This window comes from Myotis nattereri (assembly GCF_964212035.1).
Source record: "Myotis nattereri genome assembly, chromosome: 19".
Taxonomy (NCBI): Eukaryota; Metazoa; Chordata; class Mammalia; order Chiroptera; family Vespertilionidae; genus Myotis; species Myotis nattereri.
Window position 1 is genome coordinate 25,125,254 of NC_138095.1, and position 144,179 is coordinate 25,269,432.

At 40.8% G+C, this 144,179-nt stretch overlaps 2 protein-coding genes across 4 annotated transcripts in view; both read left to right on the forward strand.

The window, feature by feature from the left end:
* Positions 1-7,287: 7,287 nt before the first annotated feature.
* On the forward strand, positions 7,288-86,149 carry MTMR3 (myotubularin related protein 3). Its single transcript, XM_081113672.1, has 21 exons — positions 7,288-7,472; positions 40,315-40,364; positions 41,930-42,014; positions 44,660-44,749; positions 45,143-45,259; positions 54,151-54,233; positions 56,432-56,598; positions 60,243-60,339; positions 61,272-61,385; positions 66,621-66,826; positions 67,348-67,479; positions 68,466-68,577; positions 72,032-72,227; positions 73,480-73,665; positions 76,094-76,264; positions 77,442-77,587; positions 78,387-79,776; positions 80,874-80,984; positions 81,464-81,552; positions 82,324-82,350; positions 84,111-86,149. Exons 3-21 carry the CDS (start codon positions 42,012-42,014, stop codon positions 84,280-84,282), a joined length of 3,609 nt encoding a protein of 1,202 aa, XP_080969798.1. The 5' UTR covers positions 7,288-7,472; positions 40,315-40,364; positions 41,930-42,011; the 3' UTR covers positions 84,283-86,149.
* A 15,631-nt stretch (positions 86,150-101,780) lies between these two features.
* The window catches only part of HORMAD2 (HORMA domain containing 2), a 51,280-nt gene continuing 8,881 nt past the window's right edge, over positions 101,781-144,179 (forward strand). The window contains exons 1-10 of one of the 3 annotated variants that reach the window (XM_081113673.1): positions 101,781-102,014; positions 105,970-106,054; positions 109,717-109,858; positions 112,487-112,550; positions 113,801-113,837; positions 115,805-115,825; positions 116,745-116,771; positions 121,701-121,768; positions 124,990-125,141; positions 125,307-125,560. In XM_081113673.1, coding sequence (XP_080969799.1) covers positions 106,004-106,054; positions 109,717-109,858; positions 112,487-112,550; positions 113,801-113,837; positions 115,805-115,825; positions 116,745-116,771; positions 121,701-121,768; positions 124,990-125,141; positions 125,307-125,560 — 816 coding nt within the window. In that variant the 5' untranslated portion in view covers positions 101,781-102,014; positions 105,970-106,003. The remainder of the gene's footprint in view (positions 102,015-105,969; positions 106,055-109,716; positions 109,859-112,486; positions 112,551-113,800; positions 113,838-115,804; positions 115,826-116,744; positions 116,772-121,700; positions 121,769-124,989; positions 125,142-125,306; positions 125,561-144,179) is intronic. The other 2 variants (XM_081113674.1, XM_081113675.1) reach the window with 2 other exon arrangements.

Sequence of the window (144,179 nt, forward strand, 5' to 3'; positions counted from 1 at the left end):
TGTGGATGGAGCTGGGGATGGGACCAAGACCCTGTGACGCTAGGTGTGAGACTCTACCTCATACCCCTTGACCGAGTCTCAAATAATTTACTTCCTTCCCACCAGAGTGTCCACGGCCTCATGCGAGTCTTTCCTGTCATCGCTGTTAAGACTATTGCGGAGAATTCTTTTATAACAAAGGGGGTCTTGGGGCAGAGAAAAATCTCTCATTCCTAGGAGTAGGAGGAAGGTGTGCTTTTGGGCCTTGGATTTAAATGAGTTGGCAAATCCCTGTTAATTCTCTTCCCTTGCTGGGTCTTGTCTGCTTCTCATTCAGCAGAGGAGAAAGCCAGCCTGTGTCACCCATGATTTATGCCCTGCTGTTTGCTCTCTTGCCCTAGAACATTAAACACCCCGAGCAGAGGGGGATGAAGAGGTAATCTCAGGCTGCCTGGCTGCCAGACGGGTGTCTGGGGCGGGCTCTCTGCTCCAGTGGGAAACGAGAGGAGGTTGAAACGTGAAAAAAAAAAAAAAAAAAAAAAGGGAAAAAGCAAAAGACCCATGGGGCCTCAACATAAAAGGAACAAGGGAGCCTCTGTTAGCTTCAACCTCTGCAAAAACACTGGCCTCTGAGCGGAGAGACCTGGGGACTGGCTTTCCTTGTTTACTGAGCGGCGCTGGGCAAGGCTTTCCTCTCTCGGAGCCTCAGTTTCCCCGTTGTTGAAGGAGGGTCTGGAAGGCTGGAGCTCCCCACTGCCTCAGGGATCCGGATGAAGCTGGTTGGTGCAGAGGCCTTGTGCGGAGAGAGGAGCGTAGTGCAGTGGTTAACCATGTGGACTCCAGCTTCACCTCCCACTGGCTGTGTGGCCGTGGCCTTGGGCAAGCTCCTTGCCTCTCTGAGTCTCATCTGCACGAGTGGCTGAGAACTAAAGCTCCCATTGGTACTGGCACTGAGCCTGTCCTCTTTTGAAATATATTTTTATTGATTTCAGAGAGGAAGGCAGGGAAAGGGAGAGGGAGAGAGAGAGAGAGAGAGAGAAACATCAATGATGAGGGAGAATCATTGATTGGCTGCCTCCTGCACACCCCACACTGGGGATCGAGCCCATAACCTGGCCATAGGCCCTGACCAGGAATCGAACCGTGACCTCCTGGTTCATAGGTGGACGGACCCTCAACCACTGAGCCACGCCGGCCTAGCAGAGCCAGGACTTAATAAGAGCCAGCCTGAGATGGTTCCCACATGTGGCCTTGGTGCTTCTCTACCTGAGTTCCCTGCTTGGGGCCTGGCTGATGGGGGCAGGGCATCCCTGCCAGCACTTGGAAACTCTGGGCAGAAGGGAGGAGGAGCTATTTTCAGTGGATTCTGGTTCTATTTGTGGCTGGGAGTTGGCCCGGGCTGCAGGGAAGCTTTGGGTAGAGCAAGCTGGCCGCTGAAACGGGTGTATTGTCTAACGTCAAGAGGGCAGGGAGAGGAGAGGGAGGAGGAGAGGGTCCCAGGGTCCCCCTCCCTGGCCATCCCTTTCTATCCTGTTCTTGTCAATTTCATCTCCTCTGCCTTCTCTGGGGGGATTTGAGTAGCAGGACGGGCCTTTCAGGGTGTGTGGAGTAACGCGGAGCAATCCATCAATCCATCAACGCGGTTAACACAGTGTTCCCAACCAAACAGCACAGCTTTTCTCAACCTGAAGCGGGATTCCTATTCCTAGCGGCAGTGCGGGTTATTGGTTAAGGTGTGAGGAAGTTATTGATCCAAGTGTAGAGGAAGCACCCCCGTTTCCCCACTGGACCCCGGGGCAGTACCTGGCCACAGCCCGCCTCCCCCCAAGTCCCCGCCATGTGAGGAAGCAACTCGCTTGACTTGTTAACTTCTCTAGGCCCCAGTTTCTTCATGTATTTTAATCTGGGGGTGGGGGGCCTACCAGGGAGGCTTTGGGAGTTCTTGAGTTCTTTCCAGCTGCAATTCTGTGATGCTCTGATGCAATAATCAGACAAGGTAAGGCCGGGTCCTTTCATCAGAGGATGGTTGGCAAGGCCGGGAGGCTCTGAAGAGAAGATGACATGCTACCCTGTCATTTTCCGGATGGGAAAACGGGGGCCCCGAGGGTGGGGTCGGGTCAGACAATGAGTCAGCTGGGCCAGGAATGCAGGCCTCGCACCGCCCATTGCAGCAGGCCGTCCCTGACCCTGGGCCGCCAGGCACCTCTCCCTGGGACGGGAACAGGGCGGAGGCACATCTACTGAGCACTTCTGTGCCTGTGTTAACTCATGTAACCCCCGCAGTCATTCATTTTCTGGAGGGAGTGACCCACATAGTAAGTTTTGGTGGCAGGTCTGCCTAATTAAAAAAAAAAAACACAACTCAATCACTATTTGAGTGTTTCCCCAAATCCAGTCATTTGGATACTATCCTCATTCATTTTTCTAAAAAATATATTTTGATTGATTTCAGAGAGGAAGGGAAAGGGAGAGAGAGATAGACACATCAATGATGAGAGAGAGGAGAGACTCTGTGATGGGCTGCCTCCTGCAGGCCCCCTACTGGGGATCCAGCCGGCAACCCAGGCCTGTGCCCTCGACTGGAATTGAACCCGGGACCCTTCAGTCCACAGGCTGACGCTCTATCCACTGAGCCGAACCAGCTAGGGCTCCTCATTAATTTTTGACATAACATAATTAGCTTTGTACTATTTGCTTCATGGTTTTTTTTTTTTTTAAATCAATTCGTCATTTTAAGTAAATTTAGCTTCATCCTAAGCAAAGAGATCTGTGATACTAAGCTTAATCTGTTATAATTATCTATCTATCTATCTATCTATTTATCTATCTATTATATATATTAAACATAACTATTTAAATTAAAAAGTCCATGTACTGACTAAAAATGCCTTTGGGGTGGAGACATTCCAATGAATACTTTAATTGGTTCTCAAACTTATTGGTTTCTTTAAAATTAGTGAGGACCTTACAGAGCTCTTGTTGATGTAAGTTATCTCAGTTGATATTTACCTTGCTAGGAATGAAAACTGACAATATATTAAATGATTTATTCACATGTCAAAATGACATGATTCAAAAACATTGTAAACCTATGACATTAGCATAAAAACATGTTTTTATGAAAAATAACTATTTCGAAACACAAACATTTAGTGAGAATGGCATTGTTTTCTATGTATTTGCAGGTCTCATTAGAGTTTGACTTAAGAGAAGAATTTTGCATTCTCATCTTTGCTTCTGCATTATCTATGGCAACGTGTTTTAGTTTAAATAAATGAAGATAATCCAGCCTCATACAATTAAGATAATTGTGGTTATTCTTATTTGGCATCACACTAACACGTAATAAGTAGTAGTTTCTTTAAATTTAGTGGCATAGATGGATATGAATGATTTTGTTTTCATACTCAGACTGAAACCACTGATTTATCTTGCACTTTGAATGGATCTTTTATTCAGGCATGATTTGGTAACATCACGCACTGGTCATTTGGAAAATACTGGTTCACTGGGTTATGCAGCTTTTTCAAATGTTGGCACATTTCAGATACAATATCAAAGATGGACTTTTGCTAATATTACCGCAAACTAAGCAGTAAAAAAAAACATTAGGGATTGTCAAGTTCATGGTGGAACATTCAAGTTTTCCAAAACTTTAAGTAAGCTAGAATTGGACCATTGGCAACAAATACTATCAGCTGTTTTACTTCATGTGACAAGTTCATTTCGTACATTTTAAAGGAACTGTCTGCCAAATATCCAAGTCTGAATAACTGTAGTTTGCATGTTGACCATTCTTTCAAACAAAGTAAAAATAGGGTTGTTTTTTGTGCACCTTTTTCCCCCCCTAATGAAAGAGGCTAGTTCAGCTTGCAACTCAAACAATTGCACACGTGCTTTCCCTTGAGACAACCACCATACCTCCGCACGTAGCAAAAAATGCTTTCTGTGTGGGGAGTAACTGATGAATGGGTACAGGGTTTTATTGTAGAATGATGAAAGGGTTTTGGAACTGGATAGAGGTGGTGGTTGCACAATATTGTGAATGTTCTAAATGTCACTGAATTGCTCACTTTAAAATGGTTCATTTTATGCTCGTTGAATTTTACCTCAATAAAACAGCGAAACAAAGTACTTTATGCATAATTTCCATTTAATCATAGAGACTATTAAAGACTTGCATGCAGAGGCCTAAAGTTAATAAAATTAAATTTTTTTTTTCCTGCTTTGTCGAGGACATTCTTAAGCGACACCGGCATTTTGTTGACTACCAGTGCAGGCTAGTGAAGAAGATAATGGCTGCTAGTACACATGGGTACCACTGCCTGGATTTGTGCCACCGATTTTACCACCACTGCCTTTGCACCATCAGTGCAAATGTCAACATGGTTAAAAAAAAAAAGAAAAGAAAAGGTAAATAATTTCTTAGTATTATTATTAAAATAGTTCTGATCTACCTTGGTCTCTGAAAGAGTCTCAGGGCTCCCTAGGGACCCAGGGACCCCACTTTGAAGACCCCTGCTGTATGCTGAACTTGAGTTGAGCTGATCCACCCCGGCAGTAGGGCTGCAGTGTGGATCCTTAAAAAAACTTCTGGAGATTTGAGTCACATCAATGTGGGTCCAATTCCAGTTACCATCTGACCCCAGGGCAAATGGTTTCTCGAAAGCTGAGAGTCCTGGTTACCCTGTCTGCTGGGCTGGGAGGTCAAGGAGATGATGAGGGGTTATGAGAGTCCGGCGATAATCCAGACAAAGCGCCCACTGAGGGGGAAGTGACTTTGGTCATTAAGCAGCAGGACTAAGTTTTGAGAAGGTTGCATTTTGGAGGCTTGAGGGACTCCGCCTTCCAGGGGCCCTGCTTGACCTTGGGAAACCTCCATCAATCAACCTCTCCATCTGTCCTGGGCTACTTCAAAGAGTCCCTGAGCAGCTGCGGGAACATTGTCAGCTTTGAAGATAGCAGGGGGAAGAGGCTGAAAGGGAAGCAGGAGGAGGGGAGGGAGGTCAGTGGGGGAGAGGGGGCCTCTCACACGAGAAATAGGGCAGCAAGAAGCCCTCTGAGCCTGGATTAGTTTTCTGTGTTTTTGTTTTTGTTTTTGTTTTTTTTCTTTTCTTGATGCATCACACAAAGTCCCCCCAAATGCCATCCATTGGTTTGACTTTTTGTAGGGCACAAAATGTTTTCAGACTCCTGTGAGGTGAGTAATGTAGTGACCAGAATCCCACAGGGCCCATGGGAAAACGAAATAAAACAAGTGGAGGCACTAAGGTTCAAATTTGTCTTCAGATACAGAGCAGGCTTCCTTCCCATTGCTTCTTGTTAGGCCAGCAGTTCTCAACCTTGGCTGCACATTAGAGTCACCTGGGAATCTCTTTTTTTAAAAAATATATTTTATTGATTTTTTACAGAGAGGAAGGGAGAGGGATAGAGAGTTAGAAACATCGATCAGCTGCCTCATGCACGTCCCCCAGTGGGGATGTGCCCGCAACCAAGGTACATGCCCTTGACCGGAATCGAACCTGGGACCCTTGAGTCCGTAGGCCGATGCTCTATCCATTGAGCCAAACCGGTTCAGCTGAAGATTCATTTTTAAATTCCTTAGTCCAGATTAAAAGCAAACGTGATAGTCTGTCTGCCTCAAGACAGGTTAAAGTGATATGCCAACAACCTGCCCTCTCCCCGGTGGGCTCCCCTGGGGAACTGTGGGATTGGCTGAGCGGGATTCCCACAGCCTATTGGCTGAATCTTTGTCCTGAGCCTCCTGATTGGGGGAGCTGCTCTGGGGTCAGGTGCTGGCTTTGATCCAAGCAGAGGCCACCCAACTATAAAAACCCATCCTCCAGCCTTCCCCTGAGCAGAGGTTTGGGTAGCAGGACTTGTGCCCGGAGGAGATGGAAACGGATGGCAACCTGGAGGAACAGGTGGGAAACCATGTATTTTGTTTGACATTCATCTATCCTGTGCACTTACTATTTCCTCTCTTGTTCCACGAAGGCTATAATCATATAACAGAGAGGGGAAATGAGGACAAGTGTAAATAAAAGTGAAAATAATAAGTAAAGGTGCGAGGTTGAGATGGGAGGGGAAAAACCACCGTTAATATGTGGACTCCCTCACTCCCCGCCCCCCCCCCCCCCAAGGCCAACAGTAGGCCACCACTGAGCTTCAAATATAGCCGTGGGCTTTCTGGAAGCCAAGGTGAAATGATAGGCAATCAGCTTGCATAACAGAAAGGAAGAACATCTGTTTCTGTGAGAGTAAAGCAAATCCGTTCCTGACTTTGAGCTCAAATGAATGAAATTTCTTACTTGGGATTTTATTTCAGGTGACGATGCCACAAAGTGGACAGTAAGGCATGATTTTTGCTGTCAGTTGGGTCTGGACTTGAATTTTGTTTTAGTTGCAGCTATTCCAGGCTGCGGTTTGTTCATCTGTAAAATGGAGATAACGATAGTATCTACGTATTCAAGCTGTGAGGACTCAATTAGGTGAACTGTATAAATAAATATTAGCAGCGATTAGTTAACCAAGAAATTTGGCTGCCCATTGCTTGTCATGTGAAGTTCTAGATGCTGGGGATAACAAAGCAAACGCGATCCTTATCTTCAAGTAGCTTTGACATTGTAATGGGTAAACATGATAAAATGGTTAAATCATTGCAGAGGGTACTGGGGGGCGGGGGGGGGGGGACGGGACGATGCACCAAATGCAAGGATATACTAGTATTTCATTTGACTGGTTTTCTCAGACATTTTCCATAAAGTCAAGGGCATAATGTTAAAATGCAACTCTGCTAGGGCCTGAGGTAATTCAGTCCCGGTATGTAAAATTCTGCAGGCTGTTTTGGATGGGTTACAACATATTTTTTTTGTTTGCACTCACTTCATCCAGCTGAGCTTTAGCGGAAGCAGTTTGAAATGGTATATAAGTGGAACCTTGAGTACACTAACCTTACCTGCTTCTATGAAATTAGCTTTAATACTGGGTACTATTGTTCTAGTTCCCTGGTTAAGTAGCTTGAGGCGTTGTCTCGTCTAGAGAGCTATAGAGGCAGGAAAACCTGTCTCCCCGCAAATCGGTGGGACCACCTGTTTGTCCTTCCTTCTCCAGCCCGGCTTCTCCGCCAACCTTTCCAGCGCCACGGGCACGCCTACGCTCCGAAGCCCCGCCCACCACCAGGGGGCGTGACCAGCGACCAGGGCCCCGCCCCCTCCCAACCCGCGTCGCCCCGCCCTCTTTTCCCGACCGCCAGCTGAAGGCCCGAGCGTGCGCGCGCGCCCCCGCGCCCGGCCCGGCGACGGGAGCGCGCTCTGTGTGGCCGCTGCCGCCATGTTGTTGTGGTTGTGAGGAGGAGGCGGCGACGGCGGAGGAGCACCCCGACGAGACGCTCCAGCGGCCCAGGCGCTGCCCCCCGCCGGCCCTGGCTGGGAGCCTCGTGGGGTGGCGGAGGAGGCCGTGCCGTGGCGGGCCTCACCATGTCCTGCCGCCCGGTAAGGAGCCCACCACCGCCCCCCCTTCCCGTCTCCTCCGGGGTGAGGAGGAGCTGGAGGAGGGGCCGGCCGCGGCCGGGGAGCGGCGGCTGTCACCCTCGGGAGGAGGCGATGGCCCGCGGGGGGCTGTGGCCGGCGTGCGTGGCCGGAGAGCGGGGTGTCCTGGGCGGCGGCGGCGGCGGCCGCCAGGGGGAGGCGCGGGGAGGGGAGCCCAGTGGCCCGGCTCGGCCCGGACCCTCGGCGCCAGGGAGGCGGGCTCCCGGGGCCGGGGCGGCCTGACCGGACTCGGCGGGACGGGCCCTTGGGCTTAGGGGTGTGAAGCGCTTCCTCCCCCGGAGCGTCCGGATCCAGGCCCGCGGGCCCCCGGGAGGTGAGTGTGCACCGCTCGCCCGGGCCGGGTGTTGGGGCGCCCGCTGCGGCCAGAAGCCAGGGGAGCCCCCGTGGCGAGCGGCGCGGGCCCGGGACTTGTGGGAAGGAGGAGTGGCCGCCGGGCGGTGCGGCCGGGCATCCTCCCGCCCGGGTGGTTCTCGGTGGGAAGGGTGGTCGGCGGCGGCCGCGGGGAGCTCGGGGAACGCCGGTCCGGCAGCCCCGCCGACGGGGACGGTGTGACTTCCGAGGGGGACGGGCATGGCCCGGCGGTGCGGAGCCCCCGAGATCCTATTGTTGCCGGACGACTTGACCTCGGAGCGATGGGGTCCATGTTATGGGTGAAGAGTGGGGTCCATCCCACTTCAGTCAGCTCCTCTGGGGTCTCTGACCTCACCTGTGAGTCTCCCACACGAGCCACGAGTTGGGGATTGAGGTCGAGGTGGCTGTTGCAGAGCGAGACCTGGATTCTTGACTGTTTGCTTTTTTTTTTTTTTTAGTATCTTGATACTTCACTTTGTTATCCGATTGTATCTTATTATTTTCTTTAACAAAGAAATAAAAAGTGCGCACACTCTTCGAGTTGAGGTCCAGCGTAGTTTCTCATGATGTGGACGGTAATTCCGTGGAGGCCCGGGTTGAATTACACGAGATGGGTTTTTTTTTTGTTTGTTTGTTTGTTTTAGCGTAAAATGCTGGTGATGGGGACCTCCCTCCCCTTTTCGGCTGCAAGGCCCTCGCCGTAAAGTCAGGCGCGGTGGTGGGATGCAGGAGGAGGGCGGGTGGAAGGGCGCCCGGAATGACGCTGTTTTGAGTTCGCCCAGCCCAGGATGTGCGATTAAACTAAAATTGGGGGGGATCTGGAGTTTTGGATGGGCCGCCTAAGAAGGCCTCTGTCGGCTCCCGTGACCTCCCTGGTTTTGGGGTGACCCAGACCCGTTCATGGGGTCAGCACCGACGTGCAGCCCACTGGTCGTGAATGGCAAGGAGGACCCATGGGAGGACCCAGGTTTCTCAGCTTGTTGGCCGGGTTCTCTAGCTCAGGGCTCACCTGGTTACTAGTCAACACCTCGGTCATCCGAAGTAGGAAGAACGGCCTGAAATGCGGGTCCCCGGCCCCCCCCGCGGGGCCACGGGAATGACAGTCTCGGGAGGAGGGGCCGGGCAGCCAGGTGTGTGAGGTTCTGCTCTAGGCTCCTTTAGTATTCCAGGTGATTCTTGTTCATTTCATTTTCGGGGTGACTGCTTTTCTGCTTGTAGATCTTTAAGAGTTTGGGAGGTAGGGCAGAAGGGGAAGCCTGAGAAACCTAAACAGAATTGAGCATCTCCTACAGTTACTTGTGCAAGGTGTTTCGGACACACTTGGTGAGTGAGGCACTGCCCGGCTGGGGGTGTGTTCAGAGGGACGCGGAAGGATCTAGTGGGCAGAAGCGGAGGGAGAGGCAGTGCGTCTGCTTCTGGCTCCCGGAGTGGTCCAGGGAAGGGGCGTCCCATCATCCCCCAGCCTGGTCGCTCCCAGCCACCTGGCTCCGGTTCCAGGGAAGTGAGGGGAGGTGGGGGAGCTTTCTGAGACAAGGGTTGTGAACCAGGAAGGTTTATTGTGAAAGGTCCTTGAAGTTTGCCCAGGCCACGAGGAGCGGTACAGGCAGTTTTTAAGTCTCCTGGAGTTCTGGTTAGCACCTCATGTGGTGAAGTGGAATGCTGAGTTATGAAGGCGGTATTCATAGTGCGGCGGGGGCGGGGAGGGCACCCAGTGTGCCTTACAGGAGCCGTGTCTGCTAGCCCCTTGGTTTCTCCAGGACTCGCTGGAGCTCCCTCATAATACGCCATCGGATATTTGTTGAGTAAATGAGTAGTATTGAGATGGGAAAAAGAGCTGTTAAGGTGGTTGGTAACGTTAGTTATTAAAAGCTACTTGATATCTTTCTTGCATTGGAGTGAAGAGCCAGTTTTTAGCTCAAGTAGTTTGTAACTTTGAGTTCAAGAGATTGTTTTTCTAAAGACTGTCATTGGACACTATCCTGTCCCCTAGTTTTTAGATCTTAAATGTGTCTTTAAAAAATGTGTCTTAAATTTTTTAGGTGTTAGTGACTTTTTTAAGGATCACATGTTATTCGATGCAGAGACATTTAGAATAATGGGAAACCATAGATTGGCGGAGAGTTTGTGTGTCATTATTTTTTTTAAGGATATTTAAAAAAAATATTTTTATTGATTTCAGAGAGGAAGGGAGAGGGAGAGAGATAGAAACATCAGTGATGAGAGAGAATCATTGATTGGACTCATCCTGCACATCCCTGACTGAGGATGGAGTCTGCAACCCAGACATGTGCCCTGACCAGGAATTGACCTGGTTCATACACAGGTCGATGCTCAACACAGCACGCCGGTGGGGCTGTGTCACTATTAACTGATTACGTGATTGCTGTTGGAAATGTCACATCCGGGCCTCAGTTTCTTCATCTGTACAATTAAGGGTTCTATTCCTTGATCTCAAGTAGTTTCTTCAGCTTGATTCTCCAAATCTTTAATAATTTGTAATTAAGTTGGTGTTCATCTCAAAGGTACATGAGCCATTTTAACTAAAAAAGGAACATTCTGCCTTTAAGCTTATGAATTTTAGATGTTGTTCAAAAGTGCTCTGGAAATTGAGTGCATGTTGCAAGTATTATGCAGAAACAACGTGCTTATGCTGTTGTAATTCACTTAGTGATGAAATCAAACGGATTTCACACAGGGAACTTGATAATTTAGTGTGAAGCCACAAGCATAAGGATGGTTTGGGGGAAGTTTGTGCAAGTTATGTGGCCAGTTTCTTACAGACCACCCAATTTTGTAATTTTCTATGGTGAATTTATATGTAATTTTATAATCAGTGAAATGTTGACCAAAGACAAAGTATGAAACCAAATTTGTATTGACTTGAACTAGGATTCCCAGTAAATCAAGAGGCTACTGAAATTGTTAACATTACTATTTTTAATCTTAATTTATGATCAATATTGGTATCATACTTTCATCTTCACTTTTGTATCTAGAAATTTAACATACCTTTTAAGTTCACATTTGCATCAGATGTTCAAAATGAAAATTGTTGTAGCATGAGAGTGGGTAAATCAGTAAATCCTGGGTTCAAGCATAGGTTGTGCTCATTAGCTGTGCTGTTACTGGCAAGCCAGGTAAGGCCTTTGAGCTTCAGTTCCCTCGTTAGTAAATGGAAGAATACCAACTTCTCTATCTCACTGTTGGGGAGGATCAAATGAAATGATGTATATGGAAAGCAATCTAAAAATGTAAGGGTATGATATTAGAATCCTATTGTGGTAGGATCCTCTTTTATTTTCTTGGAAGAGTTGGTTTGTGGAGCAATGGTAAACTTGCTAGGCATTCTCAAGTGCAGATTTTACTAATGTAACTGATACGACAACAAAAGATTTCTGTTTCTGTACTTTGCCTGGAGAAACCTTTCAGCACTTGTATCCCATCTGCCAATAGGAATAGTCACAGTGTTGCAGGAACTTCAGAAAGACCTGGGATGTCTCACATTTGTGCCAGGTTTTGCACTTGGGATAGACTTGCTGGATTTCACCCATTTTGTTATAATGGAGCTGTGGTGGAAGGTGGCAGTCACGGAGTTTAGTACATTCTGTGTAAAGTTGTAGTGCTATCTTTTCTAAATGGCAGGTGGCAATGCCACAGGGTAATGAAATAAATATGGTGCTCTAAAAAAGCATTAAGCCCTGGCTGGGGTGGTTCAGTTGGTTGGAGTGTTGTCCCGTACACCAAGAGGTGGTGGATTTGGATCCTGGTCAGGGCACATACCCAGGTTTTGGATTCATCCCTAGTCAGGGGCCCATGCAGGAGCAACCGATTGATGTTATTTTTCCTCTCTCTCTCAGATTAATAAAAAATAAATAAAATAAAGCATTAAAAATATCAGCACATTGCAAGTGGTGAAAGTATGTATTGATTTGGGAAACTTGTTTATTTTTTAAATATATGATTATATATTTATGTGTTGCAAGGTAAAGTATATTTTTCTTGAGTTGTGGTAAAACTTTGAAGCAGTTGCTTAAGGGCAAGGTACCTAGACTTTATAGTTATGCTGACTGTCTCTAAGGCGTAAGACAAATGAAAAACTGTAAGAAAATTGTGAAGTTGGGTTAAATTAAAGCCACAGTATTCTTTTAAAGGTGAAATGTCTCATCACTCTTATAAATTGTTGATTTAATGAACAAAGGTAAGACATAAACTTACGCTAATGTTCTTACTCACTCTTTCCTTTAGGTATTGTCTTGGTGCCGACCACTACAAATCATCTGGATATGCCCAGGCTTGGGTCTTTTATGTGCCTGTTTGTGTCTTTATCAGAGGTTCTCAACCTGTGGGTCGCGACCCCTTTGGCGGTCGAACGACCCTTTCACAGGGGTCGCCTAAGACCATCCTGCATATCACATATTTACATGACGATTCATAACAGTAGCAACATTACAGTTATGAAGTAGCAACAAAAATAGTTTTATGGTTGGGTCACAACATGAGGAACTGTATTTAAAGGGCCGGAAGGTTGAGAACCACTGCTTTACATGATGTTTAGACTGATTTCATTATGAGCGATAGTAGCATGTAGCACGCTTTCCTGATTTCATTTCTCTGGGTTCTAATTTTTTTTTTTAATATATATATTTTATTCATTTTTTTACAGAGAGGAAGGGAGAGGGATAGAGAGTTAGAAACATCGATCAGCTGCCTCCTGCACACCCCCTACTGGGGATGTGCCCACAACCAAGGTACATGCCCTTGGCCGGAATCGAACCTGGGACCCTTCAGTCCGCAGGCCGACGCTCTATCCACTGAGCCAAACTGGTTAGGGCTCTGGGTTCTAAATTTAATTTATTTTGTAGCTAATGCTTTTATAATTTAGTTGCAGAAGCGAAATATAAATTCATTCAGTCCTCTGAATTATCCATCTATTGATAATCTGACAAAATGTAAGGAATTATAAGTATATTGATTAATTTTTCATTTGGAGAGAATTGGTATAAAGCTAAGGAAAAAGTTTTTGGAAGTGCCATAGGGCAACAGTAACGAATTTTAACTTAATCCTATTTAAATTTCAAATTTTAGAAAGTGTTATTTTAGATTATAAAAGCTACAGAACATATTCAGTATGGAAATTTAAAAAAACGCTACAAAAAACAAGACTTGAGATAACCCAGGAGAATTAAAAAAGTAGAGGTAATCCATAATCGCACTTAGATGTAATAACTTGGTAATTCTTTTTTTTCTCTTATATATTATCTACTGAAATACTTACACAACAACTTTCCATGTCAAATTGATGTTCCCATAATGGGTATTTAGTGTTCTGTTAATGTCCATTTTCAATTTTGTTTTCTTCAGATAGTGCTGTGATGAACTGGTTTGGACTTTTTCTTGTACAATTATGCTATTTCCTTAGGCTAAATATTTAAAGTGGGCTTATCTGGTCAAAAAGTGTATATTTTAAATTTGAATATACTCAAGGTACTGTATTGATAGATGTTTATTTTAAAGATCTACCAACAGTATACTAGTGTCCAACTCCATGTGTTCTTGATAGTGATTTATTATCTTTTAGCTTGGTGGTGGGACCTTAAAATAGTTTGTTCTTTTGTTCGACATCAGATTTTAGCCTTTACAGCTTAACTCTGTGGAAGGGGCAGGTAAAAATGAAAATGACAAGGAGTACTTCAGTGCTCTCTAAACTTTTTGATTGTTCATCCCAACAGTAAAAAAAATTTTTTTGAGCATTAATCCTCAGTCTTTAAGTACTTATTTAATTGACAGATAATAAGTATAGTAACTGGTTATTGTGTACCTTATAAAATATACCCCTCCCGCCAAAAAAATTAACAAGGGTGAGAATTAAACATAAAGCTAAAAAAATATTTTTCTCCTTTACTCCAGTGGAGCTTCTTGGGTACTCCTTGAGGTATATTATAATTATACTCTGCTGTGGTTATCACAGCTTTAGACTCTTACGATGTGTTGTTGGGCTTTCATGGATGATTTTTTGGGGGGCATTTCCACTAGCTCTGCAGATGGTCCAGCCTAGTTGGATTCTGATACTCTGCTTTAAAGTGTCCCATGCTGTTGAGAGTCATGTCTACAATAAGGGCCAACATATAAACCTTGCTCATAAAGCATCAGCTTGATATCTTTTGTCATTGTGGAGGTGACTGAATTTAGAAAAGGGCAAATAATAGGGTAGGAAACATTCTGAGTAAGTGTATTTCTCTTAAATGTGAAGAGCTGATATCGTGTAGAGCAGCCGTGGACAAACTACGGCCCGCGGGCCGGATCCGGCCCATTTGAAATGAATAAAACTAAAAAAAAAAAAGACCGTACCCTTTTATGTAATGATGTTTACTTTGAATTTATATTAGTTCACACAAACACTCCATCCATGCTTTTGTTCCGGCCCTCCGGTCCAGTTTAAGAACCCATTGTGGCCCTCGAGTCAAAAAGTTTGCCCACCCCTGGTGTAGAGTGTATTTTATTTTTTTAGAGAGAGAGGAGAGCAACATTGATATGTTGTTCCCCTTGTTTATGCATTCATTGGTTGCTTCTTGTATGTGCCCTGAGCGGGGATGGAACCCGTAACTTTGGCATATTGGGATGATTCTAACCAAGGGAGAGGGAGTTAGAAACATCGATCACCTGCCTCCTGCACACCCCCTACTGGGGATGTGCCCGCAACCAAGGTACATGCCTTTGACCAGAATCGAACCTGGGACCCTTCAGTCCTCAGGCCGATGCTCTATCCACTGAGCCAAACCGATTAGGGCTAGAGTGTATTTTAAAATGTCTATGCTTTATGGAAAGCAGTTCAGTTATAACATATCCTTATTTTCTAAGAGCTTAAGTGTTAGAGACTGAGTAAAGGGGTGAATAATTGCTACTTGCTTTCCTTTGCTTGCAAAGTACCACAATTAACCTGTCATTCTAATTCCATTTGGAAGAGCCTGAGTCTTTAACTTTTAAAAAATGCTTTCTCAGGCCAAACTTTCCATGATGAATCTTAGATTAAAGATAACTTTTTTCTTAAGTTTGAATAAATGCTTTTGATTTGCCCCACCTCCCCCTGTAAGTTATGGATGGCATCAGGAAATGGTGCTTTTGCACTAGAAAAATGTCTCCCTTTCTTCTCCCATCTTGGGGAACTTAATTTCAGTTATTTCTTATGGGTCATTGTCAGAGAAAGATATTATTGAAAAGAGCAACTCGAATGATTATTTTTTGCCAGTTAAAGAAATGAGATACTGTAATTTATACTGAAGATGATTGCTATATACAGTGCTTTGGAAAAAAGTCCAGATATCCCTTTTTACTTTAAATAGCATGATTTATAAGGTTTTTTTCACATCTTTTTAGAACTTCATGAAGATTTGAGATGTTATGACTCCTTTGGAAGCCACATGCCTAATGTTTGACATCTTATTTAAAGAGGTAGATTGTAAACCCTGTAGAAATAGGTACTGATGGCTGTTCTCCACTTCCCAGCACTTATACTGTCTAGTATAGAGTAAGTTATCAATGTGGATGGACTATTTCAACTCTTACATATTTGTTTATATCAGTAAATAAGTTACAGCATTGTAAAACCAACGCTCACCATTTTTTGTGCATTGTCCCTTCATCTGATATGCACAGACAATGTTTTTGTGGGAGAGGTCATTACGTTTATATTAGCCTTTCAGGTATCATTTTACTTTCTGTTAATGATACTTTCAGGGTGACAAAAAATTAGTCTTGATATAATAATTACTTTTACTGTGTGTGTCCCTCCTACTGGCAAGGCTGTGTATATATGTGTGTGTATTATTATTTATGTAGTAGACTGCTATTTAAAAGAAACATACTCATTAGTCTTTGGGTATACAGTGATTCTTGAAACATGGACACCAGCTTGCCGTGGGGTGAATGAATGAAAAGGAGCAAGTATGATTTCTTTCACTTGTCTCATTCTCTGCAGTTTCCTGTACACATGGTTTTGGCTTACTGTGAAAATACTGAAGAGAATTTAATCTTTCAAAGAACTAGTATGCTAATTTCCTTTTTGTTTTGCTGTACTTAAAATCCTGTTTAGTAAGTGAAGTAATACTTTTATACATAAGAGGGACCTTGGAAAGACAGGAATGGAAATATTAATGATAAATTTCTGGTTGGTGGAATAGTGTGACTATTTTCTTGCTTCATATTCCTTCCTCTGTAAAATCAATAAATAAAAATATTAAAATATGCAATTGAATCCATTTTGTACTCCTCAAATCTTATTTACATTATCCAGAAGTTATTTATGTTTCTTAGCTCATGCTCTTATATTCTTCCTATAAATAATCTGTGTGTATTTAAAATGTGGTATTACTGTGTTTCAAATATATATCGCACCTTAGTACAGTGATTTTCAACCAGTGTGCCACAAGAAATTTTAAAACATGCAATATCTAGTTAGGTACACTGACCTCTTTCCCCTTAGACTGTCAAATAAAAAGTGACAACTGTCAACGCAACAATAGCCACCCACTGTGAATGAACGTTTTTATTGATTTTAGAGAGAGGAAGGGAGAGGGATAGAGAGATAGAAACATCAATGATGAGAAACACCGATTGGCTGGCTCCTCGCACCGCATGCCCCCTTACTGGGGGTTCAGCCAGCAACCCAGGCATGTGCCCTGACTTGGAATCAGACAAGCAGCCTCTTGGTTCATGGGTTGATGCTCAACCACTGAGCCACACTGGCTGGGCCATATTTTACCTTTTAAAGTTATGATATAAAATGACCATACAGAAGAGTGCATAAAACAAATGTGCTGTATAGCTTAATGAATTTTAAAAATAAAGTGGAGAGCTTTTTTGGTATGTCATACCTGTGTCTATCAGAAGGGAAGGAGTTGATGGAGGACTAAAATTTTTGGAGAACAGTTTTGAGGAATCTCAGAATACCGTATCTTCATCTTGGCTATGCCTTCATCTTACTATCTCTTTGGGCAAGTTGTGTAGTTTATTTTGGTATCAGATTTTTCTATAGAAAAGGATAATACCTAATCTTTGCAGGGCGATTAGGTGCAATTCAGGTAAAAATTATAGGAACATAGAATAGTATTACTACCAGATGGGCCTTTAGGCCATTGAATTTAGGTCTTTTATCTTATAGAGCAGAATTATGATATAGAAAGGTAAAATGATTTGTCCAAAGACACACAGCTAATGATTATTAACATCATTCATTTGTATTAGCTTAAAACTTCCTGAGGCTTACATAAATATGCCAGGCACTTTTCTAAATGATTTACATGTATTAACTCATTTAATTGTCTGGGATTATTCTCAGAGGTAGCTATAATTATTCCAGTGTTACTGATGTGGAAATTTTGGCAAAATGAGATTAAATAACTTGCCTAGGTATTTGAGTTCTTGAATCTGAACTTCAAAAAACACATACATTTTTATTGATTTTAGAGAGAGGAGGGGAGAGGGAGAGAGATTGAAACATCAGTGATGAGAGAGAATCATTGATTGGCTGCCTCCTGTAAGCCCCTTACTGGGGATCAAGCCCACAACCTGGGCATGTGCCCTTGACTGGAATCGAACCCGGTACCCTTCAGTCTGCAGGCTGACACTCTATCCATTGAGCCAAAATGAATAGGACTTGAACCTGAACATTTATTTTAACTATTTTACTATAATGCCTAATTAAGTAAAAGCACTTAATGATTTTAGACAAATGTTAAAAAGGTTTTTGAAGTAAAATTTGGGCTTTTTGAAGCCAGATTAGGAGAGTAACCTCATTTGTTGTGACCATCGTGGTTCTGGGAAAGAGTGATGTTAATATTTACTGCCTTGGTTTTATTCCCTCGACAAAGCTCTAGGTAGTTTTCTTTAAAATATATTTTTAATCCTAAGGGAATTTATGACTATTTTACAACTGTTGTTTAGATTTCTAGGCAAAATGTTAATAGAAGGGAGTTTTCAAACTTGGAAGCAGATCTAACAAGGGTTAATGTTCCTGCTTTGGTTGCTTAAGTAGCATCTGGTCCTTGTTTTCAGACCAATAATTAAGATTCTATGGTCTAAAAGTTTTTTCAAACTAACGTATAATTTATATACAGTGAAACTCTTTGAGTACAGTTCTGAAAGTTTTGGAAACACGATTTTTTTTTCTTCTGAGAGAGAGGGAGAGGGAGAGGGAGAGGGAGAGGAAGAGGGGAGGAAGGGGAGGAAGAGAGGGAGGGAAGAGCGGGGAGGAAGAGAAGGAGAGGGAGAGGGAGAAACAGAAACATTGATTTATTGTTCCATTCATTTATACATTCTTTGGTTAATTCTTGTATGTGCCCTGACTGGGAATCAAACTTGCAACCTTGGCTTATCAGAATGATGTTCTAACTAACTAAGCTATCCAGCCAGGGGGGAAACTGCTACGATCAAGATGTAGAATAGTTTCATCACCTCAAGAAAATTTCTCCCTGACCCTTTGGAGTCAGCCCCTTCTACTGCCCTCAGTGTCTGATAACTGCTGATCTGTTTTGTTACTATAATTTTGTCTTTTCCAGAATTTCATATAAATGGAATCACGTACTATGTAGCGTTTTGACTCTGGCTTCTTTTATTTAACATAATACAATTTGAGATATCTGTATTTTGGGTGTCAGTTATTACTTTTTATTGCTACGTAGTATTCCTATAGGATGTACCACAGTTTTATTCATTCTTCAAGCTCATTTGAGTTGTTTTCCAGTTTTTGATAACTACAAATAAGGTGCTATAAAAAGCATGCATTCACACATGCACACACACATGTGTATGTGGCCATGTGTGTGTGTGTTTTTTGATTTGTTTTCTTGTTTTACCTGAGGATATTTTTTTCATTGATTTTTTAAAAATATGTTTTTATGATTTCAGAGGGAGGGCAGGAGAGGGAGAAATAGAAGCATCAATGATGAGAGAGAATTATCAATCAGTTGCCTCCTGCATGGTCCCCATTGGGGATTGAGCTGGCAACTCGGGCATGTGACCTGACCCATAATCAAAACATGACCTCCTAGTCCATTGATTTTTTTAAAGATAGTAGGAGCGGTGGAAAGAGCGAGATAGATTGATTGCATCCCAAACTCACCCAGACTGGGGCTGGGGAATTGAACCTGCAATCCAGGTATGTTCCCTTGATTGGGAATCGAACCCCAGACCCTTAGGTGTGCGGGCCGATGCTCTGACCACTGAACCACCATTGCCAGGGCCCATGGATTTTTTTTCTTAATGGTTCTAAAAAAAAAATGAAAATAGGGTGCCTTGACCTGGAAAAGCTTGTAATTGTCACAGGTCATTGTAAATTGCTTAGTAAACTTCACCCCCCCCCCCAAGTCCACTCTGGAATGGGAATAATTTGTTATGTAAATAATCTTACACTAAATCATTAAACTTTTTAAAATTTAGGCACACATACTTAGTGGATAAATTTAGTTATAAAACATTAGTGCATAATTTCATACTATGTTTTTAGTAGCTTTTGAATTGTGAATTCTTGACTTTTTTCTTTTAAGTAGCAGCATTAGGTTATGTAATTAGTTATGAAAAGTCTATAAGTAAAACATGTTTATTAGCACTACAGAGTTTCCTGTTCCTCTCCTCTCCTCCCCCAAGATGCCTGGAAATATTAACATTGGTAGCCAGAGTTTCATGTGAACAAGACATAAGACATGTTTTGTGTTTTATGGTTGATTAGGTACTTGAACTAAATTATCCTCTATTCCAGTGCAATGAGCTTTCTTTTTCTAGCAATATAAGGCCAAAAGAAAGAAATGGGACCTTTTTCTTTGGAAAAGAGATTGCAGGCAGTTTTTGCAAGTTAAAGTTTTGAGGTTCCAATTCTGACCCTGCGGCAAACGGCAGAGACTATGGTGGTTTGGCATGTTGGAGAACAGTGTGTGTGTGTGTTTCTTTGGCTTCGTCTGGAGTCGTAGTTTAAGGCCTTCAGATTTCAATGTCTTTTATGATTTAGATACTTGGTGTACAGAACGTTATTTCAACAATGTACATTTCTTCCGAGTTAAAATATTCAGAGAAGTGAATATTGCTTAGAACAAAGAGATATTATACTTCAAATGTGGTGATTTGGTAAGTGGAAATCTAATTTGTAGACTGTTATGTGTCTAGCTATTTTACATGGAAATATTGACCTGAAGATCCCCTATTTTGATAGAAATGGGGATTGCAAATTAATAGTTGGTCTTCTGTATGTGGCTATTTGAAATGGACAAGCTTTAGGCTCTTTACTTTTCCTGAGACTACAGTGTTGGTGACATAAGTCTAGAATTCCAGAATAGAGTTACCAAAATAAACCCTGGGAATATGGAGGTAGCAACTATGGGACCTGTGTTACAAATAAATTTTTAATTAGCTCTATTAGTTGCACACTTTATTTTCACTGCTACCTTGTGAAGCAGTAAGGGCAGGCCATGTTATCACTCTCACTTTACAGGTGAATAAATTGTGTTTCATAACTGTCAGTCTTGTCTGAGGTTGCACTGCTTGTGAATAGCTGAACTAGAACTTAAACCTAGATCTTCTGACGTCAAGTTTAGAAGCTCTTTCCTATTGCAGTTTAGTATGGTGATTAAGAGCTCATGCTTAGCCCAGCCAGTGTCACTCAGTGGTTGAGCATCGACCTGTAAACCAGGAGGATACGGTTTGATTCCTGGTCGGGGCACATGCCCAGATTGCGGGCTCCATTCCCAGTAGGGGGTGTGCTGAAGGCAGCCGATAGATGATTCTCTCTCATCACTGATGTTTCTCTCCCTCCCTCTCTCTGAAATAAATAAAAACATATATTTTTAAAAAAGCCCTGGTTGGTTTGGCTCAGCAGTTAGTGTGTTGGCCCTCGGACTGAAGGTTTACGGGTTCGATTCCAGTCAAGGGCACGAATCTTGGTTGCAGGTTGGATCACCAGCCCTGGTTGGGGCATGTGTGGGAGGCAACCAGCCGAGGTGTCTCTCTCACATCTATCTCTCCTCCCTTCCACTCTCTCTAAAAATCAATGGGAAAAAAAATGTCCTTGGGTGAGGATTAACAACAACAACAAAAAGTGCTTAGCCTTGGGTTTGAATGGTGGCTCCACCACTAGTATGATACCTACCTGTGATCTTAGGCAAATTGTTGAATTTCTCTGTGCCTCAGATGTCTCAGCTTTAAAATGGGGATAACAATATTTACCTCTTGGGGCTTTTGTGGGGATTCACCAAGTGCTTATTATAGTAGCTAGCCATTAGTCAACACTCCATGTACTAGTATACTAGTTGCAGTTATTGCTACTGTTACTGGAGTGATAACACAGTAGCAACACTTGCCTCTTCCCACAGGGGTTAGTGTTAGAGTTGAAATAAGGTAAATGCGCGGGGATTTGGATTTTGGCAGAAAGATGGCAAGTGTTTGTGCGCGCGCGCGTGTGCATGTATGTGTGTGTGCGTTCGCGAGTGTGTCTGTTGCTTTTAAACATGTAAGCAATTGGACATCTAAGTACAAATATGCTAGACAGTTGGAGCTTTTAGGGCAAGGCAGAGAAAGGAGGATCAGTGCTGGAGGTAAATTTTTAAATCACCATCACAGCTGGCGCATGGGAGACTTACTCTGTACCAAGATTTAAACCACACCAGGTTGTTGCTGTCTCTTACATATGGTTCTTAGAGCTATTTGTTACGTAAGCAGTAAGAAGCTTATACATTTTCCATTTTTAGTGGTTACACAGAATAATAGAGAAACTTATCAGCACATATCTTATAAGTAATGGAGATTCATAGATTATTGAATACTTCTTGAGCTCTTTTATCATGTGTATAACTCTTAAGAGTTGGGGAATTCTGAATTATAAATTAGAGGATTATACCATTTGGTGCTTGGATCTTGTGTGTGGATAAGGTATTCTTGGCATTCTAAATTAAATGCAACTTGTTTGAATTTACTTGTTAGGTAATACCTTTCCTTTAATGTAATAGCTGCTCAGTAGAATTATATATTTTATATATTCAGTGTTTTTGTATACTTACACCTTTTCCTCTTTGGGTATTAAAGCAACTTTTATGGGTTTTTGGTGTATGCTTTAAATTTATACACTAAGAACATACATGAGCATATTTTAATGATGATAGATTTCTTTAACTGTAAATCTGTATGTTACTTTTTTAAGTCATTCTATATCCTTCTCTCTCCAACCTGAAACACGTTCTCAGCATCTCAAAGTCCAGATTCATCTTGAACATTTGCTCTCCTGTCAGCCTTAAAGTTTATTGGAACAACTTTGGTGTCTTCTAAAGAGAATAATACCACACATGAATACTTATTTTTACTTTGTATACTCTAAGAGCATTATTACTGTCCATTATTTTATTTTATTAGGAGCTTTCCCCCTTCCTGCTCTGTGGAACTACTTTAATTGTACTGCACATGCCCCTTCTCCATTCCCAACAGTGTTTTACCTTCTCAAAACTAAGAATTGTAAAAATTTTTATTAGTGGGCTCCTCTAAAAAGGTACAGTAGGACATATTTTTCCCTTCAGAGATATTCCATGTAGCGTCAGAGAATTCTTGGATATCTTAATTTTTTGTTAACTTCAAAATTCTTCAATTCATTTACCTGATACAGAAAAGTAACTTTTCCTTCCTTAAGGGCATAATAAAAAGCTTTTAAATGTACATATTAGCATAAACTCTCTACTTAAGCAAAATTATCAGAAGATTTTTACCGGACGTTTTTTGGACACTTGAACATAAGCGAATCTTTTAACATGATACTACGTAAAACCCCTTCTTTCACTAAAGCATGTGAGTGGCTGTGATAAACACGTTGAGGGACTCTTTTGAAATGCAGTGTTTTGGCCATCATTTCAACTCTACAGAAAATATGGTTCCATGATAAACTCAACAAAAAGCACATTGGCAGCAGTCCAGAAGCTGACTCACCAAGGAGTAATGATAGACGCTTTGAAGGGAATGGTCTATCCCAGGGTCCTATTTCAAAGCTTCATGCTATGATTACATCAAGTGAAAGGCAGCCAAGAAATCAAGATGAGATCTTGCAGTACCTCCTGGGAATAATGGTAGGAAGACTTCCATAGTAGTATGCAACTAAGGTTAGTGGTTTTATTTCCCTAATCACTCTTGTAAAACTTGGGGATGGGAAACAAGGTGAGGGTTTAGAATAGTGGTTATTTTTGTGGGGCTGCAGTGCTGTTTGCTTGTTGGGCCTGAATGAGAATAGCCTTGTAGTGACTAAGGGTTAACTCAAGAAGCTCAATGCTGTATCAGTTTTCTAGAGCTCAGGGAATATACTTAGCTCAGTAGTAAGCACAAGTATCAAGTTCATGTCAGACACTGTAGCTACTGTTTCCTACTTGAACAAACCAGAAAAACCAAAGCAAGTCCAGAATCAGTTCAGTTTTGAAGAACAGACCCTTTGCCTACTCGCATTGCACATTTCAGGAGTAAAAATTATACAAAGGTGGGCCTGGCTTCAGACCTGTGAAATAAGTAGTATTAACTCTGTTTTTGTGGATTAGAGTGATTGCCGTTCCATTTCTAAATTCCATTTCATAGTTTTCCTAGGTGGCAGATTAATCTTTTATAATCACTACCAAAGATCACTTAATGTTCACTCTCTGTAGAAATAGTTTGCCCTTTTCATATTGTTGAAGGTTGTCTCAGATAAGAAAATACTTGAATAATCTAAAAGTATTTTTCATAGATAAAACTAAGTGAATATGCCACAGGGATGAATTGACCCATTTTTTTTTATTATTGTAGTACTTTCTATTTCTCAGTAAAAATTGTTGAACGTGATAGTCTTTCCTATTGAATATCATGGAAGATGCTTTTAGCTATTTGCTGTAGTCTTTCAAGCATAATATTTAGGAATGAAAGGTTAGTTTTCAAAGTGCTGTCATTTAATATGAGCTTTCTTCAGAATGTGCCTCTCCAAAGTTAAAAGTGTATTTCTTTAAAAAAAATATTTTTGATTTCAGAGAGGAAGGGAGAGAGAGAAATACCAATGATGAGAGAGAATCATTGATTGGCTTACTCCTACTGGGGACTGAGCCCCAAACCTGGGCATGTGCCCTGACCAGGAATTGAACCTTGGCCTTCTGGTTCATAGGGCAACACTCAACCACTGAGCCTTGCCAGCCGGGGCTGTATTTAATTCTTTATAGTAAATAACTATACATTGCTACTTGTTAAGAAATAGTGTCATTTTTCTCAGATTAAGCTTGAAAGATAAGAAATTAGTAGAAAGTGAGCCTTTTTCTATGTCTTATCGGGTACCCAGGTAGTATTAAATTTAGGTCAGTTTGAATTGCATTCTGAGTGTACATGCAGTTATGTAGAACAGAAACAGCTTGCATGGGACTGGAAGTACTGAAAAGATAAAAACTAGTTGGTAGCAAACTGCATCGTTAAACTGAGTGGTGGATCAGCAAGGACTTGTGGTTGCTGGGTTTGATTTGTAACACTCAATTGTTTTGAAATGATTAGCCCTGAAACAAAGTAATTTAAAACTTAGATATGGTAGGGAATTTCAGATTCCTTTCAAAAAAAATAAAAAAAGTCTTTTAAAGAAGGACACTTTTCTCCAGAGATATTTAGCTTCTTGAGTGCTGCATGAATCTTAGCCATTGCTATGGTGATTTTATACCCACCAACAAGTTTCATTTTATTCTTTAGTTTCAGATTTGTGCCATTACTGAGTGAATTTTTAAAATGAGATTGCTCTGTTTCTTGCTAAACTATGATATATACACGCCCACTAAATTGACCTATTCCTTTTTCCCCTGTGAGTTTAGAAAAGTCCTGCAATTTTTTAGGTCAGTGGTTCAGTGCCAGAGGTTAGCTTTTCTTATTTTTTACATTTTGAATTATATCTGGAGGATTATTAATTTCTCATTGTATCCTTAAACCAGATCTTTTTGAACATTAGGAACGCTCCAATACGTAATTTATAGTTCTAGCGAAAGGAATAGAGTATTCACTGGGTTTTATTTGTTTTTGAAGTCCTTGCATTTAATTCATGGAATTGAAATAAATTAACTTATAGAGAGTGGCAAGTAAATTGTAATTTATTCATCATGATTTCTCATTCCTCATTTTCTGGTTACTTAAGGGTTATTAAACATGTGTACCAGGCCTGGCCAATTTTGTCCCTATCCCACTTATAGTACTAATTGGCATTTGATACAAAGGGCCAGTAGGTGTTCTTCTCTGATATTGGTACACAGACTACAGGAGCAAACTGTCAGTTTTCTTCTGGGTTTGTGAAGCTGGGACTGCCTCTAGCAGGAGTCAGGCCGTCTGTCTACAGTGGGAGAGAATGAGGCCAGTGAGTAAAGAGAAGCATGAGATAAAGAGATGGATCCGGTAGCATTGAGCCTCTGAGGCCCTACTGCCTGAAGTTCATTCTTTGTTTCTGTGTCCCACCTCAGTATCCTTCTGTGAGCAAGTCAGTTCTCATTTTAAGTTAGCTTGGGTTTCTTTCACTTACAATTGAGAATTCTGACATATCTAATGCTATTACCTATTATTGTTTCTACACTAACTTTCTAAGTAGTTAAAGTTAGCTTGAACTTTAATCTCAGGATAAATATTTAATATACATAGGTGAACTTACTTCATATATGAATTAATCTTCAGAATCAGTGGAGTGAAAATGAAGTATCTTCCATTTTCAGTGGTCTTGGCTTAAAGCAGTGGTTCTCAACCTTCCTAATGCCGCGACCCTTTAATACAGTTCCTCATGTTGTGGTGATCCCCAACCATAAAGTTATTTTCGTTGCTACTTCATAACTGTAATGTTGCTACTGTTATGAATCGTCATGTAAATATCTGATATGCAGGATGTATTTTCATTGTTTCAAATGGAACATAATTAAAGCATAGTGATTAATCACAAAAACAATATGTAATTATATATGTGTTTTCCGATGGTCTTAGGCGACCCCTGTGAAAGGGTGGTTCAACCCCCAAAGGGGTCGCGACCCACAGGTTGAGAACCGCTGGCTTAAAGGGAAAAGTGTTTTTGATAGGTAAAGGATGGATCAATATTCTTTTCTAACCATTTATACCTATACAGTGTAGAAGTTTCCTTTAAAGAGATGATCACCACAAATCAGTAGAAGGGCAAAGAAATAAAGTCATATTGTAGTCATAATTTCACTGATTAGTCATAAATATCCTCTTTATATTCTGACAGTGAACCTGTGGTGACCTTATAAAAGGATCAGAAATAGGGAGGAGGAAAACTGAGTGAAAAGTAGAACAGAGAAGAGGAAGTAAAGAGGTGAGATATATATGGTAAGCTTTATTGAGCCACTAATAATTGTAGGTTCCATGAATTGCCTACATCTGGATTAGATGGACTCCTGAGAAATCAGTTAGTGATAGAGATGAAGAAAAGTCTTAATTTGTTTTCTTTAGGCTGAGGTTAAGGTTGATGTGGTGAGTAAGGTATTAGGAGCAGCTTTCTTGTCTTGCTTAAGCTCTTGGCATTATGTTGTCTTACAAAATCTGCTCCCTTATTATTTGACCCTAATTACTTGAGTATAACACATTAAGTGAGAATAAAAAATGAGTACTCAAACTTTCAGGATTGTTGTTTTGGAAGCCTTTGATGAATGGGATTAATGTGTACATGAATTTAAAAAATATTCCAGCCCCAGCCCTAGCCCGTTTAGCTCAGTGGATAGAGCATCAGCCTACAGACTGAAAGGTCCTGGGTTCGATTCTGGTCAAGGGCATATGCCTGGGCTGCAGGCTCAATCCCCAGTATGCGGCGTGCAGGAGACAGCCAGTCAGTGATTCTCTCTCATTGATGTTTCTATCTTTCTCTCCCTCTCCCTTCCTCTCTGAAATCAATAAAAATATATTTTAAAAAACATTATGAAAAACTATTCTGTTTATTACCCTAGAAACCCATTTACTCCATCAGAGATGAATCTTTTAGAAATGCAAGATTTTGTATGATGCAAGTTTTGAATAAATTAATGTATTACATTTTGCAGGCAGCCTTTTGCAGCATCTGTCCTGATTTACATGTTCTAATGGTTTATGGAGGGATTTTATGTAAATTAAGAAATGTTTAGCCTTTATAATAGGACTAGAAGCCCGATGCGCGAAATTCATGCAAGGGGCTTGGCCCTCGAACCCCTGGCTTTGTCTGGAAGGTCGTTCGGCTGTCTGGTCTAATTAGCATATTACACTTTTATTATAGATTGTAAACAATACCCTGGATCTACTACTTTACCAGTTGGTCTCTAATGCTTATAATTGATAGCTGGAACTGTTTCACTGGCCACTGTAACCACAGTATTTTGAGCTTTAAGACATGATGTTACTATTTAATTATGGATTATTCTCTTCTTGTTCTATAATATCCTAACACCTTTATAAACGATTTTGTATTGGCTTCCCCCAGCTGCTTTTCATTAGAATATGACAACAATAGGACTAGCCTCTTAAAAATCTGTTTTAACATTAGAAGTGGAAAGGTGATGCTGAGTGACTGTTTTTCATATGAAGGAGGTATGAAGTTTTCATATATCTGTATATTGCTTAAATAAAAAATTGTGTGGCCAAAGGTATCTCTCATAGTTGGATCATTGTTTGGGATTACAGAATTCAGTTTTCTTTTCTTAGTGATATTATTCTCTTCTCTATTCCTTGTTACTCAAGGAAAGACCCTTCATGTAATATTTTAAAAATTGTTCTGGGATTTGAATTAAAAGTAGCAGCCCATACCAGCAGACTTTATAATCATAGCGTGTAATTTTTATCTAATTTTCACTTACTGAATTGGATATGTTTGTTCACCAGAACCTTTACTTCACTGGAACGAGTCTTCATGTCAATTTTGGCATTATTCAGTAGAGCTAGTATTTAAATATTGACAAAAGTTGTCAAATAATTTATTCTTATTTTACTGAATACTACTAGGTAAATGATAGAAGGTTATAAAAATACTAGAGGCCCAATGCATGAAATTTATGCAAGAGTAGGCCCTCACAGCCCTGGCTTTGTACCGAAGGTTGTCTGAACGGTCGTTCAGCTGTTCTGCTGTAAGGTTGATTTTCACATTACGCTTTTATTATTATAGATTATGCATTTATTTAATACCTGTTTTTTTTTGCTTTCCTTTTATAGCTTTATATCTTGGTAAAAAGTCATTATGGGTAAATTGACATATTGTGTCCATGATATATATGGATAAGTAAGATTTTTGTGTAGCTTGAAGATTTTTATGAGTTAAACAGGATTGGCTAACAGATTAAATGGGAGTTGAATAACTGTCAAGGGATCATTTGATATAGGAATTTGCTTATTTATCTTGAAATTTTAAAATGTTTTCCCATCTGAAATCATTCAGTGTCTTATGTTGCTAATGCAGAGTTTGTGTTTCAGTTAGAAAAGATTAGTAATTGATTAGTAATCGATAGTGTTATTTAGTATGAGATGTACCTGGAAGGGAAGTGTTAGGAGCATGATGTATACTTGTGCTGTTTAGAACTTTACATATATATTTCCTTCTTAACACTAATCTCCCAGTATATGCCAGAATAAGGTTTTACTTCTTAATGTACTGAAAAATAAGTCCGTGATGTTAAGCAAGCATCGATAAATTGGTTATACATATATTTTTTAAATTAATCCTCACCTGAAGATATTTTTTATCCCATTGCTTTTTAGAGAGAGTGGAAGGGACGGGTAGAGACAAAGAGAAACATGGATTGGTTGATTAGTTGCCTCCAGGCATCTAGTCTGCAACCTAGGCATGTGCCCTTGACTGGAATCGAACCTGAGACCCTTCAGTCTGCGGGCTGACTCTCTTAACTACAGCAAAACTGGCTAGGGCTAAATTGGTTATATAATTTAAAAGAACTTCTATGTGTTCTAATTAATTTTGAATTTTAAGCAGGTAGGAGCTCTTTGAAGCATGTCCTCTGCCTTGAAACATCTTCCTCTTTTATGTCTTTGCTTGTTTCTTTTATGGGACTTGGTTTAGGCTTATTAACACAATAAATATTTACCAAATGCTGCGTATTTACTAGGCACTGTTATGCCCCAGGCCTTGTGGATGGAGAGGTAAAAACAAGATTATATGGTCTCTGACCTCATTCAGTTTGTTGCCTGTCAAGGAAAAGAAATAGGCCAGTGATGGTGAACCTTGTGAGCTCCGCGTGCCAGCATTTTGAAAAACCCTAACTTAACTCTGATGCCGTGTCACATATAGACATTTTTCGATATTTGCAACCATAGTAAAACAAAGACATATTTTTGACATTTATTTTATATATTTGAATGCCATTTAACAAAGAAAAATCAACCAAAAAAAAGAGTTCGCGTGTCACCTCTGACGCGTGTCGTAGGTTCGCCATCACTGATTATAGGCGTAGGAGTTGGAATTACTCATTTGTAAGTTGCTTTTTTGATTCAAGTGGGTAAAATATGTTGAATGGTTAAGATAGTCTTCTGCTTTTTTTTTTTTTTTTGATACACTGGAGGTTTTACTAGAATCTGTCTGGAAATTCTGTCAACTATTAATTTAAAAATATGTCTCATGTTAAGGGAAAGGGAATTTTAACAAAAAAAATGCTATTGGTTGTGGAATCTAACACGTAGATGTACACAATATTATTTGCCTTTAAGAATACAAAGAAATTATTGCCTTTTTGAATGGTTAATTGAATTGCCTTATTTCTTTCTTCCCTACAAGAGACATTTAGTATCAGGCTAAAATCAACAATTATAACCCTTAATGTTTTGGGAAAAAATATCATATGACTGACTACATAGTTTTGCTAGTAGTCACTGGGTCATTAATTAAGTTTCCTCATTTTATGCTTCCTGTCCTTTCTGTTTTCTTCTGGAGGGAAAAATGTTTTCTCTAGGACCCCCTCTTCTTAGTTCTTTAGCAGGGTACGTTTTTATTCTTTTTTTTTTTTTTTTTTTTTTAATATATTTTATTGATTTTTTTACAGAGAGGAAGGGAGAGAGATAGAGAGTTAGAAACATCGATGAGAGAGAAACATCGATCAGCTGCCTCCTGCACATCTCCTACTGGGGATGTGCCCGCAACCCAGGTACATGCCCTTGACCGGAATCGAACCCGGGACCTTTCAGTCCGCAGGCCGACGCTCTATCCACTGAGCCAAACCGGTTCCGGCCGTTTTTATTCTTTATGCCCAAAATGTACATACTTAAAAGTAATTGACATTCTGTCTTGCCTTGGATTTCTCACTGACACATTTGGTGAAGTGGTTTAAAGTGTCCAATTTGAAAGCAGAAGCTAGCCATGAAGGGAGAAAGGGAAGTTTTCTCATCAAAGGGTTAATAAAATTGTCATAAAGCAGTGGTAATATGCCCAATAAGACATTTGGGACTTGAATTTTTAATAAGTATTTCAGGACTATTAATTATATTTATTTTTAGGCATTTTTCTAGTCTTGGTTTTAATCTGTAGGAAATATTTTTCTAGATTAAACTCAACCCAGTATAATTATGTTTATAATGTTTCAGACATCTAACTTTATTTAGGATACTGGTTGGTGACCTTATATATGCATTTTGTTTTACCTGTGCTTTTGTTATTCTTAAGGTTTAAGTGATTTGCTTTAAAATTTTAAATCAGATAACTCAGGAACTCATTTGTTATTCCTCATTAGTGAAAAACATTATTAGATCATGGTATATAGTTCTAAGTGACTTATTTCTGCTAATTAAACCATCTATAATAGGCTAGAGAAAAGAACATTTTGTTGGGGTTTTAATATGCAAAACTAAGCCCATCAGGAAATTTATGGCTAAGATTAAGATTTTAGGAATAAACAAGGTATTTAAACTGAAGTCTAGATATGGGACTTTACTAAACAGTATCTTACTAAATTTGTGTGTGTTCAGTTTTGGTGCCTACTTATATTTAGAATATTTGAATGTCGTGTTACAGTCATTTGCATGTTTGTCTTGCATCTAGTAACAAAAATGGTTGAAAATGAAACTTTTTGAATGGTTTCACTTATTTGTATCTTAATTTCTTCAGTATCTTAAAATTTTTTGAGTACAGGTCTTTTATTTACCTCCTTGGTTAACTTTATTCCTAGGTATCTTTTTTATTTATTTTGAAAGAATTTTTTATTTTTCAATTACAGTTGACATAATATTGTGTTAGTTTCAGGTGTACACTCCAGTGACTAGACATTATGTAGCTTACTAAGTGATCATCTTGATAAACCTTGTACCCATTTGCACCATCCATAGTCTTTAGAATATTGACTATATTTCCTATGCTGTACTTCCTATCCCCATGACTCTCCTGTAACTACCATTTGTACTTCTTAATCCCTTCGCATTTCCATCCATCCTTCATTCTTTGTTTTCTTAATATACTGTGCCTTTATTTTACATTTCCTCAACAATATGTCTTAAGCAAATGTTCTCAAGTATTATATAACATTCCATAATATGAACATAATTCTTTACCGGTATTTTGACTGAAAAGCTTCTAGCATTGAGCAAGTGGTTAAGGAGTGGAAGTAGTGTGTGGAGAGTAGAGCAGGTGAGGACCAAGTCACTCTGGGAAGCACCTACATTGGCCTCTATACAAATAACCTTTTCATTTCTTTCAGTTAAATCAATTTTAGTAATTTTTTTTCTTAGCATTTGATTTTCCAGTTATTTTTAAAAGCTTAAATTGTGTGTGTATACTTTTAAAATCAACTTTAAGATATTTGTGTATAACAGAAGTAACCTAGTATAATTAGACAGATGTGTACATTTATAAAACCATTACCTTTTTCAAGATATAGAATATTTCCATTGCCCCCCAAAAAGGTTCCTAATGCTCTTTTACAGTCAATTCTCCCCTTTGCCCCAGCAAACCATTGATCTGGTCACTATGGATTAGTTTTGCCTATTACATTACTTAATAAAAATGATAATTCCCAGACCTTTTATTTGGACTTCTGAGCTTATGATTATATTTAGTTTGTTATTAAGAAAGTGAACTTTAAAAAGGATGAACTTTTAAGAGTTGTTGGCTAAAATATCTTGAATTTAGAGTTGAGAGTAGTTTCTGAATGGTGACCTGCAACTTCACTATTTAATTAGAAAAAGATTTTGTTTTAAATTCTGCAGTGGAAATACTGACACAACAAGGTTAACAGTACTTGCATCTCTGAAAGGAGAGAGCCTAGTGGAATGAAGATAGCAGTAGTTGATATGCCCCTATCTATTTCCATACTTGCCTCTTAAATGTTAGTTTCATTGTCCTGCTGTATTTACCATTACATACATTGACTTTGGTTTATGTTGTCTTATACATAAAGACATTGTTTTGATAAAGGACAACATCCCAAATGATAAGTGTTTAGTTTTTGCCAAAGCTGTATTTAAAAAAAAATAATTTTCTATTTCTGTAGTCTCATTAAAAGGGGAAAAAAACCTTTCCATATTTTTATTTTTATTTTCAAGTAGATTAAGACAGTAGAGGGGAGTGTATCTAATTTGATTTCTATCCCTTTTGCAAAAACAGTTAATGTTATGGACTCATCAAGATTTTATGTTATTTGGTGGGAACTCCTGACAGCCAGCTCTTCTTTCTTTGCATGTGCCTTTATCTCATTGCATTGCATACCTTCTACTCAAAGCTTTGCGATAGTTATTCATTTTAAAAAAAGAATGGCTGGCGATTAGGGCTGATCTGCAGGGTGACCAGCGGGGTGATCTGGGGGGCCCCTGCTGGCACCCGCCTTGGCCAGCCTGGCACTGCCTGCTTGCTGGCCCTGTTGCCAACGCTGGTCGCCTCCCTCTGCAGGGCAACTAGGGGATGATTGGGGGTCCCCCGCTGGCACCTGCCTTGGCTGGCCTGGAGTCTGTGGGCTGGGGGCAGCTCCTGCATTGAGCGTCTGCCCCCTGGTGGTCAGTGCGTGTCATAGTGATGGGTTGTTCCACTGGTCATTCTGTTGTTCGGTCGATTTGCATATTAGGCTTTTATTATATAGGATAGGATTGCTTGGAAGGCATGGAAGTGAGCAAAGTAAATTCAGATTATTAGTAACATCATTCTAAGGTAGTGTTATGCAGCCTTCCTCATGCTTAGAATATACTTTACCTAGGACTAGAGTACAACCTGCTTTTTCATTTGGATTTTTAAATAAGGAAAATATAGAATAATAAATTAATATAATGAATATTCATGTACTTAGAGACTAACAATATTAATCTGTCATGTTTATGTCAGATTTTTTTTAAAATATATATTTTATTGATTTTTTACAGAGAGGAAGGGAGAGGGATAGAGAGTCAGAAACATCGATGAGAGAGAAACACCGATCAGCTGCCTCCTGCACACTCTCCACTGGGGATGTGCCCGCAACCAAGGCACATGCCCTTGATCACAATCGAACCCGGGACCCTTGAGTCCGCAGATCGACGCTCTATCTGACGTTTAATAACTAGAAGCCCCGTGCATGGATTCGTGCACCGAAGGGGTCCCTTGGCCTGGCCTGCACCCTCTCACAATCCAGGACCCCTTGGAGGATGTTGGATAGCTGCTTTTGACCCGATCCCGCAGGCCCAAACCAGACAGGAAGGAGCCCGATCCTGTGGGTTGAGCATCTGTTCCCTGGTGGTCAGTGCGCATCATAGGTGTTCGGTCGCTTAGGCTTTTATATATATAGATAATAATCTGTAGTAAATCTTTTTAAAAATTGGTGTCTATTAAATAGTTCATAGCCATTCATTTGCCTTGGTAAATTACTTTTTATAAGAGAAGTATCTTACACATATATTTTTAATATTATTGATTTCAGAGAGGAAGGGAGAGGGAAAGAGAGAAACATAAGTGATGAGAGAGAATCATTGACTAGCTGCCCCTTGCATGCCCCATACTGGGAATTGAGCCTGCAACCCAGGCATGTGCCCTGACTGGGAATCGAATGGTGAACTCCTGGTTCATAAGTTGATGCTCAACCACTGAGCCATGCCAGCCAGGCCTGTTTCTTTTTACATGTATCTCTCTCCCTCCCTCTTAGCCTGTCTTGGCTTTATGATAATCACTGTTTGGCTTTCATTTGTATTGTTACCCATGTATGCATTTGTAAACAGAACTTTAGTTTTGTCGGTTTTTGAATGGAATAATACTGTATATATTTTCTATTTTCATAATAAACATTCCTATGTATTATGTTGATCTAGTTCATTTTTATTGCTATTTTGTATATTATACAACATTTTGTTTACCAGAGAGCTTGATATACACATTATTCCTTCTGTTTCTTTCAGACATTAGTTTCTTTGACAAACTATTTTCATTTTGGAAAATGCAAGGAAATATATGACTGGCTCAGATTGACCTTGGAGGTGTAATATTATTAATAGTTATAATGTTCACATGCTTACTGTAAATTTGATCATTCCAATTACTTGTTTATATGGATTTTTTTCATGCTGAATTGAATAGTACCGACGTTTTTAATATATAAAAGTATACTCCACAATGTAGATTTATATTAGGCTGTATGTTTGAGAACTTTTTCATCTTGTTTTAGAGAATATTTTACCAATATTTAAATACATTAATATAAGTAATTGAATATAAGTAATTTAGACAGTGCTTTTTAAAAAAAGAAAACCCCTCTCTCTTTCTGATTAATGGGTTAAGCAAAATGATAGTTTGAGAATTTTTTAAATGTAAGGCTTGGTTTTGTTTTTAGTGTGAACCTATGACTTGTCTGAGTTTTTCTGAGTTGTTAACTTAAGTGCAGTCATGAAATAACAAAAATAATTAGGAAGAATAATGAATTGAGCTTATTTCTTATTAGCTCCTCTTTTCCTAAGAAAAGCATGTTGATAAATTTTACCTTTTGACTTACACTGGAAAGTTCCTTTTCTTCCTGTATTTGGAGGGCAGTCACTTGTGTCCTTCTGTTTAGGTGAGATAAACATTAGTAGTTTAAAAGGGCGGCTCAGTTTTTTTCTAGGGATCTGTTGAATTGTATGGTTTTAAAGGGATTCTTAAGATGGTGTTCTGGTCAAGGCAATTTCTGTTTTTTGTTTTTTGGCTATTTAATAATTGAGGAGAACTGCTTTGAACAAAGCCCACATTATAGTGTTATTGAAGATTATTTGGTGTTTTATTGGCTTGTTTTAAAAAATTAGCAACTCCCTACCCAGTTGCCAGTATATACATTTTAACTAGGCCAGGAGAAGAGTGGGCTCTTCATTGCATATAGCCTCTGCTGTTTGAATTTTGTCTCTTTTCTCTGAATGTACCTATTGGCTAGCCTGAGTGGACAGTTTTTAATTATGATGACAGCAGTTTAAAATTCAAATCTGTTTCCTCTCTTCATTGTTAAATTGTATGCTTAAAGGATGAATTAGCATTTATATTCAGCTTTCTGGTCCTTGTCCTTTTTTTTTTTTTTTTTTTGGTTCTTGTCCATTTTGATGCCTGTTAACTCTGAATAAAATGAGTGGAGGGACCCAGAACTTTGAAGAGTATAGATGGAAAGAGGAACATTCAGGTTTCTAATATATAATATTAATATACTAATAAGCAATGTGCAGATTAGCTAGGTTTGGGATAATACTGATAACTATTTTTTGAGTGTAGTTTACTTCCAGAAAATGCAGTTAAAATTTTGTTCTTTAATCAGTAGGAGGCAGTTACAGAGTCTGCAATCTCATGTTAAGAGATAATCATATGATACTAGAGGCCCGGTGCACGAAATTCATGTGCTTGGGGGAGAGGGTCCCCAAAGCCCGGCCTGCATCCTCTTGCAGTCTGGAAGCCCTCAGGGGATGTCTGACTGCCATGAGCCCGGCTTCTGGCTGAGTGGCGCTCCCCCTGTGGGAGTGCACTGACCACCCGGGGGCAGCTCCTGTGTTGAGTGTCTGCACCCTGGTGGCCAGTGCACATCATAGCTACTGGTCATTCCACCTTTCGGTTGATTTGCATATTAGCCTTTTATTATATAGGATGTTAAGAAGAGCAGAAGTCATTACAAGGTTCTCTTTTCTCTCTCTGTCCTTTCTCTGCAGTTTATCCTATGGGGTGCAGGGGAAAACAAGTTACTTCTTTCCTGTTCACCAGAGGTGACTGAGAGCGAGTAGGACATGAATGAGTGTGCAGGAATTTGCCTTTTCTTAATTTCCTAAAGGTAGACTTCAGAACCAATCAAAGAAACAAAAGTCAGGAAACATTTTTCCTATGCTGGAGCAATAATAAATATTGAACTACCTCTGGCACTTAGATAAAATGATCTTGCTTGGCTTTTATTTAAAAATTTTATTTATAGATTTTAGAGGGAGGAAGGGAAGTACGGTATTCAGAACATCTCCCACACTAAAAAAAAAGTCTATCTCCATCCCTGTCCCTCCCCCCTTGCCAAAAAAAAAAAAAAAAAAAAGAACCACTCGTGGTCACAGAATTACCAAGATTGATCTTTGGTCATTATCTATTGAAATGGAGATTTTACTTGTTACAGTGAACATTATCGTAAGTGTTGCTGGTTCAAGAGACTTATTATCAGTAAAAGACTTATTGATACAGAAATGTGATTATAACATGGAGTTCAGCTAATGGTTTCTGACAACATACTGGATTTTGTTTCTCAAGTAGAAGGTTGTGGGTTTTGCTTAGGAAATGATAATATTTTAGCTGTTTATCTGTGTCCTGCAGCTGGCAGAGGAATGCAGTACACTGATGATGAGTTTGCGTTTGGATCCCTGAAAACTCGCAGACTTTACTTAGGGTTTCCAAAAGACGTAGAAAAGAGACATAGATCTTTTTCTTTTTTTAAGTCATCTTGTTTGGAGATATCACTGAATCAGGACACTGCCGCAATTTCATATTTACTGTTCCTTTTTTTACCTTCTTCAAAGCATGATCCTAATAAGTAGTGTGTGTTGGGGGGGTCACACTGAGCCCATTCAGCCTGTTGAGAATATTACAGTTGACACTTACGTCTGCAGCTCCACTGCTGCATCCCTACCTAGTGCCTAAAAGTGCCTATCTCCCCAAAATATTTGTCACATAAGTGAATCTCCACCACAGTGGATTTAGGATAGGTGAAGGCATCTGTTCTTTTTGAACTTTCCTTGTTTCTATTTTCATTTATAGTTCACTTCAACAAGGGTTTTAGAAAAGCTGAAGTTTGGGCTCCTGTTCAGGGAGTAAAAGTCCAAGCCACAGTAGTTTTATTCAGCTGATAAATGCTTGGGTTTTGGTCACTGCTGCTGATTAAATCATCTTTCCATCATGGAATAATCTATCCAACATACCACAGAATCCTAGTTTGGGAAGGTTATGTCATCCCTCAGATATCCGAAAAGTTATTAGGCATAAATGAGGAAACTCCAAAGCTGAAAAAACTTGCCCAAATTAGTGACAGTTTTGTGAAGCTACTACTTAAAAGTTAACACTTTTGGCCCTGGCTCAGTTTGTTGGAGCATCGTCCTGTACACTAAAAAGTTGTAGGTTTGATCCCTGATTGGAGTGCATGCAGAAGGCAACCAATCCATGTTTCTCTCTCAGAATGATGTTTCCCCTTCCCTCTCCCTCTCTCTTAAATCAATAAAAACATATCCTCGGTGAGGATTAAAAAATAAAAGACCAATTTTAAACCTCTGAATTCTTTTACATCGCCTCTGTACTCAAGTTTGCTATGAATGTTTCTTAATACGTAGTGCATGTGTTCTTTTATGCAGAAAATTTAAAAATTCCTTTATAATTATTCAGTGTTGAACTCTTTTTAAATATATATATTATTGATTTTTTATAGAGAGAAAGGGAGAGGGATAGACAGTTAGAAACATCGATGAGAGAGAAACATCGATCAGCTGCCTCCTGCACACCCCCTACTGGGGATGTGCCCACAGCCAAGGTACATGCCCTTGACTGGAATCGAACCTGGGACCCTTCAATCCGCAGGCTGAAGCTCTATCCACTGAGCCAAACCGGTTAGGGCCAGTGTTGAACTCTTAATTATCCTGCATTTGGATGGGAGACAGGTCTATGCAAAATATATTCCAGTGTTCTTTTGAAGTTAAAATGTATCTGCTTAACTCCCCCCCCCCAAAAAAAATACTGCTTAACTCTCCCCCCTATTCCCCACTTCAACCCCCCACAACATTTTGTTTGGAATCTTTTATTATGGAAATGGTCTGAATTGGCATGCTTCTTTGCCCTTGTTGTAGCTCATATGGTAGGTGGCATACAGATGATCAATCATATAAGCTATTCCATTCTTGGCTCCTTAGGGCCCCCATGCCCTTCCTCTTAGTCATTATCTCATTCTCTTCCTTAAAGGGTTTTTGTGTTAGGTTCTCCTGTCTAATGCAGCTGCACAGTGATATCTGATATTATAGTATTTAATATTCAAGTCTATTAATTTTTACTTTTTAGGGTTTTCTCTTATAATAGTTGAAATCCTGTCCATAGTATAATATGTAACTGTAATAGTGTTTACCTTATTTCAGGTAATTTCAGATTTATTTTTTACCCCTTCAGAGATGAAACTTAACAGTGACCATAGTTAATCCCTGCCCCACCCCACTTCCCTGGCTATCTCTGTTCATCAATAGTTAATGTGTTTAAGACACTTGTGATTGGACACTTTAGGTTGCTTGGATTTAATATAACCACTTTATGTTTTACCTCTTCAAGTATACGAATATTCAGGGTCACCCAAACATAATTGCTCTTACTTTCTGAGGTATACATGCCATATCATGGGATACCTGCTGGAATCATGGGAAGGTAACTTGGAGCACCAGAGACATGGCCTTTATCTGGCAAATTGTCCTAAGAGGCATGGGCAGTTTTACATTTTTGTTGGAAATGTTTCACAATGACAGATGTTTGTGGCTTGGGATGACAGTTATTGAGAAGAAGAGTCATTGCAGTAGACCTGCCTGAACCTTTTTGTTGTATTGAATCAACCTGTTGTTTGTTCCACCTCTTGGAACTTTACACCTTTGGAAACTTCACACAAACACTTCTGTATTAATGGACTTCGCATATCTTTAACAGAATAAATTATCAAATAATTTCTAAGTACATATCAGGCGGTTCTTATAGTAGGTATAGTGATTCTTTGAATTAAATCAAGCACTATCAATTCATTCTTACCCCTAGACATGACCTGTCTGTTGAATTTAATGACATTTCCCCCCATATAACTGCTGGACATACATTTAAGCAGTTACTACTTTCACTTTGGTGTCTTCCTCTGCATTTTCACTATTGTTGAGTTATTGGGCTCTTAACAATTCATATCTGAACTACTAGTCCAAGAACATCCTATAGTATAAAGGAAAAAAACTTATAATGTGTATTTCAGTATTCAAATACTCAGCAAAAATTATACTCTAGTAAGAAAAGGACCTGGAGATTTACAAATCCCCCCAACTTTCCTGCCGTACTGTGCTGTACCTTGTTAAACAAGTTAATAAGACCAGTCTTGATTCTGGTATGGTCTGTATTTGAAGTTGTGTATTATGAATAGCTTTATTTCCTTTCTAATATAGTATGTGGTTAATATGGCATGAGTTACAAAATTTAAATTAAATTACTGGGAGCAAAAATACTACTTATAAAATGGTTAGAACACTTCATTATTGCATGGTTAGGTCTCCCTTTTATGGTTCTTACTCAGTTTAAAAAAATGTTTCTGGAGGTTAGGGGAATAATGTGCTGTACTGACAGACTCCTTCATTTTAGGATTTTGATACTTTGTCTTGTTCACATATGTGAATTCATGTCATGTAATCAAACAGCCCAAAGGGATGAGTTGTCTGCAAATACTGAGAGAGCCTTACAAAGGAATCAGGTTGATTAGTCTTTTATTCCTGTAAAGGTCAGATTGTTGCCTAGTTGTGACGGTAATTCTTTGTATTGAGACTATACCCCCAACCCCACCCCACCCCACCCCACCTCCCCTGACCAATTTTTGCTTACACATAAAAGATCCCTTGGTAGAAGCTAATTCTGTGTTAAAACACCTTAAACTCTCAAGTCTAAGCCTAGATCTCTTGTAGTCATATAGTTTTTTAAAGTACTTGTTCCTGTAGTGGCAAAGGTTTATCTGAGAAGCTATCAGAGTGATGCTTTATTGATCGAGGAAAACATTTAAATAGGAGTAGCTGTAGGTTCCTGGAAAGTTTTGTCTGTACGTATAGTTCTGCAGTTTCTAAAGGCATGCTGAGGCCTGATTGCGTCCATTTTGTGGACAATTAAGCATTCTAAAATCTGCAGTTGCCTAAATAGTCCACATTGTATCATTTTTAAAGATAATGTATTATCCTGGCATTCTACCTTGTAGAGAAAAGTCTTGTGGGCAGATCTAAGTGGTTTAACTTGATTCTTAGGATATTTTTCATAAAAATACTGGTTTTTCTTTTGCAGATTTTCTTGTGAGACCTTCTAGTAGAAAAAGTTCTTGGGAAAAGTTCTTGGTAAGTCTCCCCTCCCGCCAACTGTGCTGTTTTGAGGCAGGTAAAACGAATTTACAGATTAACTTGGGCATCTGTTTGTCCTTGTACACAGTATATACACAATTATTGAGATGAGCTCTTATATTTTCATTTTAATGGTAAGTCTTGAAACGTTTTTTCACTGGAACTCGAGCAAGGTTGCTTTTTTCATATGTAATTGTGCCACAATATAATATACTGTGCCTGGAAACTTGTATTTAAGTGGAGATTGAGTGAGGTGTAGCCCTGCTCTTTTTTTTTTTTAAATAGATGGTCCTCAACAACATGAAGTTCTTTTAAATTGAAACTTGGTTCTTATTTTGAATTTACTTAAATTGTTGTTATATATCTATATGAGAACCAAGGCCATGTTACTAGACTTAGTGGCACTAATTGGCTTTTTAAATAGAAAACAAGTTCTAAAAATTTGTTAGCTCTGTCTTCAGTGTGGATATTAATTCCAGTCCTATCCTTTTCATAGACCTGTGTGTATCTCTTACTGCCTAAGTCTTAATGACTGCCTCTTATTTCTGCCATCTGTTTAATCTAGGAAATTATAATCTAATGTTACTGAAAAGAGAAGTTGTTTTGGTTTTAAGTTTTTAGATCCAAATCATTTTCTTGTTCCAGAACCTTGAACATGGCATGTTAGGCTCTTCACAAGTGGGCTTTAAAAACATCTCCTTCATCAGTCATTGCACAAATGCACAAGGCTGAAGTGTGGATTAGCACACATGGGCACGTCGGCCTGCAGGTGTTAAAACTTCGGTAGAGCCTTGCCCATGTGACTCAGTGGTTAGAGCATCAGCCTGAGCACCAGAGACTCGTGGGTTTGATTCTCAGTCAAGGGTACTTACCTGAGTTGCAGGTTTGATCACTGGCTCTTGTGCGTGTGGGAGGCCATCAGTCAATTAATCGATGTGTTCTCTCGCATTGATGTTTCTCTCCCTCTCCCTCCCCCGCTCCTCTTCCTTTCCCTATCCCCCTTATCCCCCCCTTCCACTCTCTCTATAAAAATCAATGGAAAAAATATCCTCGGGTGAGGATTAATAACAACAAAAAACCTGATAAAGGTATTAGCACAGTTTATGTGAATTTTCAGATGAATATAGAATAAAGGGGCAATAACGCAATTTTGCCTACTAAGCCAGTTTGGTTCCCCACAGATAGGGAGATCCATTTTGAACTTACAGATAAAACATTTTATAATATTACAAGAGTATTGTTTTTGTACTTGCATGTTGGTTTAATTATTATTGCTTTACTATTTTCATCCAAAGCTTATAACATTTTTCATATTACTAACAACATTAGGAATATGAGCCCGTGCTACTTTTTTGCCCAAAATCCAGGAGGATTTTCACAAAGGCATATGGAGTTTGCATTTGACTAGTGAGAATTGGCTGGGTAATATTCTACATATTCTTGGCTGACTCTGGTCAGGTCTTTGGGTCTGTGTATATGTAGTTCCTTTAATTGGAGTATGGCCAACTGGGGAAAAATTGCTAATTTTGTCCCTCTCCTTCCCCCCATCTCCCTTTTTAAAGATCCAGGCATAAAGGAAAGAAAAGCTTTGCCATACACTGAAGAAGGGACGAGGATCTCTTCTCCTTATCTGGGCCTCCTGTCATGGTAAGTAAATAACAAGCAAATAAGAAGAAAATTGGAATTGAACTCTATCCTGATAAGTGAACATTAATACATCATAGTTACCCATTTTTGTTGTTGTAAGAAACCATTTCACTTTTCCTATCCCAGAACTCTGCTTGTCTCCTTTATTTTTTTGGTTTTCTTAATAGTAATAATTATAGAATATTCTAGTGTATTAAAGCCGTTTCATTTCTATTAGCTTTAATTCTGTGAGTTAAATATTGTCTCCCTTCAGTCAGGTAGTAAATGGAATCAAGACTAAAACTCATGATTCTTGGACTCTAGGTTTCTTCTTCCTTTATGAGGAAGCAAGATACGAAACTGTGTGTGAGTGTGTGTAGGAGATTTATGATATGGTCACATATTCTTTATGAACTTACCTATCTGGATAATAGCAATTCCCTACCTCCCCCATTTTATTTAAGGCAGTATTTTTATCCCAAAGAAGGTGGAGCAGCTCTGCATACCCCTGCCCACACCTTTGACTACAGAGAGCATGGATATTTATTGGACATTTCAATGACTTGTGGGCCATTTAGGACCCAGGCCATCTAGGCAGAAAAGATGCAGCAATGAGTCAGCCACATTTCTATCAACCCTGAGAATAGGTAAATAGAGCTTTAAGGCTTAAAAAAGAACAGTCCTCTGTAATATTGTCCTGCTTCTACCTTGTGATATTTCCTAGATGCAAACTGTTTCATGCTGGTGCACAAAAAAGGAATTGAAAAGGTCATATTAATTTCAAGCTTCATTAGGGACATGGATGGAAAGTACTTTTCAAAATTAAAAACGAACTAAAACAGAAAAACTAGTTGTGCAGAAATTCATATTAAAAGGAGGAGAGGTAACTGCTCTCATCTCAAGCTGGGCCCATTTCTTCTTAGTTTACGGGCATAACAATGTATCTTAGACCCAAACACAGATGAACTTTTAATGTTATTTTTCTAGATTATGTTTTATTGGTTTTCCCATAGATTTTAATGAGTTGATAAAGTGTTTTCCTAATATTTATATGGCATATATGCCAGTGCTAATGAATAGCAGATGAGCTTATTAAGGCAGCTCTGTTCTGTACTAAGGTGTCCTTCATTGTATTCCACATAGCTAGCAATAATGTGGCCTTCATCCTGGTGCTGCTGGGTCCCTGCTTTGATTGTACTATGGTGCCAGCAGTTATACCCACCAATTCTTTTTGCACTGTTAATACAAATGTCAATACAGTGAGAAAAGGCAAATAAATAATGTTTTAGTATTACTGTGAAGGGGATTTTGACCTCATAGAGCCCCTTGAAAGGGTCTCAGAATCTATAGACCACACTAGTTAGGGTATTGTGGTTTTAAGATTAGGAGGGCTCTTCAGTAAAACTTCAAGTTTTATTTATAGGTAAGATTTTGTTTCCCTCTTTAAGGAGGTAGAAAGAATTGTTGGAATTGTGATAAATAGCATATGCAGAAATGTCCGAACACTAATTAGTGATTATAATTATTAGTGCCGTCAGCTGAGCATGATATAGCTTTTGATTTTACAAAGTTTGCTGTGTAAATAAATTGCATCATAATTTATACTCAAGACTTTCCATTATATTGCTTTTCTCTCCTGTCTTCCTATACTGTAAAGATTCATAATGTAAAAGACTATATTTTAATACAAGTTATAATTAGTTCAAGTGCCATTTAGATTAGAATTTATTGCTGCTTTTTTTGAAATTGCCTTAATAGAAATAAATCTGTTCTGTAATATAAGACATATTAAACTAGGGATAGTATTTCACATATGCTTGCTGTTTGAGAAATTTGGTTCTTAAGCTTTGCATTTTTAAAAAACTTTCTATTATGGAAATTACACATATAACCAAAGTAAACACAATGGTATAGTGAACCCCCACTTACTCAGTTTCAACAATCATCCCTCATGGACAATCCTGTTTTCATTTATGCCCCATTCATTTCCTCCTTACCTTTCCCCTTCTAATTATTTTGAAACAAATTCCAGTTATCACATCATTTCATTCTTAAATAATTCAGAATGTATCTTTCAAAAATAAGAATTTAAGGTAATAAAAAAAGAACAAGACTATTATATCTTGTTTCTCTTACAGGTAATGTCCTAACAACTTATTACTGCTTAATATAAATGCTCTTAACCTCTTTGATTTTTTTTTTTTTATTAAGTTTTTTGTGTGCGTCAGTGTGTTTTCTAAGTAGAGGCGCCTAATATATATCAGACGGAACACTTTTGGGGATTAATATTTTTTTAAAAATATATTTTATTGATTTTTTACAGAGAGGAAGGGAGAGAGATAGAGAGTTAGAAACATCGAGAGAGAAACATCGACCAGCTGCCTCCTGCACACCTCCTACTGGGGATGTGCCCGCAACCAAGGCACATGCCCTTGACGGGAATCGAACCTGGGACCTTTCAGTTCACAGGCCGATGCTCTATCCACTGAGCAAACTGGTTAGGGCTGGGGATTAATATTTTTTTCTTGAGTTTTTTGCCTATTAACTTTGATCACCAGACTCCCATTGTAATTACACTATTAAAACATGGCAGAAAAACCAAATATGGGTGTCTGGGAGTTTTGAAATTATTTAAAGTTTTTTTTTTTTTTCTTCTTCTTCTTCAGGATGAAGAGACTCGGCACAGCCTTGAGTGCATCCAGGCCAATCAGATCTTTCCCAGGAAGCAGCTGATCCGGGAGGATGAGAATCTTCAGGTAATTACAGGCCACTTTTGATTGAAAAGTATTTAGCATCATAGTAATGTAGTGAGCTAATGGTTTGAAGTAATGTACTATATAATATATATCTTTCTTCCTAAGCCATGCACATAGTAGAAATGCAGCTGGAAAACATCTTTCCTTTTAGAAGACTTATTTCCTGAGAATTGACTGTTTGAGATGTTCATCTGTGTCATTCCTTCAGAAGTCTAGAATTTGAATAACTAGGTATATTCGAATTATGTGGACATAAGCCCAGTCCCTTACCCACTTATGTATTGTGTTCTAAGTTTGCGTAACAGAGGATGTTTCATCATCCATTTATCTGACCTGTGAAGGCTTTGATTTAGTGCTTCAGAACTTTGAAGGGTTTCTGCTTCCATTTTGAAGGTTCCTTTCCTTGAACTTCATGGAGAAAGCACAGAGTATGTGGGCCGTGCTGAGGATGCCGTCATTGCCCTTTCTAACTACAGACTTCATATCAAGTTCAAGGAGTCTCTTGTTAATGTAAGTGATTACCAACTAAAGTAGATGGAGAAGGAAAGTAAAAACACTGGTTCATGTTCTCAATGAGAGGAGTGTTATACAGGGTTAGGTGTGAAAACTCTATACTCTGCTTTTCTCTCAGCTTGGCACCCAGGTGACACTAGGTTAGCAAGCAGTTGTAATGCTTGATTTAAAATGATACCCGTAGTTGTCAGCTGAGGTGTCCATTGTTCAGTATTACTGAATTGATTTGCCCTAAGTAATGCTGTATCATTAAGTTTCATAAAGGTGATAAGGCTGTATAGACTTTCATTCTTCAACCTTTAATAGTTAACTACTGCCTCAGTTGAGATAATTTCCTGGATCCTGATGTCAAATGATGAGGTGTACTTTGAGCTCAGTGTAGACTATCATAGGATGAAATTAGTCTAATGGCTCCATAGTGGTGTAAGTATAAATGTTAAGTACAATGTTCAGTTGTTTAATGGACTATGTATTCCCGAAGAAAAGGAAGGCTCTCAATCCATAGAGTGCATTTATCCGTTTTACTTATGAGGGTACTCTGAGTGAACTGGTTCTTCAGTCACTGCCATTATTAATAGTTTTCAATTAATGTGCCTTTCACCACAAAGGCACAAAAATTTGTGTACTCCCACCAATGAATGCCTCCTTCTTTATTTGCCAGCATTGTGCCTTTCTGCACTTCGGTTCTAGCACAGAGAAGTGTATTAAGACATCATTCAGATCGTGTGTTTTGAGGATCATTTGGGATTCTTTGATATCTGTCACTTAAGTTTATTTTTTTCATTGATTCAAAAGTTACCCAACTTCTTCATCACATTCTCTTTTTTTTTTTTTTTTTTGGTCAAAAGACTCAAATAGCTGCCATTTTCTTTATAGTCGGCATTTATTATTTATGTAGTCTTTGTTATTATTCTTTGTAGTTAAGCGTTTATATCCAGGAACCATTGTGGCCTGAATTCCTTCTGGCTTCTAGATTTGGTCTGCTGTCATAGCTGTTACTTAAGATTTCTGTTCATCAGCTATTAATACACATTGGATTCATCAAGGAAAGAGGCATGCTGTGCTTTCATTCCATATTGCACTGTGTTCAGGAGGGTCCATTTGGAATGCATAGTTGTCATAGGAGGGGACAGGATAGAAACTTTTAAAATTCCAGCAACCAGAAATTCCCCACCAGTTACTGTGAAAGTAATGACAGTAATATAGTAGTCCCCCACCTTTTGCAGTTTTGCTTTCTGCAATTCCAGTTAGCCATGGTCAACTGTGGTCTGAAAAGACTAAATGGAAAATTCCAGAAATAAACAATTCATATGTTTTGCCTGGCTGGAGTGGCTCAGTTGGTTGAGCTTCGTCCTGTGCACCAAAAGGTTGATGGTTCGATTCCCAGTCAGGGCACATACCTGAGTTGCAGGTTCCATCCCCGGTCAGGGCATGTACAAATGTACAAAAGGCAACTGATATCTATCCCTCCCCTCCTCTCCCCTTCCTTTCCCTTCCTCTTCCTTCCCCTCCCCTCCCCCCTCCCTTCCCCCTTTCCTCTTCCCTCTCCCCTTTCCTCTTCTCTCTAAGCATGTCCTCGGGTAAAGATTAAAAACAACACAATTCATAAGGTTTTAGTTGCACACCATTCTGAGCAGTGTGATAAAATCTTATGCCACCCTAGATGGCCCCAGAGTGCAAGAGGAGTGATGCTGGCAATTGGGATATGCTAAAGAGAAGCCATAAAGTGCTTCCTTTAAGTGAAGAGGTATGTACAATAGTCCCCCCTTATCAATGGGGAATATATGCCAAGGTCCCCATTGGATGCCTGAAATTTTGAATAGCACTGAACCTGGTATATATGTACTGTGTTTTTCCTATTCATACATACTTATGATAAAGTTTAATTTATAAATTAGGCACAGTAAGAGATTAACAATAACTAATAATAAAATAGAACAATTATAACAATATATGGTAATAAATTGGGGCCATTATTAAGTTAAATAAGGGTTACTCGAATATGAGCACTGCAGTACTGCAACAGTTGATAACCAAGACAGCTACTAAGCGACTAATGGGCAGGTACCACACAGCATGGAGTTGCTGGAGAGAGGGCAACTCGCGTCCTGGGTGGGATGGAACAGGATAGCACAAGATTTCATTACAGTACTCAGAATGGCATGTGATTGAAAACTTACGAATTATTTCTATAATTTTTCATTTCATATTTTTGGACCACGGTCGACCCATGGGTAACTGATTTCACAGAAAGCAAAACTGCCAATAAGGAGGGGGCAGAAACTACTGTGCATGTAGGAAAAAGTCACAGTGTACATAGGGTTCGGTTCTGTCTACAGATTCAGGTATCCAGTGGGGTGTTTGAGAACATATCCCCCACAGATAAGGGGGACTACTGTAGTAAGTAGAATTGTTCAATTTAATCTTGTGTTAAATGGCTGGAATCAATGAAATTCTACTTAAATTGCATGTGGGGATGATACAGTTGCATATCATTGCGTTTTTCCGTTCAGTCCCCTATTTCTCAGGTTGTTGGTTTATGGCCAAGTATTTTAGGGACTATTTTTAGATCTATTCTGGAATAGGGTCTATTGGAGAGAGAGCATGGATTTGATCATGTCGTTCACCAGCCTCAAGCCTTTCAGTATTTCTTTATTGCTTTTAAGATGGAATTACTTAGCATGATCTCAGGGTATTTGGTACTTGGTCCCTGCCAGCTTTTCTGTTTCCATCTTTTCTCCCTTCTCCCCTTGGTGTTAATAAAACGGTATATCCTCCTTGGACTATTCAGCCATAATCTCACACTCCGAGTTCTCTCTCTTCTCTCCTGCTCAGGGAACTCTTTTTCATCTTTCAAAACCCAAATCTGGTGATAACTTCTGTGATGTCTTTCTCAGTCCCAGTTCCTCCCTGGCAGTTTATTACAGTCCTGGCTGCTCTTCTGTATCTTGACCACACCTTTACAACATTTACCGGATATGCTGAAGTTTTTTGGTTATTCATCTTTGTGTCTTCAGCATCTAGTATATCTCCTGGTACCATGATATTCAGTAAATATAGTAGTGGGCAAAAGTAGGTTTACAAATAAATAAGTAATAATATAATAATAAACTGTTCTGTGTACTGAAAATTGTAAACCTACTTTGCCCACCCCTGTATTATGTGAATTAAAGTTAATATGGGCTTGAAATGGCTATTAGACCATTTTAAAATCCTTTGTAGATTTAAAGCTCATTTTAAAACAACATATCTGTGTGATAGGCCCATGTCAGTGTCTCTAAGGGTAGCTGTATAAGTGGGTTGTTTATTGTAAATGTTGGTCCCTCTTTGTGACTGAAAGATATGCTTAAGAAATTTACCAATGTACATACTTTTGACATATTTTCTCACCTAAAAGTGTTTTCTCAGATAGCATTGTAACCCTCTAGGCATAGAGCCTGCATGTGACTTAGAAAGTCCAGTATAATGGCTGTCTAGAAAAATGATTGTGCAGAATTATTTTGGTATTGCAGTGACTTTAAATATTTCAGATAGAAGGAGACTGTGACTTCTCCATACAAATAAATTACTTGCATCACAGCTAGTGCTAAGGTTCCTAAAACCTGTCATTACTCCAAGGAACAGTGGCTCCTCCTGCAGGTGCTGGATGGAGACTAGAGAGTTGGTGGGGTTGCCGCTCCCTCCCTCCTTTTCTTTCTCCCTCAGCAGATAAATATTTCAATAAAGTAAGTGAGAGCAACAGACTCCCTTTGAAGGATATTCAAACACATTTCAACCGTCAAAGCCCAAAATGTGCCAGTATATATTGTGGCAGGCCCCAGTTTGCATCATTTTGTATGTTTTTAAATCAATATATTTAGTACTTTAGAAAATAATTTACACTCAGGTTTTAAATAGCAGCCTCATATTATATATTCTTAAAAAGTTTTTTTTTTTTTAAAAATTAGTATACAAGATTACATATATTACAGCTGTACAACATTATAATTTGATATTTGTATATACCACACCATTGTAAATCTAGTTACTATTCATCACATATATTCTTTCAATTTTACACATTGAGTGAAAGTCTGTAGACTTAGATGCCAAAAGTATTGTGTACTGTAATTCACACACAGTCACTGGATATCAAGTTTTAAATTTCTAGGGTAAAGAACCTCGGTAGTAGAGTTCATTGGTAGCATTTAAAGTATGAATTGCCCCATTCTGTGCTTTGCCCAAACCATATTTTTACTTATGTACAAATATATTTCTTTGATGCTCAGCTAATTTATAAACAAAAAAGTACTCAAGTGGAATTCATGAAAGTCTAAAACAATTTTTGTGTAATTCAATAGACTGCCTCTCAATCTACTGCTTCTGAAGTCCCAGTAAGTAGCATGAGAAACCTAGGCGATTTTTGCACATGTGCCTGAAGCAAATTGGTTTTGAATGTCAGATGCTCACCTTGCAAGTCAGCAAAATGTGTCCATTCTGCATGAGTCCCTTCCCTCTTACTAGACAATGTTCTAGTGGTACCCTATAATGAGAACAATTTGTGGGGTGAGGAAAAAGCCCCACAGCTTATACATGAGCTCATGGAATTGTGACCTTCAAAAAATGAAAACTAAATTTCAACTAGAAATTTTTTTGGAAAATCAACATCAGTATCTAAAAGGACATTAGAATTTCTGTTTCTAGGATGTCCTGTTAATGCTTCTGAGGAAAAAGGTGGAAGTGTAGCAGCTGGAAACACCTTTCTTAGCATTTTTTTCACATTTTCAATTGTCTGACTGTAGTACATCAAAAATCTTTCTTCTCCAAACATGAAGAAGAGGTTATTATTAACACTGAATACAATTTGGCCTTAGCATTCATATGTCAGCAGAGGCATCTGGCACCAGTGCTGGAAGAGTAGCTTATGAATATCAAAGGAGAGTAATAAAAAGTTTATGTCTTTAGCCTGTGACAGTCTTCTTTTTAGGACTGGTTTTTAAAGGATAAGATTTAGTGCCCAGATATTCCAGTTTATTACAGATTTTAGGTTTAGAATCATAGCTTTATTTTCACTTAGTTACTATCATTTTTACTTCAAATGTACATACAAGATTAGTACTTCCCATTCAGGCTATAGAGGGGGCATTTGTTTTTAAAAGGTAGGAATTATCCTGCTTTTCAGTTCTGGTGCTCAAACAGTACACGTGTGCATGTGAGTGCGCACACATCCCCGAATGGGACGGTACTGGGGGGCTTCAGTACCTGTGCATGTCTGTTAAGTCTTTAATTGCTGCTCTTCTGCTTTGGATTGATGCTCTTATGAGTTTTGGTGTTCATGATGTAACTTTTGGCCTTTTGAGAAATCGATTAACAGCACTTTGTGTGTTTGATGCATTGTTTTGAGCATGAGTTTCGTGAAATTCATAAGAGGAAGAGCACTGTAAAGGGAGATAGAATTACCAAGCTAGACGATAGAGGAAAAAATAACAAAAAAAAAAATTAATTCCTCTAAAACATTTGAATCAGTGAGCTAGAGAGGATTTGAATGTGACTTTAGATTTCTGACTACTCTTCCATGGGTAAAATTACCTCTAAGGAATCTTGGTTTAGATTCTGTTTTCCTCTTGAAGACCCCTGAGGGAGAGGCCTTAATTGAGAAAGAAGAAACAAAAGTAGAGCACATACAGAAGTGATGTGCAGTCTTAAAGGAAGAAACACATCATATACATAACGAAAGGAGCCTGGCCTGGAGGACTGTCATGGATTACTGTCCTGAGTTGGTCACTAGCTTATAGTGCAGCGGCGAACCTTCCTAGGCTGTAAAATGGTCTGGCTCTTGAATCTGTAATTGTTTGCCTATGAGATTGGTTGTTGGGTATGTTTAGTTACAGAAATGGTAAGAGATCCTCTTCATATGTGAGGAAAGTTGAAAAAGCTAAAGCGATGGTGTGGGCCTTAAAAAATGCAGAGAAACTTAGTATGTTTTGGTTGGAGAAATGAAGAGGAAAAGAAGGCCAGTTCTACCTTTTTAGAAGAGGAAGCACTCTGTGGAAGGAACAGTGAAGACGGGAATATTGAGGTAGAAGTAGAAGAAAAAAGGAAGATGTTCATTGATATAAAATCAGGTATTTTTCTTCTGTATGTTCCTGTTCCTGCTGCATATTAAACTTCAGTGCATGTAACAATCTGCATGAGTCTTGAAATCTGCTGTTTCATAGATCTACGACTTGAGTACGTGTGGTATACACTGGTGTTTCTAGTATCTGCATATTAGCAACCAACATCTTTGTTCTTTAAATTTGTCATGTTAAAATACATGAACATTTGTATGTCAAATGCATTTTAGGGAGCACATTTTTTACATGCTCTGACATGTTTCATTAGTTTTATTCTGGAAGTCTGGGCATAGGCCCTTGTGCTCTGGTCCAGTAGGAGGGATATAAAACTTACCTGTTCGTTGTAGCTAAGTAGCACAGGCTGGTGTCCACTCTCTCCAGCAACTGCTAAGAGCATTAATTGGTTTAATCTAAGGGGCCCTGGGGTCCAGGTAACTGCTGAGATCGCAGCCTCTGCACTTGGATGTGTAAAGCTCACTCACTGAACCGCAGGCTCTTCTCATTCCCTTCCCATTCCCTGTACCTGGAATTCCTAAGTTGTGACCATCTGAGGTTCAGAAAGTAGAGACTAGTGGCATATAGGAAGGGGGGAAGCTCATCTAAGGAAGTCTGGAAGCAGGCAAAATTTTAGTTGGTAAAATTTTCGAAGATTGAGATTAGAACTCAGGCCTCTTCATGATCTCACTTACATTTGGAATCTAATGAACAAAATAAACGAACAAAATAGATCCAGAGACATTGAAGCATGCAACAGACTAACCGATTTCAGAGGGAAGGGGGTGTATTTCAGAGAGCAGGTGTTGGGAAGAGATTAACCAAAGAATTTATATGCATATATGCATAACCCATGGACAGACAGACAATAGTGTGGTGAAGACCTGGGGGAGCGGGATAGAGGTGTCAATGTGGGGGGAAAAGAGGGGATATCTTTAATATTTGAAATAACTCAGGCCTCTTAATTGTCAGTCTTGCAGCCACTTTTGTTTTTCTTTTGGGGCTGAGGGGGCTTTTCAAGCAGTCAAGGGAACCTGGGGGGCAGGTAACTGCTGAGATTGCAGCCTCTCCACTTGAATTTGTAAAGCTCACTCACTGCAAAGGGAGGAGGGAGGAGGTTACCTAAAGAAAGGAAAACAATACGAGAGTCTGTTACCGAGTACTGTCCTGAGAATGAATCAGAGTTCTCCTCTTAATCTCATATTCCTCCTTCGCAGTTTATTCTTACTAATACATTGTTACTATTGTTTTCCTTCTTAGATGTACAGGTCTTGAGAGAATTTTTAGCTGTATCAGCTCCAGTTTCTCACAGCACCTTGGGGTTAAGGACTTAAAAAACCGAGGGCCAGTGCTGCTTTTTTTCTCAGAACACAGGCAAGATTTCATAGCCTTTCTTTTACTGCCAGTCCTATTACAAGTGTAAGCAAAATTTGCAGATTATAGACTTAGAACTAAGCAAGAAGGCCCTGGTCTTGAGTAGATACTCCCAGCCAGTATCTGAATATTATTATTTTGCTTTGTTCTTTTCTTTTTTTTAATCCCTGCCCCGGTTTCTGTTTCTTGGTCCTAGACGTCCAGCATGGGGCTTTTTTTGGATCCCCACATCCTTGTTCTAAGAGTTCTCTGCTGACTTTGGCAACTGCATGGTAGGACAAGGTTTCCGAAAAGGCTCAGCTAACATGAGAGCCACCTTGTGCAGCCAGCATTCCCTTGTTTCTGTCTGTGTTGGAGAAGACTGCTTCCCTCGTCTATGCTAAACACAAATTGTTTGAAGGCTACTTGCAACTCCCATGGCCATATTTTGGCTAGCATGATACAGTGTCAGAAGCAGTGGTCTAACCTTTTCCAAGGAGCAGGAGTATCCACTAGGCTTTATCAGGCTTTCTTTAGAAGTTTTGAAAATTGCTATTTGAAGCCAGGATTGAGTCAGGATGAGTGGAGGGAGAGGGGGAGGAGTCTCATGTCAACTTGAGGATTTGTCACCCTGTTTATATGCTTTCCCATCCTGTCTCCCTTCTTTTGCTTTTTATTGTTGTATTTACTCCTGTGTTCATTCAGTAGAGTCTGCTGACCTGATTGGCAGGAAGAAAATCATTCTAACTTGCTCATATCTCAAGTCCCACTTGGCAACAGGGCTCCTCAACTGGTCTTTTAAAACAAATTAGACCTCGCTAGTTTTAGGACCTTTGCCCACTGTGTGGTCTGCTCCTTCCTCCTTGATAGCTATAAGCCTATTTTACTGAGCAGAAAGCCTGGCCAGCATCTACTGCCCTGTGTCTTTTCTTTGCAACCTGCAGGCAGTTTAGACTTGTCTTTTTCAGGATGCTTCTTTGCTGACTGACACAAAGCCACAGGCTCACTTTATGATTTGGGGCAAAGGACAAGTGTAGTCCCACCAGCACTTTGATCTACAGTTCTTTTCTGTAAACAAGACAGGATTACTATTATGGTTCCCTTCAGCTTCTGTGTCATTACAAATCACAGCTGGCTATAGCTTCTCAAGAAGTACTGAGTGTTGAGCTTGTGAGTTTGTTGCTTGCGAGATGACATATTTCCCCATTCTTCCAGAGGTGGTGTCTCCTCTTCCTGACTTGTGTTTTTGATTTAGAGATAGAGAAGGGGAAACCCTAATTCACCCAGTAGTAAAGCACGTGAGTACTAGTGAGCCAGATAAGTGTGCGGTTCTGTTTGCTCCTTTCCCTGGGGAGCTTTCTGTTCACTCTTGTTGGACACATTGAAGAGCTGCAGGGTCGGTCCGTGCCTTTTTTACTAAGGGGACTTTATCTCTTTTAATTGCAGGTTCCATTACAGCTTATAGAAAGTGTTGAATGCCGAGATATATTTCAGCTTCATTTGACTTGCAAAGATTGCAAAGTTATCAGGTATGTGGCGTGTTTATGCTGCTGTTTATTGTGGAAAAGACGTTTTAGAGAATGGATTTATGGTTTGTTAACAGAAAAAGAGCTTTTGAGGATCAGCCTTGTGGGAATGTTTTTGAGTAGTTACTATCTGAAATATTTTAGGTTACTTTGCTATTTGAAAGGTATTTTTAAACTTATTGGGAAATATTTTCAAATTTACAAAAAATGCAAAAATAAAAATAGTACAAAGAACACCTGTATCGTTAACATTTTACCCCATTTGCTCTATCGTTTGCAGGGGCTGTGTGTGTGTGTGTGTGTGTGTGTGTGTGTGAGATATATATTCTTTACTGAACAATTTGAAAGTAAGTTAATATAATCATGGCTCTTCACCTTGAAATACTTTCATGTGCTTTCCTAAGAATAGGGATTTTTTTTTTATATAACCACAGTATCATTATCAACTTCACTATTTTACACTTATAATACGTTTATCCAATCTACAATTCGTATTCCAAATTTGTTAGTTGACATAATGCCCTTTACAGCATTGCCCCTACCCCACCTAGCTCGGAACAGGATCCAGTCAAGGTCAGGTACTACATTTAGCTGGCATGATTCTATAGCCTTCTTTAACCTGGAATGTTTCTCACTAGCTTTGTCTTTATGGCATTTTTTTTTCTTTATGACATTTTGAAGAATACTGTCTTTTAATAGACTGTTTCTTATTTTGTCTGTCCAGTGTTTCCTCATGATTAAATTGAGGTTGTACATTCTCAGCTGTTACACTATACCCATGAGGTTGTGTCCTTTTCAGGGTATTGTATTACGTCTGGAGGCAAACAGTATCCAGCTGTCCCTTATTGGTGATGTTAATTTTGATCTCTCTATTAAGGTGTCACCATAATTTCTAAACTTTCTCCCTTGCAACTAATGAATAGTCTATGGGAGGCACTGTAAGACAATGCAGATTCTGGTTTCTCACCAAATTTCTCCAAAGATTTAGCATCCAGTAATGTTTTTATCTGATCTAATCTTTACTGTAATGGTTGCAAAATGATGCCTGAAATACCTTTTTAAATTTAGTAGCTCTGCACGTTTTAAATTCCCCAAGTTTTTTTTTTTTTTTTTAATATATTTTATTGATTTTTTACAGAGAGGAAGGGAGAGAGATAGAGAGTTAGAAACATCGATGAGAGAGAAACATCGATCAGCTGCCTCCTGCACATCTCCCACTGGGGATATGCCCGCAACCCAGGTACATGCCCTTGACCGGAATCGAACCTGGGACCTTTCAGTCTGCAGGCCGACGCTCTATCCCCTGAGCCAAACCGGTTTCGGCAATTCCCCAAGTTTTTACTTTTTCTCTTTGACCTGTTCTGGAGTGCCAGTAAACATTGTGTGCTGGCATGTTGATGAGCCACATTGATTGGGACAAGGGAGAGGTTTAATTGACCTTTTTGGTTTTAAGGTAAATATGTATAGTTGCTTTTTACCCATTGAGATTTGGCTTGCTTTTGATAGATACTGGCTATAACTCACAGTTTAAAAAGATTGCTTATTAGTTGCTCGATTTTAAACACTGCATCTGAAAAGGTAAAGTATGTTTACACTAATTATTTTAACCTTAGTTATATATTCTGAAAGTTGCAATTGATAATAAAATTTTGTTTCCTACATGGTAATAGCTGAATACTGTAATGTAATTTATCTTATTTTGGATATAAAGTTGCTGATTTATTCTAATTGCTAAACAGACAAATTTTGAAATTATTCCCTAAGTGGCAAAAAGTATGGCTGTGATTTGAGCTCAGCCTAACATATCATAACAAAACAAAGGGACTTCTCTAAACATATTTCTTGGGAGGGACAACTATAAAGCTTTGATGGAAGAAATAGAATGAAATTCCACTCATGGAAGAGAATAACTGCCATTTTACTTTAATAATTGACAATCAGTCTCAGAAGAGATTTCATTAGTCTAACAACATAAGTTTCCCATATGTCCAGTTTTCTTCTTTTTGACATTTTACACCATTGGCTAAAATTTGTTGGCCTATTTTTATTATAAATGATAAACATGTGAATGACCACGTCTAACGTTTTTTTGACTGTAGTTATCACCTCATCATGAGTAGGCACTCTTAAAATGTGGCTTTTCTTAGGTTTTATTGTTATCTGTCTTCTGATTACATCTGTACTTGTTTCGCTTTACAAAGGTGTCAGTTTTCAACTTTTGAGCAATGTCAAGAGTGGCTTAAGAGACTGAACAATGCAATCCGACCACCTGCTAAAATAGAAGATCTCTTCTCATTTGCGTATCATGCTTGGTGCATGGAGGTGTATGCCAGTGAAAAAGAGCAACATGGAGACCTGTGCAGACCAGGTAGGCCTTTCTAAAATATGCCAATAGTGGCTTTACGAACTGCTACTGAGGTACCCTAACATGAAATGGGACCCCTAAGCACTCATATAGTCAGTCAGTGTATATTTTATGCAACACTTAGCATGTGCCCATCATTCTTACAAGCTGAGTAGAACATGTTTCCTGCCTTTCGGGGGAAGGAAAGAACACAAGATTTGGCATCACAATCTACTGGGCTTAAAAACCAACTGTAAAGTCAGATTTGATGGGTGATCTGGGAGCCTAGTAGAAAGGAGCCATGAGGATTGTATACAGGTCTGGGAAGACTTCACGTTAGTAGTGGCTTTTGAGTAGGCTTTGAAGGTCGGGTGAGAGTTCATTGATTAGAGAATGGGGAAAAGAATGATAGAGCAAGTAGCATGAGTAAAGGTACAGAAGTGTGAGGTTAGGCCATGTAATAGTGGAATATAAAAAGGTCTTTCACTGTCTTTGAATTTTCAAGCCGTAGGTTACTGTTGTCACCCCTTTCATCCCAAGATGATGAAACAGAGGTTCAGAGGCCAGGTGACCAGAGAAGCCGAGTCTGTGCCGAAACCCAGACTTCCTGACTCCTCATTCAATCTTTGTCGCATTTACTATCTTTCTCCTCAGAAATGGCTTTGACTAATAAGTTCATGTTATTTCTCCGTATAGTTGTCTGTGAACTTTATGTTGCTATAAATAAACTTTTCTGGTCCAACATGAAGTCTTTACTGTATCCAGTTTGGGAGCAAAGTCTTGAATTCCTAAGTGGTACAGAGTTGTGAGCTTTCTTCCAATAAAGTTTACTCTTGGGATTTTTTTTTTTCTTTAAACCTCAGTTTTTAATCCTGAATCTTCAGTCTTAACAATTCTGCCCTGGCTCATTTTAAACATTTGAGGCTAATCTAGCTATGTGCATTGTTTTGTTTTTGATCCATTCACTGGTTGAAGTTTTTGGTTTATATTCTTGTTTAAATAAAATGTAATAACACACATAAGTATCATCTTATTTTTAAAGATGCTTTGATTTTTTGTTTGGCCCTTATGATCTGATCAAACAGGCAGGATAGGCTGGTATTTTTGTTTTGGGAGCTAAAGATGAAACTCAGACAATAGCAAGAGACTCAGTCAGTAGCAAGAGACCACACCAGCCTTGGAGGTTATGAGAATGTGCTTTTAAACGGTCTCACTTCACTCCCTCATCCACTGCATCCCTCTTTTTCTGTCCTTCTTTATTGAGATACCATTGTATTTTTTTGTTTTGTTTTGTTTTTTTGTTTCTGGTTCTTTTCAAGTTTTTGTTAAAGGTAAAGTTTATACATAATGAAATGCACAAATCTTATGTGTACATTTAAGACTCTTAACTCCAAAGGCATTCCCCTAGTTTTGGATTGGCAGCATTTAGTTAACAAACCTAGCTTTCTCCTTCCTGAAACTGAAATTTTCTCATATTTTTAGATGATTTCTTATTCCCTTGATAATTTTATTCTTTTGGACTTGAGCCAACTCTTAGTCCATTCCTAAGATACGCCAGGTCAGAACGTCACTGTAGTCTTTTAATGATGGATGGCTTTGTCCTGAGCTGGGATGTCTTTGGTCCTCAGGTCCTTCCTTTCTGATGTTATTTCGTGTTCTTTGACCACCAGTCCTTACAGATGTCCATGGTGTCCTCTGTCTTTCATGGATTTGTGATGGATAGAGGCATTTGGTGGGTAAAGTACTAGACTTAGAAATTAGATATCAAACTGATTAAATTCGTACTCTTTAATTAAAAAAAAATACTGGGTAAGCCATTTTTATCCTCTCTGTACTTCAGTTTCCTTTGTTCTTCAAACTGGGAATTTCTTGTTCTTCCTGCCCAAGCTGTTCTGGGTACCCTGAAGATCAAATTGGTTATGCTAGAGCTCAATTCAGTAAATGTTTGTGTATCTCCTATGTGCCATGCTTGTAAAAACATTTTGGAAATTATGAATATACAAGGTGATGTGGTGCTGTTGTAACTAACTGTTTTGAACTTCTCTATAAGTAAAAGGTTGTATTTTGTTTCTTCCCAGTATATACAGTGCACATGGAAGTTATAACCATTGAACTACACTGGCCAGGGCCCGTTTAGTATTCTTGATGGTCGCTGTTGCATGCAATTTGTAGACAAATGGCACCCCAATTCAGATAGCTTTTTTCCTATTTGGAAGTCCATATCACTTCCAAAATAATAGATTCAGCTGATTATTTCTTCCTGCATTTCTGAGCCTGGTCTTTTTATAGCTTTCCTTCAGGAAACATATAATGCCTAGTTTAGTTTAAGCTCAAGAAAAGCAATTTAAATAGGAAGTAGTTTTATAGAATTTTCTTCAAGTAATTGCTGTTTCCTATTTTGAAGCTTTTCTCCCAGGGAGAGCAAAGCTTTATACTTTGATCATCAAAGCAGTCCTGTGCTTCTTTTGTGCTTTTATTATTGTAGGCTCTCCTGCTTAATGATTTTTTAATAAAATTACTGCCTTAGGACTCTGAGTTTTAAAGGACGAAAGTTATTTCAGATTTAATGACTTTTATATTCAGTTCATTAATGCCTTTGTTTCTCACTGTCTTAAGGAAGAGAAAGCCAAATGCAGCGGGGCATGTGCAGATGGGTCACACATGTTTGGGTGGACATTCTTACAAATGCTCAGCACTTTACTTGGTAGTATGGTGTTTCCTGAGATTCCTGAGGTCTGGCAGTTATAGTTCTGTTTTCTTTTATCTGTAATTCTTTATAAGGCTCTGAAAATTGAATGATTTTTCTTATTTTATTTGGTGGCTTGAACTGATCTGAAACTATTTGTTGCTTTATTTATCTCAGTATGAATTATGCATTTCATTGTAGAAATACTAATGTTTGATTAAGTAGACCTTGTTTAGAGTGTTAATATTATAATATATGTGCCATTTTAAAATCCAGAAATTTTTCAAGTTCTGAAATCTGGCCCAAAGGGTTTTTTTCTTTCTTTTTTGTTTTTTAATGTTTTTATTAATTTCAGAGAGAGGAAGGGAGAGGGAGAGATAGAAACATCAATGATGAGAGATAATCATTGATCAGCTGCCTCCCACACACCCCCTACTTGGGATTGAGCCTGCAACCCGGGCAGGCTCAATAGGAATAGAGCTGTGGCCTCCTGGTTCAGGGGTTGATACTCAACCACTGAGCCACACTGGCCAGGCCTGGCCCAAAGGGTTTTTGATGAGTTGTAGATCTATGTTACTATTTTTGGTGAACTGTTGATGTCATTTCTTATGTATACCATCTCTCTGAGTGTGGAAGTAGGTAAGCAGCCAGAATAATAAGAACATGGGTTTTGGGACCAGACGGGCCTGCCATAATAACCTCTCTGTTTCCATGTTGTCATCTGTAAAATGACCTCAGCGATAACTATCCTCAGACTTGATAGTAGTGATTAGATGAGATAACTTACTTCTTGATCAAAATTAATTTCTTTATTCCTTAGTTCAGTCTTAACCTGACAGGGATTTTTAAAAACTAAAACCAAGTAGATGCTATTTTATTTATACAATACCTATCCCCTACTGAGAAGGGTAGCTACGCTTTTATTCTACCTATTTTGCTAAATTGTATTCATTTCCTTTTTTCTGCTATCTTTGGTTTCTAGGGGAACATGTAACATCAAGGTTTAAAAATGAAGTGGAGCGGATGGGTTTTGATATGATCAATGCCTGGAGGATTTCCAACATCAATGAGAAGTACAAGTGAGTTGTATGGGTCCCTGTGGACTGTGTTTCACAGCCATTGTCTTTGCAAAAACCCTATTTCTCATGTGACAGAACATTTGACTTTTTCTTTCAAATGACGTCTATTTATTAAATCTAAATGCATGATTTTCAGAGTAATTCTTTAGTCTTCTGTTTCCATTGCTATTACTGAAGTGGAAAGTGATCCTTACTTAATAGGATTCTGGAACCTTCCTTTCTACCCTCTCATGGTCTCTGCTTCCTGGCACAGGCATATCTAGATAACAGCGACTGTGAGTAGGCAGTCAGTTCTCATCACCACTTGACATCGCATTAGAGATCGGATCAGTGATCTCATATGCAGTGATAAAACACTTAGGGGTAGTTTTTATGACTAATTTTACTCCACATTCTATGAAATAGACATAAGTATTCTGTACATACCCTTTGCTGCATTTGTTATCTGTAATTAGGACATCCTGTTTGGTTCATATCAAAGATTACATTAATAATCCTATGAGGTCTCTGGAAACGTGAAATTGTAGGCTCTTAACATTTTTTTGTGCTTCACTTTGACGAAAGCCTGAACGACTGAGAGGGGACTGTTAGAGGTAACACAGACTTTCACTTCTGTTGTCAGACGGGGATCGTGTGTGTTAGAAACGGCCTGTGTATCTGTTACAACAGAGAGTTACAATGGAGTAACTGCCTCTCAACTCCCCTTTTTTCATTGATAGTTAAGACTGGCAGGTTCCCAAAAGGCAGCATCAAGGGAAACAATCCAAGATGGTGTGTGTATATATATAAACACTGGAAGCAGCCCATTCTGCTGAGCAGGCCAAGACTCAAGTAATGCTCCGCACTGCCTTTTAACTGACTCTGGTAGCTTGATCAGCATCCTTCTGCTGATTCACGTAATGTCTCTCCCTCTTTCTCACCTTTCCTGTTAGGCTGTGTGGTAGCTATCCTCAGGAACTCATAGTGCCTGCCTGGATCACTGACAAAGAACTGGAAAGTGTAGCAGGCTTCAGGTCCTGGAAGCGCATCCCTGCCGTCATCTACAGGTAAGTAAGCTTGGCCTACTGCCCACTGCAAGTGGTCTGCTGCCTCTGATGCTGCTCACCTGGGAAGGGAGGTGAGGAGGCTTCAGGAAACTTCGCAGGCAATTCTGTGCTTCCTTAGTGCTAAAGCAGCTCTTCCAGTTAGTTACACGCCGGTAATGACTGCATCCAGAACACTAGCTGGTAACATTAAATTAACACTGTTAAAAATTTAATAGAAAGGTGGCTGGTCTTGCTATTTTAAGATCCTTCTGACTTTCTATGGGAAGATAATGTGCTTGCTGCATTTTGCTCAGATGTTGGCCTTTGGAACAAGAGAGATGAGTCCTAGAAAGTGAGAATTGGGAGTAGAGTTGAGTCACTTGTAATTGTCTTTGTGGTTGAAAAACTTCAACACTTCAAAGAGCTCTACTTGGAGAGGGAGCATTTAGGGAAGAAGGCTAGATAGAAGATCTTGACTGGCTGTAAGATCTGAGAAATCAAAGGCAGGAATCCAACATGCATTTACTAAATTTAGTTGTCTGTAGATTGCAGTGATGATTCCTGCGGTTGCTAGCAGAGGGGCAAGTTCTAGTAGGGGATGGTGACATGGTGACAAGCACAGGTTTGGAGTTTAAGTCCTTTCTCTGATACTTCTTGCTATAGCACCTTGAGTAAGTTCCTTAACGGACTAATGCCCGTTCTTAATTAGCAAAATGGGAATCCTGTTCTTTCTTTGCCTGTATGCTATGGCATCTGAATGAATCTATAAACACTGGACTTCTCTAAGCAGTATCTGGAGTAGATACTACTGATATATTCCTGATGGCTGCTTTTATAATTCAGTGACTATCTCATTACTCACAGAATCATGTTAAAATTTTAAGAAGTCATTACCTCTTATTTTGAAACTGTTTTGGGTGTCATCTTCTTGTAATATTCACATTCTCCATTTCATTTTCCCAGTTTGCAGACTTTTTGGTCTCCTCTTGAAATTAAGACTAAACCAGTGAGGCTCATTTAAAACTCTTTCATGCCTAGAGACCTTCTATTGAAAATTTGAAGTTGTAGAAAGGGATTTATCTGTGTAATTCCCACTGAGGTAACGGGCTTATTAATTTAGTCCACTGAAGGCAAATTCTGATGCCACCCTGAATAATGAGATGGAAAAGTATTTTTTTCTGGCCCAGTGAAAGTTTTCAGTCTCAATTCCATCACTGTTGTTTTCAGACACCCCTAGAAAAGTAGGTCACCACATTTACCTATCACTCAAGTGGTAAGGATGACACAAGAATTAGAGAGCAGTGAAAGCTGAAAGGTTTTATGGCCTTATCGGTGATCTATTTGCCCAGCTCAAATGGGGAAAGCAACCAGCGGCTGCTCTGGCCAACTGTGTTAGATCAGCAAACTGGCATTTGTGTGGTTTTCTGACTTTGAAAATGAGAGTCCTTCCCCCTTGTGTTCAAAGCAAGGGGCTTTAGGTGAATTCTCCCTGTTGGTAGAGAACCCTAAAAGTGCAGGTTGAAGAAAAACTTCTTAGGATAAACATGGGAAGAATTTTTTCCCTTCTAAAATTTGTTCTAGAGAGCATGAGCCATGGGTTTGTTTGTTTTTCCCCCCTCCAACCCTTTCTGGAGACGTAGAGTATGTATAAATGAATTTTTTTTTTTAAATTTGTAATTTCTCAGAAAATCTGCTTTCAAAGATTACAAATGAAAGTTCTTGGTGTAGTCCACATAAAATCAGGCTTCCAGGAACTGGCCTCTATGTCAGAACTTTTTCTTGTATCTCTGAGTTCCAGACTGGGTGGTCAGATTGAGGCAGTTGAAGAATGTCTTGGGATACTCTAGCACAGGGGTGGGCAAACTTTTTGACTCAAGGGCCACAATGGGTTCTTAAACTGGACCGGAGGGCCGGAACAAAAGCATGGATGGAGTGTTTGTGTGAACTAATATAAATTCAAAGTAAACATCATTACATAAAAGGGTACGGTCTTTTTTTTCAATAGTTTTATTCATTTCAAACCGGCCGGATTCGGCCCGTGGGCCGTAGTTTGCCCATGGCTGCTCTAGCACAAGCATTTCAAACTCATGGCCAGTGGGCCGTATGCCTCGTTTAAATGAATTTGACATGCTTGCTCTAGCACTCTGCTTTGTCAGCCTGAGTGGCAGGATGCTTCTGAATCCACCTGCATTTACTGAATTTAATTGTCCGTAGGCTGCAGTAATGATTCTTGAGGTTGCTAGCAGCAGTTTCTTGACAGCACTGAACCAGTGCCTGATGCATGCTTTCTCCTGTGAGGAGAGTGTTTAATTGGATTTATCATTGAAGACAGAGATTGCTCTAACACAGGAAGATGATGCGAAGGGCACCCCCTCTGTAGTTCAATCCATAGCTCCCCTCTTTGTGCATTGAATGATTTAGAAAATTCTAGTCATTTTGGAAGTTTGCCTGACACCAATTTAGGGATAGTTTAAACATTTCATTGTTTAATTTTTATATTTTTTATGGTTCTGTTTGTGAAAATGATAGAAATGCTCTTTAATGATTTTTAGCTTTAGTGTTTTAGTTCTCTTTCTTGCATCTAAAGCATTTTAGAAGACTGCAGAAACTGCCCACTGCAGCAGCTCAGTTGCAGTCTAGCTACTATAATGCCATAGCCTTTCATGGATGAAGAGTGCCATCTACTGTTCCTCCTGGGCACGTCTGGGAAGCATTGCAGAGAAAGGTGCTCAGGAAAGGTCCTGCCAAGCCTCTTAGGTTTGGCATCAGTTAGCTCATTGGTTACCCAGCACCTATTAGCATATGCTAGTAGGCATTTTAAGAATCAGTGAGGTGTTTTTTTTCCAGTTTGGCTTCATTCAGGTGAGCCAGTTGATTGTGTTGGGAGACAAGTAGTTGTGTATTACCAGTAAGAGAGGATTTAAAAACTACAAGCAAACTGGTGGTTCCAGTGAAATTTGATTATTACCAAATTTAATGTATTGCTTGTAAGCTTTAGGATTAAAAACAAAAATCTTTTCTCACATCATTCCTTGAAGAAGACAAATGGATTCAAAAGTGTGTGTTGCTTAAATCCATATTTGCTCTACATATGTGTAATGTGTTTATCATATATGTGTTTAGAAACAACTTTGTAAAAATACATTTTTTATTGATTTCGGAGAGGAAGGGGGAAGAAGAGAGAGAAACATCAATGATGAGAGAGAAGCATTGATTGGCTGCCTCCTGCATGCCCCCCACTGGGGGTTGAGCCTGCAAACCGGGCAGTGCCCTTGACCAGAATCGAACCCGGGACCCTTCAGTCCACAGGCCGATGCTCTATCCACTGAACTGGTACTTCAAACCAGCTAGGGCTAGAAACAATTTTAACGGGAGGTAAGACATTGATGGTTTCCTCTAGAATATAGAATTGAGGGACATTTAAATTTTTTGCTTACTAGCTTTTTATTCTAATTTGTGTTTACAGTGAACTGATTTCTTTGATAATTTTTTTAAATGGCTTCATGGAGATGTCCTATACAATTTCCCTTTTAATGTAATATGTGGTTAGTGATCTTTTCTTTTTTTTTCTCTTTTTTCTTTTAAGTAGATTCACAGAGTTGTGCAGCCATCCTTACAGGTAGTTTTAGTCATTTCACCATCCCAGAAAGAAATCTCAGACCCATTAGTAGTCACTCCCCGAAGCCACTAGATTTGCCTATTCTGCACATTTCACATAGATGGAATCATACAGAATGTGGCCTTTTGTGACTGATTTCTTTCAGTTAGCAGAACATACTCAAGGCTCATCCGTGTTGTAGCATGTGTTAGGACTTTATTTCTCTTTATTGCCAAATAATATTACTTTATAACTTTTTAATTACTAAAATTGCCTAACTAAAATTCCTAATTAGGAAAAGACTTGGTTTTAATAGTATCTTAAAGTAGACTACGAATACTCTGATCTTATTTCTTGGAAAAGGATCTATGAGAGTATGGCTTATTGAGGTTTATGCTGTTCATTTCCTTCTAAGAGCTTAAGGAAGAGTAGCTGGCTCATTGAGCTTATTTGCCTATAATAAGAACAGTTTGTGACTCAGGAAATCTCAGGAAATTTTGTCAAGCAGTTCACTGTGGGCCAGGTAAGTGTTTCGGTCCCGAAGGTGGGATCCTGTTTTGTAAATAATCCCCAAGCCAGCCAATTGCTGTGGTGGACCTTCAGAAATCAGTGAGGAAACAAATTTTTCAGGTGCAGATAAGAAGGAGAGAACAATGCTTCATTATTGATTAGGAGAATTAGTGTAGTATCTGTAGATTATTTTTAACCTGATTTTTCTAAAAATAAATTTAAAGATACAGACATTTGCTTTCTGAATAGTAATTTGTTTTCTCTAAGAAGATACATTTATTATTTTGTTGGTAATTCTACAAAGATCTCTAAAATGGTATGATAATTAAGAAAGGTCTAGGTAGGATTTGTTGTTTTTGTTGCTATATAAGATTTCTGCCCTGAGAGGACTTGAAGCTAATGCATCTTTTACCTGTAGTTAGGCAGTTCATTAACACTAGAAAGACGGAAATTTGGTATATACCTATATTGCCCAAAAGCAGTCAAAATGACTGCATTGTGAAAGAATAATATCGGAGCACTCTTCACTTATGTTCCTTAGCTTCTCCAATAACTCACTTCTATTCGACATTTCTTTCATGAATTTAGGGTGCAAAAGAAATACAATAAACAGCTTATTAGAACAAGTATCACTGCATAAAGATTCGAATATCAAGTACTAGTTTAGCTTATTGAGCAACTGCAACTTATCAAGTATCGACAATTTATCATGTACTTGTATGTTATCATGTGACGGTAATCGAAAAAAAAATGAAAACTTATTTCAATACAGAGCCGACCTGGTCATATAAGAAATTTACTCAATTCAATAATAAGAGTCATAATTTCCCCAAGCAGTCAAAATGACTGCTTTTGGGCAATATAGGTATAACACACACATATATATATACCGGAAATGAAGGAGGGGGAGGTAACTACAATTATTAATAAACACATTCATATGTTGTAAAAAAAGTCACAAAATTCTAAGACATTGTGTCCTTATATACATAATTGTTTTTCTAATTGAAATTAAAAAACAGTCAAAATGACTTCCTTGGGCAATCTAGTGTTGAGGCATTTAAAATCCACGACCTCACTGTTGTACGAGCACAGAGCATCTGGATGGGGCCTCTGGGTGGTACAGTTGTTTCTTGTTCCCTGCACAGGCACCAGAGCAATGGAGCTGTCATTGCCCGCTGCGGGCAGCCGGAGGTCAGCTGGTGGGGCTGGCGAAATGCTGATGATGAGCACCTGGTGCAGTCAGTAGCCAAAGCTTGTGCCTCCAACTCCCGATCGAGTGGCAGCAAGCTGTCAGCTAGGAGCAGTTCTCGAGACTTTCCCAATGCAGGAGACCTTTCTGATGTGGAGTTTGGTAAGGTGCTTCCTGGCAGCAATTTTTATAGCAGATGAGAACCTTTTCTTGAAATGGCCTTTTTCTTATAACACAGAATTTGTTTTATAGAAGAGAGCAAAGCTTCAATTGATGCGATTGTTTGAGGATTCATGGGTCTTGGCAATGAACAAGAAGACCCCTTATTTCAAACTTGGTTTAAGAGGACTAGAGTGGTGTTTTTGTTTTTTGTTTGTTTGTTTTTGTTTTGGGGGGTCTTTCTTGCCATAGTAACAGGAATGTATATGTAGTAGGGGACCTGCAGTTTCTCCAGACCATGGAGGAAAATTTCACCAGGCTTCATTAAAGGACAACTGTTGTAGAAACAAGGTATAGGAGATTATAGGCAAAATAGAAAACAAAAAGAAGTTCTGGTTAGGGATTTCACTTAATTTTTTTATTTTATTTTTTTGTACCATAATATGTGTCTGGGTTCTTACTTTGCACAATTCTGGAAGGGACAGGTTCATTCAGTTTTTCCTCCCCACTCCTGATGTTCCTAGATTCTTCTCTGTCACATGCTTCAGGAGCAGAGAGTTTAGCCATCCAACCTCAGAAGCTTTTGATTTTGGATGCACGTTCTTATGCTGCAGCGGTTGCAAACAGAGCCAAAGGAGGAGGCTGTGAATGCCCAGGTGAGATGGACAGTGCTTTGTGCCCCAGCATTCTTTCCTCGTGAGGCCTGTGCCCAACTGGGTCTTACTTCCTAATATGAAATGAAAGGCAAACCATGTTCCCCAGCCTATCTTGAGAGAGCCAGAGCTCTTTGGATTCTTGACACTATGCTCTTTTCATGGGAGAAGGGGAGGTGGAGGCACAGGGAAACCAAATAGTCCGCCTTCCTTGTGCCGCCTTCAGGTGAGAAGGAAAGTCAGTTCTCTCCCATAATAAGGTCTGTTCTTATTTGGAAGCGGCTGCTTTAGGGCTCAGTTTCTCAGCCTTCTAGGAGCTTTGTGTTGCCTTTGACAAGTGGGTATGCTCATCACTTGTCTCACAGAAACGCCTCACAGGGCTCCCACTTAGAAAACCTGGCCCGGAAAGCGAAGCAGTAAATACAGAACTAGCCACAGTGCTTCTCTCCTAACCTCTGACGTGCCTCCTGTTTGAATGCTGGCTTTCTCCAAAGAAGGAACCCTTTGGTGCTAGTTGTGTGCTGATGGAGCAAGTTGAGGCACCAAACTCCTTATTCAGATGGGATCTAAGCTGAGAATTAAAAGCAGTGGTACTAAGGTGAAATTTGAATGCATGAAATGCATTGTTCTGCCAGGTTGTTTTCAGAGATTCCAGAGCTACAAGTTAGCGCAGGCCCAAGAAGTAAACCTGGGGGTGAGGGGAGTATATAGATCTTTTTATTTTTTATTATTCATGTTTTTTAAGTAACAGCTTCTATTTTATGTCAGTATCCTCACAAATCTAACCTTCCTCTTTGCAAAAACAGGTAAAATTTCAAGCACTATTTTCCGCTCATAATAAAGGACTAAGCTAATATAGGCTTCAAAACACTGCAGTTCCATTAGCAGCTGCAGTGGGTTTGTTTATTGCCATTTTGCTTCTTTTAAATTTGGCCATGTGGGCTTTAAATTTAACGTATTTGTGTTCTACTTACTGTTTTTCTCTCCAGAGTATTACCCCAACTGTGAAGTTGTGTTTATGGGGATGGCAAATATTCATTCAATCCGGAGGAGTTTTCAGTCTCTGCGGTTGCTGTGCACACAAATGCCGGATCCGGGAAAGTAAGACCTTGGTCTTAGCTTTAATTTTGCATTGCCTTTTTTTTTTTTTTTTTTCAAATGAGTTCAGAGGTTCCTTCTATTTCTTGGTAAACTTTGGTTTTACTGTCAGTCTCTGTGGGTATTTTTTCAGTGTTAGGAGCATGGCAGCATAAATGAGGAGCTGGGATTAAAATGTAGCCCTTTGAAAGGTTTAAAATGTGCACCACATAACAAACAGATGCCCTCAGAATGGAAGTATTGCTTTCTTGTTTTTTTCTAAAAACTCTTCCTTCTTTTCTACATTTGCTTTTGGCCCAAAGTAATTTAATTTTTTGGTTTCTTACATCCTGTAGTGACACTTGTCGGCTATGAACTGGGATGTTTTACCATGAAGAGTCAAAGTTTATTCATCGTGTTCTAAAAAGGGTTAAACTTTTTAAAACTTGCTGTTAGGTCAATTCTTTTCACATAAGCTGATTTCTAAACTACCCTCTCTCATTTACTAAGGACATTACCATGATTTTTATTGCTTATTAAAAATGAATGGCTGGTGAAATAACATCCCCTCTTCCCAAGGGAACTGTTTGAATACAAGATAAATTAGGAGGAATGCTCTGTAAAACAAATATGGATACATAAATATTTAAAAGCCCCTGCTTTACATTTCAGGAAGCCAGAAATGGTGCCAAAGAGAGAATTTTCTCTTTTCTGGTATTTGTGCTGGAGCCTATAGCTGTTTTTTTGGGTTCTATTTAGTAGACTCACGATCACATCAAGTTTTGCAGCCTTCTTTACTTGATTTATTAAATCAAATGGCTGCCTGAAGCACTTGTGCTAACTCCTGGTACCAAATGATTAAATTCATCACAATTGCAATCAGCCCAGAGGATGAAGCACTTGTTCTTGGGGAAAAGCCTGCCGGAAGAAATGAGCTTGATGTTCTGCTTTGGGGATTAGCAGCTGGCATCGCTGTACACTCACAGAGCCCAGCCAGTAGCGCTCTCCTCCTTAAAGGCGGGGCACAGAAAGGAGGACTCAGGAGATCTGTCACTGTATGACTTTGGCCAAATCTGAGGGTATCAGTTTTCCTGTCTGTTAAAATGAAAGGGATAGAATCAACACTACCTGATCTCTAATCTTCCATATATTAAAATTATAAAGCTATTTTTTTTACCTTCACTGGAAGATACGTTTTTATTGATTTTTAGATTGTGAGGAAGGGAGAGAGACGCACATTGATATGAGAGAGGAGCATCAATAGGTTGCCTCCCATATGCACCCCTCCTGGGAATGGAACATGCAGCCTAGATCTGTGCCTGACTAGGAATGAAATGCACAGCCCTTGTGGTGTACATTGGTGCTCCAGGCCGGGGCAAGATAGTTTTGAACTCGGTAAAAACGGTGTACTTAGCACTATGTTGGTCCAAGTGAATGTCTGGGAAGGAAGGGGGTTTTTAAAGAAGGTAATCCTGCCTGGCCCGTGTTGCTCAGTGATTGAGCATTGACCTATGAACCAGGAGGTCATGATTCAATTCCCAGTCAGGGCACATGCCTGGGTTGTGGGCTCGATGCACAGTATGAGGCATGCAAGAGGCAGCCAGTCAATGATTCTTTCTCATCATTGATATTTCTATCTCCCTCTCCCTCTCTGAAATCAATAAAAATATAAAAAATAAAGTACAGAAGGTAATGCTTTATCTTTTTAAATTTTATTTTTCAATTACAGTTTTTACATTCAGTATTACTTTGTATGTATTTCAGGTGTACAGCATGGTGGTGAGAATACTTTACAAAGTGTTCCCCCAACTGTTCTAGTCCCCACCTGGCACCATACATAGTTATTACAATATTATTAACTCTGTTCCCTCTGCTGTACTTCACATCCCTGTGGCTGTGTTGTAACTGCCGATTTGTACTTCTTAATCCCGTCACCCTTTTCACTCCGTCCTTCAACCCCCCTCCAGCTTTGTCTTTGGCAACAAGCTATAATGCTGTGCTGACGCCTCCCTTGAGGAAAAATGAAGCTATGGCAGTGGTGGGACCAGCTGTAAACAGGCCTCCCAGCACTGGTGGCTGTGGAAGGCTGGGGCACGGTGTATTCCTACTCGTTTTAGAATAGGCAAGGAGTGTGCAGTCCCTCAGCACCTCCTTGGTTGGCCACTCCTGTAGTGCAGCTTCTCTGTCAGGCATGGACGGCACCACCTGGTAAGGATGAATAGTTTAGTCAGGTCAAGAGAGCCTCACACTTGTTCTCGGTTACTGTTTCTCCAGGGGCCAGGAAATAATGCAGTATTTTCTCTCCTATGTCTTATCTTTTAGTTTCTTCAAGACTCTGTGAGGAATGAGAATAAACAATTTATCCATTAGCAAAAAATGTGTTCGGGTCCCTCTTAGGAGATAGAATGTTTTGAGATTGTTTTTTGCTTTTTTGTTTATTTTTTTACCCATGATTTTCAGCTATGCCTGAGATACAGTGTCCGCCCTCTGAGGATCTAGGGTCTGATTGGTAGACCAAGCTAATCCATGTGAAATCAAAGCTTATGCACTACATTCTGTAGTCTGTTTACCTCCCCGCCTTGGATTATTCCAAAAAGTCACACTCATTCCCCCTGAGGTTTAATAGTTGTTTATAGTAGTCTTGGCAACAGCCCTCTCAGAGCCCCCTAGCAGAAGTACTTATTCCCTCCTCTGACTCAGTGTTTGAAGGGCTACACTGTGGTCTTAGTACAAATCTGATTGCATTTTGGAGAAATCAGAGAGCTTTTGGGGGCGGGGGGATGGGGGAAAGGGAGGGTGGAATTCATCACAAGAAACAAACTGTCAACAGTTAAAAGACAAGTGTGATCAGCTTGTGATTACTCTCAAGGGGCAATTCTTGTGATTTGATACTTCCTAAAGGCCTTTTGAAAAAAGGGTCTTGTGGATCCCGGCTGAATCCAGTCTCTGTTAAACGAATTTCCTGTACTTTTTTTTAAAAAACTTGTTGGATAAAGTTGCTGATCATTAAATATAAATATCTAAATATCTTGTTTTACATCTCAGAAGTGGTTGTATTTTCTTCAAGAGAAGATTCCAGAACTATGTTTTTTTAAACTGGGTATATACCTATCACAGACTGAAAAATATTAAATATTAATTTTCTGGGAAATTAGCCATAAGATTTTTGAAACAAAAGGTGGTCCTATTGATGGCTGCCCTATTTCTAAGGCTCTCTATTGCAGCGTTTGCCAGCCGGTGGTCCGTGAGGTCCGAAAGGTTGGCGACCACTGCTCTATTGCATAGTAGGGTTTGGGCATCATCTTTGTACATGTTTTATAAAGACACAGAGACAGGTTTTCTGTTTGCTCTGGCAATGTTTATTTGAAGGGAAAGTCTTTGGGAATTGCTGTTTAATTTGATGGGTATTTGGCATGACACAGTGACGTAATCAGAAGAGTCAGCATTCCCTTATCCCCTTCTGTTTTTATCTTTATAGTTGGCTCTCAGCTCTTGAAAGCACAAAATGGCTCCATCACCTGTCTGTGCTTTTGAAGTCGGCACTTTTGGTAGTGCATGCTGTGGATCGGGATCAGCGGCCAGTGCTAGTGCACTGCTCAGATGGCTGGGACCGCACCCCCCAGATTGTGGCATTGGCTAAGCTCTTGCTGGACCCTTATTACCGAACCATAGAGGTGGGTGCATCCAAGGAGTAGGACTTGGTACTTCAGGGTGGGGGGGGGGGGCACATTAGAGGGTTTTATGATCAGTTTTGGTTGTGTGGATAGTTCTAATGAAAGTGAAATTTTCTTGTTTTAAATCATTGCTTTTACCTTGAGCTAAATTGTGGTGGTGCCTACCACAGTTCTTGCCTCTTAAATTGCGCAGATTTAGATAATAAAGTATTGAGAATATAGCATATTTTCCTCAGTATTCTACCTACTTGGAAAAGTTTTCCCTGCCCCATGAAAATGGGGCTTCTATAGAAGGATCTTGGTATACTTATGTCATAAATATTACCACAGTATTCTGTGGAGAAAGCTCTACTCTGAAATAACCTGCTGATGGCTTAAAGATGTAAGAAAAACCATAAATGTACCCTAAAATATATGTAAATCAGAGGTTAGGAAAGATTTTACAAACATTACTTTCTTTGTAGGTATAATATGAAAGACAGAAATTAAAAAGTAAAAAAGAAATTTAGGGGAAAATAGTGACTTTTTAAAAAATATATTTTTATTTATTTCAGAGAGGAAGGGAAAGATAGAAACATCAATGATGAGAGAGAATCATTGACCGGCTGCCTTTTGCAAGCCCCTACTGGGGATCAAGCCCTCAACCTGGGCATGTGCCCTTGACCAGAATCAAACCTGGGACCCTTCAGTCTGCAGACTGACGCTCTATCCGCTGAACCAAACCAGTTAGGGCAAAAATAGTAACTTTCAGTCCTGACCAGTTTGGCTCAGTGGATAGACCATCGGCTTGAGGACTGAAGGGTCCCGGGTTCGATTCCGGTCAAGGGCATATATCTTGGTTGCGGGCACATCCCCAGTAGGGGGTGTGCAGGAGGCAGCTGATCCATGTTTCTTTCTCATGGATGTTTCTAACTCTCCCTCTCCCTTCCTCTCTGTAAAAAATCAATAAAAAAATATATTAAAAAATAAAGACTTTCATATAGTGAGTGAAAGAGGCTAAAAATATACATTAACTCAAGAAAGGCTTAGTGCCCTTTTGATGATTATGGAATGAAGTTGAGGGAATGGGGAAGTTGGCTTAAACCTATCTTATCAGGGACGCAGCCTTCGGCCTCGAGGCTGGATCCAGGGCTGCTTCTGATGGGTTTAGTGGGGGGCTGTTAAAGGGTTCACTGCTGGTGATACCAGGCCTAGGACTGTCACAGTCTGGACAGACAAGCACAAATGGTCTTTCTTGTGTGCTTCCCTGCAGGGTTTCCAGGTCCTCGTGGAGATGGAGTGGCTGGATTTTGGTCACAAGTTTGCCGATCGGTGTGGTCATGGGGAGAACTCTGATGATCTCAACGAGCGTTGCCCAGTGTTTCTGCAGTGGCTTGACTGTGTGCATCAGCTTCAGAGGCAATTTCCTTGCTCTTTTGAGTTCAATGAAGCATTCCTTGTGAGTTTGGGCATGTGGCTCTTTATTTTGGGGACCTTCTAAATTTGTGGGGTATCAATACAAATGGTAGTGGGCCATTTTCACTTGAATCTGTGTATCCTTTTTAGAATTTAAGAGGGGTCATCCTTTCTCCCATTTACAAAATTAAAACAACAGTAAAAGTGTTTATTCCTTAAATCTAGGTGTACTAGGTTTGTATAGTCTTGGAGTTGGTTTAAAGTGTAGTGGCTCTCATCACACTTTTCTTAGTCCTGCAGCCCCCTCTAGCTATTTCATTTCCTCACAGTAGAGCTCAAGTCTTCTACATTTACTATCTCAAAATCTTATTTTTCCATTTTCTCTTAAACCTACTCCAATCAGGTGTTCATCCCACTAATTTATCAGGGCCATTCTTAATAAGGTGCCTAGTCACCTTCATGTTGCTAATCTAGTGATAAGCTCTAAGTCTTCATCTTTTAAAAAATACTTAATTCCCATTTATTTAAAATTCCATCAGTCTGTGTACATTCATCTCTTTTTTTAAATTGGGGAGTAATTGACGTGTAACATAGTTTCAGGTAAACAACATAATGATTTGATAGTTGTGTATGTTGTGAAATGAGCACCACAATAATTCTAGTTGACATCCATCACCATACAGTTATTTTTTTGTCACAAGAACTTTTCAACTTTTAAATATGCAATTCAGTATTAATTAATTATAGTCACCATGCTGTATATTACATCTCCATAACTTATTTTATAACTGGAAGTTTGTACCATTTGACTGTCTTCATCTTTGATCCATTAATATTTGGCAGTTCAATCACTTCTTTCTTGAAACACTTGAAACAAATGACTTCCAGCATGCACTGTATCTTAGTTCTCCTCTACCTCACTAGCTGGTCCTTTCTGCTTCCTTTGCCAGTTGCTCTTTATCTGCCCAGTTCTGAATTTTGGAATGCCCCAGGTCCAGCCTGTAGGCTGCTTCTCTATCTGTATTTCCTCTCTTTCTTTTACATTCCAAATTTAATCTGTCAGCAGATTCTGCAGCTCTGCTTTCAAAATACACCTAAAACCTGATTTACTGCTGTCTCCACTATTTCCACACTCGTCTAAACCATCACCTCCTGCCCTGATTTAAGAGAGTTAACCCAGCAGCCAAAGGGATCTTTCTAAAGCATAATACAGACCATGTTACTCCTCTGCTGAAAAACCTCCCACTTTCCATTTTACAAAGTAAAAGTAAAAGTCCTTAATGATGGCCTGCAGGCCTCCCTCAGGTTGTCTGTGTAGCTTCATTTCCTGCCGTTCTTCTTATGCAGTGTCCTGTAGTCATTCTGGCCTCCATCTGTTCCTCAGAAATCACAAGCATACACTCACCTTCAGACCATTGTGCTTGCTGTCACCTCTGCTGAGCATTTCCCTTCCAGATACCCACATGACCTCTCTTCATTCTGTCAAGTCTTGGGCCAGGAAGGCTGTCCCACCCTGCCCTGCCCCTCTTACTCTACCTTATTGTTGTCCATACCACTGGTCATTCCTCTTTCCCAACTAGAATAAGCTCTGTCAGGGTAGGAGAGCTACTTGATTATCCTATATAATAAAAGCCTAATATGCTAAATATCCGGTTGTCCAGTCGGCTGTTCAACCAATCAAAGCGTAATATGCTACTGATATGCTAAGGCTGCTCAGCCGCTCGCTATGACGTGCACTGACCACCAGGGAGCAGATGCTCCAACCGGTAGGTTAGCTTGCTGCTGGGGTCTGGCCAATCGGGATTGAGTGAGACAGGCCAGAGACACCCTGGAGCCCTCCCATGTTACCTCCCAAGCTGGCCAACTTCCCGCATCCTTCCCCGGCTACGATTGTGCACCGGCGGGGTCCCTTGGCCTGGCCTGTGCCCTCTTGCAATCCAGGATCCTTTGGGGAATGTTGGAGAGCCAGTTTCGGCCCAATCCCGCAGGCCAGGCCAAGGGACCCCACTAGTGTACAAATTTGTGCACCAGGCCTCTAGTTGATGTATATCAGCCCTATAGAAACGTCTGGAGTATGTAAGATGCTCAGTAACCACTTGTTGAATGAAAAGCCATTTAGAAGTGTGCTCCCAGTTCAGACTTGGGTTGCACACTAACCTGCTCCTGTATGCAGTTTATATGCTCTGTCACTCTTGAGAGTGACTGTTAACTTAGGACCTCAGAGACTGTCGAGGAGGCAAGAGGAGTGGGTATGCCAATTATCTGTCTTTGCTCTTTTGATTTAGGAGTCATGGTGGTTGGGGTTGGCACTCTGAAATTGGTGCTGTGAGGAGGTTGCTATTGCGTGATTTTACTTGCTTCTCCCATTCTTACCGAGTGTGAACGGAAGTGCTCTCAAGGATGTCTGGGAAGAACTTTCCCCAGAGAATATGTACCCTATTGCTTGATTTTGCCTCATTGGACTCCCATAGGTGAAACTGGTGCAACATACCTATTCCTGCCTCTTTGGAACATTCCTGTGCAACAACGCCAAGGAGAGAGGGGAAAAGCATACTCAGGAACGGACATGCTCTGTGTGGTCGCTGCTTCGGGCAGGCAACAAGGCTTTCAAAAACCTACTGTATTCCTCTCAGTCAGAAGCCGTATGTATCCTTCAGTCTTTCCTCTCTGATCAGCAGAAGGAGTTTATTGGCGGGGACATTTAAGAGCCTTTTTGAGTAGTAACTGTTTTCTCAAAGGCATCTCTGCAATCTCTGGATGGGTTGGTTCATGTTCTTCCTGTCACTTTGTCCTGAGAGAAAGACCTGTTTTCTAGTGATGCTCTGACCTGCTTCTGACATTTTATTCAGGGTGGTCTGATTTCATATACATCTCTGCCACTGTAAACGTGAATCTTTCCTGGCACCTCCGCCAGAGCTAACTTACTCCTAGCATGTTCTGTCCAGTGAGTGGCAGAAGCACTGCAGTTGTCCCTGGGTGCCCCTGGTAGCTCAGGAGCTGCCACCTGTCCCCTAGCATCCTTACAGTGTCATCCGGTGGTGATACCCACAGCAGCGTCTGTTCCAGAGAGCAGAAACTGTATGACGTTAGCATGCGTGTCTTTATTTCTGTGCTTACATGGAGAATTGGCAGGCCCTCTAAGACTTTGTTCCTCAAAGGAACACCTTCTATTAAGCAGAGAAAAGGAGGCACTCACATCAGTGTGCTGATATACGGTAATGTGTCTTTTGTCAGAATGCATCTTAAATTCTAAAGAAGTTAAAAGGAGGCTAGTCAGAGGTTTTATTGCTTTGCTGGACTATTATTGTGCTTTTCACCACATTTAAGTAGAGAGGAAAGATTTGATGTAACTGCTTCTCTCCTTCACTGTGCCTGTTGGGGAAGTAACAATACAGGAAGAAATTTCCCTCCTTTTCACATGATTAATTAAAATGATCCTATAAAATAGGTCAGTGTCTTCTGAAGCCAAGTTTTTGTACCAGAGAACGGTCACCATGTAGTGAAATGACTCGCTTACGTAGAAAAAGCAACAAATTAAGCTGATGAGTCAGTCTTTCAGTAAATGTGACCTGAGAAATGGATTTAAAGAAAAACTTCAAGTGTTCATGCTTACAGGAGCCTCTCAGGTGAAAAATGTTGCCAAAACTCTAATCTTATATAGGCCCTCTTGGGAAATAGACTTGTATCCACGGATGCTAATTTCCTTTGGAGATTTGCCAAAAACTGCTGGTTGTTCAAGCATGGTGCTTGTTCTTGACCTTTATTTCTAGACATCTCTAAAGGACTTACTGAAACCTGCGTCCTCTACTCTCTCTTCAGGTGCTGTACCCTGTGTGCCATGTGCGTAACCTGATGCTGTGGAGTGCAGTGTACCTGCCCTGCCCATCCCCGTCCACCCCTGTGGATGACAGCTGTGCACCATACCCAGCCCCTGGCAGCAGCCCTGATGATCCACTCCTGAGCCGGTGAGCCCAGAGTTGATGCCTTAAGTCTTGTGTGGTGTATTCCTGTTAGGATACCCAGGGTTGGTCAGAGATCCTGACATTGGCTGGCTCCACACATTTTCTTAGATCTCTGAAGTTTCCTCAGGAAAGGTATAAGGGTTCTGGGCCACTAGCTATATTTAAGAGCCTCATTGGGCCCTGCCACTGCATCACTCTGCTGCAGGCACTGAGCAGTTTTTAGTGATGTTGTAAATCCTCTGGATTCCTTGTGACCCTCTGGCCTGAGTTTCAGCCACTGAATTAACTTTATTGAATTCAGACTGATAAAAAATATATTTAAAATGAGAGATATTAGGAAATTAGCAGCACTCACTTTCCTTTGCCAGTAGTTGAGAAACAGTATCATAAAGGACTTCTTTTTTTTTCTTTTCTTTTCTTTTTAAATATGGAACGCTTCACGAATTTGCGTGTCATCCTTGCGCAGGGGCCATGCTAATCTCTGTATCGTTCCAATTTTAGTGTATGTGCTGCCGAAGCGAGCACAAGGACGACTTCTTAAAGTAGCATTTGCGACTAGCTTATTTGTGTATTTTGGGCATGGGGTAGAGGGTGTGCAGGAGGAAGTCTGCAGACTTACAGAAGGCTTGGTCCTGGAGCTTTGCCTTTCTAGCAGTCTGAGCCTCACTTCAGAGAGGCCATAGCTCCTTGAGTAGTTATAATGGACCCAATTGTGAAATGACAACCTATTAAAATCTGTTGTTTCCTACTTTCCATCTGAGCAGCCTCAGAGTCTCATTTCCCCCACATTCCTTTGTTTTAGGCTACCAAAGACTAGATCATTTGACAATCTGACCACAGCCTGCGACAACACAGTGCCTCTAGCCAGCCGGCGCAGTAGCGACCCAAGCCTGAATGAGAAGTGGCAGGAGCACCAGCACAGGCGCTCCCTGGAGTTAAGCAGCCTGGCTGGTCCTGGAGAGGAGCCTCTTGATCCCGACAGCCTGGGCAAGCCAACCAAAGTGCTGGGAGGCGCAGAACTATCTGTTGCAGCTGGAGTGGCTGAGGGGCAGATGGAGAACATTTTGCAAGAGGCCACCAAAGAGGAGAGTGGGACAGAGGAGACTGTCCAGAGGGGGAGCGTCCTGATGCAGGAGGTCACAGAGGAGGCTCTCTTAGAAAAGGAAAGCAGGGCGCAGGCCCCTGAGGTCTCAGCCGTTGTCCTTCCTCACGCACCACCACCGCTGGATCCTGCTGTTCTGAGGAGCCCTCCAGGCATCGGTCTTCCTGACGAGCAGGGCGGGCACAGTGTTCTTCCCAGCTCTCTCCCGGAGCCCGAGGCGGTACTGGAGGTCCCTGTAGAAGAGCCTCAAATAGGAGATACCGCAGAGGAGAGGGAGGAAGCAATGACTACAATCCCCATTGATGAAGAAATTGGTTATGGTACCTCACAGTCAAGTTCTCCGCTGCTCTCCCAAGTCCCATTTGAGGGCAGAGGACCAAACATAGACAGCTCTTTGGACATGTTAATGGAAGATAAAGTGAAGTCGGAAAGTGGGCCGCATCATAGACCTTTCCTGGTAAACAGTGGCAGGCTCAGTGGCAAGGATGTGCTTCCTCAAGCTGTGGAACCCAGGCCTCCAGAGAAGAGCCTGGCCGAGAGGCCCCAAGTGGGATCTGTGGTGCAGAGGACTTCCCCTGGCAGCACCCACAGCCCAGCACGTTCTCCTTGTGCCTTGCCTGTAGCTGAATGTAAAGAGGGACTTGTGTGCAACGGTGTCCCAGAGACTGAAAATAAGGCCTCTGAGCAGCCCCCAGGGCTTAGCACCCTCCAGGAGTACCCCACCCCCAACGGGCATTGGGCCAATGGGGAGGCTGGTAGGAGCAAGGACTCACTGAGCTGCCAGCTCTCTGCTATAAGCTGCAGCTCTGCCCACTTACACTCGAGGAACTTGCACCACAAGTGGCTACATAGCCAGACAGGGAGGCCATCTGCAACTGGCAGCCCTGACCAGCCTTCTCGCAGCCACCTGGACGATGATGGCATGCCTGTGTATACGGACACTATCCAACAGCGCCTGCGTCAGATTGAATCAGGCCACCAACAGGAAGTGGAGACCTTGAAGAAACAAGTCCAGGAACTGAGGAGTCGCCTGGAGAGCCAGTATCTGACCAGCTCTCTACGCTTCAATGGGGACTTTGGGGATGAAGTGGTGAGTATCCTGTGCTTCACAGCCACCCCGGGAAGCAGGGCACACTGAGGCTGGACACCCTTTGTGACTGGTGCATGGTGAAAGTACAGATTTCTCAAAGAACTGGAAAGGCAGCCATGCGAATGGCAGTCTGCCTCTTTCTTTTCTGCCTTGCTTACTTTCCACGGGGGTCCTCGTTAGCAGTTAGAATAAGGAAGAGAGCGAGCACTCATACATGGCCAGTCAAGACTCTTTGGAGGGAGGACCATAGTTAAGGGCATAAACTCCTGGGCAGAATGACATTTGTAGGGTAATGTCAACTATTCCTATTAAATGGTAGTGCTTGTCCTATCCTGGTAGCACCACCCACCCACCTACCCACCCCACCTGGGCTGTACCGGTGCAGGTTTAGTTCTTTTTTAACAGATACATCTACTCTGTGGCAGGTGATGGCAGAAGAAATGGAGAAGTGATTGATTTCTAGCGCTGTGAAGTTAGCAATGATGGGGCCTGGTAACAAAGTGGGGGTACCTGAGGGGAGATTATCAAGAAGGCTCTCTCTTATTGGGTGTGCTAATGTTCAAGTACTCGGTGTTGACGGACAAGTGTGAACCTGGCTCTGAGGCAGTCAGCGTACATTAAAGGCGGGCTCATCCATGACTTTCAATTAAAACTGACTTCTCAGTTTTTCCTTCACACTAATGATGATTTCTCATTTTCCCAAGAGTCCTTCAGAGAAAGGAGGACAGGCCCAAAGCACTCAGTTTCAACACACAGATGTAAGTGGCAGGGCTGGATTGACAGGCCCACTGGAGCAGCTGACACAGTTCCCACTCCATCCTGGTCACTTCTGCCCCACTCACTTCCTGGAATCCAAGGTCCAGAATCACTGCACACAGCCTTAGACCTGTGTATCTCTCTTCCAGCTGAGCTCAACCCTGTCTCTGCACCTGCTCAACCCAGTTTTTGATGGCTGATGTACTGTACCTAGATTCGGCAGCCCTAACACCAAGGCCCACCCAAAGTCCCCAGTGCTCCCTCCTCTTTTCCAAGCCCTTTCTTCTTCTTCAGGAAGGAGACCAGGTTCATTCTCTTCAGCTGTGTTTGTTTGCCAACAGACTTCAATCCCCGACTCGGAAAGCAATCTGGATCAGAACTCTTTGTCTCGCTGCAGCACAGAGATTTTCTCTGAAGCCAGCTGGGAGCAGGTGGATAAACAGGACACGGAGGTACAGGCTCAGCCCCTGTTCTGAGTGCCATCCATGCAACTGTTTTGCAGTTCTTCTCCACCCCCATCCCTAACCCCTTCCCCTGGGCAAGGAATCACCTCATAGCACTCTTAGCCTTGAGCCTCTGTGAATCTCCGCGCCTGTGAATCCCCATGGATCCCATGGAGCCTAGAATTATTGAGCCAGGGAGACTCAGCGAGCTGGCCCTCTCTCCTCATTGCCTGTATGAACTGGAGCTTTCCCAGCTCTCATAGTGACCCAAGTTGCTGCTGCCTGCCATTTTATCTCAGGGGAGTTTGGAGTCCCCTCCAGGAAAATGATTTGGACGCCTTTCTTGTACTGCTGACATCAGACCTGCTGGTCTGGTGCCCCCAGAGACAGTACGGTCTTTGTGACTCTTGCTGCCCCCAGCATGGCTCTGCTGGCAACAGCTGGATGGCCCATTTCCTGTTACTAATCTGGCCCCATCTGTTTTACAGATGACACGTTGGCTCCCTGACCACCTGGCTGCCCACTGCTATGCGTGTGACAGCGCCTTCTGGCTCGCCAGCAGGAAACACCACTGCAGGTGCCACTTGGGGGTGTGGTGGGCCAGGGTGTGGGGTTGAGATTTGGTCCATGGAGCCTGTAGATGAGAGATGCAGGCATCTGGCTGGCTGTGTTCTGTCTTAAGACAGGCCCCCTGGTCCATAGGACTTCTAACTCATGCTTTGTGCCTCTGAAATTGGTGTTTGTAGAACTGCATTTGGTGTCTTTCTTCCAGTTCAGAATGATCATGACTGAATTTTGAAATGTGCAAATTATGTCCCTTTTTGTTTTGCTTCCTGGATTGGTGGAGCAATAGCCACCTCTCAAATCACCATTTCTTATTCCTCAAATAAAACTGCTTCCCATTCAACATGGCTGCTATGAGCACAATAGTTTTCCAGTTGTGGGCAGGGAACTTCATTTTTCCTACTTCTTATCCAATTTCCTGACCCCAAACTTGATTTCCTTTTGCTAGTGTTGAGCAAAAGTAGCTGGGGATAGTAGCTGGACAGCGGAGGACAGTCTAGTCCTTTAGGCTGACTTCTTCCTTCCTTCTTGGTTGGGTAGTGAGTTGCTACTGATGCTTTGCCCCACCTGGGGTGATGACTAGAGGATGGTCAGTGTTCTTGGTATAGGAAGTTTATATGAATCGTGGTATAGCTTACATACCTGAGTGATCCCAGACAAAAAATGGAGTCACCTCTTTGTCTAGTAATGATACTTCTAGGACTGTATATCTCCCTAACCTGCACCCCAAGCCCAAATGTCTTTGGTTGGCTTCTCCTCTGAGCTCTTTCTCCCCTCCTTGCAGGGACACTGACCGTGTTGATCAAACGTGGTGAGCATTTGCAACAACCTGTCTGTGATGTCTGCATATCTACAATAACTTCACACTAACGCGCCATTTCCCCTCTCCGCACTCATTGGGATGTAACCTGGGGCTGGGAGCACAAGCAGGCAGGTGGGCTTCCGGGAGAACCAAAGCAGCCAGCTGAGCAGACCATTAGGGCTGAGTCAGGCTGCAGCCCTGCACTCCCATCCTGACTGCACAGGTCAACTCCGCCATCTTGCTTGTGACAAGCGGTGCTTCAGCAGGTCTTGTGGGATAACCTGTTGGATTTTTAGAGTTTTTTGGGGGTGGCCAATCATTCTCTGAGATGCCAGAATAATGCTAATGACTTCTAAGTCAAACAGCATCACTGCTCTTTTTTGTTTTTAAAGAGACCAGAAATGAACAGAGGTTGTCTTTCCGGAGAATTGTTTTAACATGGAAGACTTTAAGGGAAGACTCCACGTGGGGTCTGTCAGGGTCCCCTGACGTCAGACTGAAAAGCTTAACTGATCAAACTTATGTCAGATAAATGTAACTATTCAGAAACAGATTGAGGTAATATTTCTGTGTAACCACAGGTTCTTGCTGACATGCTTTTCAGAACAGAGTTGTGAAGTACTTACTGTATTCTAGAAAAAGTTGTGTGTGTTTTAGTTTTCTGTCCTTCCATTACCCTGTGTCTTTTCCTTTTGTGGTTTTTGTCCTGTAAGATATTCAGTATTCTCTCCTCTGTGCCCAGCTGGTCCTTAAACCAGTACTGGGTCTGCATTCTAAGGAACGTAAATGAAAAAACAGTGAGTGATGTTGGCTAAGAAGAATTTCCCTTTGCTGCTTTCCCCACCACATCTTTGGCGAGCTGTGTTAAGCTCCTTGGAATCTCCTGTTCTTCGCTTATTGGGATTGGTTTGTCCTGTAAGGCCCATCAAAAGTGGGTTTGTAAGGTGGGCAGAAACACATCCTCTGCCAGTTCCTTTCTCGTTAGCTGTGAAGAGGTGTCTTGTTTGGGTGTGCAGAGGTGGGCTTTCAAGTGGAGGAGAGGGGAGGCATGAGGCCTGGGTACAAGTCAGGCCTTCAGGCAGAGTGGATAGTCCCTGGAGTTGCATGGGGGCAGGGGAGGGAGCCATAATTGACTGATACCTGTCTACTAAGGGCATGTGTGTTCATCTGTGTTCTTGTCCTTTCACCCTGAGCATGTGTCTGTCACTGGTTGCTTGTCTCTGGCTTTGCATGCTGGGCGCAGAGCAGTCCTAGGTGGCAGCAATCTACTCTCCATGTTGCTGCTGCTGCCTGGGAGCCTCGGGGCAGTGGTCCTTTGGGCAGGGCTCCTCACTCCCCCGCTGGGCAGGTACTTTCTCTCATCTGCAGGGCTTGTGGGAGTTCCCCTGGCCTCTGGCCTCACTGTGATCACACGCTACACAGAGGCTGTTGCCCAGGTGGGTGTGGCCACTGGATTTTTCTGGGCCAGGACTTACCCATAGTTAGCAGCTGCTTCTGCCCTGGGCTCATTTGCTTTCACAGATCTCTCATGAGCAACATCCTCCTGTCGAGCTCATAACCTTGAGCCATAGTGATGAGGCTGTGACTGATAGGTAGGGATCCCCTCTCTGCTTGGCTTTTTCTTGGCTAGACAAATGCAAGTTCACTCTTAGAGGAGTCTCCAGCACATTTGAATTGCACACAACTAAGTCCTGTCTTCTGAAGTTGGTTCCCCCACCCATATCTGCTACCAAAACTAATTTTGTTTTGTTTCTTCTCCTCACCTCAAGGAATTGTGGGAATGTATTCTGCTCCAGTTGTTGTAATCAGAAGGTTCCAGTTCCCAGCCAGCAGCTCTTTGAACCCAGTCGAGTATGCAAGTCTTGCTATAGCAGCCTACATCCCACGAGCTCCAGCATTGACCTTGAACTGGATAAGCCCATTGCTGCCACTTCAAACTGAAGCTACGTGACCTGGGGCAGGCAGAGGCCAAGCTGCTGTTCCTCTGACAGGCCCACGCAGCCTGGCAGACCGAGAGGCCCGTGCACTTTGGAATGGGGGCTTGGAACCACCTGTGCAGAGTGACAGAAATTTGGGATGTACCACTGGATTGTAGATTGATTTTTCTTTCCTGTTTTTTTTTTTTTTTTTTTTTTTTTTAAATCTCCCCTTTCCATGCTCCCCTGGTTGTCTTGAGGGAAAAAAAAAAGGGAAAAAAAATTTAATGGAATACCAGAGATTGCCAGGCCCCATGTAACTGTAGAGCCGCCTGTTAGGCGATGCTGAGGGTTGGCTTGGTTTCTCAGGATGGAAGGAGGCTGGTCAGAGTCAGGAGTGGAGGCCTGAGATAATGTATGGGGAAGAGCCAGTGCTAACATTTGTGACCTTCCTCGCGCCACGTCAGAGCTGGCTGGACGCATCTTCCCCTAAGAGCATTACCCTGGGTGCCCTCTCCCTCCTGCAAGGGACCAGTCCCACCTACAGACAGATGAGATTGGCTTTCGGGGGAAGGAAGGTGTATGTTGTTCTGAGGCACGTGAGAGGGGAGGGGCTGGAGATGGGTGGTCAGCATGCTCTCCCCATGGAATTGTGTTTAACTTGATCTATGGCTCCCTTCGCCAGGCTGTGTCGTGCTTCCCATGCTTCCCACTCTCAGGCATAAACGTGCAGACTGGCCAGAGTGCTGTTGCTGTGGCCAAGGCCAAAGCCTGCCCTGAGCCCAGGCACCTGGTCCCCCAAACAATCTCGTCCTTGGCTAGCACATGGAAATCCAGACTCAGGGTTCCCAAAATCCCCCACTCCCAAAACAAACAAATCATGGACCTCCCCCTTAAGGGGTAGAATCAGCCTTTTAGAGTTCAAGCCTCTGGAAATGGGGCATGTCCCATACAATCAGCCTTCCTCCTCCTGCCCTGCTCCTGTGCTGCTGGCAGAGTGAGGGCCCACTCGGTGACTCTGCAGTCCTTAGAGAAGTGACACAGCCCGTAAGCAATTCAGGGCACCTCCCCTCAGTAAGCTTTGATGTGGTCCCAAAAGAGCCTTAAATCAAGAATATTTGTGGTGGAGGTGGGTATGGGGAAGGGGTGGAGAGTTTAGGTTTGTGCATTGTAATCTTGGTTGGCATCCATGTTTTGTGCCTGCCCTCCCTTTTGTGGGTAGGGCCATGCTTGGGTCTGCTAAAGCTGCTAAGTGGTCACAAGGCGGATTGTGGTGAGTGGTGGGGATGAGACCAGGGAACTCTTCTGATGCTTTCTGGAAGCAGTTCCCTGTTCCAAGACAAGCTCTGTCTCAGGAAGGTGGCTCCTGTGTGTGCCTGGACATGGTTAAGATGGGGCCCAGAAGCCATCCCTGGAGCAACCAATCCAGGCAAAGCCAAGAGCACCTGAGCACGAGCCCGACTTCCCAGTGGCAGCAGGTTGCGGAGTTTGAATTTCGTGAAACAGGGTGTCGTTCTCCACACTCTGTGTGGTCTTCCCGTGCAGATAGGGAGAAGTCAGTCTAACTGATATTGTGCATTTCTTAGTGACAGGTGCCAAGAGGTTATGATACGGGTTTCTTGGGTCTGATGTACAGTGTGAATAAATGCTTGCAGCTCTTAGCCCTTTTTTGATCAATGAAGCACTTTTTTAATATTTTCCTTTGTATGTAAAGGAGGAGCCGTAACTCTCCGTAGCTGTACATATAACCCCTTTTTCCTAAAGAGGAGTCAGTCAGTGCTCCTATATTTTTCATTTTTTGTCAAAGCAAGAAGTAAATACTTTAGAACTGTTAAATATATAAATAAAGTGAATAAAGTTTAGTGTTCCGCATGGTAGCGTTTGCTAACATGTTCCGATGTTTTCCTTCTGGTTTATCCCCTCTTTATCCCTTTTCCATCTTACACAGAAGCAGTTTGAAGTGCTGCTGGGAACCTGGACTTTGGCAAAGGAAAACTAGATTTCAACTCTGGACCTTGGCAAGGAACTGTACCATGATGCCCAAGCACTGAAACACATTTTCATGGTGGTTTTGCCCCTAACATTAGCTTCCAAAGCTAAAAAAGAAGCAGTCAGGCTCCGTAACAAGCAAGTGGTTCTTCCTCATCTGAAGAACTGAGCATCAATAGTAATTAAAACTACCTCTGGCCTCCAAGCTTTTTTTTTTTTTTTTGCTGCTGCTCTGATTTCAGGGCACCCCTACCCAGTGGAGTGAAAGATGTTGGGGGGCAGGATGGCTAGCTGGTTTGTTCTGTGATTACAGCAACAGCCCGGGAACTGAAGGGTCACAGGTTCAATTCCAGTCAAGGGTATGTACTTTGGTTGCAGGCTGGATCCCTGGCCCCAGTTGGGAAGCAACCAATCCACGTGTCTCTCTCTGTCTCTCCCCCTCCCTTCCACTCTCTAAAAATCAGTGGGGGGGGGGGGGGGGGGGAATCTAATGAGGACTAACAAAAAAAGATAGTGCTTTTGTCTGTTCTTGAATGAGAGACTTTAGACAGACACTGAATGGGATGTGATTGGATTATGTGTCTAACTCTAGGGGTCTCTTTCCTCCCTCCACAGAGGAGGGAACCTGTTTCTTAGGTATGCACCCAGCCAGCAAGGCCATAGCTTCTAATCACGTCTTGGCTAGCTCTTCCTCTTCACAGAGAGGGGATTGTCTTTCCCCGTGTGTCACTGTTATGCAGTTTGTCCCTTGGGAAGGCTGGTGTGGCGTGGTGCTCAGCTCTGGGGGCCCCAGCCCACTATCTCAATGCTGTGCTGGTTGGGCTTTGTTGAAAAGGGACCTGCTCGGAGGGCCTTAACTCTGAGGCAGGCTTTCCAGGGTCAATTTCTGGATAAGTGTTCTCTCTGCCTAGAACACATGCTCTTAAAAGCAGCTCAGCTGGTTCTAGTGTGAAAGCTGCAAGTGCCTTCCACCCATGTTTGAGAATTAGCCTGTCTTCTGGGAGGAGAAGCTGCTCTCTCAGCTGCCTTCAGTCCAGCACGGAGCCCACCAGTCTGTGTTCAGACCAATTTGTAAAAAATCTGTCTCATAGCCAAGGCGTGTCTACACACAGCCCCTACTGTTTCTGAGGTCTAATGGCTTAATCCTCAGTGAGTTCAAACACCAACAGAACCCAGCAAGGCTGCTGATGCCACAGGTGGGGAGCTGCAGAGACCTGCACAGCGTGGGTTGAAGGCAAGGACTTGCCCGTGAAGGTGGCTGTATGTGGAGAATGGTTCAAGGACAAGGCCAGCTTTCTTCAGGCCGTCCGTCATGTGGAGGAACTTGGTCTGAAGGAATGGGGCAGTACCAGCAACTCAGCTGCTCTGAGTTTTCCTATCCTGGTACTCATTCAGTACTTCCCTTCTTCCTATACTTTGGCCTCCTTATCCCAGTCCCCACAATGATAGGGCTGCCTTAATCCACTGGGTTTTCCAGTGAGGATGTATAGAGAATCATTTCTTCAGTAATTTTGCTAATATGCTCCCTGTTCATTCTTATGTTAACAAAGAATATTCTAAGAATTAAAAAGGTATTGTGGCAGATTTAAAGGAGAATGAACAAAGTGGAAATTATTTAGGATGTGTTAAGTAATTTCTAGCTATCAAAGAATACCAAGTGGGAATTAAGATTACAGGCAATTGTCCTTGATATACTTGGCTGCTGCACATTGAGAGTAGGAGATCCGTGCCTGCTGAAGTTGTTAACCCTAGCCCTGACCTCTATTGACCCTTTAAGAATGAAAACTGATTTAAAGGTGCTTTCTCAGGATTTCATTAGCTGGCTTGAGTGACCTGTCCCCAGCTGCATCACCCGATTGCATCAGCGGAGATAGGGCTAGTAGCAGGGTTAAAAAAAGAGCCTGGGCTCTAATAACCAGAGGTTGCAGGGCCCTGACTCTCCATCGGAACTTTGCATAACACAGCAGGAGTCCCAGCTGCTTAGGTACATTTTCTAAGAACATGTTCTAAGCTGAGTTACTGACAAGATTTCTGGAGGCAGGAGTAGGAGGCAGCCCTCCTATGCCTCTCACTCCAGCATGTCCTGAGCACATCACCAGCACCAACCCTTTGTTCCCCTCCTGTGTGTAGAGTTCATGCCATGCAGACACCAGCTGCCAGCCCCAGTCAAACAGGCTCTTTCTAGGCTCAGACAGAGGCAGGAAAGGTATGGGAAGGGGAAAGGGCACCCTCTAAAATGGGAATTAAAAGTTTTAAATGCTGCTCTTTTGATTCATACCTGAGTTCTTAGTTAACTTTCTTATAGTGCTCATAACAGTTGCATTTCAGTTGTATTTTCAGTGACACTTGTTTTATATTGGCATTTAAAATTGGCCTTTAACTGCCTCCCGATTGATTTATAAGAAAACAAACATGTAACCAAGGGGACCTGGGTGCTGTTACGAAATACAGTGTTGCTTCTGACAGTAAGTGCCTGCCTACTGTAATAGCACTGATCCTGCTGTAGCCTCCGTGACCATTTAGAACTAAATAAATGTGTCATTTTCACCCACAGACAGCTGTTCAGCCCCTGGGCTCAGGTTCTCTAGTCAATGCTGTGACCAGTGTGTGGGATAGGAGGGATCCATCAGCTCAGCCCCTTAGTCTGTCTGGGGGATAGATGGCCTGGGGAAGGGGCAGCAGGGGGCATGGGGTACTGACTTAGAGGTGAAGGGCCTTAGATTAGTGTCATGCTTTTCCTGCTGTTCTGTCAGGCCTCATGGGGAGGGAGCCCCCAGGCCCATTGAGCATTCGGCTTCCAGGTGAAATCTGACTTGAAGAAAGGTTTTGGTCAGTCACTGATTTAGTCCAACCTCCTGGTTTCTGTTGAAACTGAGGCTTAGGGCAGAGCAGAGACTCACCCGGGGTTAGCAGTGAATAAACAGCAAAGTTTGAATTAAAAATTCTTTCCTGACCCGTCCCCCTCAGTGTTCTTGTGCTTCTAGAAGACAGCGAAGACAGCCTTAGATAAACAGTTCCTTAACCTAGTCCTCTTTGCGTTAGCCAAGCTAGAAATCTGGGAAAAGAGCTTAGTTGCTACTAAAATCAAAGGTTTTGATATAATCCAGTGTTTTGGGTTTTCCTTTTAACCTTTCAAATACATAAAATATATTACTAGCATGAACTGTCTGAGTTCAAGTCAAAACACTGTCCTAAATCAGTGAGGTTGCAAGGGGGGCATTTTTGACTAGTGCAAATGGATAGTTGTGAACTATCTTAGCATCCAATGTATTTCTGAATTTGTATGATATGGAGAAAAATCCTGACTGTATATAGAAAATCGGTTGCAAATGGTAATAGTCACAGCTTGCCTGCAATCTCTGGTTATTATTGACAACACTGAAGTAGATGCTTGATAAAAACGGGTTAATAGAATATCCAACACCTGGTTTCAGTCTTTACCCTTCACATATCAAGTAAGAATCATCCAATGGTTATAATCACTAAAATTATTTTATGGTGAAAGCCACTAGCATGGGGTGGCAGCGGGGCTGGTGATCACAGCACTGAACCAGAGCCCTAGATCAGCGACCCTGAGAAGCCCACATAAGCACAGCAACGAAGGCCTTACTGTGAGGTCTCAGGCAGCCTAAGTGAATGCCCGTTCTGCACCTGCACATGCATATTAAAGATGGTTTTTAATATTTAAAATTACATTTGAAGCAAATGTCTGCAGAGAACCCCTAAAGCACTGCCTCAAAAACACTAGTTTGGTGGAAAGAACCTGTTTCTGTCTCTCCCCATCCTTTCCACGCTCTCTAAAAATCCATGGAAAGATATCCTCAGGTGAGTATTAACAACAACAACAAAAAGCTATTAAATGTCTAGGGAAAAACCAACAACAAGGAAAAAAATTGGCCCTACGTTACACATAGTCTTAGGAGAAAAAAACACCATTAAAAACGTTGATAAATTGGTTTTCCTAAAAATTAGAGATCATCAAAAAAACACTTTCAGGAAAAGACAAGCCACAGATGCAAAACACATTTAGGATAAAGAACTTATATCCAGAATATATAATCAACTCTTATAATTTCTTAAGATAAAACAGCCCAATTTAAAAGTGAATGAAAGATTGAACATACACTTGACTAAAGATGTAAAAATGGCAAATAAGCATAAGAACAGATGCTCAGCATTATTAATCACTAACAAATACAAACGAAAACGACGAGTTACTGCAGATACCCTGTAAATGGCTAAAACGAGGAAAGACTGGCAGTACTAAGTAGTGATGAGGATGAGTGACAACTGGACACTCATACTTGCTGGTGCAAATAAAAAATGGCAAAGCCATTTGGAAAAATCTAGGCAATTTCTTAAAATCATTCTTACCGACGTGACACAGGATCTGCTTTTAGGTGTTTACCCAAAAGAAACAAAAACATGTTCACACAAACACCTGAATCTGAATATTCATAGCACTTAATTCATAACAGCCCCAAACTGGAAACAACCGAAATGTCCAATGAAAAACTAACAAAAAAACAACCAGCACCCAATGTCCAACGATTGGTGAATGGATAAATCATGGTACATCCATACAATGAAATATTACTGGGCAATAAAAAGGAACAAACTACATGAATCGACATGGATGAATTGCAAAAGCACTCTAATAGGTTAAAAAAAAAAAAGGCAGGAACAAAAGAATGCATAACATTCCACTTACATGACATCTGGAAAAGGCACAATTATAGGGATGAAAAAAAGATCAGCGGTTGCCAGTGACTTAGAATGGAGAGAGGATTTGACCAAAAAGAAGCATGAGAGAACTTTTCTGGGTGACTAAAAAGTTTTGATCTTGATGTGGTGGAATACATTTTTCAAAATTCACAACTGTATACTTATAAAGAGTGAATTTTATTGTATATAAATCATACTTCAATAAATCTGACTTTGAAAAATAAATTTCAAAGTTAAAAGTTCAGTACCTTGCAAACAAAGTATTCCCTTTAAGAACGGCCTGATATAGAATAAGATGCAGAATGATGTGCTGGGTGAAGTAAATTGGAAACAAGAATGAAAATATCTCCTATATCCATGATTTCTACCACTCAGAAAGGTGAAGAGGAAGAGACCTGTGCCAAGGTGTAGCCCAAGGCATGACTTCTGAGGTTTTCTGCTTTCCTATGACTTAGGAAATAAAAGGCATTCATTAAACGCTTGTGGAAATGAACTTATGCTTGGTCCTGAGGGGCGTGGCCTAATTAAAACTGTGGGCATGGCAGATTAGCTAGCTCAACATGAATGATCCCCAACATCACCTTCGGTGCCAATAATTCAGCAGAGCACTCGTGTAAGATGTGGAAAAACTGTTATACTCATGGTTGTGGTTTATTACAATGAAAGGATACAGACTGGAGTCAACAAAGGAAAGCCATACAGAACAAAGTCCAGAGAAAAGAGGCAGGCTTCAGTTGCACTCAGACCTCTCAGACATACACAATACTCCGCCAGAACGCAGCAGAACAGACCATCTCAAAAGCGTATGGAACATTCTCCAGGACAGATTACAAAACAAGTCTTAAGAAATTTAAGAAGTTGAAATCATACCAAGTATATTTTCTGATCACATGGATAAAACTAGAAAGCCATAGCAAAAGGAAAACTGGAAAGTTCACAAATACGTGGAAATTAAACAACACACTTGAACAATCAATGCGTCAAAGAAGAAATCTCAAGGGAAACTGAGAAATATCTTGAGACAAATAAAAACAAGAAAGGCTAAGAATCTGGTACATCAGTCCAAGGATGATCAAGTTTAGTAAAAATAATATAAGATTTGTTTCCAACACAGGTGTTCCTAGTCCAACTCTTTCCTAGAACTTTATGCTATCAGTCACTTCTTACACTATATCTGCAGTTACTCTTTGCTACAAGATTCTTCCGTTTACCAATATGGGTGTCTCTCCTCCAATGTAATCATCCTTGCATTTGGGGGAGGGGGGAGAATATTACTGGTTAGCGTGAAGACAACGATTAAACCATATTTAGAAAAAACAGTACAGTTTAAATCAGAAAGGGGACTGCTCAGTTTGGATATTTCTACAGTAATTAAGGTAAGAAGTAACCAGGACCTGAGATAGAGTGGTGACATGAGAATGAAATGAGGAAATAATGCCAGAAAAGTTATGTAAGTAAAACTACTAAATCTCAGCAAATGATTGCATGTGGGACAAAGGGAAAAGGAAGAATAAAAGAGAATGGGTTCACCCTAGCTGGGGGCTCAATTAGTTGGAACACATCCCAATACACCAAAGGTTACAGGTTCAATCCCTGTCAGGGCACAGGAATGGGTAAAAAACAAATCTCTCTCTCTCTTTTCCCTCCCTCTCCCTTCCTCTGTTTAAAATCAATACCAAAAAAAATTAAAAAGATAATGGTTTTCAAGCAGACTTCTATAGCCACCCATAACAAATAATATAGGCCCTAGCCAGTTTTGCTTAGTGGGTAGAGCATTGGCCTGTGGACTGAAGGGTCCCAGGTTCAATTCTGGTCAAGGACACATGCCCAGATTTCCAGTTCCATCCCCAGTAGGGGGCGTGCAGGAGGCAGCTGATCAATGGTTCTCTCTCATTGTTGATGTTTCTCTCTCTCTCCCTTCCTCTCTGAAATCAATAAAAAATATATTTAAAAAACACAAATAATACAGATTTTAAAAAATGTTTATTGAGAGAGAGAAAGGGAGAGGGAGGGAGAGCTAGAAACATCAATGATGAGAGAGAAACATCGACCAGCTGCCTCCTGCATGCCCCCTACTGGGGATTGAGCCTGCAACCCTGGCATGTGCCCTGACCAGGAATAGATGCTCAACCACTGAGCCAAACTGGCTGTGCCAAATTTACAGATTTTATAAAATTTGTTCAGGAAAGTCACTAAGCAAAGAAATAGCAACAACAAGCTCTGAAAAGACAGGGGATCTGATTTCCAGAATCGCCACACTATATTTTAAATGTCAAGTTTTCAATAAAAATTACAAGATATGCAAAGAAACAAGTATCACACATACACACACAGTCAAGAGAAATTACTAGACAAAAACTTTAAGCTCAATATGTTCAAATAAGTAAAGGAAACCAAGGACTAAAGAATGAAAGAAAAATATGAGAATAATCGTTTCAAATAATGATAAATGGAAAAATAATATGACCAACAGAAAAAGGAAATTGGAGTGCATTTTTTCAAAAATCAACTCCACTGTGCATAATGTGAATATATCCCAGTTAATCGCTTTGAAACTATTTTGGATTCTTCCAATGACATATGTGCATTTACTCAACTGTGTTGATTAAACATGTCCTAAGTCTAGGCAGGTTATTGATAAGGTCACACTTCGGATTCTCTCATTGCCTCTTACTATAATACAGTGGTTCTCACCCTTGGCTGCACATTAGAATCACCTGGGAATCTTTTTAAAATCCTGATTTCTGGGCCTCATCCTCCGGAAATTCTGTTTCTTTGTTATGGGATGGGGCCACAACATTAGTAACAAAGAAACAGAATTTCTGGAGGATGCAGCCCAGAAATCAGGATTTTAAAAAGATTCCCAGGTGATTCTAATGTGCAGCCCAGGCTGAGAACCACGGCTATAACACATCTTTCAGTTCTGTGCACTGTGGCTCAGATTAAGAGAGGCCCTGGCACATTGAGAATGTGGCTTTCATAGAAGCCGGGCTTTCTGGGATAGTTCTTTTAGGTGCAAATTATAGTAAACCTCATGCAGTTGCTTCTCCCTTCTATTCTTAAAGCTATGTCGGTAATTTTCCTGTGATTTCTTACTTTCCAGTTGTTTAACCTTTATCTATCTAGGAAGAAAGTGGTTTTTGTTTGTTTGGTTAATGAGAAGAAATTTTAGAATAGTCTGCCTCAGATGTTTTGTATTATTTAATTCAAATCATGTGAAGATTAGTACTCTGAATCTTAAATTAGGGACCTTCCCATCAGAGGTCATTAGTACTCACACATTTATCATTAAGTTAGTATTAACCAGGGGTGGGGAACCTTTTTTCTGCCAAGGGCCATTTGGAAATTTATAACATCATTCATGGGCCATACAAAATTATTAAGTTAAAAATTAGCCTGCTATATTTGATCGAACATTTAATTAATTCACCCGTAATGCGTTGGCAGGGCCAGACCAAACGATTTCACAGGCCTTGTGTGGCCCACAGGCCGGACACTCCCACCTCTGTTTATACTAGAAACTAAGGATGAAACAAAGCCCCTCTGGTGACTGCGGTACAAGTTCTAAACCATTTTTTGGGAACTGACATTTTCCAAGTATCAAATGTGTATAAAGTAAAAGGCCTCAAAATATGGGCTGTTAGTAGTGGAGTAATTTTTGAGCAATCATCTCAGATTTCTGTGCAGATGTACCAAGTAGCAATCATGAAAAGTCAGTTTAAAATCTATTTCATTTGAAACCTTTTCTATTAAATGATAAACATTAAGAGAAATAACATCATTTTACATGTCACCAAAACTTCATAGTCAGCAAAAAAACAGAACCAAGTAGTCAAATAGAGCATTGCTATATTGCTTGAGAACGCAATCACGTCTTTGACATCATTTCTTAGTCAGGGCACTCATGCAGGCCTGTCACTTACATCCGCTGTCATTTCTTGTTCCAACTCATTAAACCCTAGGCTTTCCCAGAAACACACAACCCACATGGAGATTCTTCTGCCAGTCAGAAAGAGCAATCTGAAGGATGCAGACATTGATATGCAACTCCTGAGTGGGCATGAGGTCCATAATAAATTGCCACCTACACATGGAGTTATATTTTGTAGGTTGACAGTGAGCAGGGAGGAACAGTAGGAGCTCAGATTTAGACCTTAACAGTCAGGGCTTATATCATATTGACTGACTTCTCTTTGGCTGCCAAAGAATGGATCAAATTCAGAAGCTAAAGCCACGCTGGCATTCCTTTATCTTTTCCTTTCTCTAAAAAAAAAAAAAAAAAAAAATACCCTAAATAAGTTAGGCAGTATAGCAGTTTACACAGAGGCTTGATTCAACACTTAGTTATCTAAATCATTTTGCCTCTCTTTCCTTCTCAGTAGTACTGAAAATTTTAGGACTCCAGAGTCACACTCATGAATACATTTATAAACATTACTGACACCCCTCCTAAAAAAAGACACCTGGCTACTGCATGTCCCAATGGAGATCAGGATAAAATACCCTAATGCAGAAATGAGAAGGTTTGAAATAATACAGCTGGTATGAGAGAGCCACATTTGACTTAACTTTAGTGAGGAAGAAGTCAAAGATGAAAGGGGATTGATTCTCTCTTTTTAGATCTCCTATTAACCATGACTGAGGCACTTGGAATTGCAAAGGCAACATGTAGCTTTCAGAAGCATGTTGCTTCCAGGAGTAAAAAGGATCTTACACCTTTTCTTTCCTAGTTTTAAAGTGGTGGGCAAACGTCATTCGTTTTAGGCAGTCTAACCATTGCCCAAGAATGATCAAAGGAAATTGTATGCATATGCTGTCCTCTTAAAATGCCAGCTCCTTCATGAAGCTGTCCTGATTCCCTAATCAGAATGCATAGCTTCCTCTCTCCACTCTATCATACAATTTATATCTCCATTAATATTTGCAAACTACTTTCTATGTGAGTAATGTGTTTACAATGTTTCCCTCTCTTATTAAACTGTGAACTTCCACAGCTCAGGGACTGATCATTATCTCTCTGGTCCTCACTGTGCCAAGCAGAATAAATGCTCGATGAATGAATAAATATGGTGGTGTCAGCTTTATGATGATTGGAAGTGACGATGATTTTAAGAGTTCTAATAAAAGTTGAATGCAAACAGGATAAAGCAACCACACTTTCTACTTAGCTGCTCCCTCCACCCTAATCTCCTTTCTCTGTATTTGGTATCACTGCATACATTGGAGAGAGAGATGCATCTAGACATGTCCTCCTGGGAATACATCTATCTTCAATATGTCTATTTTGATAACCCTCAAGTAAACCATCTTTTGGAGAAGATTTCCAAGGTTACAGTGCAGCTGATGGGGAGATTTCAATCAGTCAGACAAATGGCATCTCTAATTCCCATGACAAACACAGTGCGCTGTCAGATGCCCCAGGGAAACTCCAAGATTCTGCAATCGGACAGCGTTCCTCCACGAGACTCTACTGACAGTGTGCTGCCTATTTAAAATGATCAAGAGGAGGAAAGAAGGGACCTGAATTTCTTTAACTGAGAAGGAAAAACGTCTTTAATTCTCAAAACAAAGGTCTAACCAGAGACGGATTAATGAGGAGTGACAACTGTTTCAGGCACAGAGTAGAATGAAACATGTCTGAAGAGAGAAAGGTTCACTTTAGGCAATGGAAGTCATCTCAAAAAGCTATCTGTTTTCATCTGTTTCCCATTTTACTGGGTTTGGCAAAACTTTAACAACTGGTTATTTGGAAATTTCTAAACAATGATCAATTTCTACCACAATGTACATTTTTCTTTCCAAAACAAATAAGAAACTTTGCTTTGACAGGGAAAATTCCCAATCTCTTATCACTGAAAGGTACCAAAGAAGCTGGGAAACTGTCTGAATTTCATATAGCACTTTTGAGTTCATTAGCCATTATCCCTAGGTCTGTATTTAATCAAAGATGAAAGTACAGCCCTGGAGAACCAAGATGGCGGCATAGGTTAACGCCGGAGTTTGCTGCTTTGAACAACTACTTCAAAAGTAAAACCAAAAAACGGAAGGGACATCACCCAGAACCACAGGAACGCTGGCTGAGTGGAAGTCCTACAACTAGGAGGAAAGAGAAACGCATACGGACACTCAGAGGAGGCGCAGTGCTGAAGTCAAATTCTGAGGTGCGGAGTGCGCGGAGCGGGCTGGCGGCGGAGGGCGCGGTTGGCGTTTTCAATCGGGAGGGAGTCGCAGACTCTGAGCTCCAGATCCGGGCGAGTCTTTAGGGACCCAGACTCAAACGGGAGAAGCGGGACTGTCTGGCTTCGGTCAGAGCGAGTGCAGCTTTCTCTCCGAGCTTTGCAGCGGGTGCTGGGACTCAGAGAGGCAGAGCCCCTGGGGACAGGACTGAGAGCCGCCATAACTGTTCTCTCCGGCCCACCCTGTTGATCCTGTGCGACCTGCCCCACCCAAGCCCTGCACAGAGGCATTTGCCGGACAGCCTCAGGCAAACGCCAGATTAGCACCTCCCTAGAGGACAGAAGTTCTCTCACTGCTGACACAGCTGATTCTCATAGCCACTTGGCCTGGAGGTCAAACCCTCCCTGGTATTAGCTACAATCAAGATTTAACTATAAAACCACAAACAAAGACCACTAGGGGGTGCACCAAGGAAGCATAACAAAATGCGGAGACAAAGAAACAGGACAAAATTGTCAATGGAAGATATAGAGTTCAGAACCACACTTTTAAGGTCTCTCAAGAACTGTTTAGAAGCCGCCGATAAACTTAATGAGATCTACAAGAAAACTAATGAGACCCTCGATCTTATATTGGGGAACCACCTAGAAATTAAGCATACACGGACTGAAATAACGAATATTATACAGACTCCCGACAGCAGACCAGAGGAGCGCAAGAATCAAGTCAATGATTTGGAATGCGAGGAAGCAAAAAACACCCAACCGGAAAAGCAAAATGAAAAAAGAATCCAAAAATGCGAGGATAGTGTAAGGAGCCTCTGGGACAGCTTCAAGCGTACCAACATCAGAATTATAGGGGTGCCAGAAGATGAGAGAGACCAAGATATTGAAAACCTATTTGAAGAAATAATGACAGAAAACTTCCCCCACCTGGTGAAAGAAATGGACTTACAGGTCCAAGAAGCGCGGAGAACCCCAAACAAAAGGAATCCAAAGAGGACCACACCAAGACACATCATCATTAAAATGCCAAGAGCAAAAGATAAAGAGAGAATCTTAAAAACAGCAAGAGAAAGAAACTCAGTTACCTACAAGGGAATACCCATACGACTGTCAGCTGATTTCTCAACAGAAACTTTGCAGGCCAGAAGGGAGTGGCAAGAAATATTCCAAGTGATGAATACCAACAACCTACAACCAAGATTACTTTATCCAGCAAAGCTATCATTCAGAACTGAAGGTCAGATAAAGAGCTTCACAGATAAGGAAAAGCTAAAGGAGTTCATCACCACCAAACCAGGATTATATGAAATGCTGAAAGGTATCCTTTAAGAAGAGGAAGAGGAAGAAAAAGGTAAAGATACAAATTATGAACAACAAATATGCATCTATCAACAAGTGAATCTAAGAATCAAGTGAATAAATAATCTGATGAACAGAATGAACTGGTGATTATAATAGAATCAGGGACATAGAAAGGGAATGGGCTGACTATTCTTGGGGGGGGAAAGGGGTGTGGGAGATGCGGGAAGAGACTGGACAAAAGTCGTGCACCTATGGATGAGGACAGTGGGTGGGGAGTGAGGGCGGAGGGTGGGGCGGGAACTGGGAGGAGGGGAGTTGGGGGGGGGGAAAGAGGAACAAATGTAATAATCTGAACAATAAAGATTTAATTAAAAGAAAAAAAAATAAAAGTCTGCAAAAAAAAATAAAAAAATAAAAAAAAAAAAATAAATAAAAAAAAAAAAAAAGAAAGTACAGCCCTGGCCGGTGTGGCTCGGTTGGTTGGAGCGTTGTCTGTACACTGAAAGGTCGCGAGATCCATTCCCAGTGAGGGAACATGCTAGGTTTCAGGTTCGATCCCTGGCCCAGGTCGCACAGGAGGCAACCAACCGATGTTTCTGTCTCACATTGATGTTCCTCTCTAAAAATCAATGAACAGGATTTAAAAAAGGAGGAAGAATACAAGCTCAAAAGCTTTTAGGAGACAGGAAGCAAGCCTTTGGCTCAGGACTTTTGTGTCTGAGTGAGTGATAAATCAGGTTTGCAGAGAAGTAATCAGAAATTAGACTGGCTGGAGATAAGAGCCTTGAAAGGAGAGGTGTGAGGCCATGGGTTGTACTTGTGACTTGGTGCCTCTTAACCAGCTTAGGGACCATGAGCAAATTACTTACACTCTCACCTGTAAAGTAGGAGACTAGACTCTGGTGATTTCTAAAGCCCCCTGTGGCACTGTCCATGTTTAATGGCCTAATACTTATTCCTTAAGTCATGGGTTAGGCGAGTTCATTCACCTCTCTATTTGAATACCTTCAATGAACACAACAGAGGGCAGTCTCCTCAAGGAGTTCCTAAATCAGCGGGGAGAGTGAAGGCGCTCCCCACAGCTCCTAACACAGGTGCTCATCCGTCCAAGGTCCCAGGACACCAGCAGGCACTGAGGACAGAAAGGAGGACAGTGGTTCTCACCCTTGGCTGCACATTAGAATCACCTGGGAATCTTTATAAAATCCTGATTTCTGGGCCTCATCCTCTGGAAATTCTGTTTCTTTGTTACTAATGTTGTGGCCTCACCCCATAGCAAAGAAACAGAATTTCCGGAGGATGAGGCCCAGAAATCAGGATTTTATAAAGATTCCCAGGTGATTCTAATGTGCAGCCAAGGTTGAGAACCGCTGGAGCAGGAGAAACTCCATCGCTCTCAGGAGGAATTGAAGGTAATTTATTGTTTCAGTCCAGCCATGCTCATGGAGTGTGCCAGGCACTGGGGGGGGATCCCGGGTGACCCTGCCCGACCAGGCCTCTGAATGAAGCCTGCTTATATATATAAACTAGGACAGTGATGGCGAACCTATGACATGCGTACTCATTTTTTGGCTGATTTTTCTTTATTAAATGGCATTTAACTATATAAAATAAATATCAAAAATATAAGTCTTTGTTTGACTATGGTTGCAAAGATCAAAACATTTCTCTATGTGACACGGCACCAGCGTGAAGTTAGGGTTTTTCAAAATGCGGACACGCCGAGCTCAAAAGGTTCGCCGTCACTGACCTAGGAGGTGGAGAAGAAAACACACACACACAAGAAAACAAACAAAAAACCCAGCAACACAGGCTAACAAATAAATAAAAAATAAAACCCAGGTTGTGTGGTAAGTCCTATGAAGGAAATAATAATGAGAGGGAATAACTGTATTTAGGGGTTGGCATAGGCCAGAGGGGGAAGGCTCTTTGGAGACCCTGGTAAGTCACCTGAGCTGAGACCGGCAGGCAGAGGAGAAGCCGCCAGCACGGAGGGCTAGCGATTTCGCCAGAAGGAAGCCCGTAAAAGCGGAGGTTGGAAAGGGCTGGAGCAGAGAGAGAGAGGCCATCTGTGTGGCTGGAGCTGGGAGAGCAGTTAATTCTGGAAAATACAGGATTGCAGTAGCAGTTCTTAACTAAGGGCGATCCTCCCCACCCCGTGTGACGGTATCTGGAGACGTCTGGGTGGCCACGATTTGGGAAGGGGGTGGAAGGGTCTTACTGCCGAGGTTGGAAAACGCTGCTGTAAAGGAGCATTACATCCCAGCTTTGGGTGTTAGTCATTATTGTATAAACTCGTGTTTTTGCCAACTTGAATCCTTCTCCCCCCCCCCCCCCCGCCCGCCCCTTTACTCTCAGAAACAAAGTGAAAAACAGACTTCACGTGGCCCACGGCTTCGTCCACTCCCGTAGGAAATCCCGTGGCCGAGGTTCCGGGGCCTGCGCGCAGCTGAGAAAGCCCCCGGGGCAGGGGCACCTCCGCCCACCACCCGGAACGGGCTCCGCAGCGGGGCGCTGCTCCCGGGGGCACCCCTGCCGAAGGGACCGGGTTAGGGGCAGGTAGGGAGCACGTGTGCACGTTCTGTTTGCATAATTACAAATCAATGTCCAAAACAATGCAATGTTGAGTCTATGCATAGGAAAGAAGTGGAGGTGCCATCGAGGGTTGAAACTCCCGCCGCCCGGACTTCTAAACCCCCTTCCGCGCGGGCCCGGGCCCCGGCTTCCCCTCCCCCACGCCGCCCGGCGCTGGCCTCACGGTCTCTCTGGGACCCCGTGGCCCGGGGCCAAGGCTTCGCTTTAGCCCCAAGGTCCCTCGGCCTCTAACCCAGACCCCTCCCGGCCCCCAGCCCCCCGGCCCCCCGGCCACGCAAGGGCCTCCGCGCTGCCGCCTCACCTGTGGGGGGTGGGGGTGGGAGGCGTCTCCCCAGGAAGCCCCGCGGCAGGCTGTCCTCGAGGAACCGGTTACCCAAGTCGAAGGCACCGTTGGGTCCTGGGTAGCCCCGCACCCCCGGTTTCCCGCGACGCCCCGTCGGGCCAGGCGTCGGAAGGGCTGGAAACGCCGAACTAGCGACTCCGGGACATCGGCGTGAGGACTGGTAAACTGTGCACAGGTGTCCGGCCGGGAACACGGGCCGCTGTGAAGGGGGCCGGGCGTGGAGGGGGCCGGGCCTGCCAGGGGCCTATTGGACGCCGCTCGGCCCTTCTTTGCATATTCATGAGGCAGGGAGAAGGCTGGACGCCGGAGTCCGCTTGGAGAGGTGATGAATTATTCATGAAGTGTTTCGCCCCGCCCTAGAAGGCCTGGTTGATTATTCATGAGCTCGAGAGGCGGGTTTGAACCGGAAAAGGCCGTTGTGGCGCCCTCGGCGGGGAGAGTTGGACGGGCGAGGGCCGCGAAGGAAAGGGGCCCCGGAGGACTGTCCGTTTCTAGTCTTCTGTGAACTTTTCCTTTTCTTTTCGCTGGAGAGTTTCGAACCCCGATTTGAAAGTCTATCGCGGGGCGCCACATACTGTGAGGAGGAACGTCGGGGCCGAGGAGAAGGCCTGGGGGGAGCTTGTAGGTAACACGGCCCCCTCCCTCCACGGTGGGCGATGGCGACGGTCACGTTTCCCCGGGGTTGGTGGGGGGGCGGGCGGGGGGAGACCGTTCCCCGGGGACACCCGCACCCCCACCATCTTAGGCAGCGTTTCAGTTGAGATGTCGGTGGAAGAGGAGGAATCCGTCTCGGAGAGGAAGGTGGCGGAGGCGACCAGGACTCTGCGCGTAGCAGGGAGTCGGGCGTGGAACGTTCGGGATTGCGCTCCGTGAGCTCCGGTGTTTCCCCCGCCGCCATGGCGGCTTCCCCGCCAGGATCGATGCTCAGCGCAGACCCAGACAGAGGGTGGGGATGGGTCCCCGCCAACCAGTGACCTGAACCGTCCTTTCACTTTATACCCGGGATTTGCCGTTTAATCTCCGTGGACTTTAGCTCCCCAAACACTACAGGGGGGAGAGTGTCTTGGAAACGCAGGATTAGCCAATCGCCAGAACGAGTTCAAGTTTTGCAGAGCACTGGACGGGGCGTGCGGTACATCATGTACTTGGCTGGTCAAAACGGAAAAAAGAAAGAAAGAAAAAAAAAAAAGTATGCGCTTAATCTAATTAGGGGGAGCATCTCATTTCTCTCCCAAGGAGCCATAAATCTTTTGAGATGTGTGAACAGTCTTTTGCATTTTTTGTAATCCTAGGGGAAGCTTAGCACATTGTAGTCGCCCAGTAATAAAATGTTGAATGAATGATTAAAGTAGCGTGAAGAAGATATTAAAAAAAAAAAGCTATGAACAAATACCCAGCTAATAGAGCGGAGACCATTTCCTCTGCGTGAACCTGGAGCAGGGGAATTATCGGGGCCAAATGGGATTTGTTAAAAGGGGGAGTCATCAGTTATGAAAACAGACGCGGTGAGACCTTGGAGTCCCTGGATGACCTTTGGCAAACCAAGTCCCCTGGCTGGGCTTTGCTTTCCTCTTCTTTATAGTTTTGTATCTTAAATTTAAAGCCATGACCCCTTTTGAATTAATATTTGTCTATGGTGTGAGATGTAGGTTGCGTTTCTCACCTAAATCCACCCCCGCCCCCCAAGTCTTAGGGGTTTCCTATTGTGCCAACACCATCCTCCTATATTAAAAAAGGCTAATATGCAAATCGACCCAATGGCGGATCTACCGGTGGCTATGATGCGCACTGACCAGTAGGGGGCAGATGCTTAACGCAGGAGCTGCCCCCTGGTGGTCAGTGTGCTAGCACCGCTCAGCCAGAGGCTGGGCTCACTGCTGGCGAGTGCAGCGGTGGTGGTGGGAGCCTCCTCCACCTCTGTGGCAGCGATAAGGATGTCTGACTGCCAGCTTAAGCCCTCTCTCCCCAGAGAGCAGGCCTAAGCCGTCAGTCGGACATCCCCCGAGGGCTCCCGGACTGTGAGAGGATGCAGGCTGGGCTGAGGGACCGCCCCCCCCCCAAGTGCATGAATTTCGTGCACTGGGCCTCTAGTTGGTTATAAAGACTACTCTTCCTCCACTGAATTGTTTACCCTTTTCTTTAAAAGGAAGGCACTGGATTAGTTATAGAGGATGTCTCTTGTCCCTTCAGTTGTAGAGCCCATTGAGAGAGGAAAGACGGGAGGGAGGGAGAGGGAGACGGAGAGGGAGAGGGAGAGGGAGAGGGAGAGGGAGAGGGAGAGGGAGAGGGAGAGAGAGAGAGAGAGAGAGAGAGAGAGAGAGAGAGAGAGAGGAGGGTGAGAAACACTGATCAGTTGCCTCCAGTACATGCCTGACTGGGGATCAAACCCGCAATCTTTTGGTGTATGGGGCAACGCACCAACCAACTGAGCCAGCTGGCTTGGGCCCTATTTTATTGCTTGCAGTCATTAAGGGAAACAATTGCCATGTTGAGTCAGATTGGAAGGTTACACTCGGAAGTGAGAGTTATATTCTGAAGTCGACAAAGGATCCCTTGGAATCTTTAAGGACCAAAGAAGTATTAGGTGGTTTTCAGCCTCATATAAAATATTGTAAAAGAGTGTCCCCTAGTGCTGCTCTGAAGAAGTCATTTGAGAGGGATTATTACCTGTTCGTTATCTCTGTCACCACCTTGTGGCCTCAAATAATTCTGCCGTCTTCTATTTGCAAAATCTTCCAGAATTCTTGCATTAATCTATACACAAAAACAGATCACAGGGTGATCCAGAATGGAATTTCTTTTAACGGACTATTTTACAAATATTTTGGTCAGAACTGGCTAAAACCTTGAAAAGAAGCCACAGTTTAGATTAAAGCCTTTGAAAAGAAAAGGGGAATTTTACTTCTTTTTTTTTTTTTTAATGTAGTGAAGCAATGGAAAGAAAACCTGTTTTGTTTTTTCCTAAGGAAGGGCTTAAGATGGAAGAAGCAACAGGAGGGCATCTAGGCGGGGCTGCTTTGGCTCACTGAGAAGTCACAGGAAAGGGGGCCTTGGAGATGGGCCCAGGGGGCGAGCCTGGGATGGGCTGCTGCTGCCCATTGCTGCCCTGGTTGCCAGTCTCCTGGGTCCTTTAGAATTTAGGAGACGCACGCCTGTGGGGGAAGGTGTGGGTGTGCTCCCGGGAGGCGGAGTGCCTAGATGTACTTTAAACAATGGTTTTTATTGTGGTAAAATGTACACAACAAAATTCAACCATTCTCTCAAGTGTACAATTCAGCAGCACCAAGCTCATTCACAGAGTTAGACGCCCATCACCACTATCCATTTCTAGAAAATGGGCATCATCCTGAACGGAAAGTCTGTACCCATTAAACTTTCCATTCTTCCTACCCGCCAACCTCTGGTAACCTCTGTGCTACTGCCTCTATGAATTTGACTACCTTCCTCATATAAGTGGAATCATGCAGTATTTTTCCTTTTGTGTCTGGCTTCACTTAGCATAATATTATCCATATTGAGGTATGTGTCAGAATTTTATTCCTTTTTCAAGCTGAATAGTTTTCCATTCTATATACCACATTTTTAAAAATTCAACTGCTGATGGATAGTCCATCTTTTGGCTATTGTAAATAATACTACTATGAACAATGGTGTGCAAGTATCTGTTTGTATCCCTGTTTTCAGTTACCTTGGGTATATACTTAGAAGCAGAATTGCTGGATAATATGGTGATTATTTAACTTTTTGAGGAACTGCCATGCTGTTTCCATAGCAGCTGCACCATTTTGCATTCCCATCAGTAGTGGTTTTAATTTTTCCACATCCTCACCAATTGTTATTTTCCATTCTTTTTGAATAGCCAACCTAATGGGTGTGAAGTATAAACATTAAATTTTGAATTGGCTTTGAAAATCAATTACACATGAAGCTAATTCAAGAAATTATTTTGAGGTGCTGCTATATGCAAAGCACTGTTACATTTTGGGGGAATAACAAGGATGAAAAAATACATGATTGATGTATATATGTTTTTTGGGGGAGAGTCAGTCCTCACCAGAGGACATTTTCCCACTGATTTCTAGAGAGAGTGGAAGGGAGGAGGAGAGAGAGAGAGAGAAACATCAATGTGAGAGAGGCACATTGATTGGTTGCCTCCCACAAGGGCCCTGACCAGGGCGGGGGATTGAGCCTGCAGCCGAAGTATGTGCCCTTGACTGGAACCAATCCTGGGACCCCTCAGTCCGCAGGCTGATGCTCTATCCACTGAGGCAAACCAGCTAAGACTCATTAGGTGATTTATAATATTTTTCTCCTCCAGATGTATTTGGGAACAAGTAAGTCAACTTATATTTTCATTGGGTGGTTGGAAAAACTGATCCAGAGATTTTATGCCAAATTTAAAAAAAATTGTTTGTGGAGATCAAAATGTTTATTAAACTAATTTTCCAAACAATATAGTCAAATGCTAATTATATAATATTTCTTTGGAATATTCACAATAAGGATTATGTTGGGCAAGGTCTCTAATTGGTTTATTTTTTTCTTTTCTTTCTTTCTTTTTTTTTTTTTTTTGCAGGTTAGACTTTAAAGAATCCTGATACGTTACTATAATGGCCATTGCTCAGCTCTCTCACTCCACCAAAATTCCCAAGGCATCTAAGGTATTTAGTAAGAATTAAGGCTGCTCTGTCTCTGCAGTAGCCTATTCTCCATCTAACTGCTTCACTAATAAACTTTATTTCACTTAAAAATGGAATAAAAAGAAAATTAATGACTAGTCAGTTCAGAATGATGATTTTAATCTTTGGCATTTTTTTTTAACAGCAGTTTTATCAGTTAATTGGCACAAAATTTATGGCAGAGCGTGTCTACATTTTAACTGCCTAATGGACTGAGGATGTTCGGAAAATTAGAATAGACTCCTACAAAATGACTTACTGGGTGTTGTTTCATATTTATATATTTAGATTTTCTAGGGTAAAAGAAATCAGAAACAAAAAAGATGTTTAAAGAGAATGGTTCTTTGTTATACGTTCACTTCCTGAAACAATTAGGAAACTTCTGATGTACAACATGACGTAGTTATAAGAACTGAGGGAGAGAAAATGAGAAAAACTTGTATGCTCGGATGCGTGGGGGAGCATGCCAGGGCTAGGCAAACTTGCTGGTTTATCTTGGCAAGTTTATCTTGTCCCATGACATTCATTTTTTAAAAAAATATATTTTATTGATTTTTTACAGAGAGGAAGGGAGAGGGATAGAGAGCTAGAAACATCGATGAGAGAAACATTGATCAGCTGCCTCCTGCACACCTCCTACTGGGGATGTGCCTGCAACCAAGGTACATGCCCTTGACCGGAATTGAACCTGGGACCTTTGAGTCCGCAGGCCGAGGCTTTACCCACTGAGCCAAACCGGCTACAGCGCATGACATTCATAATGAACCATTTATGTATCCATTGAGAGCCCCATATAATATATATGTAATACTGTATTATCCTCTAAATGAATACATAAATAAAAAACTTCACCCTGACTGGGTGGCTCAGCTGGTTGGAGCATCGTCTGGTATACCAAAAGATTGCGGGTTCGATTCCTGGTCAGGGCATATACCTAGGTTGCAGGTTTGATCCCCAGTTGGGGCCAGTATGGGAGGCTGCATCGATGTTTCTCTCTCTTCCTCTTTAAAAATCAATAAAAACAGATCCTCGGGTGAGGATTAAAATAAAAAGACTCTTCACCTTCTAGAAGTTTATAATCTCGTTAAAGTAAGATTTGCAGGAGTTAAGTCAATATACAAAGTAACATATGCATTACATATATGAAAGAGTAAGGCAACGCAAATTATAAGAATTTATAGATTTTTATATAGACTGGAACAGTTTATATATTCCTCATGAAGGAGATGGGACTTAAAGTGAATCTTGAATGATGAAAATGATTTTAATAGAGGAGAGAAAAGAGAATTCCATGAGGGAAGCCTATCACATGCCTTGCCTCAGAATAAAAAAATGAGTGTGGCGTGTTTCAGAGAATAACAGAGAACCGTCCTTACTGAATTGGAGTGTCATCCTGCTGAACAGAAATAGTAAGTAAAAATGAATAGGAACTCTGAGGATAAAATAATATGGATCCTAAGGCTAAGGATCTTATACTTTATTCTGCAGTCAATAGCAAGTCAGTGGTTTTGATCAGGAGAGTGAGTAAAATAATTCTTTCAGGAATATTAAGCTGTAGCAGAAATAGGAAATATTGAAGTTGAAGGAGAATTATGGCAGAGAGAAGGCAGTCATCTTTCTTGCTCGAATTTAATGTACTCACCAGGCTCCTGTCTCATTTAGATTTCTAAGTGTGCTTCCCTCCTGGGGCAGAGATGCTGAGCCATATATATGAATTGCAATCAACTTGGCAGTTATGTTTCTCACTGAGTATTGACAAATTGACCTTTTGATGTAAACCAGCGGTTCTCAACCTGTGGGTCGCGACCCCTGAAAATACATCCTGCATATCAGATATTTACATTATGATTCATAACAGTAGCAAAATCACAGTTATGAAGTAGCAACGAAAATAATTTTATGGCTGGGGGTCACACAACATGAGGAGCTGTATTAAAGGGTCGCGGCATCAGGAAGGCTGAGAACCACTGACAGATCTTTGTAGTTTGGACTCCGTGAGCTACTTCTCCCAGTAAGTTTTAAGTGATTTTGCTATTTAATACTTTAAACAACAACAATAATAACTATAGAAGCTAACATTTATTCATCACTTACCATGTGCTAGGCACTGTGCCAAGGGATTTACTAATATATTATTATTTCAATTAAACTTCGCAGTAAAGAAGAAACCGAAGCTCAGAGAAATGAAGTAACTTGCCTGAGGTCATATCACTTGACAGCTAAGCTGTAAAACATCACATGTCATCAGCACACTATCTTATTAAAATAATTTATAATAGTGTTGTTTTACAGTATTTATAGTATTTTCATGTATTAGGCATGATAAAAACGATAGCTAAATGAACTAAGTCAGCCAGAGAAAGACACATACCATATGAGTTTATTTGTGTGGAATTTAATGAACAAATCGAACTACCAAGCAAAATAGAGACAGACTCATAGGTAGAGAGCAGGCAGACAGCTCTAGAAGGGGCAGGTAGGATGGGGGGGGGGGGGCTGTGAAAGGATTGAGCATAAAAGTGAGAAAATAGAACTATGGATATGGACAACCGTGTGGTGATTGCAGGGTGGAGGGGGATGGGTGGAGGTGGAAGAGGGCATAGAGGGGGTAAAGGGTGATGGGAGAAAATTAAAACAAAAACATTAAAAAAGACAGCCCTGACCAGTTTGGCTCAGTGGCTAGAGCGTCGGCCTGTGGACTGAAGGGTCCCAGGTTCGATCCGGTCAAGGGCATGTACCTTGGTTGCGGGCACATCCCCAGTAAGGGCTGTGCAGGAGGCAGCTGATGGATGTTTCTCTCTCATGGATGTTTCTAACTCTCCATCCCTCTCCCTTCCTCTCTGTAAAAAATCAATAAAATATATTTTAAAAAAATAATAAAATATAAAATAAAAAAGACAATGATAGCCCTTAAAGTACTAGACCAGCTGAGCTGAGAAAAATATCCCTAGAGAATAGAGAAGTGACAGAACTCTGGAAACCTTTTCTAACCATTGATCTTCGTTACTACAAATGTGTTTTTACATTCTATATTTAAAGTAAACATCGTTATACTTTCAGGTTATTTAATTTTACAAATTATTGTTACTCAAGTATTGCCTTTTAACTTTTGGCATGTTTTCAATAAGTTACTCTATATGCATGCCATGCCAGCTATTACACAATTACCCAAAAGAACCTTAATTTTTCAGGATTCATGGATACAAAGATCAAAATACACAAATGCACATTCACACCTCATATACACCGAATTCTCCTTGAGCTTCAGTATTGCTTACTTCTACTACAGCTTAATATTCTTCAAACAATTATTTTACTCACTCACCAGATCAAATTTGCTGACTTTCCATTGATTACAAAATAAAGCATAAATTCCTTAGCCTCGTTTTTACAACCCATTTCAATTTCTCCCCAAAGTTGTTGTTATACATGCAAGAGTAATAATTTCAGCCCTGGCTGTGTTGCTAAGTGGTTAGAGTGTCTGCCCAAGCACAGAAGGATCATTGACCAGTTGCCTCCTGCAAATCAGGTTCGTGCCCTTGACCAGGAATTGAACCCCGATCCTTCAGTGCTCGGGCTGATGCTTTAACCACTGCGCACACAGGCCAGGGTGAATACTAATCTTTTTCATCGTTTTTTTCCAGAGATCAATTTTCCCATCCCAAATTTGTGATCAGGAAGAGTCACTGACAATGGTGAAGAAACTTTTTGCTACTTCTGTCTCATGTATAACATATTTAAGGGGCCTGTTTCCAGAAAGCTCTTATGGAAACCGCCATTTGGAAGGTAAAGTTGAACTAAATGGTTACTTTGGCTATTATATCCCTTTTCTCTGTTTGGCAGGAGTAAAGCTTTAATTTCTCACAGAGTGTGCTGAGTCCAAGTCATAGGCCATAAGAACAATTTGCTAATTAATTTTCCATTTTAATTTGACTATGTTTAGTGGTTTTACTTATAGGAACTATTAGTTCCTAGCCAGATACCAAATGACAGACTAAGGAGAAAAGAAATCTATATGGATAAGCCCAGTAAATCTAAACTAGACCTATAAAAGCAGCAGCCAAATCAAAATCTATTTGGATGCTATGGATTTGCATCCAATTAAATTTGTTCTTTGACTTGTACTTTGGCATTGAGAGCCAGGTGAAAACTCTTCTTCCTGGTAACATATATGTAAATATGCTGTAAAAATGCATATTCATGCCAAACCCATTTGTTGATTAGCATGTATATTTAAACAATTATTATTCTAATCAGCTTTGGTCCTTTCTCAATGCCAGGCCTTCAACTTGCCTTCCTCTTGTTTCTTTTTTATTTGTATTTTTAAAATTTGATCTGTGAGAGAAGAAGGGAGAGAGAAAGAGAAACATTGATTTGTTCCATTGAATTATGCATTCATTGGTTGATACTTGTATGCGCCCTGATCCAACCCACAGCCTTGGCATATTGGGATGGCGCTCTAACCAAATGAGCTGCCTGGCCAGGACCTTTTATTTCTGGTGTCCTCAAACTTACGATCTCCTTTTCCTACATTACAAGCTGTTCGGGGCTCCTTTTCTTCTGTTGAATTTTTAGGAAATGTACCCGGGCCTCCTCAATTTTTCAAAATCTTATTATTTGTTTAAAAAGCTGGATTATGATAACCATTCAGAAAACCCTGCTGATGTGTTACTAAAGTAGGAACTATCATTTGAAAAATAAATAGGTGTGGTCTTCCTCTTGGGAGCACACACACCTTTCTTCCCTCTCAGGCCTGCGTCCTAACTTTTCTCTCCTGAACTCTAAGGGTCTCCACGAGACTTGCAACCAGGGGAGCAGCTGGCGGTAGCAGCTCATGCCAGCTGACCCTCGACCCTGTCTCCGAGGCCCCTTTTCTCCGACTTTCCAGCGAGCTAGCAGCGCTCATTTCGATAACATTTCCAGAGAGCCAAAGCCACCCCTCCGCTCTCTCCTGCCGCTGCTTCTATCCTAAGTCCTTCCTTGTTAGACTGTCCCCAGCTTTAATAAACATACGCTCAAAATAAGAAATAAAAAAGCAAATAAATATGGAGAGCTTTGTAATTTTTAAATGTTTTAACAACATGGAATAATTTTAATATTCCTCAGTAGAGATAGAAGTGACATAATTTTTAGAATAAGAAAACAATATGAAAAGGTGAAGTGACTTATTCAAAGTCATACATGAATCAGTGATTGATTTTGGACTTATGTGAACTAAAGATTTTTAATACAATTTTCTGTCCTCTCTATGTCATAAGAAAGTACAAACCCCAAAGAAGAAGAAAAAATAAATACAAAATAAATTTTAAAAAAGAGAAAGAAAAAAGAAGTGACTTGAGATTGAAGTGTATGTTTTAAATTGGTTAATGGAGATGGTCTCAATACTACCTGATTATTTAGAATTTAACAGAAGCAAAGAAGTGACACAAATTGATTTTGCAGCCAATTCATTTGTGCAACTGTTGGGAATGAAAATTTTTTCTTCTACCCTTCTAGATTCCTTGAATTGTCTAGTAATTAATTTGACATAAGGTTAACACAAGAAAAACACATTTAATTTTGTATATACAGGAGCTCCGTACAAATATGAGAGCAAAGGCAGTCAGGCAATTCAGATGTATATGCCCTTCTGAGCTAAGCAGTGGGATAAGGGCCAGGGAGTTTCAAAGAGAAGGAGGGCAGTTCACAGGAAGATAAGAGGAGCAGGTGTTTGGTAATCAGATGTTCTCCCTGTTAATGCAGATTAGCAAGTCTATCAGATAAAATGTTATCTCTGGTAATAGCTCTCTTTCTGGGCCAGGTCCCCTATCTAAATACTTTTAATCAGTTAATGGAAAGGTAAAAGTTTACCTTGAGTCAGCTGGGTCTTCCATTTTTTTAAATACCAGTGTGTCTTCTTTTAAATTGATTTCAGAGAGGAAGGGAGAGGGAGAGATTGAAACATCAATGATGAGAGAGAAGCATTGATCGCTTCCTCCTGCTCACCCCCTATTGGGGACTGAGCCCGTAACCTGGGCACGTGCCCTGACCAGGAATCCAACCGTGATCTCCTGGTTCATAGGTTGATGCTCAACCACTAGGCCACACTGGCCGGGCGAGTCAGCTGGGTCTCGATTGCCATTCGCTTCAAATAATCCACATGCGAAAGTGGCACATTTGGGAGTAATATTTGGCTCCCTTCACTATATTGTGTAAGGATAGACTAAACTAGAATCAAAATCAGAACGAAGCTAATTATCAACATAGGATTTATTTTTAGATATTTACTAGTAGAGAGTCCAAATATTTTTATAAGCTATAAAAACTAAGTTTTATAAATAAAATAGTTAAAGGAAATACCTTTATTTAGAATGGACAGTTTTAGTCCAACGGTCATTTAGTAGATGAAAATAGACTGTGTTTCTATTTTTGTAGACCTCAAGTTAAAAATCCTCCGAAAAGATGAAAACTCTCCTGGGTCAGTGCATATTATTAAATGGTAAGTAATTGAAATTTTGCAAAAGTTGAATATTATTTTTATCATGGCTGAAATTACCCATAAGACTTTATTTGGTAACATCATTTCTTTCTTTTTTTAAGATGTTCACAAACTTTATTTTGACCACATTTCACATTTTAGATTTAAACCCTTAGGGTGACTATCTTGCTGCCAGAGATTTTAGAGGAAATGTGATGAACAGTTTGGTAGGCAGATGGTTCCAACAACAAGGATTTTGCAAATAAATTAACTTCTAGTTTTGGCAAACAGAAATTATGACTAAAAAGACAGGAAAATGCCAGCATTTACAGAAATCATACTGTACAACATTCATGGGTATTGTTTACTGAGAGTCTTCAGTGGGCCAAGCTCTAGGGCATAAGATTTTACATCATGATTTTATTTATATCTCAAAACAACTTTATGAAGTAGGTATTAATTGTTTAGTTGAATAGAAAATGCTGTAGTTTGTAAATTACACAATTTATGTATCAGTAAGAAAAAAAAAAAGATGTTGCTAATGAAACCAAGACACACCACCAGTTATAAGAGGCATCCTGATATTAGAGATGATAAAATATGAAAGAATGTGCATCTTCACTCTTATGAGATATGTTATAATCCCCATGTTACAGATGAAGAAACAGACTTCATGGGGCTCAGTTGCTGAACATCACATAGGTAGCAAGTGGTACACCCGGGGCTCACATCGGGGTAGCCTGACTTGGAAGCCCACGCGTGTAGCTATTTATTTCATAGTGTGTCTCCATCGGTGTTCATGCTGCATTAAGTGAAACTAAATGTCTCTTTGTTGTTGTGGTAACAGTTCTTTAAAATAATTTCTTTCTGCCTTTTTAAAATAATTTTCTACAAATTTGTAATAATCAATGTAATTTGAAGATACTGACTTAGTGTTATTTTTGAAGTCAATAGACTTGTATAAAGAAAGAAAAATATCAATCAATCTTTGATTAGTCATGATAGCATGCCAGTGTCCTAAACAGTATGGAAACCAACATGAAAAATAAGATGTAATTCTGTACCCTAAAATTGCTTACCTGTTATTTATAAAGTTCTATTAACACATTGAAAGGTATTGGGAGTTTTAAAAATTTATTAAATGGGAAAGGTAACTAAATGATTATCAATTTAATGTACTTCAAAGCAAAACATATAAATCATTTCTGTATTTGGAATTTTTTTGGCTTTGAATCTAGTCCAAATTGACATCAACATTTATTTCTTGACAGGATTCAAGGTTGTTTTGACGCTTTGGAAAGGGGATACGTAAGAATGTTTTAACATTTACTCAAAGACTCATCTTTTATCCCTTAAAAAAAAGATTAGCCTTTATTTTGTTGTGTTTAATGTTGTACTAGTGCCTACATTTGTATTCATAAACCAGTTTCTTTTTATTTTAAGTTTTTGCTGTCCCATTGATGTCTCATTTACATCAATTAGAAATGAAACCCTCATTTTTCTCTTTTACATACTCATATCTTTTGACCACAGAATTTCCTCTGAAGTCACTGGAAGAGACCCACAGGATGTGGGAGAGGGGAGACAAGAATCTGGCATTTAGCACACTGAGCATGTTCAAATTAGTGCGATTCAGTTTGCAGATATGAAAGGGAAAATGGACTTGAACAATTCGTTTTTATTCTGTGTTGGTTATTTTGGTAACTGTGTTTGGTGTATATATATAATCTGCTCCCTCAAAATAAGTACTGTAGCTCAAATTTTTTAGAAATGCAGCTTAAATTTTAAGTGCATCAGATCTTCCTTGCTGCCCAAGACAGCTACGAAGGGTGTAATAATTAGAGGCTCTAGTCCTAGCTAAAGAGACAAAATATATAAAAATGAAATGCCTATTACTGCTTCCTCCCCTTTCTCCATCTGTGTCTTCTTCTCACTCTCTCAGTTTCTATTTCTTGAAGAAATCTTGACGTGATCTACAGGGCCTGTGTGATCTAATCTCCATCTGCTTTTGCAGGGCATCACTCTCACCATTGCTCACTGTGTTCCAGCCACATCACACATCTACAATATGCCCCGTGCCTTTTACCTTTCTACATATTCTTCCCTTTTGGCTAACTCCAGTACCTTCCCGTCTCAGCCCAAATATTTACTTCCCGGGGAGGCCTTTTCTGACACTCCTCTTCCCCCGCCCACATTGTTCTCAAAACATCTTGTGCTATTTCTCTATAGCAAATAATACAATTGACACCTATCTGTGTGATATTTTTTGTTTAATATTTCCTTCCCTGCTGGTCTGCAAGTTCTGTGATCCAGGTCATGTCTTTTTTTTTTTTTAATCTTCACCAAGGATATTGATTTTTGGAGAGAGAGAGGAAGGGAGGGAGGGAGAGAGACATTGATGTCAAAGAGAAACATCAATCAGTTGCCTCCCATAAGTGCCCAGACCTGGGATCAAACCTGCAGCCTAGGTATGTACCCTGACCGGAACTGAACCCACAGTCCTTTGGTGTATGGGACAATGCTCCAACCAACTGAGCCACTGGCCAGGGCTGAGGCCATGTCTATTTTTGAATGAATAAACTTTTCATTAAATAATTAGTATACAGTAGAGTTGCACTGTGTAGTCTTAAAATCAATTGTATGCAGTAACCAAAATAGCCACACAGTGTCACTAAAGTTTTAGTCCTTTGGGTGAAATAGGTGAGTAATTTGCTATGAAATTGTGGTCCTTACATTTTGTCATTTGTATTCTAGTTTTAAAATTTTTATGATAGGCTTTATTATATCTCTATCTGTATATCTATATATTCAAGCAGAGAAAATCTGTTTATAGTAATATATAGATGTAGGGAGAGCAAAGGTTTTATAGATTTATGTCAGGCTTAAAACTTTTTAGTTTAGTTGATTTGTTTCAAAAGGCACTTTTTAAAAAAATACTTGTGGCACATTTAATTTTTAGTAATAACAAATTATTTTCATATCTTTTACCTCCCAAACTATAATATAACAACTAGAGAATAAGGATAATTATTTTCTTTTTCTTTCTTTTCTTTTTTTTTTTTTTAAATCCCTCCTCTTCCCATCATAACGCTGGGTATGTAATAGGCACTCACTGAGTGAATAAATAATTAGGACCCCTTTTGTTCTGAATAATATTTTTTTCAACTCAAAACTTTGGACCTCTCTGAAATAATATTTTAATTAGCATTTAATGAATATAATAGCAACATAGGTGCAAGTATATAAAATATAATAACTATTTTTTTTTCTTGAAGCTACACATGGCAATACTTACAGTAAGTATACATTTAAAGACCAAGCCTCTGCCTCTACTTCATTGTCTTTTGGCAAGTGAAACATTAAAACAGTACTTTCCTCTGCTTTCTTGAATTTCTTTATCTGTCCTATGATATTTTGGAATTTTTAAAAAATAGAATTTGTGATTTTTTAATAAAATATCACAAACTATTTCTTTGGCATATTGTAATACATGGGAAAATATAGGATTACCAACTGCTTCATCTATTGGCTATCAGGATTTTATTTTTTGAGTTTACAGATTGAAGTTTTGTTGAGTTTTCTGAAGTTTTACCTATTTCTGGGAATAGCATGGTGAATGTTATTAAGATATAAAGAAAATGAGATATCATTGAGAGTCTTAGATATATTATTTATTTAAAAATTGTAAACCATAAAAATTATTTAGAATTTATTTGTAACTCAGTCACAAATCATAACCGTAATCATAAATGCCTGGTTATCAATTTTCTTATGGTCAGTGTTTACAGAATACTCTAAAAGCTATATTTACAAAATGAGCTTATTCTAGCTCTAGCTTGAACTATCTATCTATCTATCTATCTATCTATCTATCTATCTATCTACCTATCTATTTCTGTACTCAATATAGCACAAATTGAACTCTTCATATAGAACAGGGGTCCTCAAACTTTTTAAACAGGGGGCCAGTTCACTGTCCCTCAGACCGTTGGAGGGCCGGACTATAGTTTTAAAAAAAACTATGAACAAATTCCTATGCACACTGCACATATCTTATTTTGAAGTAAAAAAACAAAACGGGAACAAATACAATATTTGTATTTGCATGTGGCCTGCGGGCCGTAGTTTGAGGACCCCTGATATAGAACATGTATTCTATGAGGAGTAATCTAGTATCTTTCAGAAATTAAGTGCTGTTTATTTTTCCTTAAACAGCTTTACCCAAATCCCAAGGAACCTGAGGTAAGAACACACATAGAGATGGGTAGTATATGTACATTATATTTAAATATGTTTACCTACATTGGGGCCATAGATTATGTTACTGGGCTGCCACATGAGCAAAGTAACTTATAGTGAGCTCTTTCAGTGTTTTATTGTAAATTTCACCAATTCTTTATTATGAGATTTTAAAAACTACTTAGGGGCATTGAAAAATAAGCGTGGAGTAGAACTGAGCCTGTTCCCTTACATGTTAAGAATCTCTGCTTGTATAAACACCGTATTTTATTACTTATTTTAACTGATTCTGAATCCTTTTTGTTTGTGGGCTTTTGGAAGATATGGCATTATTGTAAGCTTTTTTCCCCCAACTAAATTCTCCCCTTTTTGACCTATTCCTAGATTTTCAGAGCTTTACCTCTTTCTTTCTTTCTCTAAATTTCTTCCCTCTGCTGACTGAGTTCTACTCATCCTCAAGGCCAACTTACCTCCAAATATTTCATGAAAGCCTCGTTGCCTCTTCTGTTCACACTAATTTCTTCCTTCTCTAAATTCCTTTTTCATCAGTACCCCACAATTTAACACTCTCAGTTGATTCATGTAGATTACTTTATCTTCCCAACCAGATTGTGAATTCTTGAGATCAAGAGACTTGTCTTGTTTTCTCTCTCCCCAAGGGGATATGATAGTCTTGGGCACATAATAGTTACATGTGCTGCTTTGAATGGACACTGGCGGTGGCACAGACATGGAGGGAGAGGCCTTTCATTCTTCTCACTCTCTCTACTTTCTTCCTATCTTTCCTTCTGGTTCCTTTACCTTTTCTTTGCTTTCCATTTCCTTCTCTAAGCCAATGGGTTTAGCCTGATTAGTGGCATTCAAGACTAAGTTAAGCATTTTCAGTCTTTAAAATCCTTTCAAACACATAAATATGTGTTTGAACAGGCGGAAGAAAACGGGTACACACAGGCGGGCAATAATTCTTTAATGCCAGAGCACCTCTGGGGCTTTGTCTCCTGTGTAACTTCAGAATGCTTCCCCTTCTAGCTCTAATGGGGAGTTTCCCAAACTAAACCCTCCTGCTAAATTGTTAATAAATCGGTCGCTTCCCTAGCGCGGAAAATTATTATGTTTTCTTATGCACACACCACTTCAGCTCTGAAACCGGTGGTTTTGAGGTAGTGAACTGCTAAGCAAATTGGGCTTAACGACAGAAAAATCTGACAGAGAGAGGAGAGCTATTAAATGAGCTTTGCTACACGCAATGTACATAACAGGGAGTTAGGAAACAAAGGCTTATTATATAAGTTCTGAGCTATCATTTATGAGCCTGAAAAAAAAAATTGAATGCTTCCAGACTCTTCATTATTGGCATTTATCTGATATCGTGCCATGTTTCCTGACTCATATCCATAGAACTGTATCCTCCACTGCGCAAAACGGCACAAACAGTACCAACATGAATGTTTACCTGAAGTGAAAATACATTTTACCCGCGGATTAAACTTTGCAGCACACCTGTGAGAGTCTGTCACGGTACGCAACTGAGAACCACTGTCTTAAGTAAAGGGTGCTTACCCAGTCCAGAGGCCGACAAGAGTTTGAGCCACACACAGAGTTGCTGTGCTTGTGCACTTGACGTTTTGAGATGAACTGACAAAAGTAACTAAAGTAGAAAAAGAAAAGTGACGTAGTAAAGAGGGATAGTGTAGCTTTTCTGCACACACACACTACAGAATGCGTGGAGGGTATTAATAAGTGTAAGCCAAACTGTAACTATGTTAAGGAAAGATTTATACAACTCAACGCATGATAGACCCCTAAAGAATTACTATATGAATATTGTGAGGGTACAAATCAAATATCACATGTTTTCATCCTCAAATGATCTCAGACAACAGATAGCACAACTGAATAAAAGTTGTATATTCTCAGTTTTGCTAAACAATCTGTTTATAGAAAGGTCATAAAGGATCTGTTCTTGGTACAATTTAAAATATGAAAGATAGCTCAGAGCACGGAAGCTGGAGTTGGCTGGGAAGCATGGGCAGGCAGGAGGAATAGGCACTGTTTGGGCGACAGGGCAGTTACACTCAGCGGCAGCGAAGAGACAACGACGCCATGTAACTGGCCTGTCCGACGTGAAGCTGTTGCTGCGGGCGCTCCAGTCTCACACTCCTCTCCCACTGTGCAGCGCTCCCGCGGTCATCTCGGGCGATTGGTTCCAGGACCCCGGTGGTTGCCAAAATCTGCAGATGCTCAAGTTGTTATATAAAGTGTGTGGTATTTGCATATAACCTACGCACATCCTCCCGAAGACTTTAAGCCATCTGTAGATTACTGTAGTACCTAATACAATGAGGTGCTCTGTAAATAATTGTTACGCTGTGTTGTTTAGGGAATAATGACAAGAAAAAAAGTCTGTACATGTTCAGAACAGATACAACCCTCATAGGCCTAACTACAATAGTGTACGTCAGCAGCCACATGGCATATTTTTTCCCAAATATTTTTTTAACTTTTTTTATTTTTAATCTTCATGCAAGGATATTTTTTCCATTTAGGGAGGGATAGAGGGAGGAGAGAGAGAAATAGAGAGAGAGAGAGGAACATTGATGTGAGAGAGACACATTGATTGGTTGCCTTCAGGCCAGGGATCGAACCCGCAACTGAGGTACGTTCCCTTGATTGGAATCAAACCCATGACCCTTTAGTGCTCGGGCTGATGCTCTAACCACTAGCCAGGGCCTAAATATTTTTGATCCTTGCTTTGTTGAATCTGAAGATGTGGAACCCATAGATCTGACTGTACTTACAAAGCAGCCTTCTGAACTTAGTTGGATTTTTCAACTCTTGCTAGAAAAATGTTTTTTTTTTCTTTTAAAATTATCTCCATTAAAAATCAGTGTTCTTCGAGTTTAAGCAGATGAGCTAATTTCTCTAGGACCTGTTCACTTGTGATTAATGGGATAGCAAATCTATGTATATAAAAGGCTAAACAACCACCAGACCATTCGACTATCCAGCCGATAGCTATGATGTGCACTGACCACCAGGAGGCAGATGCTCAATGCAGGAGCTGCCGAGCTGCAGTGACTTGGCAGTGGCGGTTCTTGAGTGACGCACCCTGGAACCAGAGAGGAGGGAGCCCGATTCCAGGGTGCATCACCCGAGAACTGCCCTCTCGCAATCCGGGACCCCTTGGGGGATGTCAGAGAGCCAGTTTTGGCCCGATCCCCACAGGCCAGGCTAAGGGACCCCACCTACCAGAGGGACCGTGCTCACACTGCAGACGCCCTTCGAGCCGTGGCACCACCCCAGGTGCAGCTGGTTGGGAGGGATCACGGGAGGTTGGCTCCAGGGCATGTCCGGCCCGTCTCGCCCAGTCCGCTCACTGGCCACCTTCTAATTAATTTCCTTCCAATGTGCATGAATCTGTGCACCGGGGCACTAGTCATATAATAAAGAAAAGTAACAAGAGCATTGAGACTTTTTCTGATCAACCTAACATCCTCATTCCCACATTTCCACGGAACAAATAGATAAATGAAGGGTATATTTTATGTTCTGACCTAAACTCATATCATTTTCCTGTCTTTAATACCTTCTCCAGCTCTGTGGACACACTATAGTATATCTGGGCCAAATGTTTGCTTCAACTACTAGACAATTATTATATTTTAATTGGAGTATATCTCTCATGAGGAAATTTGCCCTTCTTTATTTCTAGCTTTCTTAACAATGAGGGGAGAAGATAGCAATAGTACCTAGTTTCAAGTGCAGGATAAACAAAAACAAGACCTGAAATCATAGATCCTAGTTTCTTTTCTATTTTTTCCAGTTTTCCTGTTGCCATTCTAGTCTTCTCTGAATTACTGCGGTAGCCTCTTATTTAAAACCCTTCAATGGACTTGTGTTCACTCATAATAAAATCTGAACCCCTTACTGTGACTGACAGGCCCCCAAACCTCTGCCACCTCATCTCCTGTGCTCTCCCCTTTGCTCCCTCACTGCCAGCCACTTGGCCCCCTCTCTGCTCCTGGGAGAGGCTTCCTTTCTTACTTCAGGGCCTTTGTATTGCTGTTCGCTCGGCCTGGAGCACCCCATCATCCCCTCTTGTCACCCAAGACTCAGCTCAAGCACGGACCTTTTCTGTCATGTTCACCACGGTAACTCCAGTGCCTGACACAAAGTTCAGTAAATATCTGTTACATGAGTAAATGGTTTCTCAACCGGTTCCACTGTCATTTACTTACGCTGGTCACGTACTTGACTCTGTGCCTTAGTTTTTCCAGCTTTAAAATGGTAACAATTGCTCTAGCCAGTTTGGCTCAGTGGATAGAGCGTTAGCCCACGAACTGAAGGGTCCTGGATTGAATTCCATTCAAGGCCACTTACCTCAGTTGCAGGCTCAATCCCCGGCCCTGGTTGGGGCATGTGGGAGAGGTAACCAATGGATGTGTCTCTCTCACATCAATGTTTCTCTCTCTCTGTCTCTCCCCCTCCCTCCCACTCTCTAAAAAAAAAAAAAAAAAAAAAAAAACCAGGAGAAAAATCCTTATCTCTATATCTGCAAAGATTATTCCTGAATAATGTAATGCTGTGAAACAAACAGGTAAGTACGAAGTATAGTAGATACGAAATGAAAATGTTTCTTATCTATTATCAGATAAGATTCTGGATTTCTGTTTAAATTTATTTTTCAATTACAGTTTTCATTTGATATTTTGTATTAGTTTGAGGTGTGTAGCATAGTGGTTAGACAGTCATATACTTTACAAAGTGTTCCCCCTGATATTCCCAGTCCCCACCTGGTACCGTGCATAGTTATTACAATATTATTGACTGCATTTCCTATATTGTGCTTCACATCCCCTTGACTATTTTGTAACTACCAAAGGATTTCTTTTTTAAAGTAATTTATTTCTCTGTTTCCTTTGATGTTTCTAGAAAGTGACTGAGATATACAAGTTCAAATTCAAATACACAGATGAAGGAATCACTATGGATTTTGACAGGTAGAATCTAATTGTTTAGAACACGAGAAATAGATATGATTGGGGTAAACATAAGCCTCTTGAGGCCACAGATGGGCCTTATGCTTCCTTTTGAACTCTCCCAGGAACCCTACAAAGAACACCAGCACTGCTATACGGAGGGATCGTGTAATTGTTGAAATTTCTGGTGGGAATAGGGGCGTCCTCTGCTTCCCTCTTTTTCTCATAGGTGGTGTTAGTAGGCTCTAAAACAGTTATGCTTAAGTGGTTGAGAGTTCCAATTCCCAAGGCAGAAGGCTGTAGCTTGGAACCCCAGCTCTGACTATTCTGGTTATATAACTTTGGACAAATTACTCAACCTCCCTAAATATTAGTATGCACAGTGGAGTTGATAATACAGTATCTACTTCGTATGGTTGTTGTGATGATTAGTTACAATGCATATATTAAGCTGTGACCATGTCTGGCACATAATAAACACTCAGTGAATGGTACCTGGTGGTGGTGGTGGTAGTGGTGATAGTGGTCCCCGAAGGCAATGGTGGTTGGTAGACAGCACAGCAGTAGAAATTATGTTAATGAGGCCGTCTACATGGTGCTGACGGAAGCGCTCCAAAGGCTCTATCTTCCCACTAAACCAAAGTGTCTCCACTGCAGTGCGAAGATACTGGTCCTCTGCCTCTGAACCTGGGGTGGAGGGGACCACTGAACGATTTGCTTATAGACACAGTCACTGCCATCTGCTTACCTCAGTATGTCACACAAAAATAATTTTCTGTGGATGTCTTAGGATGGAGAAGACTGGGAAGCACTGTATTTTCCTAGCACGTCTCAAATTCCAAGTGTTTAGGTATACTAATAGGTTAAATAGCAAAGACAGGGCATTTGCTTCCGAAGGTCCTAGTGCGGACGGAGATGTTTTAGTAAGGAGCCACGTTTATTTTCTTTATTTTTTCCCAGGAGCTTTTGGGTTTAGAAAGAGCCAAAATTTGCTGATGAGATGGAATGGAAATGGAGGGGGAGGATGATGGGAAAAAGCACGCGTGACAGAGGACTCCATGCCAAGGGGATGAGTTTCCCTGAACGGAATGACTCTAAAGAGAAATGTGGCCTAATTCTCAATTTTCTACTATTAGCTCTGTTTCATAATTTATTGCAAGTTTGAGGATGTCTCTCCAAGATTCACTTCCTTAATTATTTTCTCATTTTTAAGACTTACAGACGGCACTAGGATGTGAAGAGGAAGTAAGTTCTAGGAATGAGAATGAGAATATAACCCTCATTAGCTAACATCTGTATAGCACTTCACAGATTGTTCAGCACTTTTCATACATGTTCTCTCACACAAAACAGGTGCCTTTATCCTCTAAAATTCAAATGTATGAACTACTGACAACCAGAGAAATCTCTCTCTCTCTCTCTCTTTTTTTTTTTTTTACTCCTCACCCAAGGATATTTTTCCATTGATTTTTAGAGAGAGTGGGAGAGGGAGAGGCAGAGAGAAATATCATACGAGAGAAACATCGGTTGGTTGCCTCCAGACCAAGTACTGGGCTGGGGAGGAGCCTGCAATTGAGGTATGTGCCCTTGACTGGAAATTGAACCCAGAACCCTTCAGTCTGCAGGCCAATGCTCTATCCACTGAGCCATACCAGCTAGGGCAAGAAATTTCTTTTGTTATGAAGCCATGTATGTCAAGAGGTGAGCAGTAAAACAAATGGCCAAATCTTTCAGCTACTAAGAAGGAGAGACGGTAATACATATTACTGATTCCCTAGAAACCAAAGGTAGACATTTGTTTAAATAATCACCATATAAAATTACCGATCACCTCTTCCATGGTAAAGATAATTTTGCCTTTTAAAAGAGTGCAGGGGAGTCTTGAATATGATTTTATGTGAATATGACGTATACTGAAGAAACCCATGAGCGAAATGGCTATCTCTGGTTACCTATTTCAGATTGGTTAAATCCTGGTAGACAAAACTGAAGGTTATTCAGAACTGAAACAGGAACAAATGTATTTACTTAACAATGTTTGTTTTAGGAATTCTCACTGCCTCTAATAGTTCAATTACTGAGGATTATTTTTCAGTATTGAGTGCTTACTATGTGAGCGGCAGTGTGCAAATATATTATAGTCATACTTCTTCCTGGAAACTACTCAAATGTGAAACGAATTGGGGAAGAAAATTCTTAGGAAAAAGAAAACGTTAGAATTGGAAAGTAATTTTGTCCAACTTGTTCATTCATTCCTTAATTCAGCAAATATTTATTGTGTACTTACTGTAGCTGGGCGCCAAACTTAGTACTGTGGAGAGGAAAGGTGTAGAATTCATAGTCTAGAGGGGGACATACAAACAGCTATAAACAAGGGTGAGGTACGGGATTATCAGGGAAGACTTCCTTGACGAGGTGACACATGGCTAGGTATTCAAGAATGACTTCGGGAGAGTCAGGAAGAGAAGTGGGAAAAGCACAGGAAAGCAAATTGCAAATGCACGTGGATGAGAAGAAACTGGATAGTGATTACAAATGAAGGTGGAGGTGAGGGCATGGCTGGTCATGAAAGGCGTTGTACGCTATTCTCGAATTTGGTTGAAAGGTGATGGATGTAATAGAAGAATTTTAAGCAAGCGAGTGACATCAGCAGATTTTTCTATTAGCAATATTATTCCAGCAGTGGTGTGGGAAATTTTTTCAGTATGGACAAGAAAAAAGTGGGAAGAATAGTCATATTATCATAATCCATGTAAGGTGAGGAGGGGATACCTCCGAGAGATAACAGATGATAGAAAGGCCCAGAGTTGATGACCGATTTTATACTAGAAAAGGTGTAGAAATGTGTGTAAGCTTATCTCATAAATGAGCTAACTGTGTCCATGTGACTTGACTGAGGTTATTCAGCTCATACCAGCAGAGCCAATATTAGCTGTCAAGTCTCCTCATTCCAAATCCATTGTTCTCACTATTATAGCATGTGGCCATTTTTAAATCAAATTTTAAAAAATCAGGTCATATTTAAAATACCTTAAGGGAACTTGCTATAAAGAAATCCTTTGTATATTCATTGTAAAAAATACAACCTCTCCTCTAATTTACATTCTAAAAGAAGTCTCAAGAGTGTCCTGATGTTAATTTCTTTTTATTTGATCTTATAGTAAAAAGTTTTGTTCTTTTCAAAGATATTTTTGATATTGTATATGATTGAAAAGGATGCTGTTTTTTTAATGTGGTTATAGCAGTAATACAAGCACCGAAAGTGGGACAAAGAGGGGACATATGAAGAAAGCCAGCATTCTACTACTCCGTAAATTGTATACCCTGATGCAGAACCTTGGACCCCTTCCTAATGATGTTGTACTTACTATGAAACTCCACTACTATAATGCAGGTAGGTGCCGACCTCTAGTCAAATTCCTTCCCAAGTGTGGAAGTAATATTTCATGTACATAGAAGGATTTTGCAAGCATCAGAAAAGTATCTCTGTTGCTCCACATGAAAGATGAACCTGGTTTGTTCTATTGAAACTCAGTTTTCTTCACTCTCTATTTTGCAGTGACCCCCGATTATTACCAGCCCCCTGGGTTTAAACACGGGGTGAAGTCACACATCCTGCTGTTTGAGGGGGAGCCCGTAAACCTGCAAGTGGGAGTGGTCTCGACTGGCTTTCACAGCATGAAGCTAAAAGTCGCCACGGAAGCCACCAGAGTGTCCGATTTGGAGGATAATCTCTTCCAAGAGAACAGCGTCACCGAGATGGCCCATCAGGGTCTGGACAGCGATGAGGAAGAAGAGGGAAGCAACAACCAAGTAAGGCAAAGCTTTAGGGAGCCTCCATGCTTCAGTGAAGCAGCTGACACAGTTACTGTGCAGGTCAGATCACAGTAGCAGGGTCTAATGGAGTGCGCCAGGTATAAACACAGAAACAGTAACAGGGTCTAATGGAGTGTGCCAGGTATAAAAGCTGGGTAGTTTTGTTACAGTTTTTATACCTGGCACATCCATTAGACCCTAACCTTAAGGAGTGTTTATTCTAAAAAAAAAAAAAAAAAAAAAAAGTACTGTCTTTAAGAAGGAAATATACTTGGTTATATAAAATTGTCCACAACTAGGAGGAGAAAAAGACTTTGCAATATACTTCTTTTATAAAAGATACCCATGAATTTAGAAAATTTTGGATTTTCTATCTTTCATTTATAAGTAATAAACATATTCAAAAAGAGTCCAGAGGCTTTGCTAGAAGTAAATGACAGAGTTTTATTTAAGGGTCTTAGAATTTGCAAACTGAAAACAAAGCTAGGCAGAAACTCAGAAGTGTTCCAGAGAGAACCATTAATCCATTGCCTTCTGCACGCCCCCTACTGGGGATCTAGCCCACAACCTGGGCATGTACCCTGACCAGGAATTAAACCATGACCTCCTGGTTCATGGGTTGATGTTCAGCCACTGAGCCACACCAGCCAGGCCCTTAACATTTTTTAATCCAAGTATAATATACATATAGAAAATACATCATCATGATATAGCTCAATAAATATTAACAAAATGAATGTCAGGGCTGATGTAAAGGTGAGGCAAACAAGGTGAGAGGGAGTGTCTCCTTCCATTTTGCTCCCTAGGTATCCTGTTTGCCTCACCTTTGCCACAACCCTATGGAGTAAACATGTTAAATCAGCACCTAGATTAAGAAACAAAATACCAGTAGCCCCCCCAAGAAAACCCAGTCTTATTTTGTAGTCACTGTTCCACTCAACAAAAATATCTCTATCCTGACTTCTTTTTTGTTGTTGTTGTTAATCATCACCCAAGGATATTTTCCCATTGATTTTTGGTGAAAGGGAGAGGGAGAAGGAGAGAGAGAAACATCAATGTGAGAGAGACACGTTGATTGAGTGCCTCCCCAGCATACCCCAACCAGGTCCAGGGATTAAGCCTGCAAGTGAGGCATGTGCCCTTGGCCAGAATTGAACCCAAGACCCTTCAGTCCATGGTCCAACGCTCTATCCACTGAACCAAAGCAGCTAGGGCTATCCTGACTTCTATTAGCATAGATTAGTTTCTCTTGTTTTTATTTTACAGATGTAGAATCATAGAGTATGAACCACTCAACATTATGTTGTGATATTTATCCACAGTTCTGCATATTGTTATAGGGCCTTCTCACTTTCCATCTAGTTGATGGGCGTTTGTGTAATTTCCTATTTTTTACTATCTATATACTATATAAAAGCCTAAGCAACCATGCAATCCGTAGCTATGATGCGCATTGACCACCAGGGGGCAGACGCTCTGCCTAGTAGGTTAACTTACTGCTGGAGTCTGGCTGATGTGGGTGACACTGGTCGGACACGCCCTGGAGCCCTCCCACGATCTCTCCCTGACCCCGATTGTGCACTGGTGGGGTCTCTCAGCCTGGCTTGTGCCCTCTCACAATCCGGGACCTCTTGGGGGATGTCCACAGGCCAGGCCGAGGGACCCCACTAGTACATGAATCTATGCACTGGGCCTCTAGTTAGGAATAGTACTTCTGAACATTCTGCACAGGTTTTTTAGTGAAATATGTACACATTTCTGGTAGGAATATAATTGCTAGGAGTAGAATTTCTGGGTCAAAGGATATGTGTACATTTAGCCTTTAATAGGTACTACAAAACAATTTCCAAAGTGGTTGTGCCAATTCACACTTCCATCAGCAATATATGAGAGTTGTGGCTGCTCTACATCCTCACCAACCCTTGGCATTTTCCATCTTTTTAATTTTAACCATTCTGGTGGGTGTGTAGTAGTATGTCATTGTGGTTTTAATGTGCATTTCCCTGCTGACTAATGAATTGAGCACCCTTTCATATGTTTATTGGCCATATTAGATATCTTTTTTTTGTGAAGTGTCTTTTCAGGGTTTGTCATTTTTTTTCTGTTGAGTTCTGTTGGGTTGTGTTGCATTCTTATTGATTTTTAGGAGGTCTGCTTATACATATCTATATATATGAAAGCCTAATATGCTAAGTGTCAGACCGTTCTACTGTTTGACTGGTCGCTATGATGTGAACTGACCACCAGGGGGCAGATGCTCTGACCGGTAGGTTAGCTTGCTGCTGGGGTCTGGCCTATCGGAACTGGGCCGGACACGCCCTAGAGCCAACCTCCCATGGCCCCTCCCCAGCCTCTAAAATATTTCTTCTAATTAATTTTCTTTCAGTATGCACGAATCCATGCACCGGGCCTCTAATATATATTCTACATATAGGTCCTTTGTCAAATGCATGTATTATAAATACCTCTTTAGTATTTCTTATAAGGCAGGTATTGAATTAATAAATTCTTTCAGGTTTTGTTAATTTGGAAATGTATTTATTTTATCTTTGTTTTTTAAAGATAGCTTTGCTCTCCCTGGCCAGTTTGGCTCAGTGGATAGAGTGTTAGCCTTTAGACTGAAGGGTCCCGGGTTCAGTTCTGATCAAGGACACCTGTCTTGGTTGCAAGCTCCATCCCTGGTCAGCGTGCATTTGGGAGGCAACCAATTGATACGTCTGTCACATTGTTGTTTCTCTCTCTGTCTCTCCACTTCTACTCTCTTCTAAAAGTCAATGAAAAAAAGTCCTCAGGTGAGGATTAACAATAATTGAAGATAGATTTGCTTGGTACAGAATTCTTATTTGACAGTTTTTCCTTGAACACTTTGAATATGTTATCCTACTGCCTAATTGGTCTCCATTGTTTCTGCTGAGAAGTCAGTCTTAGAGGGTTCCCTTGTAAGTGACAAGTTGTTTTCTCTTGTTGCCTTTAAGATTTTCATGTTGTCTTTGGCTTTTAGCATTTTTACTATGGTGTGTCTGTGTGTGGATCCCTTTGTATTTATCTTACTTGTAGTTCATTGAGCTTCCTGGATGTAAAGGTTAATGTTTTCAATAAATTTGGATGGTTTTAGTCATTGTTTATTTAAATATTTCTTTCTCACCTTTCTCTCCTTCTGGTTCTTCCATTATGTGTGTGTTGGTGTGTTCCCCATTTCTTTGAGGGTCTTGTCATTTTTCTTCATTCTCTTTCTCTCTGGTTTTTGGATTGCATAATCTCTATTAATCTGTCTTCAAATTTGCTAATCTTTCTCCTGCCAATTCAAATCCACTGCTGAAGCTCTCTGATAAAATTTTCAGTTTTGCACCTTTAGTTCCAGAATTTCCACTTGGTACTTTTTATAATTTGCATCTCTTTATTGGATGTGACATTGTTGTCATACCTTCCTTTGTTTCTTTAAAGATGATTTTCCTTAAATCTTTGGTCATGTATATGATGTATACTTTGAAGCCTTCATGTGTTAAATTTGATATCTGGTTGCTCTCACAGGCATTATGTGTTACCTGCTTATTTTTATAGTGTATGGGTCATACCTTCCTATTTCTTTACATGTCTTATAATATTTTGTTGTAAACTTGACATTTTAGATCATATAGCAACTATGGTTATGGCTCTTTTTTCACCTCTCGGACTTGTTATTGTTAATATTTCTTTGTTTATTTGTTTAGTGAGTGGCTGATTATTTTAGTGAAATATATTTTCCCCTGTAGTATTAAGCCTCTGAAGTTGCTACTCAGGTAGTGCAGCCTTGGATATGCCCACAGTCATCTTGGGATGATGATGATTTAATCAGGGCTTTCTTTGACTGTCTCTTTCCATGACCACACCCAGCTTTTAAATTAAACTAATTGCTGGTGATTATTTTCAACAGTGTTCCAGGCATAAATTTCTCTAGAGACTAGTCCAATCAAATTTGTGCTCCTTGAAGGGATGGTTCCTTAGGTTAGTGTTTGAGATTTCTTCTGTCCTCATGTGGGCTCCTCCCAGCCGCTTCTATTCCTGATTATCTCTCGCAACTAGCCAAGTTATAGTTTAGCCTATATTTCCAATGACCTCTCAAATTTTTCAACACAACCTCCTTTGTATTTGAGAGTGCCCTTTGCCTTGAATTTCTTTCATGCTCTGTTGCAAATAAATCACTTTCCTAGAGAAACGTTTAGGAGTGACCTCTTTGATGTCCCACTTCTACCCCCTGGTAAAATCTCTAAGCTATAGCCCCAGAGCTGGGGGTGGGGACAATGGCAAGCATCTCTCAGAGTAAAATTTCTGATTTAGGAACTGAGTACTAGCTAAAGAGGAACATTAGCTTCAGGTCTTCTCTGCTTGATTCTCCCAGCATGGAACCACTGTCTTATAAACCAGGGAAAGAGTGATTGGTGCCTTCGCACTCTCAGAAGTACTTCACCCAAAGTAGAGCATTAGTCTCATCTGGGGGGCTGGGTGGAAGATGGAAACCCATAATTCCTGGCCATACTGACATAGAATTTATCCTCAGCAACACATAGCTAGGGCCAGGATGAGAAATGCTGACGTCTGTCCCTCTCATAAATAGAGCCTTCTTAATGTGAGTTGGGGGAGAGGGAGCTTGGCGTTCTTGGCTACACCAGTCTGGAGTTGAGTGGAGTGGAATCTCACTGAGCCAGGAGAATGGAGGGAGTTATTTCGGTTCAAATACTACAGATTTTTGTTGTTCTTGCCAAATTTTTGTAATTTTTTTTTTTGTATAGAGTTTTCTTCTTTTGCTGTATGTCCTTGGGACCATTTCAGAGACTTTACGATTTTAAAAATAGTTTTCACCAGTTATTTTTTTCTGGGAAACAGGTCTATGAAACTCCTTAGACTGATGTGCTGTAAGTTTATCTTTTATACAACATCCTTGCAAAGCAAACTATAGGGAAAGAAAATAGATCAGTAGGTTTTAGGGCTGAGTGTGAGGTTTGACTACAAAGGGGCATAGTGGAGTTTTGGGGGTTGATGAAACGTGTGTGTGTGTGTGTGTGTGTGTGTGTGTGTGTGTACATTTGTCAGGACTGTATACTAAGATATTATTTTTTTACTGTGTATGAGTTATACTTAAGCAAAACAAATGTGATAAAGCTCTGCTCAAGGATTTAAATAAAAACATGAATGATTATAATAATGAGATAAATGGAAAGTGTTAAAAATTGGGGGGGTGGAGGCAAATAGACTATAGAGCTTAACATACTTAACATATCTGAAATTTTCAAGTATTATTAGATGGGATTAACAGCAGATTAGAGGCTATAAAAAATAGATCACTGAACTGTAGAGCAATAGAAAATATCCAAATTGAACTATCAATCATTTTGACATTATTACCCTAATAAAACAATCCAAAAACTACAGGATACATATTCTTTTCAAGTGTTTGTAGAACACTCATCAAGTTAGACCATATTCTGGGTCACAAAACAAGTTTCAGTAAATCTGAAACCAAAAGAAGAATATTAAAAATACCAATATGCCAAAACCGGTTTGGCTCAGTGGATAGAGCGTCGGCCTGTGGACTGAAAGGTCCCAGGTTCGATTCTGGTCAAGGGCATGTACCTGGGTTGCGGGCACATCCCCAGTAGGAGATGTGCAGGAGGCAGCTGATCGATGTTTCTCTTCCATCGATGTTTATAACTCTCTATCTCTCTCTCTTTCTCGCTGTAGAAAATCAATAAAATATTTTTTTTAAAAAAAGAATACCAATAAAACTGGTCAATCTCTAGCTAGACTGGTTGAGAAATTGAGAGAGAAGACACAATTGCCAGTATCAGGCATGGGAAACAGGCTATTGCCACCAATTCCACAGACATTAAGAACAAAATAAAGGACTGTTGTGAAAACTGTATTCTGGTAAGTTTGACAACTTAGTTGAAATAGACACTTTCCTTGAAAGACAAAAATTAGCAAACTGACATTTGTAGAAATAAACTTAATAATCCTATATTGGTTCAAGGAATTGAATTTATAACAAACCCTTCACATAAAGGAAGCTCCAGGAACGATGGTTTCACTGTTGAATTTTATCAAACAAGGAAGAAGTAAGGCTAATATTAAACGAACTCTTTAAGAATATAGAAGAGAAGACTTCACAGCTCATTTTATGAGACCAGTATTATCCTGACACTAAAGCGAGACAAAAACATAAGAAAAGAAAACTAGGACCGCCGAAACCGGTTTGGCTCAGTGGATAGAGCGTCGGCCTGCGGACTGAAGGGTCCCGGGTTCGGTTCCGGTCAGGGGCATGTACCTGGGTTGCGGGCACATCCCCAGTGGGAGATGTGCAGGAGGCGGCTGATCGATGTTTCTCTCTCATCGATGTTTCTGACTCTCTGTCTCTCTCCCTTCCTCTCTGTAAAAAATCAATAAAATATATAAAAAAAAAGAAAAAAGAAAACTAGGACCAACCAATATCCCTAATAACTGTAACTGCAAATGTCCTTAATAAAATATTAGCAAATCAGTCTGTGGAAAGGATAATACATGACTAGATGGGGGTTATTGCAGGCATACAAGTTGGGTTAAGATTTAAAAATCAATCAATGTAACTCACCATATTGCCAGAATAAAGGAGGAAAAGCACACGATTACCTCCAAAGATGCAGAAAAAGTATTTGACAAAATTCAACATCCATTTGTAATTTAAAAAAAGAGACTTCTAGAAAACAAGGAATAGAAGTTCCTCAACATTATAAAAGATATTTACAAAGAACCTGAAGAGAGCATCATACTTAATGGTGAAAGACTAAACACTTATGGCTAAACAGGATATCAATTCTTACCACTTTGATTCAACATTATGCTAGAGGTCCTGGTCAGTGAATTAAGGTAAGAATAAGAAACATAAGGCGCACAGATTGGAAAGAAAGATGTAAAACTGAATTTCTTTTGAATTGAAATGATTGTGTTATAGAAAATTCTAAGAATCTACAAGAAAGATGCTACCAGGATTAATACATAAACTTAACAAGTTCTGGGATACAGGATCAATATATAAAAACCTATTGTATATCTCTATATGACCAATGAACAACTGGAAAATGAGATTTAAGACCGTTAATGTCATTAGTCATCAGGGAAATGCAAATTAAAACCAAAGTGAGTTACACATTTACTAGAATGACTAAAAATTAATATGACAATACCAAGAATGTTGTCAAGGATGTAAAGCTTTTGAAATTTTTAAACATTGCTAGTTGGTATGTAAAATGGTACAACCAATTTTGGAGAACATTTTATGAGTTTCCTAGCAAGTTTAACATACACTTACCATATGGTATAACACTTTCTCTCTAAGTTATTTACCCAAGAGATATGAAAACATGTAATCACAAAAAGACATATACACAAATGTTCACAGCAGTTTTATTCATAATAGTTCCAAACTGGAAACAAGCCAATTGTGGTATCTTTGTGCAATGAATAATTATCTATAATAATAAAAGCATAATATGCTAATTAGACCAGACGTCCTTCTGGATGACCTTCCAGACAAAGCCGGGGCTGCAAGGGAAGCCCGGGTCCCGGGTTCCGGACAGAAGCCAGTGCCAGCAGCCCGGTGAAGAACGGCCTACCCTTGCACAACTTTTCGTGCATTGGGCCTCTAGGTAGCATTAAAAAGGAACAACCAATACGTGCAAAACTGAATGAATCTTTAAAAGTCCGAAAAAAAGACAAGAGCACATCTGTATGATTTCATTTACATGAAAACCTAGAAGCAAAAATAATCTAAAATGATAGGAAACAAATTGGTGTTTGGATGGGGTAGGGATTAGATGGGGATTTACTGCAAAGAGACAAAGGAAACTTTGGGTTCGTGAAATGTTGTCTATCTTGATTGTGGTGGTTACAAGTATATACAGGGTATCCCCAAAAATGTGTACACATGTTAATAGCTGATAGATCTTACATTTTGAAAATGAAATGTATTTTAATTAACACTGCCTTTATAATTATTCAAAATATATATACATTTTGGAGGGCACCCTGTATATATTTATGAAAGCTTATAGAAATGTACACTTCAAATAATGGAATAGTATGTAAATTTTGCCTCATTACAGTTGCATTTCAAAAAGCAGTGACTCACAATGTTAATTATTAAAGCCCTATGTCTAATTGTCCCAAATTGGAAACAACCTAAATGTCACTCAGTAGGATTGGTTGAGTAAATTTTGGTAGAACAATAAAATGAAGCACTATGGAGCCATTAAGAATATATTAGAGATTCCTGGCTGGGGTAGTTCAGTTGGTTGAGCATCGTCTTGTGCACAAAAGGGTCACCAGTTTGATTCCTGGCCAGAGCACATACCCAGGTTGTAGGTGTGACCTCCGGTCAGGTGTGTGCTGGAGACAACCACTGTTTTTCTCTCGCATTGATGTTTCTCTCTCCCTTCCTCTCAAATCAATAAAAAATATTTTTGTAAAAAAGAATATATTAGAGAAATAAAGTTAGTGATATTGAGAAAATATCTGTACTTATTTGGTAAATGAGGATAAAATAAAATAAGCCACTTATTAGCCTCCCAGTTTATAATTTGGGTTATGTCAATAACTTGTGCTTATATTTTTATAACTCTATAATTCCGTATAGAACTGTGTTATGTAGTAAGCCATAACTGATGTTCCTTTCTTGCATAAGTTTTTGTTTTCCCTGTGGTTAATAATTGTTTTCATTTTCTTAGTTTTCTCTATACTTACTCCTAATTCAACTTCAAATATTCTGCTGACTATCTAGACTTGAACTGTCCAAAATGGTATTCACTAACTACATGTGGTTGTTAAAATTTAAATTAATTTTAATTAGATAGAATTATAAGTTTAGTTTCTCGGTCACACCAGCCACTTTTCAAGTGCTTTGACTAGTGAATGCTGTGTTGCACAGTGCAGATATAGAACATGTCTATTGTCACAGGGAGTTCTACCAGACAGTGCTGGTCTAAATCTTCTCTGAGATACTCAGAAGCAATCATTTCATCCTGAGAAGTTTCTCCTGGAGCTTTCCACTTTTGACTAAATCTGCGTGATTGCTCTCTCTGCCTGGTGCCAGCCTTTTATCCCAGAATCTCCCTTCACCAATTTCCAGGGAATTCTTTGTCTCTCCTTGTGTTAGATCTCCTATTTCCTATTCTTGGTTTGCTCTCTCGTTTCCATGTAACCCTCTGGTAACTTCCTTAGAGAGGATCTTTCCTTTGGAAGATCTTTCCATTCTCAGGGCTTCAAGCATCACATGTGTGGTGTTCACTCCCAACTGTCATATCTTTAGCCCTGACCATGCCCCAGAGCTGCATTTCTGTATCTTTAACCTTCTGTTGGGCATTTCCACTTCGATGACTCACTACTGTGTCAAGTCCAGCATGCTCACCTTTTTGTTAGCCATCGCCCTCCACCTTTCACACCCAGAACGAGTTTCTCTACCCAGCTTCCCTGCCTCTCAGCATCACCTTTATCCTTTCAATGTCTTAAGTTCAGAACCCTGCTATCACTCTCCTTATTTAGTCAGGCATCAAAATTCCACCAAGCCTTCCCTTCCCAGTCTGTTCTTTCTGCCAAAACTCGAGTCCAGGCCTTCATCCTCTCACACTTGAATTGTTGCCACAGCCTCCAGGCTCTCCCACAACCTCCTGCCCTATCCCGCATACCACTGCCAGTCTAATCGTCTGCAGTATAACTTTCGTCATATCACTTCCCGAATGAAAGCATCTCATGACTCCTACTTCCTACTGCATCAAGTCTAAACACCTCTCACTGACTTTCAGGCTGCTCATGATCTGGCTCCATGTTACCTGTCCTATTTCCCACTATTGCCCAACATGTTCCCCTTCCTGGTTACGTCAGTTCTTTTACTGTCACGAGAACAAGCCAAGTGAATTTCTGCCCTGCATCTTCACAAACATACTTCACCTGCCCGGAATGCCTTTCCTCCTGCCATTGATGCCAATCACATTTGTCTTGCAAGAGAAATGCCTATGTTTGCTGTGTCCACTTTCCTGCTTTCTGTTCTCCTGAACCTACTTTAATCAGGTGTTCATCCACACCACTCCACTGTCTAATACCTAATTCCCAGTATTTTCCTATCAGTAGTCACTCCCTCAGTCTTTGCAATCTCAGTAAATGACACCATCATTTCCCCACCTCCTGGGACTAAACCCTCAGAGCCACCCTGCGTTCTTCTTCCTTGTAACCCTCCTCCAGTCCACCAGCAAGTCCGGTGAGCTCTCCTTGGAAAGAGATTTCAAATCTGACCACTTATGACTATCTCATTGCTACCCCTTTAGCCTAAGTAAGCACTACAGCCGCAATGGCCTCCCTCTTTTCATGTTGCCCTCACAGTTTATTTGACATAAAGCACTGAGTCATCTTTTAAAGATATGAATCTGTTCATGTCTACTTTACTTTCCATGGCTTCAGTTTCTACAACAGTGGCTGTAGAATATGTATTATAATAACAGGAAAAAAATAAGAAATGGTACAGTCTTTTAAAAAATAATATTTCTGTTTAAACTTAAATTTATTTTGAAACACTAACTTACAGCTGCGAGGACAGCACAAATGATGTACTTTTCTGAACCAGTTGCTTCACCACTCCAGAACACTGCAGTCTGAGATGTCCAAGGCATGGGCCTTCTCCTACGTAATCGCATACAGCCATGGAAGCCAGGGAACTAATTTTGATACATTGCTGCCATCTAACCCTCAGATTCCACCCAAGGTTTCCCAATTGTCCCAGTCACGTCCATTCCAGCAGAATGATCCGGGTTAGAGCATCTGTTGCATTTACTTGTTAAATGTCTTTAGCCTCCTTTAGTTTGGAATAGTTCCTCAGTCTTTCTTTGACTTTCATGACCTTGACGTGTATTTATAGAATGGCCAGTTATTTTGTAGAAGGTCCTTCAATTTGGGCTTGTCTGGTGTTTCCTCATGATTAAATTCAGGGTTTGCATTTTTCAAGAATACCACCGAAGTGGTGCCGAGTACAGACTCATCGCCTGTCAGGTGACACATGATTTTGAACTGTCCGTTACTGGTGATAGTTATTTTGCTCACTTGATTAAGGTGGTTTCTGTCAGGCTTCTCTACTATAAAGGTACTTTCTTCCCCTTTGTAATAAGTAGTTTGTAGGAAAGTACTTTGAAACTATGTAAATTAGCCTTTTCCTTATTAAATTTCCTATTCATTATTTAGTTATGGGTGCCTATTTTATTTATTACTAGCATTTACTTTGATGCTTTCACTGTCTCAGAAATTTGCTAGTGGGAGACCCTTCAAGCTGTGTGTGGTTTTTGGTTTTTGTTTTGTTGATTTGGCATGTCCCACTTTCCTACACTTTGGCACAACAAGTTTGGCACAACTTTCCCCGTCCCAGCTCTGGAGTCAGCCATTGCTCCAGGGTCCCCTGGTTTGTCAGTGGTTCCTTTTAGTCGCCTTGATGTGACTCTTGCAGTGGAGAGAGCTAGAGAATATATGTATAAGCATACACACACATCTGTATTTATGTCTCTATAGAATAGAATTCACACCTCTATTGACAATTCTGAGTCACTTCTATAGAAATTATTCTAGTTTTCTCACTGCCCATATTTGTAATTTCTCCATCCGTGAGGAACCTGGCTCCCATTATACGTAGCATATTTACTTCCTTTATCAGTCCCCTCAGTGTAACCAAACTCCCACCCTTGCCACCTTCCCCACACACGTGTAGGTGTCCACCTCTCGGGCTCTGACTCGCCCACCCTGGACCTCTTCCCTCTCGCACCTACTGTGGGTCAGTGCTTACGCGGCCCTCCTCACTGCCTTCCGCCCTGATTCTTCATGCCAGGCCTGTCCTCCACATGGACGCCCTTCTCCCTGCTCAGGCTCTGACACCCCTCCATGTGGATGCCTGCCTTGCTCTGCCACACCTCACTCTGGCATTGGGACTAAGCTGTTCATCAGGGATGGGAAGAGGAAGAACGAAGGTCAATATTTTATTTAGCAAAGACTTCCTAGTTAGTGTAGATTTGGCACCAAGTCGAGAAGGCTGTAACATTTCTGTTCCTTTCCCCTAAAAAAGCACATTAGTCAGTCTGAAATAGCATTGTAATCCATGAACAAGAAGCCAAATCAGATCTGAAAGAACCCAACCTAGATCAATGTAGAAACAAAACATCCAGATAAAAGATTCCTCACATTTTTTTTCTATCTGTTGTTCAAATATTTTGGTATTTAGACACAGCCTCAGAATCACTATTAAGTGCTAATGATTATAAGTTTATGAACCTTACATTTTGAATATGGTGGTTTCTGATGCCTGAGACCCTTGGATCAAAATTAATTATATCTTTTAAAACTGAGAAATGCAAATATTTTGTCATAAAAGCATTCATGTCATTGAGTTATACCACAGGATTTTGCAAGGCAGTGTCTACACTGAATTAATTGTTCTTTGAAACTTTAGAACTAAAACCTCTGCAAGATCGCCCTTGATAAGCATTTCACAGATTGAAGCACTGATGAGCAATCAGGATGTTGCCATCAAAGAGACAGCTCCTGGAGACTACAACTTTCCCAGGACAAAAAATACCCGTTTGCCTCCAAATCCTTTAAAGATATAAACTAACCATTCCAAGAAGTAGCTTTCTCCTTCCTACCCTTACTTCAAATTTTCTTTGAGAAAAGGCAAATTTAGTCTTTCTTCTAATCAAGATGTGATATGACTGGACTTCTGTTTAATGCTAAGCCAAAACATTCCCAAACTCCCACTGCATTCCTGGGAAGCCCTGAATGCTATTGAAGTGCTATGTCTCATTCCTTTAGGGAGTCGAGCACTCTCTGTCTGTACCCTCGTGGAGACCTGGAAATGGAACACAGCCTCCATGACTGCTCCAGCCAGGTGGGTCAGATTAGCTGTACAGTCCACTTGCGAGGCAGCTAACAACACTCCTTTGTGGGAATTCGAGCACGCTGTACAAAGCTGCTGATGACTTCATGGGCCAAAGAAAGCGGGTCTCACATTGTGGACTAAGCCTAAATATTAATACTACTTTATATTTATGTAGTGTCTTTTTTCCAAGGAGCTCCAACCTCCACAGACATGATGTCATTAATCCTCAAAGCATTGCTGTTTGGTACATGGCAAATATTCCCCCCTCCCTTTTTTTACTGTGATGGAAACTTGAAAGTCAGTGATGGAACCCAGCCCCCTTGTTCTCAGTCCTTACACTGTACCCTGAAAACAAGCCCCGATGAATAATTTTTCAGGCTTATTCATCGCTTCTTGGGTGGGATTTGAGAGGATGTCTCAGTTTGTATGCATTTCAATTTTCAGTGTCTCTAGGTTCCACACTCTTTTTCTTCTTCATTTTAAGTTAAGCATTTTCAAGCATATGTAGTTCATCTTCTGCGGTTGCATTTATAGGAACACTAGAAATTTGTAGCTAATATTTGAAGTTAAAGATTTTTGTTACTGAATATGTAATCTCACTTGTCACTCAAAGATCCCTTATACTTTTTTAAAAAATCCTCACCCAAGGATGTGTTTTTATTGATTTTAGAGAGAGGAAGGGAGAGAGAAGGAGAAAGAGAAACATTGGTGTGAGAGAGAAACAGATTGGTTGCCTCCCATATGTGCCCTAACTGGGGATCAAACCCACAACCCAGGCATGTGCCCTGATGGGGAATCGAGCCCACAACCTTTTGGTGTACAAGATGATGCTCCAGCCAACTGAGTCACCCAGCCAGGGCTGCATTATACTTCTTATAACCCAAGATGAATTAGATTGTAAAATTCCCATACCAGCTCAGAGCACATTTCATTTACTAGTAGAGCAACCACATATTCAGTTTGTATTGGGTGATAACATGTACCATATATTGTGCCAAACATTTTCAAATATATTACCTTATTTTACATAAGTAATATTTCATGAGAACCACTTAGATCAGTGGTTCTCAACCTGTGGGTCGCGACCCCTTTGGGGGTCGAACGACCCTTTCACAGGGGTCGTCTAAGACCATCGGAAAACAGATATATAATTACATATTGTTTTTGTGATTAATCACTATGCTTTAATTATGTTCAATTTGTAACAATGAAAATACATCCTGCATATCAGATATTTCCATGACGATTCATAACAGTAGCAACATTACAGTTATGAAGTAGCAACGAAAATAATTTTATGGTTGGGGGTCACCACAACAGGAGGAACTGTATTAAAGGGTCGCAGCATTAGGAAGGTTGAGAACCGCTGACTTAGATTAAGTCTCATGTGTAGGACAAGGAGGAAAAAAAGACACTAATAGAAATATGGCCTCAGCTGTTACAATCCAAAAAAAAAAAGAGCTCAATTAATTTTAATTCCCTTAGTGGAAATCCCCAGTGTAAATATTTCCATAAAAAGGGAAAATGTGGGTAAATTTGAAAACCACCAGGAATGAGCTCAATACCCCCACCACCACACACACAAAACTTAAGATTCCTGTAGACTCAACTATTAATTCAAAGTGGAGAAGAGAACAAACACAGCCATATCTCCTGATGACAAATATTTCTTGATTTCACTTGGTTAGACACTTCCTAATCAGGAATAGTAGAACCAGGAGTTACAAACCACAGTGGCCTAATTTTAAACACTTACAAAATCAGTTTCATGTCTCATTTTTAGATTCTTTTATTCCTACTGTATTGCTGAATGAGATAATGGCGGTGAAAAGAGATACTTGGGGGCAGGGGGCGAGGGGGAGATCCGAAAACTCTTCTAAAACAAGGAGAAACTTTCAACTTTTAATCATTAGATTCTGAAAGCCCCATAAAACGTGCCAGACGCCCTGCAACAGTAATTCCAGTCTACTCTGCTCCCTGGCCCGGCCCAACTTGAAATGGCCCTACATTTCTAAATAAATGGTGTTTAATTTGAAACTGGGCAGCCCCATCCATCATGGAAAATCTTTATAGTTTGGAAAATATGTCCAGTAGGTCATACGTTAGGTATATAATCTAGTCATATTCTGTAGCATAGCTACACTGCAGTTTATATTCAACAACCTTGGGTTTTTAAGAAAATATATTCATAACATTCTAAATGTTTGTTTTCTCTTGTCATAGGAAATACTAGCCAAAAGGAATAGCCGGTATCCCAAGTAAGAGTTTAATGAGGGGAAATTTAGAAAGTGGTAGTAAAAAAAACTGACGTTTGCCTAGCAGCGTTGCCATGTGGGGTTGTATTATTGTTGCCTGCACAATTCAGGGATACCTGAAGCACAGACAACAATGTGAGTGGCGCCCCCTGGAGGTGAGCAATGCCTGGCAGCCCCGATTTTAACCAATTCGGAAGGTTTTTGAAAATGCTCTTATTTTTTCTCTGATTCACAGTTCACCAATTGTGACCTGCAGTAGGACTTTGATTCTTATTCTTACGGGTTTTTTGGGGCTGTGTGTACGCAAAGTTCTTAGTGTTTCCTCTCCATCTTGGTTCCAGAGACTTCCCTGCTGACTGAGGTTAGCACACTGGTCTGGCACACTCCCAGCTCGCGGTTCTCGTGAGTCAGGGAAAACGTGTGCAGTTGGAGAAGCTTGTCAGACATGTTCAACCGGCCCTGGGCTTATTCATGAAGTCCCTCCCTGCATCTCCTCTTCCTCTACATTCCTGCATTCCTGTGTGAAATGCTGCTTAGAGTGTGTTGTTTACACATCTGTGTTCTGACTCCTTGAAACGCTGCTGCCCATCCCTGCTGTGACACCCTGCTGCGCCCATCGCCACCGCAGCACTTAGCATGGGACCTTGAACCTCTCTTTCCTGACCCTCCTCCTTTACCTTCCACGCCTTGATTTTCTCTTATTTCCCTTTGTCCTGAGGAGAGCACGTGGTCTCTAGATGGGGAGGTAACTGAGGCAATGGGAAGAAAGCCCACCTCCATAGGATGAGACCGGAAGTGGCCCCGGCTAGGAGTGTTACTTGGTCAAAACCCTCCACCTCCTCATTCATTCTTACTGTGGCCAGGCCTGCTTCTGCTTTATCTACTTATTTACTTTTTTATTTATTTACAGAGAGTGGGAGGGAGGGGGAGAGACAGAGAGAGAAATGTTGATGTGACAGAGACTCATCGATTGGCTGCCTCCTGAGTCAGGGCTGGGGATTGAGCCTGCAACCCTTGGGCTGATGCTCTATCCACTGAGCCGGACTGGCTAGGGCCCTACTTCCGCTGTCGTAAAAACCATTTGAAGAGAATGATACTGTGAATTTTATAGCAGTTTGTTTTTAGTGGTCTAGTTGATTTTAAAATGAAAATGTGTACGACAGTGGTAATAGTGGTTGCTTTCTGTGGGCAGTCGAGTGGCTCTGGGGTTCAGGGGAAATCGCACTGCACCTTTATTTTACCTTTTGAATTTCATTCTATGTGACTATGTAAGTCATTGAAATAAATGGAAAATGGAAGCAGGCAATTAAATAGACATGAACTAAACTGATGCCATAGAAAATTCTGTTAATTAAAGGAATGATTCGACTATATTAAAAGTAAAAGTAGATGAGAAGGAGAGGTATGGCTATTTTCATGTTGTTTTAGAAACAAAATGTTTCCTTGTCTGCTAGAAAAGCAAAATAAAAATTAAGTGCCTGCTCCTCATGTAAAACTTATCCTCACTCTAAGCAGCCAGCTACTTCTCTGTAGGGGTTTGTTTTCCTTTTGTCTTTTTCTCTTCAAGTGAACTTAAGGCCAATTTAAAGTGAAACTGACTGCTGAGTGAATGTGTCTTTGCCGCTCTGCCCCCGCCTGGCACGAAGAACTCTTCAAGGATGCGAGTCCTCTGCGTGGCCCTCTTCTTCCTGCCAGCGAGAGTGGGCAGCTCGGCCCGAGGTTTGGATAGCAGCCTGGCAGGGCTCTCCCACCTCAGACCGTCTTGTTTTTTGTATCTTTGATGGGACGATCTCTAGAGTCATTTCTGTACCTACAGTTATATGGTTCCTTTCAACACCTGCTAAGTAATTTATGGAGACTCAGATTCAAGTAAATGACCTACATAGCAAGTCTTTGAGAAGCAGGCTATCACATTTCCCATTCTGAATATACTATCTGTTCATCTCTTTTTTGAAGAATCAGCAAACCTATGTCAAGTTCAGTACATCCAATAACATCATCATGTCATTGCCTCAGGGTTCCTCCTATATGCCACAAACCAAGGAAAATGTTTTCATTTTTATAATTACTTCAAGTACGTGCTTGAGTATATTTTTGTGTGTCTTATATGTCAACTGTTAGCTACCACTGAATTAATAGTTAATTACTTAGGCATTTGAAACTAGGAAAAAAACTGACATTTTTCCATGGGAAAGTATCTAATAATATTTTTAAATATTTTATAATTGTGAAAGGTAAGCCAAATAAGCTTTAAGGTGTTTTTATCTGCATTCATTACCTTTCAGTTTACAAATAAAAATAGTTTCATAATAAAGCTTTCATCACATTGAAATAAAGGAAAATAAAGAGCTGAAGTAATAAGCATGTTGATTATAAACATAACAAGTAATAAAAGACATAATTTTAACAAAATTAATAAGCAAATTAATGTGTAACTTTATATTTTTAATTATGCGAGTTACACATGACTACATTCTCATAGTTATTTTAAAATTACCAATAAATATATTTCATATCTTTGACTTTGTATCTGAAACGGGCATGCGCGTGCACGCGCGCACACACACACACACACACACACACACACGATGCACTGTCCAATATGATAGCCACTAGCTACATATGGTTATTAAGAACGTGAAATGTGGCTAATTTGAGTTGAGATATGCTATAAATATAAAATATACACTGAATTGTGAAGACGTATTAAGAAAAAAAGAATATATTGCCCTGGCCGGTTTGGCTCAGTGGATGGAGCCTCGGCCTGCGGACTGAAGGGTCCCGGGTTCGATTCCGGTCAAGGGCATGTACCTTGGTTGCGGGCACATCCCCAGTGGGGAGTGTGCAAGAGGCAGCTGATCGATGTTTCTCTCTCATCGATGTTTCTAGCTCTCTATCCCTCTCCCTTCCTCTCTGTAATAAAATCAATAAAATATATATTTTTTTAAAAAGAATATAAACTATCTCAATAATTTTTATATTGACTGCATATTGAAATGATAATATTTTTATATTGGATTAAATAAAAATAATTATTAAAATTGAATTTTATTAGTTTCTTTTCCCTTATAAAATATATCTGTAAGAAAATGTAAAATTATATATGTGGCTGGTAATTGTGTCTTACATTCTATTTCTATTTTTTTAATATATTTTATTGATTTTTTTACAGAGAGGAAGGGAGAGGGATAGAGAGTTAGAAACATCGATGAGAGAGAAACATCAATCAGCTGCCTCCTGCACACTCCCCACTGGGGATGTGCCCGCAACCAAGGCACATGCCCTTGACCGGAATCGAACCTGGGACCTTTGAGTCCGCAGGCCGACGCTCTATCCACTGAGCCAAACTGGTTAGGCTTTTCTATTTCTATTATATTAATTCAGTGGTAGCTAACAGTTGACATATAAGACACATTAAAAATATACTCAAGCACGTACTTGAAGTAAT

Bases quoted from the DNA above. Each gene is read 5' to 3' on its own strand.
- MTMR3 (XM_081113672.1), top strand. The intron at 54,234-56,431 runs GTATGTGGCGTG...CGCTTTACAAAG, and splicing joins AAAGATTGCAAAGTTATCAG to GTGTCAGTTTTCAACTTTTG. The intron at 61,386-66,620 runs GTAAGTAAGCTT...TTCCCTGCACAG, and splicing joins ATCCCTGCCGTCATCTACAG to GCACCAGAGCAATGGAGCTG.